Here is a 144,179-nt window from a genome sequence, read left to right on the forward strand (position 1 = left end):
CGTGGGACGACCTCCTACAGAGTGACATTGCCGTACTTTGCAGAGGTGGGCCACTAGCACATGGCCAAGTGCCTCTGAAAGCGTTTGCACCGTGTGGGCTTCAGAGCCAAGCCCTTAGCGCACGTTATTTGAGCCCCTGTGCAAGCCGGGTCCCACAGTTCTCGCCTAGATGACACTATGTTCTCGAACCAAGGAGTGTGTGGTTCCTTCGGGGAAAGCCACATGGTATACCCATGCGTCCGCCCGGCCAACCTCAGTCATGAGCATTTCCGAGCAGGGGAGCAACTCGTCTCCCTTACCAGGGGAAAGGCCGCCTTTGCAGTGGGCTTGAGGCCACAGTGGCAAGAAGTGTTTGCAGTGTTCCCTCCTGTGGTCGGAAGTGATCTGCGTGAACACAGGTCACCTCAAGCCTCACTCCAAGGACTTTCCGCAGTCAAGGAACAAACACCAATCCAGGATTTCTTTCTCGCACACAGCAATACACAGACCCCGGAATTCCATGCAGGAGCAGCACCCTGCAACTTGTTTTGGGAAGCCTTTCTCGTCCCGTCCACCTGAGCACCCTTTGCTACACTGCAATTCCAAGAAGCATGTAAAACGATACGTTTTCACTCACAGCGCTCTTCACCGCGGGTGCCACTGCCCTGGTTATAACCTCCAGTGCTGAAGGAACCCTCTTGGGCGAAACGCTCGCAGACCCATCCGTCTCCACTGGGCTTGGTATCGGAAGTCTGCAGGGTTTCTTTGTGATGTGCGTCCACCTGTTTTCTCCTGCTAGCCTCTGTATGAGGCTCTATGCTAGCAAAGTGTTTTCAGGGTGCCGATGCAGCACAGTGCCAGACAGTATCTGGGACCAAAGACACTATGTGCTGGCCCGACCTCGCTACCGTTCCCAATACACTGAAGGACCACTGCATAGGAAATGTTCTTCATCTAGCCTGTCAGGTACACATCCCCTTTACCCTGGGAGAAACTCCCTTCCTGTGCAGTCTGCAGGGCTGTCATTCCATAGCACCTTGAGAAACACGGAGCGAAGCACTGTTTGTTTGCACACACTTGTGCTTGGCGTGTTGAGAAAAGGTGCGCAAACCTTTCAGAACCCGCTTGGAACTAGCTGGATGAGAACTGGCCAATCCCGAAAGAATTGTGGGGTACCACATTGTTTTCCTCCAGCTCGTCAGTTGCAGGTGCACATGCCGTCTGGGACGAGCCTGCTCGTGCCTCCGGCCAAGGCTTCTTTTATTCCATTTCGAATATGGAACACAGACCTCATGGCAGCATTAAGGCACCTCTGCGAAATTGCTCTTTCCAGGTCTCCGAGATAAGTGGCTCCTTGTCTTGACCTCATGGCCAAACTCCAAATCCAGCAAGGGCTAAGTGTGTAACCTACTTTTCACACAGCTGGAAGGGCACATACCCATGTCCAATAAGGGAGACACATTTGCCAGGCCATCAGTAAGGTTTTGCTGAGCACGTGGCTTCTCACACACTGCCAGGCGCAGGGGCACATGTCCGTTACCGCTACATGCGGTTCGGTGATGTAGTAGAAACCACCCAGTGCATGACAGTTTCAGTATGGGAGCACTCCAGGGATTTCTATCAGCATGCATCACGTTTCTATCCTATAGCCCATAACGGACTTCTGCACTCCTTCTGGGACCAACATGTTTCATCATGACCTCTGTGGAGAGGCATGAGCCTCTTATCGCCCGTGGGACTTGGCCCACTTGGTTAGCTTCACTCAGCTTCCAAAGACCAAATAGATAGAGTGTCTGTGTTTGGAAGGTTCAAAAGAAACCGCCTCATGTGTCCCACATGAGGGATAGCTTCTGGTTACTAAAGGAGCACTCTCAGGAGACCTTGGCTCCGAGAGCTGATATCAAAGGGATCCCGTTCCTTAAGAGATTGTTCATGGTATGAGGGTGGAGACACCACAATCTGCCCTGGGCCTGAGGGCCAAGCTTGTGTGGAGCTTGTGTGGCGCTTCAAGTCAAAGGCAGGCACCTCTCCAAAAATTCGGTGGAGAATCCCCTGAAATGACCCAGCTTTTGCCTCTGCCACTAGGCTCAGGGGCGAAAGTGTGAACGAAATTTGTGTCCCCAGTGGGACGAACCCTTACAGAGTGAAATTGCCATGCTTTGCAGAGGTGGGCAACCAGCACGTGGCCAAGCGTCCCTAAAAGACTTGCACCGTGTGGGCTTCAGAACCGAGCCCTTAACGCAACTCATGGGAGCCCCCGAGCAAACCGGGTACCACAGCTCTCGCATAGATGACACTATGTTCTCGAACCTGGGACTATGTGTTTCCTGCAGGGAAAGCAACATGGTATACCCGTGCTTAAGTCCAGCCCACCTCGTCATGAGCTTTTCTGAGCTGGGTGGCAACTCGTTTCCCATGCCTCGGCAAAGGCCTCCTTTGCAATGGACTTGCGGCCACTGTGCCAAGAAGTGTTTGCGATGTTCCCTCCTGTGATCGGAACCGGTTTGTGGGAACACCGGCCACCTCAAGCCTCACTCGATAAGGGCTTCCCACACTCAAGGGACAAACAGGAACCCGGGATTTCTTTCTTGCACACAGCAATGAACAAATCCCCGAATTCCATGTAGCAGTAGCACCCTTCTACTTGTTGTGGGAAAGCTTCCCCGTCCCGTCCACCTGAGCACCCTTTGCCACATCCACTTCCACGAATCATGTACCAATGATACGCTTCTCACTCACAGCAGTCTTCACCGCAGGCGTCCCTGCACTTGGAATGACCGCTGGTGTTGAAGGAACTCTCTTGGGCGAAACGCTTGCAGACCCGTCCGTCTCCACAGGGCTGGTACTGGAAATCTGAACATCTTCCTTGTGATGTGCGTCAACCTGCTTGCTACTGCTGTTCTTTTTATATGACTCTACGTTAGCCAAGCGTTTTAAGGGATCCGGTGCACCACAGTGCCAGATGATGTCTGGGAACAAAGACACTAGTTGCTCTACCGACCTGGGTCTTGTTCCCAGTACACTGAATGACAACTGCATAGGAAATTCCCTTCATCTAGCCTGTCAGTTACACATCTCATTTCCCCTGTTAGAAACTCCCTTCCTCTGCAGTCTGAAAGGCTGTCATTCCAAATCACCTTGAGAAACACAGAGCGTAGCACGGTGAGAACGAGATCGCGGTTGGTGGGTTGAGAAAAGGGGCGCAAACCTTTCAGAACCTGCTTGGAAGAAGCTGGATGAGAGCTAGCCTTCCCCAAAGAATTGTGGGTATCACATTGCTCTCCTCTAGCTCGGCAGTTGCACGTGCACACCCCGTGTGGGGCCAGCCTGGCCGTGCTTTCCGCCCATGGCTTCCGTACTCCATTTCGAATACGGAACACAGAGATCGGGGCAGCATGAAGGCAGCTCTGCGAAAGTGCTATTTCCACGTCTCCAAAATAATTGGCTCCTTGTCTTGAACTCCGTGGCAAAACTCCAAATCCAGAAAGGGCAAGGGGCGTAACACAACTTTCACCTAGCTAGACGGGCACATAACCATTTCCCATCAGGGCCATATATTTACCAGGCCATCAGTAAGGTTTTGCCAGACACGTGGCTTCACACACCCTGCCAGACGCAGGGCCACATGCCCGTTACCGATACGTGCGGTTCGGTTATGTAGATGAAACCACCCGGTGGATGACACATTCAGTATGGGACCACTGCAGGCATTTTTATTAGCGTGCACCACGTTTCTATCCTCTAGCCCATAACGGACTTCTGCATTCCTTCTCGGAGCAACACGTTCCTACATGCCCTCTGTGGAGAGGCATGAGCCTCGTTTCGCCCGTGGAACTTGAGCCCACTTTGTTAGCTTCTCTCAGCGTCTAAAGACCAACGAGATCGAGTGTCTGTGTAGGGAAGTTTCAAAAGTAATCGCTTCATGTGTCCCACAAGAGGGACAGCTTCTGGTCGCTAAAGGAGCACTGTGGGGAAACCTTGGTTCCGAGAGCTGACATCAAAGGGATCCCGTTCCTTAGGAAATTCTTCATGGTATGAGGGTGGAGAAAGCACAAGCTGCCCTTGGCCTGAGGTCCGTGCTTCTGTGGAGCTACAAGTCAGAGGGAGACGCCGCTATAAAAACTCCGTGGAGAAGCCTCTGAAATGACAAATCTTTTACCTCGGCCATTAGGCTCAGGGGCAAACGTGTGGACGTAACTTGTGTTCCCCGTGGGACGACCTCCTACAGAGTGACATTGCCGTACTTTGCAGAGGTGGGCCACTAGCACATGGCCAAGTGCCTCTGAAAGCGTTTGCACCGTGTGGGCTTCAGAGCCAAGCCCTTAGCGCACGTTATTTGAGCCCCTGTGCAAGCCGGGTCCCACAGTTCTCGCCTAGATGACACTATGTTCTCGAACCAAGGAGTGTGTGGTTCCTTCGGGGAAAGCCACATGGTATACCCATGCGTCCGCCCGGCCAACCTCAGTCATGAGCATTTCCGAGCAGGGGAGCAACTCGTCTCCCTTACCAGGGGAAAGGCCGCCTTTGCAGTGGGCTTGAGGCCACAGTGGCAAGAAGTGTTTGCAGTGTTCCCTCCTGTGGTCGGAAGTGATCTGCGTGAACACAGGTCACCTCAAGCCTCACTCCAAGGACTTTCCGCAGTCAAGGAACAAACACCAATCCAGGATTTCTTTCTCGCACACAGCAATACACAGACCCCGGAATTCCATGCAGGAGCAGCACCCTGCAACTTGTTTTGGGAAGCCTTTCTCGTCCCGTCCACCTGAGCACCCTTTGCTACACTGCAATTCCAAGAAGCATGTAAAACGATACGTTTTCACTCACAGCGCTCTTCACCGCGGGTGCCACTGCCCTGGTTATAACCTCCAGTGCTGAAGGAACCCTCTTGGGCGAAACGCTCGCAGACCCATCCGTCTCCACTGGGCTTGGTATCGGAAGTCTGCAGGGTTTCTTTGTGATGTGCGTCCACCTGTTTTCTCCTGCTAGCCTCTGTATGAGGCTCTATGCTAGCAAAGTGTTTTCAGGGTGCCGATGCAGCACAGTGCCAGACAGTATCTGGGACCAAAGACACTATGTGCTGGCCCGACCTCGCTACCGTTCCCAATACACTGAAGGACCACTGCATAGGAAATGTTCTTCATCTAGCCTGTCAGGTACACATCCCCTTTACCCTGGGAGAAACTCCCTTCCTGTGCAGTCTGCAGGGCTGTCATTCCATAGCACCTTGAGAAACACGGAGCGAAGCACTGTTTGTTTGCACACACTTGTGCTTGGCGTGTTGAGAAAAGGTGCGCAAACCTTTCAGAACCCGCTTGGAACTAGCTGGATGAGAACTGGCCAATCCCGAAAGAATTGTGGGGTACCACATTGTTTTCCTCCAGCTCGTCAGTTGCAGGTGCACATGCCGTCTGGGACGAGCCTGCTCGTGCCTCCGGCCAAGGCTTCTTTTATTCCATTTCGAATATGGAACACAGACCTCATGGCAGCATTAAGGCACCTCTGCGAAATTGCTCTTTCCAGGTCTCCGAGATAAGTGGCTCCTTGTCTTGACCTCATGGCCAAACTCCAAATCCAGCAAGGGCTAAGTGTGTAACCTACTTTTCACACAGCTGGAAGGGCACATACCCATGTCCAATAAGGGAGACACATTTGCCAGGCCATCAGTAAGGTTTTGCTGAGCACGTGGCTTCTCACACACTGCCAGGCGCAGGGGCACATGTCCGTTACCGCTACATGCGGTTCGGTGATGTAGTAGAAACCACCCAGTGCATGACAGTTTCAGTATGGGAGCACTCCAGGGATTTCTATCAGCATGCATCACGTTTCTATCCTATAGCCCATAACGGACTTCTGCACTCCTTCTGGGACCAACATGTTTCATCATGACCTCTGTGGAGAGGCATGAGCCTCTTATCGCCCGTGGGACTTGGCCCACTTGGTTAGCTTCACTCAGCTTCCAAAGACCAAATAGATAGAGTGTCTGTGTTTGGAAGGTTCAAAAGAAACCGCCTCATGTGTCCCACATGAGGGATAGCTTCTGGTTACTAAAGGAGCACTCTCAGGAGACCTTGGCTCCGAGAGCTGATATCAAAGGGATCCCGTTCCTTAAGAGATTGTTCATGGTATGAGGGTGGAGACACCACAATCTGCCCTGGGCCTGAGGGCCAAGCTTGTGTGGAGCTTGTGTGGCGCTTCAAGTCAAAGGCAGGCACCTCTCCAAAAATTCGGTGGAGAATCCCCTGAAATGACCCAGCTTTTGCCTCTGCCACTAGGCTCAGGGGCGAAAGTGTGAACGAAATTTGTGTCCCCAGTGGGACGAACCCTTACAGAGTGAAATTGCCATGCTTTGCAGAGGTGGGCAACCAGCACGTGGCCAAGCGTCCCTAAAAGACTTGCACCGTGTGGGCTTCAGAACCGAGCCCTTAACGCAACTCATGGGAGCCCCCGAGCAAACCGGGTACCACAGCTCTCGCATAGATGACACTATGTTCTCGAACCTGGGACTATGTGTTTCCTGCAGGGAAAGCAACATGGTATACCCGTGCTTAAGTCCAGCCCACCTCGTCATGAGCTTTTCTGAGCTGGGTGGCAACTCGTTTCCCATGCCTCGGCAAAGGCCTCCTTTGCAATGGACTTGCGGCCACTGTGCCAAGAAGTGTTTGCGATGTTCCCTCCTGTGATCGGAACCGGTTTGTGGGAACACCGGCCACCTCAAGCCTCACTCGATAAGGGCTTCCCACACTCAAGGGACAAACAGGAACCCGGGATTTCTTTCTTGCACACAGCAATGAACAAATCCCCGAATTCCATGTAGCAGTAGCACCCTTCTACTTGTTGTGGGAAAGCTTCCCCGTCCCGTCCACCTGAGCACCCTTTGCCACATCCACTTCCACGAATCATGTACCAATGATACGCTTCTCACTCACAGCAGTCTTCACCGCAGGCGTCCCTGCACTTGGAATGACCGCTGGTGTTGAAGGAACTCTCTTGGGCGAAACGCTTGCAGACCCGTCCGTCTCCACAGGGCTGGTACTGGAAATCTGAACATCTTCCTTGTGATGTGCGTCAACCTGCTTGCTACTGCTGTTCTTTTTATATGACTCTACGTTAGCCAAGCGTTTTAAGGGATCCGGTGCACCACAGTGCCAGATGATGTCTGGGAACAAAGACACTAGTTGCTCTACCGACCTGGGTCTTGTTCCCAGTACACTGAATGACAACTGCATAGGAAATTCCCTTCATCTAGCCTGTCAGTTACACATCTCATTTCCCCTGTTAGAAACTCCCTTCCTCTGCAGTCTGAAAGGCTGTCATTCCAAATCACCTTGAGAAACACAGAGCGTAGCACGGTGAGAACGAGATCGCGGTTGGTGGGTTGAGAAAAGGGGCGCAAACCTTTCAGAACCTGCTTGGAAGAAGCTGGATGAGAGCTAGCCTTCCCCAAAGAATTGTGGGTATCACATTGCTCTCCTCTAGCTCGGCAGTTGCACGTGCACACCCCGTGTGGGGCCAGCCTGGCCGTGCTTTCCGCCCATGGCTTCCGTACTCCATTTCGAATACGGAACACAGAGATCGGGGCAGCATGAAGGCAGCTCTGCGAAAGTGCTATTTCCACGTCTCCAAAATAATTGGCTCCTTGTCTTGAACTCCGTGGCAAAACTCCAAATCCAGAAAGGGCAAGGGGCGTAACACAACTTTCACCTAGCTAGACGGGCACATAACCATTTCCCATCAGGGCCATATATTTACCAGGCCATCAGTAAGGTTTTGCCAGACACGTGGCTTCACACACCCTGCCAGACGCAGGGCCACATGCCCGTTACCGATACGTGCGGTTCGGTTATGTAGATGAAACCACCCGGTGGATGACACATTCAGTATGGGACCACTGCAGGCATTTTTATTAGCGTGCACCACGTTTCTATCCTCTAGCCCATAACGGACTTCTGCATTCCTTCTCGGAGCAACACGTTCCTACATGCCCTCTGTGGAGAGGCATGAGCCTCGTTTCGCCCGTGGAACTTGAGCCCACTTTGTTAGCTTCTCTCAGCGTCTAAAGACCAACGAGATCGAGTGTCTGTGTAGGGAAGTTTCAAAAGTAATCGCTTCATGTGTCCCACAAGAGGGACAGCTTCTGGTCGCTAAAGGAGCACTGTGGGGAAACCTTGGTTCCGAGAGCTGACATCAAAGGGATCCCGTTCCTTAGGAAATTCTTCATGGTATGAGGGTGGAGAAAGCACAAGCTGCCCTTGGCCTGAGGTCCGTGCTTCTGTGGAGCTACAAGTCAGAGGGAGACGCCGCTACAAAAACTCCGTGGAGAAGCCTCTGAAATGACAAATCTTTTACCTCGGCCATTAGGCTCAGGGGCAAACGTGTGGACGTAACTTGTGTTCCCCGTGGGACGACCTCCTACAGAGTGACATTGCCGTACTTTGCAGAGGTGGGCCACTAGCACATGGCCAAGTGCCTCTGAAAGCGTTTGCACCGTGTGGGCTTCAGAGCCAAGCCCTTAGCGCACGTTATTTGAGCCCCTGTGCAAGCCGGGTCCCACAGTTCTCGCCTAGATGACACTATGTTCTCGAACCAAGGAGTGTGTGGTTCCTTCGGGGAAAGCCACATGGTATACCCATGCGTCCGCCCGGCCAACCTCAGTCATGAGCATTTCCGAGCAGGGGAGCAACTCGTCTCCCTTACCAGGGGAAAGGCCGCCTTTGCAGTGGGCTTGAGGCCACAGTGGCAAGAAGTGTTTGCAGTGTTCCCTCCTGTGGTCGGAAGTGATCTGCGTGAACACAGGTCACCTCAAGCCTCACTCCAAGGACTTTCCGCAGTCAAGGAACAAACACCAATCCAGGATTTCTTTCTCGCACACAGCAATACACAGACCCCGGAATTCCATGCAGGAGCAGCACCCTGCAACTTGTTTTGGGAAGCCTTTCTCGTCCCGTCCACCTGAGCACCCTTTGCTACACTGCAATTCCAAGAAGCATGTAAAACGATACGTTTTCACTCACAGCGCTCTTCACCGCGGGTGCCACTGCCCTGGTTATAACCTCCAGTGCTGAAGGAACCCTCTTGGGCGAAACGCTCGCAGACCCATCCGTCTCCACTGGGCTTGGTATCGGAAGTCTGCAGGGTTTCTTTGTGATGTGCGTCCACCTGTTTTCTCCTGCTAGCCTCTGTATGAGGCTCTATGCTAGCAAAGTGTTTTCAGGGTGCCGATGCAGCACAGTGCCAGACAGTATCTGGGACCAAAGACACTATGTGCTGGCCCGACCTCGCTACCGTTCCCAATACACTGAAGGACCACTGCATAGGAAATGTTCTTCATCTAGCCTGTCAGGTACACATCCCCTTTACCCTGGGAGAAACTCCCTTCCTGTGCAGTCTGCAGGGCTGTCATTCCATAGCACCTTGAGAAACACGGAGCGAAGCACTGTTTGTTTGCACACACTTGTGCTTGGCGTGTTGAGAAAAGGTGCGCAAACCTTTCAGAACCCGCTTGGAACTAGCTGGATGAGAACTGGCCAATCCCGAAAGAATTGTGGGGTACCACATTGTTTTCCTCCAGCTCGTCAGTTGCAGGTGCACATGCCGTCTGGGACGAGCCTGCTCGTGCCTCCGGCCAAGGCTTCTTTTATTCCATTTCGAATATGGAACACAGACCTCATGGCAGCATTAAGGCACCTCTGCAAAATTGCTCTTTCCAGGTCTCCGAGATAAGTGGCTCCTTGTCTTGACCTCATGGCCAAACTCCAAATCCAGCAAGGGCTAAGTGTGTAACCTACTTTTCACACAGCTGGAAGGGCACATACCCATGTCCAATAAGGGGGACACATTTGCCAGGCCATCAGTAAGGTTTTGCTGAGCACGTGGCTTCTCACACACTGCCAGGCGCAGGGGCACATGTCCGTTACCGCTACATGCGGTTCGGTGATGTAGTAGAAACCACCCAGTGCATGACAGTTTCAGTATGGGAGCACTCCAGGGATTTCTATCAGCATGCATCACGTTTCTATCCTATAGCCCATAACGGACTTCTGCACTCCTTCTGGGACCAACATGTTTCATCATGACCTCTGTGGAGAGGCATGAGCCTCTTATCGCCCGTGGGACTTGGCCCACTTGGTTAGCTTCACTCAGCTTCCAAAGACCAAATAGATAGAGTGTCTGTGTTTGGAAGGTTCAAAAGAAACCGCCTCATGTGTCCCACATGAGGGATAGCTTCTGGTTACTAAAGGAGCACTCTCAGGAGACCTTGGCTCCGAGAGCTGATATCAAAGGGATCCCGTTCCTTAAGAGATTGTTCATGGTATGAGGGTGGAGACACCACAATCTGCCCTGGGCCTGAGGGCCAAGCTTGTGTGGAGCTTGTGTGGCGCTTCAAGTCAAAGGCAGGCACCTCTCCAAAAATTCGGTGGAGAATCCCCTGAAATGACCCAGCTTTTGCCTCTGCCACTAGGCTCAGGGGCGAAAGTGTGAACGAAATTTGTGTCCCCAGTGGGACGAACCCTTACAGAGTGAAATTGCCATGCTTTGCAGAGGTGGGCAACCAGCACGTGGCCAAGCGTCCCTAAAAGACTTGCACCGTGTGGGCTTCAGAACCGAGCCCTTAACGCAACTCATGGGAGCCCCCGAGCAAACCGGGTACCACAGCTCTCGCATAGATGACACTATGTTCTCGAACCTGGGACTATGTGTTTCCTGCAGGGAAAGCAACATGGTATACCCGTGCTTAAGTCCAGCCCACCTCGTCATGAGCTTTTCTGAGCTGGGTGGCAACTCGTTTCCCATGCCTCGGCAAAGGCCTCCTTTGCAATGGACTTGCGGCCACTGTGCCAAGAAGTGTTTGCGATGTTCCCTCCTGTGATCGGAACCGGTTTGTGGGAACACCGGCCACCTCAAGCCTCACTCGATAAGGGCTTCCCACACTCAAGGGACAAACAGGAACCCGGGATTTCTTTCTTGCACACAGCAATGAACAAATCCCCGAATTCCATGTAGCAGTAGCACCCTTCTACTTGTTGTGGGAAAGCTTCCCCGTCCCGTCCACCTGAGCACCCTTTGCCACATCCACTTCCACGAATCATGTACCAATGATACGCTTCTCACTCACAGCAGTCTTCACCGCAGGCGTCCCTGCACTTGGAATGACCGCTGGTGTTGAAGGAACTCTCTTGGGCGAAACGCTTGCAGACCCGTCCGTCTCCACAGGGCTGGTACTGGAAATCTGAACATCTTCCTTGTGATGTGCGTCAACCTGCTTGCTACTGCTGTTCTTTTTATATGACTCTACGTTAGCCAAGCGTTTTAAGGGATCCGGTGCACCACAGTGCCAGATGATGTCTGGGAACAAAGACACTAGTTGCTCTACCGACCTGGGTCTTGTTCCCAGTACACTGAATGACAACTGCATAGGAAATTCCCTTCATCTAGCCTGTCAGTTACACATCTCATTTCCCCTGTTAGAAACTCCCTTCCTCTGCAGTCTGAAAGGCTGTCATTCCAAATCACCTTGAGAAACACAGAGCGTAGCACGGTGAGAACGAGATCGCGGTTGGTGGGTTGAGAAAAGGGGCGCAAACCTTTCAGAACCTGCTTGGAAGAAGCTGGATGAGAGCTAGCCTTCCCCAAAGAATTGTGGGTATCACATTGCTCTCCTCTAGCTCGGCAGTTGCACGTGCACACCCCGTGTGGGGCCAGCCTGGCCGTGCTTTCCGCCCATGGCTTCCGTACTCCATTTCGAATACGGAACACAGAGATCGGGGCAGCATGAAGGCAGCTCTGCGAAAGTGCTATTTCCACGTCTCCAAAATAATTGGCTCCTTGTCTTGAACTCCGTGGCAAAACTCCAAATCCAGAAAGGGCAAGGGGCGTAACACAACTTTCACCTAGCTAGACGGGCACATAACCATTTCCCATCAGGGCCATATATTTACCAGGCCATCAGTAAGGTTTTGCCAGACACGTGGCTTCACACACCCTGCCAGACGCAGGGCCACATGCCCGTTACCGATACGTGCGGTTCGGTTATGTAGATGAAACCACCCGGTGGATGACACATTCAGTATGGGACCACTGCAGGCATTTTTATTAGCGTGCATCACGTTTCTATCCTCTAGCCCATAACGGACTTCTGCATTCCTTCTCGGAGCAACACGTTCCTACATGCCCTCTGTGGAGAGGCATGAGCCTCGTTTCGCCCGTGGAACTTGAGCCCACTTTGTTAGCTTCTCTCAGCGTCTAAAGACCAACGAGATCGAGTGTCTGTGTAGGGAAGTTTCAAAAGTAATCGCTTCATGTGTCCCACAAGAGGGACAGCTTCTGGTCGCTAAAGGAGCACTGTGGGGAAACCTTGGTTCCGAGAGCTGACATCAAAGGGATCCCGTTCCTTAGGAAATTCTTCATGGTATGAGGGTGGAGAAAGCACAAGCTGCCCTTGGCCTGAGGTCCGTGCTTCTGTGGAGCTACAAGTCAGAGGGAGACGCCGCTACAAAAACTCCGTGGAGAAGCCTCTGAAATGACAAATCTTTTACCTCGGCCATTAGGCTCAGGGGCAAACGTGTGGACGTAACTTGTGTTCCCCGTGGGACGACCTCCTACAGAGTGACATTGCCGTACTTTGCAGAGGTGGGCCACTAGCACATGGCCAAGTGCCTCTGAAAGCGTTTGCACCGTGTGGGCTTCAGAGCCAAGCCCTTAGCGCACGTTATTTGAGCCCCTGTGCAAGCCGGGTCCCACAGTTCTCGCCTAGATGACACTATGTTCTCGAACCAAGGAGTGTGTGGTTCCTTCGGGGAAAGCCACATGGTATACCCATGCGTCCGCCCGGCCAACCTCAGTCATGAGCATTTCCGAGCAGGGGAGCAACTCGTCTCCCTTACCAGGGGAAAGGCCGCCTTTGCAGTGGGCTTGAGGCCACAGTGGCAAGAAGTGTTTGCAGTGTTCCCTCCTGTGGTCGGAAGTGATCTGCGTGAACACAGGTCACCTCAAGCCTCACTCCAAGGACTTTCCGCAGTCAAGGAACAAACACCAATCCAGGATTTCTTTCTCGCACACAGCAATACACAGACCCCGGAATTCCATGCAGGAGCAGCACCCTGCAACTTGTTTTGGGAAGCCTTTCTCGTCCCGTCCACCTGAGCACCCTTTGCTACACTGCAATTCCAAGAAGCATGTAAAACGATACGTTTTCACTCACAGCGCTCTTCACCGCGGGTGCCACTGCCCTGGTTATAACCTCCAGTGCTGAAGGAACCCTCTTGGGCGAAACGCTCGCAGACCCATCCGTCTCCACTGGGCTTGGTATCGGAAGTCTGCAGGGTTTCTTTGTGATGTGCGTCCACCTGTTTTCTCCTGCTAGCCTCTGTATGAGGCTCTATGCTAGCAAAGTGTTTTCAGGGTGCCGATGCAGCACAGTGCCAGACAGTATCTGGGACCAAAGACACTATGTGCTGGCCCGACCTCGCTACCGTTCCCAATACACTGAAGGACCACTGCATAGGAAATGTTCTTCATCTAGCCTGTCAGGTACACATCCCCTTTACCCTGGGAGAAACTCCCTTCCTGTGCAGTCTGCAGGGCTGTCATTCCATAGCACCTTGAGAAACACGGAGCGAAGCACTGTTTGTTTGCACACACTTGTGCTTGGCGTGTTGAGAAAAGGTGCGCAAACCTTTCAGAACCCGCTTGGAACTAGCTGGATGAGAACTGGCCAATCCCGAAAGAATTGTGGGGTACCACATTGTTTTCCTCCAGCTCGTCAGTTGCAGGTGCACATGCCGTCTGAGACGAGCCTGCTCGTGCCTCCGGCCAAGGCTTCTTTTATTCCATTTCGAATATGGAACACAGACCTCATGGCAGCATTAAGGCACCTCTGCGAAATTGCTCTTTCCAGGTCTCCGAGATAAGTGGCTCCTTGTCTTGACCTCATGGCCAAACTCCAAATCCAGCAAGGGCTAAGTGTGTAACCTACTTTTCACACAGCTGGAAGGGCACATACCCATGTCCAATAAGGGGGACACATTTGCCAGGCCATCAGTAAGGTTTTGCTGAGCACGTGGCTTCTCACACACTGCCAGGCGCAGGGGCACATGTCCGTTACCGCTACATGCGGTTCGGTGATGTAGTAGAAACCACCCAGTGCATGACAGTTTCAGTATGGGAGCACTCCAGGGATTTCTATCAGCATGCATCACGTTTCTATCCTATAGCCCATAACGGACTTCTGCACTCCTTCTGGGACCAACATGTTTCATCATGACCTCTGTGGAGAGGCATGAGCCTCTTATCGCCCGTGGGACTTGGCCCACTTGGTTAGCTTCACTCAGCTTCCAAAGACCAAATAGATAGAGTGTCTGTGTTTGGAAGGTTCAAAAGAAACCGCCTCATGTGTCCCACATGAGGGATAGCTTCTGGTTACTAAAGGAGCACTCTCAGGAGACCTTGGCTCCGAGAGCTGATATCAAAGGGATCCCGTTCCTTAAGAGATTGTTCATGGTATGAGGGTGGAGACACCACAATCTGCCCTGGGCCTGAGGGCCAAGCTTGTGTGGAGCTTGTGTGGCGCTTCAAGTCAAAGGCAGGCACCTCTCCAAAAATTCGGTGGAGAATCCCCTGAAATGACCCAGCTTTTGCCTCTGCCACTAGGCTCAGGGGCGAAAGTGTGAACGAAATTTGTGTCCCCAGTGGGACGAACCCTTACAGAGTGAAATTGCCATGCTTTGCAGAGGTGGGCAACCAGCACGTGGCCAAGCGTCCCTAAAAGACTTGCACCGTGTGGGCTTCAGAACCGAGCCCTTAACGCAACTCATGGGAGCCCCCGAGCAAACCGGGTACCACAGCTCTCGCATAGATGACACTATGTTCTCGAACCTGGGACTATGTGTTTCCTGCAGGGAAAGCAACATGGTATACCCGTGCTTAAGTCCAGCCCACCTCGTCATGAGCTTTTCTGAGCTGGGTGGCAACTCGTTTCCCATGCCTCGGCAAAGGCCTCCTTTGCAATGGACTTGCGGCCACTGTGCCAAGAAGTGTTTGCGATGTTCCCTCCTGTGATCGGAACCGGTTTGTGGGAACACCGGCCACCTCAAGCCTCACTCGATAAGGGCTTCCCACACTCAAGGGACAAACAGGAACCCGGGATTTCTTTCTTGCACACAGCAATGAACAAATCCCCGAATTCCATGTAGCAGTAGCACCCTTCTACTTGTTGTGGGAAAGCTTCCCCGTCCCGTCCACCTGAGCACCCTTTGCCACATCCACTTCCACGAATCATGTACCAATGATACGCTTCTCACTCACAGCAGTCTTCACCGCAGGCGTCCCTGCACTTGGAATGACCGCTGGTGTTGAAGGAACTCTCTTGGGCGAAACGCTTGCAGACCCGTCCGTCTCCACAGGGCTGGTACTGGAAATCTGAACATCTTCCTTGTGATGTGCGTCAACCTGCTTGCTACTGCTGTTCTTTTTATATGACTCTACGTTAGCCAAGCGTTTTAAGGGATCCGGTGCACCACAGTGCCAGATGATGTCTGGGAACAAAGACACTAGTTGCTCTACCGACCTGGGTCTTGTTCCCAGTACACTGAATGACAACTGCATAGGAAATTCCCTTCATCTAGCCTGTCAGTTACACATCTCATTTCCCCTGTTAGAAACTCCCTTCCTCTGCAGTCTGAAAGGCTGTCGTTCCAAATCACCTTGAGAAACACAGAGCGTAGCACGGTGAGAACGAGATCGCGGTTGGTGGGTTGAGAAAAGGGGCGCAAACCTTTCAGAACCTGCTTGGAAGAAGCTGGATGAGAGCTAGCCTTCCCCAAAGAATTGTGGGTATCACATTGCTCTCCTCTAGCTCGGCAGTTGCACGTGCACACCCCGTGTGGGGCCAGCCTGGCCGTGCTTTCCGCCCATGGCTTCCGTACTCCATTTCGAATACGGAACACAGAGATCGGGGCAGCATGAAGGCAGCTCTGCGAAAGTGCTATTTCCACGTCTCCAAAATAATTGGCTCCTTGTCTTGAACTCCGTGGCAAAACTCCAAATCCAGAAAGGGCAAGGGGCGTAACACAACTTTCACCTAGCTAGACGGGCACATAACCATTTCCCATCAGGGCCATATATTTACCAGGCCATCAGTAAGGTTTTGCCAGACACGTGGCTTCACACACCCTGCCAGACGCAGGGCCACATGCCCGTTACCGATACGTGCGGTTCGGTTATGTAGATGAAACCACCCGGTGGATGACACATTCAGTATGGGACCACTGCAGGCATTTTTATTAGCCTGCATCACGTTTCTATCCTCTAGCCCATAACGGACTTCTGCATTCCTTCTCGGAGCAACACGTTCCTACATGCCCTCTGTGGAGAGGCATGAGCCTCGTTTCGCCCGTGGAACTTGAGCCCACTTTGTTAGCTTCTCTCAGCGTCTAAAGACCAAAGAGATCGAGTGTCTGTGTAGGGAAGTTTCAAAAGTAATCGCTTCATGTGTCCCACAAGAGGGACAGCTTCTGGTCGCTAAAGGAGCACTGTGGGGAAACCTTGGTTCCGAGAGCTGACATCAAAGGGATCCCGTTCCTTAGGAAATTCTTCATGGTATGAGGGTGGAGAAAGCACAAGCTGCCCTTGGCCTGAGGTCCGTGCTTCTGTGGAGCTACAAGTCAGAGGGAGACGCCGCTACAAAAACTCCGTGGAGAAGCCTCTGAAATGACAAATCTTTTACCTCGGCCATTAGGCTCAGGGGCAAACGTGTGGACGTAACTTGTGTTCCCCGTGGGACGACCTCCTACAGAGTGACATTGCCGTACTTTGCAGAGGTGGGCCACTAGCACATGGCCAAGTGCCTCTGAAAGCGTTTGCACCGTGTGGGCTTCAGAGCCAAGCCCTTAGCGCACGTTATTTGAGCCCCTGTGCAAGCCGGGTCCCACAGTTCTCGCCTAGATGACACTATGTTCTCGAACCAAGGAGTGTGTGGTTCCTTCGGGGAAAGCCACATGGTATACCCATGCGTCCGCCCGGCCAACCTCAGTCATGAGCATTTCCGAGCAGGGGAGCAACTCGTCTCCCTTACCAGGGGAAAGGCCGCCTTTGCAGTGGGCTTGAGGCCACAGTGGCAAGAAGTGTTTGCAGTGTTCCCTCCTGTGGTCGGAAGTGATCTGCGTGAACACAGGTCACCTCAAGCCTCACTCCAAGGACTTTCCGCAGTCAAGGAACAAACACCAATCCAGGATTTCTTTCTCGCACACAGCAATACACAGACCCCGGAATTCCATGCAGGAGCAGCACCCTGCAACTTGTTTTGGGAAGCCTTTCTCGTCCCGTCCACCTGAGCACCCTTTGCTACACTGCAATTCCAAGAAGCATGTAAAACGATACGTTTTCACTCACAGCGCTCTTCACCGCGGGTGCCACTGCCCTGGTTATAACCTCCAGTGCTGAAGGAACCCTCTTGGGCGAAACGCTCGCAGACCCATCCGTCTCCACTGGGCTTGGTATCGGAAGTCTGCAGGGTTTCTTTGTGATGTGCGTCCACCTGTTTTCTCCTGCTAGCCTCTGTATGAGGCTCTATGCTAGCAAAGTGTTTTCAGGGTGCCGATGCAGCACAGTGCCAGACAGTATCTGGGACCAAAGACACTATGTGCTGGCCCGACCTCGCTACCGTTCCCAATACACTGAAGGACCACTGCATAGGAAATGTTCTTCATCTAGCCTGTCAGGTACACATCCCCTTTACCCTGGGAGAAACTCCCTTCCTGTGCAGTCTGCAGGGCTGTCATTCCATAGCACCTTGAGAAACACGGAGCGAAGCACTGTTTGTTTGCACACACTTGTGCTTGGCGTGTTGAGAAAAGGTGCGCAAACCTTTCAGAACCCGCTTGGAACTAGCTGGATGAGAACTGGCCAATCCCGAAAGAATTGTGGGGTACCACATTGTTTTCCTCCAGCTCGTCAGTTGCAGGTGCACATGCCGTCTGGGACGAGCCTGCTCGTGCCTCCGGCCAAGGCTTCTTTTATTCCATTTCGAATATGGAACACAGACCTCATGGCAGCATTAAGGCACCTCTGCGAAATTGCTCTTTCCAGGTCTCCGAGATAAGTGGCTCCTTGTCTTGACCTCATGGCCAAACTCCAAATCCAGCAAGGGCTAAGTGTGTAACCTACTTTTCACACAGCTGGAAGGGCACATACCCATGTCCAATAAGGGGGACACATTTGCCAGGCCATCAGTAAGGTTTTGCTGAGCACGTGGCTTCTCACACACTGCCAGGCGCAGGGGCACATGTCCGTTACCGCTACATGCGGTTCGGTGATGTAGTAGAAACCACCCAGTGCATGACAGTTTCAGTATGGGAGCACTCCAGGGATTTCTATCAGCATGCATCACGTTTCTATCCTATAGCCCATAACGGACTTCTGCACTCCTTCTGGGACCAACATGTTTCATCATGACCTCTGTGGAGAGGCATGAGCCTCTTATCGCCCGTGGGACTTGGCCCACTTGGTTAGCTTCACTCAGCTTCCAAAGACCAAATAGATAGAGTGTCTGTGTTTGGAAGGTTCAAAAGAAACCGCCTCATGTGTCCCACATGAGGGATAGCTTCTGGTTACTAAAGGAGCACTCTCAGGAGACCTTGGCTCCGAGAGCTGATATCAAAGGGATCCCGTTCCTTAAGAGATTGTTCATGGTATGAGGGTGGAGACACCACAATCTGCCCTGGGCCTGAGGGCCAAGCTTGTGTGGAGCTTGTGTGGCGCTTCAAGTCAAAGGCAGGCACCTCTCCAAAAATTCGGTGGAGAATCCCCTGAAATGACCCAGCTTTTGCCTCTGCCACTAGGCTCAGGGGCGAAAGTGTGAACGAAATTTGTGTCCCCAGTGGGACGAACCCTTACAGAGTGAAATTGCCATGCTTTGCAGAGGTGGGCAACCAGCACGTGGCCAAGCGTCCCTAAAAGACTTGCACCGTGTGGGCTTCAGAACCGAGCCCTTAACGCAACTCATGGGAGCCCCCGAGCAAACCGGGTACCACAGCTCTCGCATAGATGACACTATGTTCTCGAACCTGGGACTATGTGTTTCCTGCAGGGAAAGCAACATGGTATACCCGTGCTTAAGTCCAGCCCACCTCGTCATGAGCTTTTCTGAGCTGGGTGGCAACTCGTTTCCCATGCCTCGGCAAAGGCCTCCTTTGCAATGGACTTGCGGCCACTGTGCCAAGAAGTGTTTGCGATGTTCCCTCCTGTGATCGGAACCGGTTTGTGGGAACACCGGCCACCTCAAGCCTCACTCGATAAGGGCTTCCCACACTCAAGGGACAAACAGGAACCCGGGATTTCTTTCTTGCACACAGCAATGAACAAATCCCCGAATTCCATGTAGCAGTAGCACCCTTCTACTTGTTGTGGGAAAGCTTCCCCGTCCCGTCCACCTGAGCACCCTTTGCCACATCCACTTCCACGAATCATGTACCAATGATACGCTTCTCACTCACAGCAGTCTTCACCGCAGGCGTCCCTGCACTTGGAATGACCGCTGGTGTTGAAGGAACTCTCTTGGGCGAAACGCTTGCAGACCCGTCCGTCTCCACAGGGCTGGTACTGGAAATCTGAACATCTTCCTTGTGATGTGCGTCAACCTGCTTGCTACTGCTGTTCTTTTTATATGACTCTACGTTAGCCAAGCGTTTTAAGGGATCCGGTGCACCACAGTGCCAGATGATGTCTGGGAACAAAGACACTAGTTGCTCTACCGACCTGGGTCTTGTTCCCAGTACACTGAATGACAACTGCATAGGAAATTCCCTTCATCTAGCCTGTCAGTTACACATCTCATTTCCCCTGTTAGAAACTCCCTTCCTCTGCAGTCTGAAAGGCTGTCGTTCCAAATCACCTTGAGAAACACAGAGCGTAGCACGGTGAGAACGAGATCGCGGTTGGTGGGTTGAGAAAAGGGGCGCAAACCTTTCAGAACCTGCTTGGAAGAAGCTGGATGAGAGCTAGCCTTCCCCAAAGAATTGTGGGTATCACATTGCTCTCCTCTAGCTCGGCAGTTGCACGTGCACACCCCGTGTGGGGCCAGCCTGGCCGTGCTTTCCGCCCATGGCTTCCGTACTCCATTTCGAATACGGAACACAGAGATCGGGGCAGCATGAAGGCAGCTCTGCGAAAGTGCTATTTCCACGTCTCCAAAATAATTGGCTCCTTGTCTTGAACTCCGTGGCAAAACTCCAAATCCAGAAAGGGCAAGGGGCGTAACACAACTTTCACCTAGCTAGACGGGCACATAACCATTTCCCATCAGGGCCATATATTTACCAGGCCATCAGTAAGGTTTTGCCAGACACGTGGCTTCACACACCCTGCCAGACGCAGGGCCACATGCCCGTTACCGATACGTGCGGTTCGGTTATGTAGATGAAACCACCCGGTGGATGACACATTCAGTATGGGACCACTGCAGGCATTTTTATTAGCGTGCATCACGTTTCTATCCTCTAGCCCATAACGGACTTCTGCATTCCTTCTCGGAGCAACACGTTCCTACATGCCCTCTGTGGAGAGGCATGAGCCTCGTTTCGCCCGTGGAACTTGAGCCCACTTTGTTAGCTTCTCTCAGCGTCTAAAGACCAAAGAGATCGAGTGTCTGTGTAGGGAAGTTTCAAAAGTAATCGCTTCATGTGTCCCACAAGAGGGACAGCTTCTGGTCACTAAAGGAGCACTGTGGGGAAACCTTGGTTCCGAGAGCTGACATCAAAGGGATCCCGTTCCTTAGGAAATTCTTCATGGTATGAGGGTGGAGAAAGCACAAGCTGCCCTTGGCCTGAGGTCCGTGCTTCTGTGGAGCTACAAGTCAGAGGGAGACGCCGCTACAAAAACTCCGTGGAGAAGCCTCTGAAATGACAAATCTTTTACCTCGGCCATTAGGCTCAGGGGCAAACGTGTGGACGTAACTTGTGTTCCCCGTGGGACGACCTCCTACAGAGTGACATTGCCGTACTTTGCAGAGGTGGGCCACTAGCACATGGCCAAGTGCCTCTGAAAGCGTTTGCACCGTGTGGGCTTCAGAGCCAAGCCCTTAGCGCACGTTATTTGAGCCCCTGTGCAAGCCGGGTCCCACAGTTCTCGCCTAGATGACACTATGTTCTCGAACCAAGGAGTGTGTGGTTCCTTCGGGGAAAGCCACATGGTATACCCATGCGTCCGCCCGGCCAACCTCAGTCATGAGCATTTCCGAGCAGGGGAGCAACTCGTCTCCCTTACCAGGGGAAAGGCCGCCTTTGCAGTGGGCTTGAGGCCACAGTGGCAAGAAGTGTTTGCAGTGTTCCCTCCTGTGGTCGGAAGTGATCTGCGTGAACACAGGTCACCTCAAGCCTCACTCCAAGGACTTTCCGCAGTCAAGGAACAAACACCAATCCAGGATTTCTTTCTCGCACACAGCAATACACAGACCCCGGAATTCCATGCAGGAGCAGCACCCTGCAACTTGTTTTGGGAAGCCTTTCTCGTCCCGTCCACCTGAGCACCCTTTGCTACACTGCAATTCCAAGAAGCATGTAAAACGATACGTTTTCACTCACAGCGCTCTTCACCGCGGGTGCCACTGCCCTGGTTATAACCTCCAGTGCTGAAGGAACCCTCTTGGGCGAAACGCTCGCAGACCCATCCGTCTCCACTGGGCTTGGTATCGGAAGTCTGCAGGGTTTCTTTGTGATGTGCGTCCACCTGTTTTCTCCTGCTAGCCTCTGTATGAGGCTCTATGCTAGCAAAGTGTTTTCAGGGTGCCGATGCAGCACAGTGCCAGACAGTATCTGGGACCAAAGACACTATGTGCTGGCCCGACCTCGCTACCGTTCCCAATACACTGAAGGACCACTGCATAGGAAATGTTCTTCATCTAGCCTGTCAGGTACACATCCCCTTTACCCTGGGAGAAACTCCCTTCCTGTGCAGTCTGCAGGGCTGTCATTCCATAGCACCTTGAGAAACACGGAGCGAAGCACTGTTTGTTTGCACACACTTGTGCTTGGCGTGTTGAGAAAAGGTGCGCAAACCTTTCAGAACCCGCTTGGAACTAGCTGGATGAGAACTGGCCAATCCCGAAAGAATTGTGGGGTACCACATTGTTTTCCTCCAGCTCGTCAGTTGCAGGTGCACATGCCGTCTGGGACGAGCCTGCTCGTGCCTCCGGCCAAGGCTTCTTTTATTCCATTTCGAATATGGAACACAGACCTCATGGCAGCATTAAGGCACCTCTGCGAAATTGCTCTTTCCAGGTCTCCGAGATAAGTGGCTCCTTGTCTTGACCTCATGGCCAAACTCCAAATCCAGCAAGGGCTAAGTGTGTAACCTACTTTTCACACAGCTGGAAGGGCACATACCCATGTCCAATAAGGGGGACACATTTGCCAGGCCATCAGTAAGGTTTTGCTGAGCACGTGGCTTCTCACACACTGCCAGGCGCAGGGGCACATGTCCGTTACCGCTACATGCGGTTCGGTGATGTAGTAGAAACCACCCAGTGCATGACAGTTTCAGTATGGGAGCACTCCAGGGATTTCTATCAGCATGCATCACGTTTCTATCCTATAGCCCATAACGGACTTCTGCACTCCTTCTGGGACCAACATGTTTCATCATGACCTCTGTGGAGAGGCATGAGCCTCTTATCGCCCGTGGGACTTGGCCCACTTGGTTAGCTTCACTCAGCTTCCAAAGACCAAATAGATAGAGTGTCTGTGTTTGGAAGGTTCAAAAGAAACCGCCTCATGTGTCCCACATGAGGGATAGCTTCTGGTTACTAAAGGAGCACTCTCAGGAGACCTTGGCTCCGAGAGCTGATATCAAAGGGATCCCGTTCCTTAAGAGATTGTTCATGGTATGAGGGTGGAGACACCACAATCTGCCCTGGGCCTGAGGGCCAAGCTTGTGTGGAGCTTGTGTGGCGCTTCAAGTCAAAGGCAGGCACCTCTCCAAAAATTCGGTGGAGAATCCCCTGAAATGACCCAGCTTTTGCCTCTGCCACTAGGCTCAGGGGCGAAAGTGTGAACGAAATTTGTGTCCCCAGTGGGACGAACCCTTACAGAGTGAAATTGCCATGCTTTGCAGAGGTGGGCAACCAGCACGTGGCCAAGCGTCCCTAAAAGACTTGCACCGTGTGGGCTTCAGAACCGAGCCCTTAACGCAACTCATGGGAGCCCCCGAGCAAACCGGGTACCACAGCTCTCGCATAGATGACACTATGTTCTCGAACCTGGGACTATGTGTTTCCTGCAGGGAAAGCAACATGGTATACCCGTGCTTAAGTCCAGCCCACCTCGTCATGAGCTTTTCTGAGCTGGGTGGCAACTCGTTTCCCATGCCTCGGCAAAGGCCTCCTTTGCAATGGACTTGCGGCCACTGTGCCAAGAAGTGTTTGCGATGTTCCCTCCTGTGATCGGAACCGGTTTGTGGGAACACCGGCCACCTCAAGCCTCACTCGATAAGGGCTTCCCACACTCAAGGGACAAACAGGAACCCGGGATTTCTTTCTTGCACACAGCAATGAACAAATCCCCGAATTCCATGTAGCAGTAGCACCCTTCTACTTGTTGTGGGAAAGCTTCCCCGTCCCGTCCACCTGAGCACCCTTTGCCACATCCACTTCCACGAATCATGTACCAATGATACGCTTCTCACTCACAGCAGTCTTCACCGCAGGCGTCCCTGCACTTGGAATGACCGCTGGTGTTGAAGGAACTCTCTTGGGCGAAACGCTTGCAGACCCGTCCGTCTCCACAGGGCTGGTACTGGAAATCTGAACATCTTCCTAGTGATGTGCGTCAACCTGCTTGCTACTGCTGTTCTTTTTATATGACTCTACGTTAGCCAAGCGTTTTAAGGGATCCGGTGCACCACAGTGCCAGATGATGTCTGGGAACAAAGACACTAGTTGCTCTACCGACCTGGGTCTTGTTCCCAGTACACTGAATGACAACTGCATAGGAAATTCCCTTCATCTAGCCTGTCAGTTACACATCTCATTTCCCCTGTTAGAAACTCCCTTCCTCTGCAGTCTGAAAGGCTGTCGTTCCAAATCACCTTGAGAAACACAGAGCGTAGCACGGTGAGAACGAGATCGCGGTTGGTGGGTTGAGAAAAGGGGCGCAAACCTTTCAGAACCTGCTTGGAAGAAGCTGGATGAGAGCTAGCCTTCCCCAAAGAATTGTGGGTATCACATTGCTCTCCTCTAGCTCGGCAGTTGCACGTGCACACCCCGTGTGGGGCCAGCCTGGCCGTGCTTTCCGCCCATGGCTTCCGTACTCCATTTCGAATACGGAACACAGAGATCGGGGCAGCATGAAGGCAGCTCTGCGAAAGTGCTATTTCCACGTCTCCAAAATAATTGGCTCCTTGTCTTGAACTCCGTGGCAAAACTCCAAATCCAGAAAGGGCAAGGGGCGTAACACAACTTTCACCTAGCTAGACGGGCACATAACCATTTCCCATCAGGGCCATATATTTACCAGGCCATCAGTAAGGTTTTGCCAGACACGTGGCTTCACACACCCTGCCAGACGCAGGGCCACATGCCCGTTACCGATACGTGCGGTTCGGTTATGTAGATGAAACCACCCGGTGGATGACACATTCAGTATGGGACCACTGCAGGCATTTTTATTAGCGTGCATCACGTTTCTATCCTCTAGCCCATAACGGACTTCTGCATTCCTTCTCGGAGCAACACGTTCCTACATGCCCTCTGTGGAGAGGCATGAGCCTCGTTTCGCCCGTGGAACTTGAGCCCACTTTGTTAGCTTCTCTCAGCGTCTAAAGACCAAAGAGATCGAGTGTCTGTGTAGGGAAGTTTCAAAAGTAATCGCTTCATGTGTCCCACAAGAGGGACAGCTTCTGGTCACTAAAGGAGCACTGTGGGGAAACCTTGGTTCCGAGAGCTGACATCAAAGGGATCCCGTTCCTTAGGAAATTCTTCATGGTATGAGGGTGGAGAAAGCACAAGCTGCCCTTGGCCTGAGGTCCGTGCTTCTGTGGAGCTACAAGTCAGAGGGAGACGCCGCTACAAAAACTCCGTGGAGAAGCCTCTGAAATGACAAATCTTTTACCTCGGCCATTAGGCTCAGGGGCAAACGTGTGGACGTAACTTGTGTTCCCCGTGGGACGACCTCCTACAGAGTGACATTGCCGTACTTTGCAGAGGTGGGCCACTAGCACATGGCCAAGTGCCTCTGAAAGCGTTTGCACCGTGTGGGCTTCAGAGCCAAGCCCTTAGCGCACGTTATTTGAGCCCCTGTGCAAGCCGGGTCCCACAGTTCTCGCCTAGATGACACTATGTTCTCGAACCAAGGAGTGTGTGGTTCCTTCGGGGAAAGCCACATGGTATACCCATGCGTCCGCCCGGCCAACCTCAGTCATGAGCATTTCCGAGCAGGGGAGCAACTCGTCTCCCTTACCAGGGGAAAGGCCGCCTTTGCAGTGGGCTTGAGGCCACAGTGGCAAGAAGTGTTTGCAGTGTTCCCTCCTGTGGTCGGAAGTGATCTGCGTGAACACAGGTCACCTCAAGCCTCACTCCAAGGACTTTCCGCAGTCAAGGAACAAACACCAATCCAGGATTTCTTTCTCGCACACAGCAATACACAGACCCCGGAATTCCATGCAGGAGCAGCACCCTGCAACTTGTTTTGGGAAGCCTTTCTCGTCCCGTCCACCTGAGCACCCTTTGCTACACTGCAATTCCAAGAAGCATGTAAAACGATACGTTTTCACTCACAGCGCTCTTCACCGCGGGTGCCACTGCCCTGGTTATAACCTCCAGTGCTGAAGGAACCCTCTTGGGCGAAACGCTCGCAGACCCATCCGTCTCCACTGGGCTTGGTATCGGAAGTCTGCAGGGTTTCTTTGTGATGTGCGTCCACCTGTTTTCTCCTGCTAGCCTCTGTATGAGGCTCTATGCTAGCAAAGTGTTTTCAGGGTGCCGATGCAGCACAGTGCCAGACAGTATCTGGGACCAAAGACACTATGTGCTGGCCCGACCTCGCTACCGTTCCCAATACACTGAAGGACCACTGCATAGGAAATGTTCTTCATCTAGCCTGTCAGGTACACATCCCCTTTACCCTGGGAGAAACTCCCTTCCTGTGCAGTCTGCAGGGCTGTCATTCCATAGCACCTTGAGAAACACGGAGCGAAGCACTGTTTGTTTGCACACACTTGTGCTTGGCGTGTTGAGAAAAGGTGCGCAAACCTTTCAGAACCCGCTTGGAACTAGCTGGATGAGAACTGGCCAATCCCGAAAGAATTGTGGGGTACCACATTGTTTTCCTCCAGCTCGTCAGTTGCAGGTGCACATGCCGTCTGGGACGAGCCTGCTCGTGCCTCCGGCCAAGGCTTCTTTTATTCCATTTCGAATATGGAACACAGACCTCATGGCAGCATTAAGGCACCTCTGCGAAATTGCTCTTTCCAGGTCTCCGAGATAAGTGGCTCCTTGTCTTGACCTCATGGCCAAACTCCAAATCCAGCAAGGGCTAAGTGTGTAACCTACTTTTCACACAGCTGGAAGGGCACATACCCATGTCCAATAAGGGGGACACATTTGCCAGGCCATCAGTAAGGTTTTGCTGAGCACGTGGCTTCTCACACACTGCCAGGCGCAGGGGCACATGTCCGTTACCGCTACATGCGGTTCGGTGATGTAGTAGAAACCACCCAGTGCATGACAGTTTCAGTATGGGAGCACTCCAGGGATTTCTATCAGCATGCATCACGTTTCTATCCTATAGCCCATAACGGACTTCTGCACTCCTTCTGGGACCAACATGTTTCATCATGACCTCTGTGGAGAGGCATGAGCCTCTTATCGCCCGTGGGACTTGGCCCACTTGGTTAGCTTCACTCAGCTTCCAAAGACCAAATAGATAGAGTGTCTGTGTTTGGAAGGTTCAAAAGAAACCGCCTCATGTGTCCCACATGAGGGATAGCTTCTGGTTACTAAAGGAGCACTCTCAGGAGACCTTGGCTCCGAGAGCTGATATCAAAGGGATCCCGTTCCTTAAGAGATTGTTCATGGTATGAGGGTGGAGACACCACAATCTGCCCTGGGCCTGAGGGCCAAGCTTGTGTGGAGCTTGTGTGGCGCTTCAAGTCAAAGGCAGGCACCTCTCCAAAAATTCGGTGGAGAATCCCCTGAAATGACCCAGCTTTTGCCTCTGCCACTAGGCTCAGGGGCGAAAGTGTGAACGAAATTTGTGTCCCCACTGGGACGAACCCTTACAGAGTGAAATTGCCATGCTTTGCAGAGGTGGGCAACCAGCACGTGGCCAAGCGTCCCTAAAAGACTTGCACCGTGTGGGCTTCAGAACCGAGCCCTTAACGCAACTCATGGGAGCCCCCGAGCAAACCGGGTACCACAGCTCTCGCATAGATGACACTATGTTCTCGAACCTGGGACTATGTGTTTCCTGCAGGGAAAGCAACATGGTATACCCGTGCTTAAGTCCAGCCCACCTCGTCATGAGCTTTTCTGAGCTGGGTGGCAACTCGTTTCCCATGCCTCGGCAAAGGCCTCCTTTGCAATGGACTTGCGGCCACTGTGCCAAGAAGTGTTTGCGATGTTCCCTCCTGTGATCGGAACCGGTTTGTGGGAACACCGGCCACCTCAAGCCTCACTCGATAAGGGCTTCCCACACTCAAGGGACAAACAGGAACCCGGGATTTCTTTCTTGCACACAGCAATGAACAAATCCCCGAATTCCATGTAGCAGTAGCACCCTTCTACTTGTTGTGGGAAAGCTTCCCCGTCCCGTCCACCTGAGCACCCTTTGCCACATCCACTTCCACGAATCATGTACCAATGATACGCTTCTCACTCACAGCAGTCTTCACCGCAGGCGTCCCTGCACTTGGAATGACCGCTGGTGTTGAAGGAACTCTCTTGGGCGAAACGCTTGCAGACCCGTCCGTCTCCACAGGGCTGGTACTGGAAATCTGAACATCTTCCTTGTGATGTGCGTCAACCTGCTTGCTACTGCTGTTCTTTTTATATGACTCTACGTTAGCCAAGCGTTTTAAGGGATCCGGTGCACCACAGTGCCAGATGATGTCTGGGAACAAAGACACTAGTTGCTCTACCGACCTGGGTCTTGTTCCCAGTACACTGAATGACAACTGCATAGGAAATTCCCTTCATCTAGCCTGTCAGTTACACATCTCATTTCCCCTGTTAGAAACTCCCTTCCTCTGCAGTCTGAAAGGCTGTCGTTCCAAATCACCTTGAGAAACACAGAGCGTAGCACGGTGAGAACGAGATCGCGGTTGGTGGGTTGAGAAAAGGGGCGCAAACCTTTCAGAACCTGCTTGGAAGAAGCTGGATGAGAGCTAGCCTTCCCCAAAGAATTGTGGGTATCACATTGCTCTCCTCTAGCTCGGCAGTTGCACGTGCACACCCCGTGTGGGGCCAGCCTGGCCGTGCTTTCCGCCCATGGCTTCCGTACTCCATTTCGAATACGGAACACAGAGATCGGGGCAGCATGAAGGCAGCTCTGCGAAAGTGCTATTTCCACGTCTCCAAAATAATTGGCTCCTTGTCTTGAACTCCGTGGCAAAACTCCAAATCCAGAAAGGGCAAGGGGCGTAACACAACTTTCACCTAGCTAGACGGGCACATAACCATTTCCCATCAGGGCCATATATTTACCAGGCCATCAGTAAGGTTTTGCCAGACACGTGGCTTCACACACCCTGCCAGACGCAGGGCCACATGCCCGTTACCGATACGTGCGGTTCGGTTATGTAGATGAAACCACCCGGTGGATGACACATTCAGTATGGGACCACTGCAGGCATTTTTATTAGCCTGCATCACGTTTCTATCCTCTAGCCCATAACGGACTTCTGCATTCCTTCTCGGAGCAACACGTTCCTACATGCCCTCTGTGGAGAGGCATGAGCCTCGTTTCGCCCGTGGAACTTGAGCCCACTTTGTTAGCTTCTCTCAGCGTCTAAAGACCAAAGAGATCGAGTGTCTGTGTAGGGAAGTTTCAAAAGTAATCGCTTCATGTGTCCCACAAGAGGGACAGCTTCTGGTCACTAAAGGAGCACTGTGGGGAAACCTTGGTTCCGAGAGCTGACATCAAAGGGATCCCGTTCCTTAGGAAATTCTTCATGGTATGAGGGTGGAGAAAGCACAAGCTGCCCTTGGCCTGAGGTCCGTGCTTCTGTGGAGCTACAAGTCAGAGGGAGACGCCGCTACAAAAACTCCGTGGAGAAGCCTCTGAAATGACAAATCTTTTACCTCGGCCATTAGGCTCAGGGGCAAACGTGTGGACGTAACTTGTGTTCCCCGTGGGACGACCTCCTACAGAGTGACATTGCCGTACTTTGCAGAGGTGGGCCACTAGCACATGGCCAAGTGCCTCTGAAAGCGTTTGCACCGTGTGGGCTTCAGAGCCAAGCCCTTAGCGCACGTTATTTGAGCCCCTGTGCAAGCCGGGTCCCACAGTTCTCGCCTAGATGACACTATGTTCTCGAACCAAGGAGTGTGTGGTTCCTTCGGGGAAAGCCACATGGTATACCCATGCGTCCGCCCGGCCAACCTCAGTCATGAGCATTTCCGAGCAGGGGAGCAACTCGTCTCCCTTACCAGGGGAAAGGCCGCCTTTGCAGTGGGCTTGAGGCCACAGTGGCAAGAAGTGTTTGCAGTGTTCCCTCCTGTGGTCGGAAGTGATCTGCGTGAACACAGGTCACCTCAAGCCTCACTCCAAGGACTTTCCGCAGTCAAGGAACAAACACCAATCCAGGATTTCTTTCTCGCACACAGCAATACACAGACCCCGGAATTCCATGCAGGAGCAGCACCCTGCAACTTGTTTTGGGAAGCCTTTCTCGTCCCGTCCACCTGAGCACCCTTTGCTACACTGCAATTCCAAGAAGCATGTAAAACGATACGTTTTCACTCACAGCGCTCTTCACCGCGGGTGCCACTGCCCTGGTTATAACCTCCAGTGCTGAAGGAACCCTCTTGGGCGAAACGCTCGCAGACCCATCCGTCTCCACTGGGCTTGGTATCGGAAGTCTGCAGGGTTTCTTTGTGATGTGCGTCCACCTGTTTTCTCCTGCTAGCCTCTGTATGAGGCTCTATGCTAGCAAAGTGTTTTCAGGGTGCCGATGCAGCACAGTGCCAGACAGTATCTGGGACCAAAGACACTATGTGCTGGCCCGACCTCGCTACCGTTCCCAATACACTGAAGGACCACTGCATAGGAAATGTTCTTCATCTAGCCTGTCAGGTACACATCCCCTTTACCCTGGGAGAAACTCCCTTCCTGTGCAGTCTGCAGGGCTGTCATTCCATAGCACCTTGAGAAACACGGAGCGAAGCACTGTTTGTTTGCACACACTTGTGCTTGGCGTGTTGAGAAAAGGTGCGCAAACCTTTCAGAACCCGCTTGGAACTAGCTGGATGAGAACTGGCCAATCCCGAAAGAATTGTGGGGTACCACATTGTTTTCCTCCAGCTCGTCAGTTGCAGGTGCACATGCCGTCTGGGACGAGCCTGCTCGTGCCTCCGGCCAAGGCTTCTTTTATTCCATTTCGAATATGGAACACAGACCTCATGGCAGCATTAAGGCACCTCTGCGAAATTGCTCTTTCCAGGTCTCCGAGATAAGTGGCTCCTTGTCTTGACCTCATGGCCAAACTCCAAATCCAGCAAGGGCTAAGTGTGTAACCTACTTTTCACACAGCTGGAAGGGCACATACCCATGTCCAATAAGGGGGACACATTTGCCAGGCCATCAGTAAGGTTTTGCTGAGCACGTGGCTTCTCACACACTGCCAGGCGCAGGGGCACATGTCCGTTACCGCTACATGCGGTTCGGTGATGTAGTAGAAACCACCCAGTGCATGACAGTTTCAGTATGGGAGCACTCCAGGGATTTCTATCAGCATGCATCACGTTTCTATCCTATAGCCCATAACGGACTTCTGCACTCCTTCTGGGACCAACATGTTTCATCATGACCTCTGTGGAGAGGCATGAGCCTCTTATCGCCCGTGGGACTTGGCCCACTTGGTTAGCTTCACTCAGCTTCCAAAGACCAAATAGATAGAGTGTCTGTGTTTGGAAGGTTCAAAAGAAACCGCCTCATGTGTCCCACATGAGGGATAGCTTCTGGTTACTAAAGGAGCACTCTCAGGAGACCTTGGCTCCGAGAGCTGATATCAAAGGGATCCCGTTCCTTAAGAGATTGTTCATGGTATGAGGGTGGAGACACCACAATCTGCCCTGGGCCTGAGGGCCAAGCTTGTGTGGAGCTTGTGTGGCGCTTCAAGTCAAAGGCAGGCACCTCTCCAAAAATTCGGTGGAGAATCCCCTGAAATGACCCAGCTTTTGCCTCTGCCACTAGGCTCAGGGGCGAAAGTGTGAACGAAATTTGTGTCCCCAGTGGGACGAACCCTTACAGAGTGAAATTGCCATGCTTTGCAGAGGTGGGCAACCAGCACGTGGCCAAGCGTCCCTAAAAGACTTGCACCGTGTGGGCTTCAGAACCGAGCCCTTAACGCAACTCATGGGAGCCCCCGAGCAAACCGGGTACCACAGCTCTCGCATAGATGACACTATGTTCTCGAACCTGGGACTATGTGTTTCCTGCAGGGAAAGCAACATGGTATACCCGTGCTTAAGTCCAGCCCACCTCGTCATGAGCTTTTCTGAGCTGGGTGGCAACTCGTTTCCCATGCCTCGGCAAAGGCCTCCTTTGCAATGGACTTGCGGCCACTGTGCCAAGAAGTGTTTGCGATGTTCCCTCCTGTGATCGGAACCGGTTTGTGGGAACACCGGCCACCTCAAGCCTCACTCGATAAGGGCTTCCCACACTCAAGGGACAAACAGGAACCCGGGATTTCTTTCTTGCACACAGCAATGAACAAATCCCCGAATTCCATGTAGCAGTAGCACCCTTCTACTTGTTGTGGGAAAGCTTCCCCGTCCCGTCCACCTGAGCACCCTTTGCCACATCCACTTCCACGAATCATGTACCAATGATACGCTTCTCACTCACAGCAGTCTTCACCGCAGGCGTCCCTGCACTTGGAATGACCGCTGGTGTTGAAGGAACTCTCTTGGGCGAAACGCTTGCAGACCCGTCCGTCTCCACAGGGCTGGTACTGGAAATCTGAACATCTTCCTAGTGATGTGCGTCAACCTGCTTGCTACTGCTGTTCTTTTTATATGACTCTACGTTAGCCAAGCGTTTTAAGGGATCCGGTGCACCACAGTGCCAGATGATGTCTGGGAACAAAGACACTAGTTGCTCTACCGACCTGGGTCTTGTTCCCAGTACACTGAATGACAGCTGCATAGGAAATTCCCTTCATCTAGCCTGTCAGTTACACATCTCATTTCCCCTGTTAGAAACTCCCTTCCTCTGCAGTCTGAAAGGCTGTCATTCCAAATCACCTTGAGAAACACAGAGCGTAGCACGGTGAGAACGAGATCGCGGTTGGTGGGTTGAGAAAAGGGGCGCAAACCTTTCAGAACCTGCTTGGAAGAAGCTGGATGAGAGCTAGCCTTCCCCAAAGAATTGTGGGTATCACATTGCTCTCCTCTAGCTCGGCAGTTGCACGTGCACACCCCGTGTGGGGCCAGCCTGGCCGTGCTTTCTGCCCATGGCTTCCGTACTCCATTTCGAATACGGAACACAGAGATCGGGGCAGCATGAAGGCAGCTCTGCGAAAGTGCTATTTCCACGTCTCCAAAATAATTGGCTCCTTGTCTTGAACTCCGTGGCAAAACTCCAAATCCAGAAAGGGCAAGGGGCGTAACACAACTTTCACCTAGCTAGACGGGCACATAACCATTTCCCATCAGGGCCATATATTTACCAGGCCATCAGTAAGGTTTTGCCAGACACGTGGCTTCACACACCCTGCCAGACGCAGGGCCACATGCCCGTTACCGATACGTGCGGTTCGGTTATGTAGATGAAACCACCCGGTGGATGACACATTCAGTATGGGACCACTGCAGGCATTTTTATTAGCGTGCATCACGTTTCTATCCTCTAGCCCATAACGGACTTCTGCATTCCTTCTCGGAGCAACACGTTCCTACATGCCCTCTGTGGAGAGGCATGAGCCTCGTTTCGCCCGTGGAACTTGAGCCCACTTTGTTAGCTTCTCTCAGCGTCTAAAGACCAAAGAGATCGAGTGTCTGTGTAGGGAAGTTTCAAAAGTAATCGCTTCATGTGTCCCACAAGAGGGACAGCTTCTGGTCACTAAAGGAGCACTGTGGGGAAACCTTGGTTCCGAGAGCTGACATCAAAGGGATCCCGTTCCTTAGGAAATTCTTCATGGTATGAGGGTGGAGAAAGCACAAGCTGCCCTTGGCCTGAGGTCCGTGCTTCTGTGGAGCTACAAGTCAGAGGGAGACGCCGCTACAAAAACTCCGTGGAGAAGCCTCTGAAATGACAAATCTTTTACCTCGGCCATTAGGCTCAGGGGCAAACGTGTGGACGTAACTTGTGTTCCCCGTGGGACGACCTCCTACAGAGTGACATTGCCGTACTTTGCAGAGGTGGGCCACTAGCACATGGCCAAGTGCCTCTGAAAGCGTTTGCACCGTGTGGGCTTCAGAGCCAAGCCCTTAGCGCACGTTATTTGAGCCCCTGTGCAAGCCGGGTCCCACAGTTCTCGCCTAGATGACACTATGTTCTCGAACCAAGGAGTGTGTGGTTCCTTCGGGGAAAGCCACATGGTATACCCATGCGTCCGCCCGGCCAACCTCAGTCATGAGCATTTCCGAGCAGGGGAGCAACTCGTCTCCCTTACCAGGGGAAAGGCCGCCTTTGCAGTGGGCTTGAGGCCACAGTGGCAAGAAGTGTTTGCAGTGTTCCCTCCTGTGGTCGGAAGTGATCTGCGTGAACACAGGTCACCTCAAGCCTCACTCCAAGGACTTTCCGCAGTCAAGGAACAAACACCAATCCAGGATTTCTTTCTCACACACAGCAATACACAGACCCCGGAATTCCATGCAGGAGCAGCACCCTGCAACTTGTTTTGGGAAGCCTTTCTCGTCCCGTCCACCTGAGCACCCTTTGCTACACTGCAATTCCAAGAAGCATGTAAAACGATACGTTTTCACTCACAGCGCTCTTCACCGCGGGTGCCACTGCCCTGGTTATAACCTCCAGTGCTGAAGGAACCCTCTTGGGCGAAACGCTCGCAGACCCATCCGTCTCCACTGGGCTTGGTATCGGAAGTCTGCAGGGTTTCTTTGTGATGTGCGTCCACCTGTTTTCTCCTGCTAGCCTCTGTATGAGGCTCTATGCTAGCAAAGTGTTTTCAGGGTGCCGATGCAGCACAGTGCCAGACAGTATCTGGGACCAAAGACACTATGTGCTGGCCCGACCTCGCTACCGTTCCCAATACACTGAAGGACCACTGCATAGGAAATGTTCTTCATCTAGCCTGTCAGGTACACATCCCCTTTACCCTGGGAGAAACTCCCTTCCTGTGCAGTCTGCAGGGCTGTCATTCCATAGCACCTTGAGAAACACGGAGCGAAGCACTGTTTGTTTGCACACACTTGTGCTTGGCGTGTTGAGAAAAGGTGCGCAAACCTTTCAGAACCCGCTTGGAACTAGCTGGATGAGAACTGGCCAATCCCGAAAGAATTGTGGGGTACCACATTGTTTTCCTCCAGCTCGTCAGTTGCAGGTGCACATGCCGTCTGGGACGAGCCTGCTCGTGCCTCCGGCCAAGGCTTCTTTTATTCCATTTCGAATATGGAACACAGACCTCATGGCAGCATTAAGGCACCTCTGCGAAATTGCTCTTTCCAGGTCTCCGAGATAAGTGGCTCCTTGTCTTGACCTCATGGCCAAACTCCAAATCCAGCAAGGGCTAAGTGTGTAACCTACTTTTCACACAGCTGGAAGGGCACATACCCATGTCCAATAAGGGGGACACATTTGCCAGGCCATCAGTAAGGTTTTGCTGAGCACGTGGCTTCTCACACACTGCCAGGCGCAGGGGCACATGTCCGTTACCGCTACATGCGGTTCGGTGATGTAGTAGAAACCACCCAGTGCATGACAGTTTCAGTATGGGAGCACTCCAGGGATTTCTATCAGCATGCATCACGTTTCTATCCTATAGCCCATAACGGACTTCTGCACTCCTTCTGGGACCAACATGTTTCATCATGACCTCTGTGGAGAGGCATGAGCCTCTTATCGCCCGTGGGACTTGGCCCACTTGGTTAGCTTCACTCAGCTTCCAAAGACCAAATAGATAGAGTGTCTGTGTTTGGAAGGTTCAAAAGAAACCGCCTCATGTGTCCCACATGAGGGATAGCTTCTGGTTACTAAAGGAGCACTCTCAGGAGACCTTGGCTCCGAGAGCTGATATCAAAGGGATCCCGTTCCTTAAGAGATTGTTCATGGTATGAGGGTGGAGACACCACAATCTGCCCTGGGCCTGAGGGCCAAGCTTGTGTGGAGCTTGTGTGGCGCTTCAAGTCAAAGGCAGGCACCTCTCCAAAAATTCGGTGGAGAATCCCCTGAAATGACCCAGCTTTTGCCTCTGCCACTAGGCTCAGGGGCGAAAGTGTGAACGAAATTTGTGTCCCCAGTGGGACGAACCCTTACAGAGTGAAATTGCCATGCTTTGCAGAGGTGGGCAACCAGCACGTGGCCAAGCGTCCCTAAAAGACTTGCACCGTGTGGGCTTCAGAACCGAGCCCTTAACGCAACTCATGGGAGCCCCCGAGCAAACCGGGTACCACAGCTCTCGCATAGATGACACTATGTTCTCGAACCTGGGACTATGTGTTTCCTGCAGGGAAAGCAACATGGTATACCCGTGCTTAAGTCCAGCCCACCTCGTCATGAGCTTTTCTGAGCTGGGTGGCAACTCGTTTCCCATGCCTCGGCAAAGGCCTCCTTTGCAATGGACTTGCGGCCACTGTGCCAAGAAGTGTTTGCGATGTTCCCTCCTGTGATCGGAACCGGTTTGTGGGAACACCGGCCACCTCAAGCCTCACTCGATAAGGGCTTCCCACACTCAAGGGACAAACAGGAACCCGGGATTTCTTTCTTGCACACAGCAATGAACAAATCCCCGAATTCCATGTAGCAGTAGCACCCTTCTACTTGTTGTGGGAAAGCTTCCCCGTCCCGTCCACCTGAGCACCCTTTGCCACATCCACTTCCACGAATCATGTACCAATGATACGCTTCTCACTCACAGCAGTCTTCACCGCAGGCGTCCCTGCACTTGGAATGACCGCTGGTGTTGAAGGAACTCTCTTGGGCGAAACGCTTGCAGACCCGTCCGTCTCCACAGGGCTGGTACTGGAAATCTGAACATCTTCCTTGTGATGTGCGTCAACCTGCTTGCTACTGCTGTTCTTTTTATATGACTCTACGTTAGCCAAGCGTTTTAAGGGATCCGGTGCACCACAGTGCCAGATGATGTCTGGGAACAAAGACACTAGTTGCTCTACCGACCTGGGTCTTGTTCCCAGTACACTGAATGACAACTGCATAGGAAATTCCCTTCATCTAGCCTGTCAGTTACACATCTCATTTCCCCTGTTAGAAACTCCCTTCCTCTGCAGTCTGAAAGGCTGTCATTCCAAATCACCTTGAGAAACACAGAGCGTAGCACGGTGAGAACGAGATCGCGGTTGGTGGGTTGAGAAAAGGGGCGCAAACCTTTCAGAACCTGCTTGGAAGAAGCTGGATGAGAGCTAGCCTTCCCCAAAGAATTGTGGGTATCACATTGCTCTCCTCTAGCTCGGCAGTTGCACGTGCACACCCCGTGTGGGGCCAGCCTGGCCGTGCTTTCCGCCCATGGCTTCCGTACTCCATTTCGAATACGGAACACAGAGATCGGGGCAGCATGAAGGCAGCTCTGCGAAAGTGCTATTTCCACGTCTCCAAAATAATTGGCTCCTTGTCTTGAACTCCGTGGCAAAACTCCAAATCCAGAAAGGGCAAGGGGCGTAACACAACTTTCACCTAGCTAGACGGGCACATAACCATTTCCCATCAGGGCCATATATTTACCAGGCCATCAGTAAGGTTTTGCCAGACACGTGGCTTCACACACCCTGCCAGACGCAGGGCCACATGCCCGTTACCGATACGTGCGGTTCGGTTATGTAGATGAAACCACCCGGTGGATGACACATTCAGTATGGGACCACTGCAGGCATTTTTATTAGCGTGCATCACGTTTCTATCCTCTAGCCCATAACGGACTTCTGCATTCCTTCTCGGAGCAACACGTTCCTACATGCCCTCTGTGGAGAGGCATGAGCCTCGTTTCGCCCGTGGAACTTGAGCCCACTTTGTTAGCTTCTCTCAGCGTCTAAAGACCAAAGAGATCGAGTGTCTGTGTAGGGAAGTTTCAAAAGTAATCGCTTCATGTGTCCCACAAGAGGGACAGCTTCTGGTCACTAAAGGAGCACTGTGGGGAAACCTTGGTTCCGAGAGCTGACATCAAAGGGATCCCGTTCCTTAGGAAATTCTTCATGGTATGAGGGTGGAGAAAGCACAAGCTGCCCTTGGCCTGAGGTCCGTGCTTCTGTGGAGCTACAAGTCAGAGGGAGACGCCGCTACAAAAACTCCGTGGAGAAGCCTCTGAAATGACAAATCTTTTACCTCGGCCATTAGGCTCAGGGGCAAACGTGTGGACGTAACTTGTGTTCCCCGTGGGACGACCTCCTACAGAGTGACATTGCCGTACTTTGCAGAGGTGGGCCACTAGCACATGGCCAAGTGCCTCTGAAAGCGTTTGCACCGTGTGGGCTTCAGAGCCAAGCCCTTAGCGCACGTTATTTGAGCCCCTGTGCAAGCCGGGTCCCACAGTTCTCGCCTAGATGACACTATGTTCTCGAACCAAGGAGTGTGTGGTTCCTTCGGGGAAAGCCACATGGTATACCCATGCGTCCGCCCGGCCAACCTCAGTCATGAGCATTTCCGAGCAGGGGAGCAACTCGTCTCCCTTACCAGGGGAAAGGCCGCCTTTGCAGTGGGCTTGAGGCCACAGTGGCAAGAAGTGTTTGCAGTGTTCCCTCCTGTGGTCGGAAGTGATCTGCGTGAACACAGGTCACCTCAAGCCTCACTCCAAGGACTTTCCGCAGTCAAGGAACAAACACCAATCCAGGATTTCTTTCTCGCACACAGCAATACACAGACCCCGGAATTCCATGCAGGAGCAGCACCCTGCAACTTGTTTTGGGAAGCCTTTCTCGTCCCGTCCACCTGAGCACCCTTTGCTACACTGCAATTCCAAGAAGCATGTAAAACGATACGTTTTCACTCACAGCGCTCTTCACCGCGGGTGCCACTGCCCTGGTTATAACCTCCAGTGCTGAAGGAACCCTCTTGGGCGAAACGCTCGCAGACCCATCCGTCTCCACTGGGCTTGGTATCGGAAGTCTGCAGGGTTTCTTTGTGATGTGCGTCCACCTGTTTTCTCCTGCTAGCCTCTGTATGAGGCTCTATGCTAGCAAAGTGTTTTCAGGGTGCCGATGCAGCACAGTGCCAGACAGTATCTGGGACCAAAGACACTATGTGCTGGCCCGACCTCGCTACCGTTCCCAATACACTGAAGGACCACTGCATAGGAAATGTTCTTCATCTAGCCTGTCAGGTACACATCCCCTTTACCCTGGGAGAAACTCCCTTCCTGTGCAGTCTGCAGGGCTGTCATTCCATAGCACCTTGAGAAACACGGAGCGAAGCACTGTTTGTTTGCACACACTTGTGCTTGGCGTGTTGAGAAAAGGTGCGCAAACCTTTCAGAACCCGCTTGGAACTAGCTGGATGAGAACTGGCCAATCCCGAAAGAATTGTGGGGTACCACATTGTTTTCCTCCAGCTCGTCAGTTGCAGGTGCACATGCCGTCTGGGACGAGCCTGCTCGTGCCTCCGGCCAAGGCTTCTTTTATTCCATTTCGAATATGGAACACAGACCTCATGGCAGCATTAAGGCACCTCTGCGAAATTGCTCTTTCCAGGTCTCCGAGATAAGTGGCTCCTTGTCTTGACCTCATGGCCAAACTCCAAATCCAGCAAGGGCTAAGTGTGTAACCTACTTTTCACACAGCTGGAAGGGCACATACCCATGTCCAATAAGGGGGACACATTTGCCAGGCCATCAGTAAGGTTTTGCTGAGCACGTGGCTTCTCACACACTGCCAGGCGCAGGGGCACATGTCCGTTACCGCTACATGCGGTTCGGTGATGTAGTAGAAACCACCCAGTGCATGACAGTTTCAGTATGGGAGCACTCCAGGGATTTCTATCAGCATGCATCACGTTTCTATCCTATAGCCCATAACGGACTTCTGCACTCCTTCTGGGACCAACATGTTTCATCATGACCTCTGTGGAGAGGCATGAGCCTCTTATCGCCCGTGGGACTTGGCCCACTTGGTTAGCTTCACTCAGCTTCCAAAGACCAAATAGATAGAGTGTCTGTGTTTGGAAGGTTCAAAAGAAACCGCCTCATGTGTCCCACATGAGGGATAGCTTCTGGTTACTAAAGGAGCACTCTCAGGAGACCTTGGCTCCGAGAGCTGATATCAAAGGGATCCCGTTCCTTAAGAGATTGTTCATGGTATGAGGGTGGAGACACCACAATCTGCCCTGGGCCTGAGGGCCAAGCTTGTGTGGAGCTTGTGTGGCGCTTCAAGTCAAAGGCAGGCACCTCTCCAAAAATTCGGTGGAGAATCCCCTGAAATGACCCAGCTTTTGCCTCTGCCACTAGGCTCAGGGGCGAAAGTGTGAACGAAATTTGTGTCCCCAGTGGGACGAACCCTTACAGAGTGAAATTGCCATGCTTTGCAGAGGTGGGCAACCAGCACGTGGCCAAGCGTCCCTAAAAGACTTGCACCGTGTGGGCTTCAGAACCGAGCCCTTAACGCAACTCATGGGAGCCCCCGAGCAAACCGGGTACCACAGCTCTCGCATAGATGACACTATGTTCTCGAACCTGGGACTATGTGTTTCCTGCAGGGAAAGCAACATGGTATACCCGTGCTTAAGTCCAGCCCACCTCGTCATGAGCTTTTCTGAGCTGGGTGGCAACTCGTTTCCCATGCCTCGGCAAAGGCCTCCTTTGCAATGGACTTGCGGCCACTGTGCCAAGAAGTGTTTGCGATGTTCCCTCCTGTGATCGGAACCGGTTTGTGGGAACACCGGCCACCTCAAGCCTCACTCGATAAGGGCTTCCCACACTCAAGGGACAAACAGGAACCCGGGATTTCTTTCTTGCACACAGCAATGAACAAATCCCCGAATTCCATGTAGCAGTAGCACCCTTCTACTTGTTGTGGGAAAGCTTCCCCGTCCCGTCCACCTGAGCACCCTTTGCCACATCCACTTCCACGAATCATGTACCAATGATACGCTTCTCACTCACAGCAGTCTTCACCGCAGGCGTCCCTGCACTTGGAATGACCGCTGGTGTTGAAGGAACTCTCTTGGGCGAAACGCTTGCAGACCCGTCCGTCTCCACAGGGCTGGTACTGGAAATCTGAACATCTTCCTAGTGATGTGCGTCAACCTGCTTGCTACTGCTGTTCTTTTTATATGACTCTACGTTAGCCAAGCGTTTTAAGGGATCCGGTGCACCACAGTGCCAGATGATGTCTGGGAACAAAGACACTAGTTGCTCTACCGACCTGGGTCTTGTTCCCAGTACACTGAATGACAACTGCATAGGAAATTCCCTTCATCTAGCCTGTCAGTTACACATCTCATTTCCCCTGTTAGAAACTCCCTTCCTCTGCAGTCTGAAAGGCTGTCATTCCAAATCACCTTGAGAAACACAGAGCGTAGCACGGTGAGAACGAGATCGCGGTTGGTGGGTTGAGAAAAGGGGCGCAAACCTTTCAGAACCTGCTTGGAAGAAGCTGGATGAGAGCTAGCCTTCCCCAAAGAATTGTGGGTATCACATTGCTCTCCTCTAGCTCGGCAGTTGCACGTGCACACCCCGTGTGGGGCCAGCCTGGCCGTGCTTTCCGCCCATGGCTTCCGTACTCCATTTCGAATACGGAACACAGAGATCGGGGCAGCATGAAGGCAGCTCTGCGAAAGTGCTATTTCCACGTCTCCAAAATAATTGGCTCCTTGTCTTGAACTCCGTGGCAAAACTCCAAATCCAGAAAGGGCAAGGGGCGTAACACAACTTTCACCTAGCTAGACGGGCACATAACCATTTCCCATCAGGGCCATATATTTACCAGGCCATCAGTAAGGTTTTGCCAGACACGTGGCTTCACACACCCTGCCAGACGCAGGGCCACATGCCCGTTACCGATACGTGCGGTTCGGTTATGTAGATGAAACCACCCGGTGGATGACACATTCAGTATGGGACCACTGCAGGCATTTTTATTAGCGTGCATCACGTTTCTATCCTCTAGCCCATAACGGACTTCTGCATTCCTTCTCGGAGCAACACGTTCCTACATGCCCTCTGTGGAGAGGCATGAGCCTCGTTTCGCCCGTGGAACTTGAGCCCACTTTGTTAGCTTCTCTCAGCGTCTAAAGACCAAAGAGATCGAGTGTCTGTGTAGGGAAGTTTCAAAAGTAATCGCTTCATGTGTCCCACAAGAGGGACAGCTTCTGGTCACTAAAGGAGCACTGTGGGGAAACCTTGGTTCCGAGAGCTGACATCAAAGGGATCCCGTTCCTTAGGAAATTCTTCATGGTATGAGGGTGGAGAAAGCACAAGCTGCCCTTGGCCTGAGGTCCGTGCTTCTGTGGAGCTACAAGTCAGAGGGAGACGCCGCTACAAAAACTCCGTGGAGAAGCCTCTGAAATGACAAATCTTTTACCTCGGCCATTAGGCTCAGGGGCAAACGTGTGGACGTAACTTGTGTTCCCCGTGGGACGACCTCCTACAGAGTGACATTGCCGTACTTTGCAGAGGTGGGCCACTAGCACATGGCCAAGTGCCTCTGAAAGCGTTTGCACCGTGTGGGCTTCAGAGCCAAGCCCTTAGCGCACGTTATTTGAGCCCCTGTGCAAGCCGGGTCCCACAGTTCTCGCCTAGATGACACTATGTTCTCGAACCAAGGAGTGTGTGGTTCCTTCGGGGAAAGCCACATGGTATACCCATGCGTCCGCCCGGCCAACCTCAGTCATGAGCATTTCCGAGCAGGGGAGCAACTCGTCTCCCTTACCAGGGGAAAGGCCGCCTTTGCAGTGGGCTTGAGGCCACAGTGGCAAGAAGTGTTTGCAGTGTTCCCTCCTGTGGTCGGAAGTGATCTGCGTGAACACAGGTCACCTCAAGCCTCACTCCAAGGACTTTCCGCAGTCAAGGAACAAACACCAATCCAGGATTTCTTTCTCGCACACAGCAATACACAGACCCCGGAATTCCATGCAGGAGCAGCACCCTGCAACTTGTTTTGGGAAGCCTTTCTCGTCCCGTCCACCTGAGCACCCTTTGCTACACTGCAATTCCAAGAAGCATGTAAAACGATACGTTTTCACTCACAGCGCTCTTCACCGCGGGTGCCACTGCCCTGGTTATAACCTCCAGTGCTGAAGGAACCCTCTTGGGCGAAACGCTCGCAGACCCATCCGTCTCCACTGGGCTTGGTATCGGAAGTCTGCAGGGTTTCTTTGTGATGTGCGTCCACCTGTTTTCTCCTGCTAGCCTCTGTATGAGGCTCTATGCTAGCAAAGTGTTTTCAGGGTGCCGATGCAGCACAGTGCCAGACAGTATCTGGGACCAAAGACACTATGTGCTGGCCCGACCTCGCTACCGTTCCCAATACACTGAAGGACCACTGCATAGGAAATGTTCTTCATCTAGCCTGTCAGGTACACATCCCCTTTACCCTGGGAGAAACTCCCTTCCTGTGCAGTCTGCAGGGCTGTCATTCCATAGCACCTTGAGAAACACGGAGCGAAGCACTGTTTGTTTGCACACACTTGTGCTTGGCGTGTTGAGAAAAGGTGCGCAAACCTTTCAGAACCCGCTTGGAACTAGCTGGATGAGAACTGGCCAATCCCGAAAGAATTGTGGGGTACCACATTGTTTTCCTCCAGCTCGTCAGTTGCAGGTGCACATGCCGTCTGGGACGAGCCTGCTCGTGCCTCCGGCCAAGGCTTCTTTTATTCCATTTCGAATATGGAACACAGACCTCATGGCAGCATTAAGGCACCTCTGCGAAATTGCTCTTTCCAGGTCTCCGAGATAAGTGGCTCCTTGTCTTGACCTCATGGCCAAACTCCAAATCCAGCAAGGGCTAAGTGTGTAACCTACTTTTCACACAGCTGGAAGGGCACATACCCATGTCCAATAAGGGGGACACATTTGCCAGGCCATCAGTAAGGTTTTGCTGAGCACGTGGCTTCTCACACACTGCCAGGCGCAGGGGCACATGTCCGTTACCGCTACATGCGGTTCGGTGATGTAGTAGAAACCACCCAGTGCATGACAGTTTCAGTATGGGAGCACTCCAGGGATTTCTATCAGCATGCATCACGTTTCTATCCTATAGCCCATAACGGACTTCTGCACTCCTTCTGGGACCAACATGTTTCATCATGACCTCTGTGGAGAGGCATGAGCCTCTTATCGCCCGTGGGACTTGGCCCACTTGGTTAGCTTCACTCAGCTTCCAAAGACCAAATAGATAGAGTGTCTGTGTTTGGAAGGTTCAAAAGAAACCGCCTCATGTGTCCCACATGAGGGATAGCTTCTGGTTACTAAAGGAGCACTCTCAGGAGACCTTGGCTCCGAGAGCTGATATCAAAGGGATCCCGTTCCTTAAGAGATTGTTCATGGTATGAGGGTGGAGACACCACAATCTGCCCTGGGCCTGAGGGACAAGCTTGTGTGGAGCTTGTGTGGCGCTTCAAGTCAAAGGCAGGCACCTCTCCAAAAATTCGGTGGAGAATCCCCTGAAATGACCCAGCTTTTGCCTCTGCCACTAGGCTCAGGGGCGAAAGTGTGAACGAAATTTGTGTCCCCAGTGGGACGAACCCTTACAGAGTGAAATTGCCATGCTTTGCAGAGGTGGGCAACCAGCACGTGGCCAAGCGTCCCTAAAAGACTTGCACCGTGTGGGCTTCAGAACCGAGCCCTTAACGCAACTCATGGGAGCCCCCGAGCAAACCGGGTACCACAGCTCTCGCATAGATGACACTATGTTCTCGAACCTGGGACTATGTGTTTCCTGCAGGGAAAGCAACATGGTATACCCGTGCTTAAGTCCAGCCCACCTCGTCATGAGCTTTTCTGAGCTGGGTGGCAACTCGTTTCCCATGCCTCGGCAAAGGCCTCCTTTGCAATGGACTTGCGGCCACTGTGCCAAGAAGTGTTTGCGATGTTCCCTCCTGTGATCGGAACCGGTTTGTGGGAACACCGGCCACCTCAAGCCTCACTCGATAAGGGCTTCCCACACTCAAGGGACAAACAGGAACCCGGGATTTCTTTCTTGCACACAGCAATGAACAAATCCCCGAATTCCATGTAGCAGTAGCACCCTTCTACTTGTTGTGGGAAAGCTTCCCCGTCCCGTCCACCTGAGCACCCTTTGCCACATCCACTTCCACGAATCATGTACCAATGATACGCTTCTCACTCACAGCAGTCTTCACCGCAGGCGTCCCTGCACTTGGAATGACCGCTGGTGTTGAAGGAACTCTCTTGGGCGAAACGCTTGCAGACCCGTCCGTCTCCACAGGGCTGGTACTGGAAATCTGAACATCTTCCTTGTGATGTGCGTCAACCTGCTTGCTACTGCTGTTCTTTTTATATGACTCTACGTTAGCCAAGCGTTTTAAGGGATCCAGTGCACCACAGTGCCAGATGATGTCTGGGAACAAAGACACTAGTTGCTCTACCGACCTGGGTCTTGTTCCCAGTACACTGAATGACAACTGCATAGGAAATTCCCTTCATCTAGCCTGTCAGTTACACATCTCATTTCCCCTGTTAGAAACTCCCTTCCTCTGCAGTCTGAAAGGCTGTCATTCCAAATCACCTTGAGAAACACAGAGCGTAGCACGGTGAGAACGAGATCGCGGTTGGTGGGTTGAGAAAAGGGGCGCAAACCTTTCAGAACCTGCTTGGAAGAAGCTGGATGAGAGCTAGCCTTCCCCAAAGAATTGTGGGTATCACATTGCTCTCCTCTAGCTCGGCAGTTGCACGTGCACACCCCGTGTGGGGCCAGCCTGGCCGTGCTTTCCGCCCATGGCTTCCGTACTCCATTTCGAATACGGAACACAGAGATCGGGGCAGCATGAAGGCAGCTCTGCGAAAGTGCTATTTCCACGTCTCCAAAATAATTGGCTCCTTGTCTTGAACTCCGTGGCAAAACTCCAAATCCAGAAAGGGCAAGGGGCGTAACACAACTTTCACCTAGCTAGACGGGCACATAACCATTTCCCATCAGGGCCATATATTTACCAGGCCATCAGTAAGGTTTTGCCAGACACGTGGCTTCACACACCCTGCCAGACGCAGGGCCACATGCCCGTTACCGATACGTGCGGTTCGGTTATGTAGATGAAACCACCCGGTGGATGACACATTCAGTATGGGACCACTGCAGGCATTTTTATTAGCGTGCATCACGTTTCTATCCTCTAGCCCATAACGGACTTCTGCATTCCTTCTCGGAGCAACACGTTCCTACATGCCCTCTGTGGAGAGGCATGAGCCTCGTTTCGCCCGTGGAACTTGAGCCCACTTTGTTAGCTTCTCTCAGCGTCTAAAGACCAAAGAGATCGAGTGTCTGTGTAGGGAAGTTTCAAAAGTAATCGCTTCATGTGTCCCACAAGAGGGACAGCTTCTGGTCACTAAAGGAGCACTGTGGGGAAACCTTGGTTCCGAGAGCTGACATCAAAGGGATCCCGTTCCTTAGGAAATTCTTCATGGTATGAGGGTGGAGAAAGCACAAGCTGCCCTTGGCCTGAGGTCCGTGCTTCTGTGGAGCTACAAGTCAGAGGGAGACGCCGCTACAAAAACTCCGTGGAGAAGCCTCTGAAATGACAAATCTTTTACCTCGGCCATTAGGCTCAGGGGCAAACGTGTGGACGTAACTTGTGTTCCCCGTGGGACGACCTCCTACAGAGTGACATTGCCGTACTTTGCAGAGGTGGGCCACTAGCACATGGCCAAGTGCCTCTGAAAGCGTTTGCACCGTGTGGGCTTCAGAGCCAAGCCCTTAGCGCACGTTATTTGAGCCCCTGTGCAAGCCGGGTCCCACAGTTCTCGCCTAGATGACACTATGTTCTCGAACCAAGGAGTGTGTGGTTCCTTCGGGGAAAGCCACATGGTATACCCATGCGTCCGCCCGGCCAACCTCAGTCATGAGCATTTCCGAGCAGGGGAGCAACTCGTCTCCCTTACCAGGGGAAAGGCCGCCTTTGCAGTGGGCTTGAGGCCACAGTGGCAAGAAGTGTTTGCAGTGTTCCCTCCTGTGGTCGGAAGTGATCTGCGTGAACACAGGTCACCTCAAGCCTCACTCCAAGGACTTTCCGCAGTCAAGGAACAAACACCAATCCAGGATTTCTTTCTCGCACACAGCAATACACAGACCCCGGAATTCCATGCAGGAGCAGCACCCTGCAACTTGTTTTGGGAAGCCTTTCTCGTCCCGTCCACCTGAGCACCCTTTGCTACACTGCAATTCCAAGAAGCATGTAAAACGATACGTTTTCACTCACAGCGCTCTTCACCGCGGGTGCCACTGCCCTGGTTATAACCTCCAGTGCTGAAGGAACCCTCTTGGGCGAAACGCTCGCAGACCCATCCGTCTCCACTGGGCTTGGTATCGGAAGTCTGCAGGGTTTCTTTGTGATGTGCGTCCACCTGTTTTCTCCTGCTAGCCTCTGTATGAGGCTCTATGCTAGCAAAGTGTTTTCAGGGTGCCGATGCAGCACAGTGCCAGACAGTATCTGGGACCAAAGACACTATGTGCTGGCCCGACCTCGCTACCGTTCCCAATACACTGAAGGACCACTGCATAGGAAATGTTCTTCATCTAGCCTGTCAGGTACACATCCCCTTTACCCTGGGAGAAACTCCCTTCCTGTGCAGTCTGCAGGGCTGTCATTCCATAGCACCTTGAGAAACACGGAGCGAAGCACTGTTTGTTTGCACACACTTGTGCTTGGCGTGTTGAGAAAAGGTGCGCAAACCTTTCAGAACCCGCTTGGAACTAGCTGGATGAGAACTGGCCAATCCCGAAAGAATTGTGGGGTACCACATTGTTTTCCTCCAGCTCGTCAGTTGCAGGTGCACATGCCGTCTGGGACGAGCCTGCTCGTGCCTCCGGCCAAGGCTTCTTTTATTCCATTTCGAATATGGAACACAGACCTCATGGCAGCATTAAGGCACCTCTGCGAAATTGCTCTTTCCAGGTCTCCGAGATAAGTGGCTCCTTGTCTTGACCTCATGGCCAAACTCCAAATCCAGCAAGGGCTAAGTGTGTAACCTACTTTTCACACAGCTGGAAGGGCACATACCCATGTCCAATAAGGGGGACACATTTGCCAGGCCATCAGTAAGGTTTTGCTGAGCACGTGGCTTCTCACACACTGCCAGGCGCAGGGGCACATGTCCGTTACCGCTACATGCGGTTCGGTGATGTAGTAGAAACCACCCAGTGCATGACAGTTTCAGTATGGGAGCACTCCAGGGATTTCTATCAGCATGCATCACGTTTCTATCCTATAGCCCATAACGGACTTCTGCACTCCTTCTGGGACCAACATGTTTCATCATGACCTCTGTGGAGAGGCATGAGCCTCTTATCGCCCGTGGGACTTGGCCCACTTGGTTAGCTTCACTCAGCTTCCAAAGACCAAATAGATAGAGTGTCTGTGTTTGGAAGGTTCAAAAGAAACCGCCTCATGTGTCCCACATGAGGGATAGCTTCTGGTTACTAAAGGAGCACTCTCAGGAGACCTTGGCTCCGAGAGCTGATATCAAAGGGATCCCGTTCCTTAAGAGATTGTTCATGGTATGAGGGTGGAGACACCACAATCTGCCCTGGGCCTGAGGGCCAAGCTTGTGTGGAGCTTGTGTGGCGCTTCAAGTCAAAGGCAGGCACCTCTCCAAAAATTCGGTGGAGAATCCCCTGAAATGACCCAGCTTTTGCCTCTGCCACTAGGCTCAGGGGCGAAAGTGTGAACGAAATTTGTGTCCCCAGTGGGACGAACCCTTACAGAGTGAAATTGCCATGCTTTGCAGAGGTGGGCAACCAGCACGTGGCCAAGCGTCCCTAAAAGACTTGCACCGTGTGGGCTTCAGAACCGAGCCCTTAACGCAACTCATGGGAGCCCCCGAGCAAACCGGGTACCACAGCTCTCGCATAGATGACACTATGTTCTCGAACCTGGGACTATGTGTTTCCTGCAGGGAAAGCAACATGGTATACCCGTGCTTAAGTCCAGCCCACCTCGTCATGAGCTTTTCTGAGCTGGGTGGCAACTCGTTTCCCATGCCTCGGCAAAGGCCTCCTTTGCAATGGACTTGCGGCCACTGTGCCAAGAAGTGTTTGCGATGTTCCCTCCTGTGATCGGAACCGGTTTGTGGGAACACCGGCCACCTCAAGCCTCACTCGATAAGGGCTTCCCACACTCAAGGGACAAACAGGAACCCGGGATTTCTTTCTTGCACACAGCAATGAACAAATCCCCGAATTCCATGTAGCAGTAGCACCCTTCTACTTGTTGTGGGAAAGCTTCCCCGTCCCGTCCACCTGAGCACCCTTTGCCACATCCACTTCCACGAATCATGTACCAATGATACGCTTCTCACTCACAGCAGTCTTCACCGCAGGCGTCCCTGCACTTGGAATGACCGCTGGTGTTGAAGGAACTCTCTTGGGCGAAACGCTTGCAGACCCGTCCGTCTCCACAGGGCTGGTACTGGAAATCTGAACATCTTCCTTGTGATGTGCGTCAACCTGCTTGCTACTGCTGTTCTTTTTATATGACTCTACGTTAGCCAAGCGTTTTAAGGGATCCGGTGCACCACAGTGCCAGATGATGTCTGGGAACAAAGACACTAGTTGCTCTACCGACCTGGGTCTTGTTCCCAGTACACTGAATGACAACTGCATAGGAAATTCCCTTCATCTAGCCTGTCAGTTACACATCTCATTTCCCCTGTTAGAAACTCCCTTCCTCTGCAGTCTGAAAGGCTGTCATTCCAAATCACCTTGAGAAACACAGAGCGTAGCACGGTGAGAACGAGATCGCGGTTGGTGGGTTGAGAAAAGGGGCGCAAACCTTTCAGAACCTGCTTGGAAGAAGCTGGATGAGAGCTAGCCTTCCCCAAAGAATTGTGGGTATCACATTGCTCTCCTCTAGCTCGGCAGTTGCACGTGCACACCCCGTGTGGGGCCAGCCTGGCCGTGCTTTCCGCCCATGGCTTCCGTACTCCATTTCGAATACGGAACACAGAGATCGGGGCAGCATGAAGGCAGCTCTGCGAAAGTGCTATTTCCACGTCTCCAAAATAATTGGCTCCTTGTCTTGAACTCCGTGGCAAAACTCCAAATCCAGAAAGGGCAAGGGGCGTAACACAACTTTCACCTAGCTAGACGGGCACATAACCATTTCCCATCAGGGCCATATATTTACCAGGCCATCAGTAAGGTTTTGCCAGACACGTGGCTTCACACACCCTGCCAGACGCAGGGCCACATGCCCGTTACCGATACGTGCGGTTCGGTTATGTAGATGAAACCACCCGGTGGATGACACATTCAGTATGGGACCACTGCAGGCATTTTTATTAGCGTGCATCACGTTTCTATCCTCTAGCCCATAACGGACTTCTGCATTCCTTCTCGGAGCAACACGTTCCTACATGCCCTCTGTGGAGAGGCATGAGCCTCGTTTCGCCCGTGGAACTTGAGCCCACTTTGTTAGCTTCTCTCAGCGTCTAAAGACCAAAGAGATCGAGTGTCTGTGTAGGGAAGTTTCAAAAGTAATCGCTTCATGTGTCCCACAAGAGGGACAGCTTCTGGTCACTAAAGGAGCACTGTGGGGAAACCTTGGTTCCGAGAGCTGACATCAAAGGGATCCCGTTCCTTAGGAAATTCTTCATGGTATGAGGGTGGAGAAAGCACAAGCTGCCCTTGGCCTGAGGTCCGTGCTTCTGTGGAGCTACAAGTCAGAGGGAGACGCCGCTACAAAAACTCCGTGGAGAAGCCTCTGAAATGACAAATCTTTTACCTCGGCCATTAGGCTCAGGGGCAAACGTGTGGACGTAACTTGTGTTCCCCGTGGGACGACCTCCTACAGAGTGACATTGCCGTACTTTGCAGAGGTGGGCCACTAGCACATGGCCAAGTGCCTCTGAAAGCGTTTGCACCGTGTGGGCTTCAGAGCCAAGCCCTTAGCGCACGTTATTTGAGCCCCTGTGCAAGCCGGGTCCCACAGTTCTCGCCTAGATGACACTATGTTCTCGAACCAAGGAGTGTGTGGTTCCTTCGGGGAAAGCCACATGGTATACCCATGCGTCCGCCCGGCCAACCTCAGTCATGAGCATTTCCGAGCAGGGGAGCAACTCGTCTCCCTTACCAGGGGAAAGGCCGCCTTTGCAGTGGGCTTGAGGCCACAGTGGCAAGAAGTGTTTGCAGTGTTCCCTCCTGTGGTCGGAAGTGATCTGCGTGAACACAGGTCACCTCAAGCCTCACTCCAAGGACTTTCCGCAGTCAAGGAACAAACACCAATCCAGGATTTCTTTCTCGCACACAGCAATACACAGACCCCGGAATTCCATGCAGGAGCAGCACCCTGCAACTTGTTTTGGGAAGCCTTTCTCGTCCCGTCCACCTGAGCACCCTTTGCTACACTGCAATTCCAAGAAGCATGTAAAACGATACGTTTTCACTCACAGCGCTCTTCACCGTGGGTGCCACTGCCCTGGTTATAACCTCCAGTGCTGAAGGAACCCTCTTGGGCGAAACGCTTGCAGACCCATCCGTCTCCACTGGGCTTGGTATCGGAAGTCTGCAGGGTTTCTTTGTGATGTGCGTCCACCTGTTTTCTCCTGCTAGCCTCTGTATGAGGCTCTATGCTAGCAAAGTGTTTTCAGGGTGCCGATGCAGCACAGTGCCAGACAGTATCTGGGACCAAAGACACTATGTGCTGGCCCGACCTCGCTACCGTTCCCAATACACTGAAGGACCACTGCATAGGAAATGTTCTTCATCTAGCCTGTCAGGTACACATCCCCTTTACCCTGGGAGAAACTCCCTTCCTGTGCAGTCTGCAGGGCTGTCATTCCATAGCACCTTGAGAAACACGGAGCGAAGCACTGTTTGTTTGCACACACTTGTGCTTGGCGTGTTGAGAAAAGGTGCGCAAACCTTTCAGAACCCGCTTGGAACTAGCTGGATGAGAACTGGCCAATCCCGAAAGAATTGTGGGGTACCACATTGTTTTCCTCCAGCTCGTCAGTTGCAGGTGCACATGCCGTCTGGGACGAGCCTGCTCGTGCCTCCGGCCAAGGCTTCTTTTATTCCATTTCGAATATGGAACACAGACCTCATGGCAGCATTAAGGCACCTCTGCGAAATTGCTCTTTCCAGGTCTCCGAGATAAGTGGCTCCTTGTCTTGACCTCATGGCCAAACTCCAAATCCAGCAAGGGCTAAGTGTGTAACCTACTTTTCACACAGCTGGAAGGGCACATACCCATGTCCAATAAGGGGGACACATTTGCCAGGCCATCAGTAAGGTTTTGCTGAGCACGTGGCTTCTCACACACTGCCAGGCGCAGGGGCACATGTCCGTTACCGCTACATGCGGTTCGGTGATGTAGTAGAAACCACCCAGTGCATGACAGTTTCAGTATGGGAGCACTCCAGGGATTTCTATCAGCATGCATCACGTTTCTATCCTATAGCCCATAACGGACTTCTGCACTCCTTCTGGGACCAACATGTTTCATCATGACCTCTGTGGAGAGGCATGAGCCTCTTATCGCCCGTGGGACTTGGCCCACTTGGTTAGCTTCACTCAGCTTCCAAAGACCAAATAGATAGAGTGTCTGTGTTTGGAAGGTTCAAAAGAAACCGCCTCATGTGTCCCACATGAGGGATAGCTTCTGGTTACTAAAGGAGCACTCTCAGGAGACCTTGGCTCCGAGAGCTGATATCAAAGGGATCCCGTTCCTTAAGAGATTGTTCATGGTATGAGGGTGGAGACACCACAATCTGCCCTGGGCCTGAGGGCCAAGCTTGTGTGGAGCTTGTGTGGCGCTTCAAGTCAAAGGCAGGCACCTCTCCAAAAATTCGGTGGAGAATCCCCTGAAATGACCCAGCTTTTGCCTCTGCCACTAGGCTCAGGGGCGAAAGTGTGAACGAAATTTGTGTCCCCAGTGGGACGAACCCTTACAGAGTGAAATTGCCATGCTTTGCAGAGGTGGGCAACCAGCACGTGGCCAAGCGTCCCTAAAAGACTTGCACCGTGTGGGCTTCAGAACCGAGCCCTTAACGCAACTCATGGGAGCCCCCGAGCAAACCGGGTACCACAGCTCTCGCATAGATGACACTATGTTCTCGAACCTGGGACTATGTGTTTCCTGCAGGGAAAGCAACATGGTATACCCGTGCTTAAGTCCAGCCCACCTCGTCATGAGCTTTTCTGAGCTGGGTGGCAACTCGTTTCCCATGCCTCGGCAAAGGCCTCCTTTGCAATGGACTTGCGGCCACTGTGCCAAGAAGTGTTTGCGATGTTCCCTCCTGTGATCGGAACCGGTTTGTGGGAACACCGGCCACCTCAAGCCTCACTCGATAAGGGCTTCCCACACTCAAGGGACAAACAGGAACCCGGGATTTCTTTCTTGCACACAGCAATGAACAAATCCCCGAATTCCATGTAGCAGTAGCACCCTTCTACTTGTTGTGGGAAAGCTTCCCCGTCCCGTCCACCTGAGCACCCTTTGCCACATCCACTTCCACGAATCATGTACCAATGATACGCTTCTCACTCACAGCAGTCTTCACCGCAGGCGTCCCTGCACTTGGAATGACCGCTGGTGTTGAAGGAACTCTCTTGGGCGAAACGCTTGCAGACCCGTCCGTCTCCACAGGGCTGGTACTGGAAATCTGAACATCTTCCTTGTGATGTGCGTCAACCTGCTTGCTACTGCTGTTCTTTTTATATGACTCTACGTTAGCCAAGCGTTTTAAGGGATCCGGTGCACCACAGTGCCAGATGATGTCTGGGAACAAAGACACTAGTTGCTCTACCGACCTGGGTCTTGTTCCCAGTACACTGAATGACAACTGCATAGGAAATTCCCTTCATCTAGCCTGTCAGTTACACATCTCATTTCCCCTGTTAGAAACTCCCTTCCTCTGCAGTCTGAAAGGCTGTCATTCCAAATCACCTTGAGAAACACAGAGCGTAGCACGGTGAGAACGAGATCGGGGTTGGTGGGTTGAGAAAAGGGGCGCAAACCTTTCAGAACCTGCTTGGAAGAAGCTGGATGAGAGCTAGCCTTCCCCAAAGAATTGTGGGTATCACATTGCTCTCCTCTAGCTCGGCAGTTGCACGTGCACACCCCGTGTGGGGCCAGCCTGGCCGTGCTTTCCGCCCATGGCTTCCGTACTCCATTTCGAATACGGAACACAGAGATCGGGGCAGCATGAAGGCAGCTCTGCGAAAGTGCTATTTCCACGTCTCCAAAATAATTGGCTCCTTGTCTTGAACTCCGTGGCAAAACTCCAAATCCAGAAAGGTCAAGGGGCGTAACACAACTTTCACCTAGCTAGACGGGCACATAACCATTTCCCATCAGGGCCATATATTTACCAGGCCATCAGTAAGGTTTTGCCAGACACGTGGCTTCACACACCCTGCCAGACGCAGGGCCACATGCCCGTTACCGATACGTGCGGTTCGGTTATGTAGATGAAACCACCCGGTGGATGACACATTCAGTATGGGACCACTGCAGGCATTTTTATTAGCGTGCATCACGTTTCTATCCTCTAGCCCATAACGGACTTCTGCATTCCTTCTCGGAGCAACACGTTCCTACATGCCCTCTGTGGAGAGGCATGAGCCTCGTTTCGCCCGTGGAACTTGAGCCCACTTTGTTAGCTTCTCTCAGCGTCTAAAGACCAAAGAGATCGAGTGTCTGTGTAGGGAAGTTTCAAAAGTAATCGCTTCATGTGTCCCACAAGAGGGACAGCTTCTGGTCACTAAAGGAGCACTGTGGGGAAACCTTGGTTCCGAGAGCTGACATCAAAGGGATCCCGTTCCTTAGGAAATTCTTCATGGTATGAGGGTGGAGAAAGCACAAGCTGCCCTTGGCCTGAGGTCCGTGCTTCTGTGGAGCTACAAGTCAGAGGGAGACGCCGCTACAAAAACTCCGTGGAGAAGCCTCTGAAATGACAAATCTTTTACCTCGGCCATTAGGCTCAGGGGCAAACGTGTGGACGTAACTTGTGTTCCCCGTGGGACGACCTCCTACAGAGTGACATTGCCGTACTTTGCAGAGGTGGGCCACTAGCACATGGCCAAGTGCCTCTGAAAGCGTTTGCACCGTGTGGGCTTCAGAGCCAAGCCCTTAGCGCACGTTATTTGAGCCCCTGTGCAAGCCGGGTCCCACAGTTCTCGCCTAGATGACACTATGTTCTCGAACCAAGGAGTGTGTGGTTCCTTCGGGGAAAGCCACATGGTATACCCATGCGTCCGCCCGGCCAACCTCAGTCATGAGCATTTCCGAGCAGGGGAGCAACTCGTCTCCCTTACCAGGGGAAAGGCCGCCTTTGCAGTGGGCTTGAGGCCACAGTGGCAAGAAGTGTTTGCAGTGTTCCCTCCTGTGGTCGGAAGTGATCTGCGTGAACACAGGTCACCTCAAGCCTCACTCCAAGGACTTTCCGCAGTCAAGGAACAAACACCAATCCAGGATTTCTTTCTCGCACACAGCAATACACAGACCCCGGAATTCCATGCAGGAGCAGCACCCTGCAACTTGTTTTGGGAAGCCTTTCTCGTCCCGTCCACCTGAGCACCCTTTGCTACACTGCAATTCCAAGAAGCATGTAAAACGATACGTTTTCACTCACAGCGCTCTTCACCGCGGGTGCCACTGCCCTGGTTATAACCTCCAGTGCTGAAGGAACCCTCTTGGGCGAAACGCTCGCAGACCCATCCGTCTCCACTGGGCTTGGTATCGGAAGTCTGCAGGGTTTCTTTGTGATGTGCGTCCACCTGTTTTCTCCTGCTAGCCTCTGTATGAGGCTCTATGCTAGCAAAGTGTTTTCAGGGTGCCGATGCAGCACAGTGCCAGACAGTATCTGGGACCAAAGACACTATGTGCTGGCCCGACCTCGCTACCGTTCCCAATACACTGAAGGACCACTGCATAGGAAATGTTCTTCATCTAGCCTGTCAGGTACACATCCCCTTTACCCTGGGAGAAACTCCCTTCCTGTGCAGTCTGCAGGGCTGTCATTCCATAGCACCTTGAGAAACACGGAGCGAAGCACTGTTTGTTTGCACACACTTGTGCTTGGCGTGTTGAGAAAAGGTGCGCAAACCTTTCAGAACCCGCTTGGAACTAGCTGGATGAGAACTGGCCAATCCCGAAAGAATTGTGGGGTACCACATTGTTTTCCTCCAGCTCGTCAGTTGCAGGTGCACATGCCGTCTGGGACGAGCCTGCTCGTGCCTCCGGCCAAGGCTTCTTTTATTCCATTTCGAATATGGAACACAGACCTCATGGCAGCATTAAGGCACCTCTGCGAAATTGCTCTTTCCAGGTCTCCGAGATAAGTGGCTCCTTGTCTTGACCTCATGGCCAAACTCCAAATCCAGCAAGGGCTAAGTGTGTAACCTACTTTTCACACAGCTGGAAGGGCACATACCCATGTCCAATAAGGGGGACACATTTGCCAGGCCATCAGTAAGGTTTTGCTGAGCACGTGGCTTCTCACACACTGCCAGGCGCAGGGGCACATGTCCGTTACCGCTACATGCGGTTCGGTGATGTAGTAGAAACCACCCAGTGCATGACAGTTTCAGTATGGGAGCACTCCAGGGATTTCTATCAGCATGCATCACGTTTCTATCCTATAGCCCATAACGGACTTCTGCACTCCTTCTGGGACCAACATGTTTCATCATGACCTCTGTGGAGAGGCATGAGCCTCTTATCGCCCGTGGGACTTGGCCCACTTGGTTAGCTTCACTCAGCTTCCAAAGACCAAATAGATAGAGTGTCTGTGTTTGGAAGGTTCAAAAGAAACCGCCTCATGTGTCCCACATGAGGGATAGCTTCTGGTTACTAAAGGAGCACTCTCAGGAGACCTTGGCTCCGAGAGCTGATATCAAAGGGATCCCGTTCCTTAAGAGATTGTTCATGGTATGAGGGTGGAGACACCACAATCTGCCCTGGGCCTGAGGGCCAAGCTTGTGTGGAGCTTGTGTGGCGCTTCAAGTCAAAGGCAGGCACCTCTCCAAAAATTCGGTGGAGAATCCCCTGAAATGACCCAGCTTTTGCCTCTGCCACTAGGCTCAGGGGCGAAAGTGTGAACGAAATTTGTGTCCCCAGTGGGACGAACCCTTACAGAGTGAAATTGCCATGCTTTGCAGAGGTGGGCAACCAGCACGTGGCCAAGCGTCCCTAAAAGACTTGCACCGTGTGGGCTTCAGAACCGAGCCCTTAACGCAACTCATGGGAGCCCCCGAGCAAACCGGGTACCACAGCTCTCGCATAGATGACACTATGTTCTCGAACCTGGGACTATGTGTTTCCTGCAGGGAAAGCAACATGGTATACCCGTGCTTAAGTCCAGCCCACCTCGTCATGAGCTTTTCTGAGCTGGGTGGCAACTCGTTTCCCATGCCTCGGCAAAGGCCTCCTTTGCAATGGACTTGCGGCCACTGTGCCAAGAAGTGTTTGCGATGTTCCCTCCTGTGATCGGAACCGGTTTGTGGGAACACCGGCCACCTCAAGCCTCACTCGATAAGGGCTTCCCACACTCAAGGGACAAACAGGAACCCGGGATTTCTTTCTTGCACACAGCAATGAACAAATCCCCGAATTCCATGTAGCAGTAGCACCCTTCTACTTGTTGTGGGAAAGCTTCCCCGTCCCGTCCACCTGAGCACCCTTTGCCACATCCACTTCCACGAATCATGTACCAATGATACGCTTCTCACTCACAGCAGTCTTCACCGCAGGCGTCCCTGCACTTGGAATGACCGCTGGTGTTGAAGGAACTCTCTTGGGCGAAACGCTTGCAGACCCGTCCGTCTCCACAGGGCTGGTACTGGAAATCTGAACATCTTCCTTGTGATGTGCGTCAACCTGCTTGCTACTGCTGTTCTTTTTATATGACTCTACGTTAGCCAAGCGTTTTAAGGGATCCGGTGCACCACAGTGCCAGATGATGTCTGGGAACAAAGACACTAGTTGCTCTACCGACCTGGGTCTTGTTCCCAGTACACTGAATGACAACTGCATAGGAAATTCCCTTCATCTAGCCTGTCAGTTACACATCTCATTTCCCCTGTTAGAAACTCCCTTCCTCTGCAGTCTGAAAGGCTGTCATTCCAAATCACCTTGAGAAACACAGAGCGTAGCACGGTGAGAACGAGATCGGGGTTGGTGGGTTGAGAAAAGGGGCGCAAACCTTTCAGAACCTGCTTGGAAGAAGCTGGATGAGAGCTAGCCTTCCCCAAAGAATTGTGGGTATCACATTGCTCTCCTCTAGCTCGGCAGTTGCACGTGCACACCCCGTGTGGGGCCAGCCTGGCCGTGCTTTCCGCCCATGGCTTCCGTACTCCATTTCGAATACGGAACACAGAGATCGGGGCAGCATGAAGGCAGCTCTGCGAAAGTGCTATTTCCACGTCTCCAAAATAATTGGCTCCTTGTCTTGAACTCCGTGGCAAAACTCCAAATCCAGAAAGGTCAAGGGGCGTAACACAACTTTCACCTAGCTAGACGGGCACATAACCATTTCCCATCAGGGCCATATATTTACCAGGCCATCAGTAAGGTTTTGCCAGACACGTGGCTTCACACACCCTGCCAGACGCAGGGCCACATGCCCGTTACCGATACGTGCGGTTCGGTTATGTAGATGAAACCACCCGGTGGATGACACATTCAGTATGGGACCACTGCAGGCATTTTTATTAGCGTGCATCACGTTTCTATCCTCTAGCCCATAACGGACTTCTGCATTCCTTCTCGGAGCAACACGTTCCTACATGCCCTCTGTGGAGAGGCATGAGCCTCGTTTCGCCCGTGGAACTTGAGCCCACTTTGTTAGCTTCTCTCAGCGTCTAAAGACCAAAGAGATCGAGTGTCTGTGTAGGGAAGTTTCAAAAGTAATCGCTTCATGTGTCCCACAAGAGGGACAGCTTCTGGTCACTAAAGGAGCACTGTGGGGAAACCTTGGTTCCGAGAGCTGACATCAAAGGGATCCCGTTCCTTAGGAAATTCTTCATGGTATGAGGGTGGAGAAAGCACAAGCTGCCCTTGGCCTGAGGTCCGTGCTTCTGTGGAGCTACAAGTCAGAGGGAGACGCCGCTACAAAAACTCCGTGGAGAAGCCTCTGAAATGACAAATCTTTTACCTCGGCCATTAGGCTCAGGGGCAAACGTGTGGACGTAACTTGTGTTCCCCGTGGGACGACCTCCTACAGAGTGACATTGCCGTACTTTGCAGAGGTGGGCCACTAGCACATGGCCAAGTGCCTCTGAAAGCGTTTGCACCGTGTGGGCTTCAGAGCCAAGCCCTTAGCGCACGTTATTTGAGCCCCTGTGCAAGCCGGGTCCCACAGTTCTCGCCTAGATGACACTATGTTCTCGAACCAAGGAGTGTGTGGTTCCTTCGGGGAAAGCCACATGGTATACCCATGCGTCCGCCCGGCCAACCTCAGTCATGAGCATTTCCGAGCAGGGGAGCAACTCGTCTCCCTTACCAGGGGAAAGGCCGCCTTTGCAGTGGGCTTGAGGCCACAGTGGCAAGAAGTGTTTGCAGTGTTCCCTCCTGTGGTCGGAAGTGATCTGCGTGAACACAGGTCACCTCAAGCCTCACTCCAAGGACTTTCCGCAGTCAAGGAACAAACACCAATCCAGGATTTCTTTCTCGCACACAGCAATACACAGACCCCGGAATTCCATGCAGGAGCAGCACCCTGCAACTTGTTTTGGGAAGCCTTTCTCGTCCCGTCCACCTGAGCACCCTTTGCTACACTGCAATTCCAAGAAGCATGTAAAACGATACGTTTTCACTCACAGCGCTCTTCACCGCGGGTGCCACTGCCCTGGTTATAACCTCCAGTGCTGAAGGAACCCTCTTGGGCGAAACGCTCGCAGACCCATCCGTCTCCACTGGGCTTGGTATCGGAAGTCTGCAGGGTTTCTTTGTGATGTGCGTCCACCTGTTTTCTCCTGCTAGCCTCTGTATGAGGCTCTATGCTAGCAAAGTGTTTTCAGGGTGCCGATGCAGCACAGTGCCAGACAGTATCTGGGACCAAAGACACTATGTGCTGGCCCGACCTCGCTACCGTTCCCAATACACTGAAGGACCACTGCATAGGAAATGTTCTTCATCTAGCCTGTCAGGTACACATCCCCTTTACCCTGGGAGAAACTCCCTTCCTGTGCAGTCTGCAGGGCTGTCATTCCATAGCACCTTGAGAAACACGGAGCGAAGCACTGTTTGTTTGCACACACTTGTGCTTGGCGTGTTGAGAAAAGGTGCGCAAACCTTTCAGAACCCGCTTGGAACTAGCTGGATGAGAACTGGCCAATCCCGAAAGAATTGTGGGGTACCACATTGTTTTCCTCCAGCTCGTCAGTTGCAGGTGCACATGCCGTCTGGGACGAGCCTGCTCGTGCCTCCGGCCAAGGCTTCTTTTATTCCATTTCGAATATGGAACACAGACCTCATGGCAGCATTAAGGCACCTCTGCGAAATTGCTCTTTCCAGGTCTCCGAGATAAGTGGCTCCTTGTCTTGACCTCATGGCCAAACTCCAAATCCAGCAAGGGCTAAGTGTGTAACCTACTTTTCACACAGCTGGAAGGGCACATACCCATGTCCAATAAGGGGGACACATTTGCCAGGCCATCAGTAAGGTTTTGCTGAGCACGTGGCTTCTCACACACTGCCAGGCGCAGGGGCACATGTCCGTTACCGCTACATGCGGTTCGGTGATGTAGTAGAAACCACCCAGTGCATGACAGTTTCAGTATGGGAGCACTCCAGGGATTTCTATCAGCATGCATCACGTTTCTATCCTATAGCCCATAACGGACTTCTGCACTCCTTCTGGGACCAACATGTTTCATCATGACCTCTGTGGAGAGGCATGAGCCTCTTATCGCCCGTGGGACTTGGCCCACTTGGTTAGCTTCACTCAGCTTCCAAAGACCAAATAGATAGAGTGTCTGTGTTTGGAAGGTTCAAAAGAAACCGCCTCATGTGTCCCACATGAGGGATAGCTTCTGGTTACTAAAGGAGCACTCTCAGGAGACCTTGGCTCCGAGAGCTGATATCAAAGGGATCCCGTTCCTTAAGAGATTGTTCATGGTATGAGGGTGGAGACACCACAATCTGCCCTGGGCCTGAGGGCCAAGCTTGTGTGGAGCTTGTGTGGCGCTTCAAGTCAAAGGCAGGCACCTCTCCAAAAATTCGGTGGAGAATCCCCTGAAATGACCCAGCTTTTGCCTCTGCCACTAGGCTCAGGGGCGAAAGTGTGAACGAAATTTGTGTCCCCAGTGGGACGAACCCTTACAGAGTGAAATTGCCATGCTTTGCAGAGGTGGGCAACCAGCACGTGGCCAAGCGTCCCTAAAAGACTTGCACCGTGTGGGCTTCAGAACCGAGCCCTTAACGCAACTCATGGGAGCCCCCGAGCAAACCGGGTACCACAGCTCTCGCATAGATGACACTATGTTCTCGAACCTGGGACTATGTGTTTCCTGCAGGGAAAGCAACATGGTATACCTGTGCTTAAGTCCAGCCCACCTCGTCATGAGCTTTTCTGAGCTGGGTGGCAACTCGTTTCCCATGCCTCGGCAAAGGCCTCCTTTGCAATGGACTTGCGGCCACTGTGCCAAGAAGTGTTTGCGATGTTCCCTCCTGTGATCGGAACCGGTTTGTGGGAACACCGGCCACCTCAAGCCTCACTCGATAAGGGCTTCCCACACTCAAGGGACAAACAGGAACCCGGGATTTCTTTCTTGCACACAGCAATGAACAAATCCCCGAATTCCATGTAGCAGTAGCACCCTTCTACTTGTTGTGGGAAAGCTTCCCCGTCCCGTCCACCTGAGCACCCTTTGCCACATCCACTTCCACGAATCATGTACCAATGATACGCTTCTCACTCACAGCAGTCTTCACCGCAGGCGTCCCTGCACTTGGAATGACCGCTGGTGTTGAAGGAACTCTCTTGGGCGAAACGCTTGCAGACCCGTCCGTCTCCACAGGGCTGGTACTGGAAATCTGAACATCTTCCTTGTGATGTGCGTCAACCTGCTTGCTACTGCTGTTCTTTTTATATGACTCTACGTTAGCCAAGCGTTTTAAGGGATCCGGTGCACCACAGTGCCAGATGATGTCTGGGAACAAAGACACTAGTTGCTCTACCGACCTGGGTCTTGTTCCCAGTACACTGAATGACAACTGCATAGGAAATTCCCTTCATCTAGCCTGTCAGTTACACATCTCATTTCCCCTGTTAGAAACTCCCTTCCTCTGCAGTCTGAAAGGCTGTCATTCCAAATCACCTTGAGAAACACAGAGCGTAGCACGGTGAGAACGAGATCGGGGTTGGTGGGTTGAGAAAAGGGGCGCAAACCTTTCAGAACCTGCTTGGAAGAAGCTGGATGAGAGCTAGCCTTCCCCAAAGAATTGTGGGTATCACATTGCTCTCCTCTAGCTCGGCAGTTGCACGTGCACACCCCGTGTGGGGCCAGCCTGGCCGTGCTTTCCGCCCATGGCTTCCGTACTCCATTTCGAATACGGAACACAGAGATCGGGGCAGCATGAAGGCAGCTCTGCGAAAGTGCTATTTCCACGTCTCCAAAATAATTGGCTCCTTGTCTTGAACTCCGTGGCAAAACTCCAAATCCAGAAAGGGCAAGGGGCGTAACACAACTTTCACCTAGCTAGACGGGCACATAACCATTTCCCATCAGGGCCATATATTTACCAGGCCATCAGTAAGGTTTTGCCAGACACGTGGCTTCACACACCCTGCCAGACGCAGGGCCACATGCCCGTTACCGATACGTGCGGTTCGGTTATGTAGATGAAACCACCCGGTGGATGACACATTCAGTATGGGACCACTGCAGGCATTTTTATTAGCGTGCATCACGTTTCTATCCTCTAGCCCATAACGGACTTCTGCATTCCTTCTCGGAGCAACACGTTCCTACATGCCCTCTGTGGAGAGGCATGAGCCTCGTTTCGCCCGTGGAACTTGAGCCCACTTTGTTAGCTTCTCTCAGCGTCTAAAGACCAAAGAGATCGAGTGTCTGTGTAGGGAAGTTTCAAAAGTAATCGCTTCATGTGTCCCACAAGAGGGACAGCTTCTGGTCACTAAAGGAGCACTGTGGGGAAACCTTGGTTCCGAGAGCTGACATCAAAGGGATCCCGTTCCTTAGGAAATTCTTCATGGTATGAGGGTGGAGAAAGCACAAGCTGCCCTTGGCCTGAGGTCCGTGCTTCTGTGGAGCTACAAGTCAGAGGGAGACGCCGCTACAAAAACTCCGTGGAGAAGCCTCTGAAATGACAAATCTTTTACCTCGGCCATTAGGCTCAGGGGCAAACGTGTGGACGTAACTTGTGTTCCCCGTGGGACGACCTCCTACAGAGTGACATTGCCGTACTTTGCAGAGGTGGGCCACTAGCACATGGCCAAGTGCCTCTGAAAGCGTTTGCACCGTGTGGGCTTCAGAGCCAAGCCCTTAGCGCACGTTATTTGAGCCCCTGTGCAAGCCGGGTCCCACAGTTCTCGCCTAGATGACACTATGTTCTCGAACCAAGGAGTGTGTGGTTCCTTCGGGGAAAGCCACATGGTATACCCATGCGTCCGCCCGGCCAACCTCAGTCATGAGCATTTCCGAGCAGGGGAGCAACTCGTCTCCCTTACCAGGGGAAAGGCCGCCTTTGCAGTGGGCTTGAGGCCACAGTGGCAAGAAGTGTTTGCAGTGTTCCCTCCTGTGGTCGGAAGTGATCTGCGTGAACACAGGTCACCTCAAGCCTCACTCCAAGGACTTTCCGCAGTCAAGGAACAAACACCAATCCAGGATTTCTTTCTCGCACACAGCAATACACAGACCCCGGAATTCCATGCAGGAGCAGCACCCTGCAACTTGTTTTGGGAAGCCTTTCTCGTCCCGTCCACCTGAGCACCCTTTGCTACACTGCAATTCCAAGAAGCATGTAAAACGATACGTTTTCACTCACAGCACTCTTCACCGCGGGTGCCACTGCCCTGGTTATAACCTCCAGTGCTGAAGGAACCCTCTTGGGCGAAACGCTCGCAGACCCATCCGTCTCCACTGGGCTTGGTATCGGAAGTCTGCAGGGTTTCTTTGTGATGTGCGTCCACCTGTTTTCTCCTGCTAGCCTCTGTATGAGGCTCTATGCTAGCAAAGTGTTTTCAGGGTGCCGATGCAGCACAGTGCCAGACAGTATCTGGGACCAAAGACACTATGTGCTGGCCCGACCTCGCTACCGTTCCCAATACACTGAAGGACCACTGCATAGGAAATGTTCTTCATCTAGCCTGTCAGGTACACATCCCCTTTACCCTGGGAGAAACTCCCTTCCTGTGCAGTCTGCAGGGCTGTCATTCCATAGCACCTTGAGAAACACGGAGCGAAGCACTGTTTGTTTGCACACACTTGTGCTTGGCGTGTTGAGAAAAGGTGCGCAAACCTTTCAGAACCCGCTTGGAACTAGCTGGATGAGAACTGGCCAATCCCGAAAGAATTGTGGGGTACCACATTGTTTTCCTCCAGCTCGTCAGTTGCAGGTGCACATGCCGTCTGGGACGAGCCTGCTCGTGCCTCCGGCCAAGGCTTCTTTTATTCCATTTCGAATATGGAACACAGACCTCATGGCAGCATTAAGGCACCTCTGCGAAATTGCTCTTTCCAGGTCTCCGAGATAAGTGGCTCCTTGTCTTGACCTCATGGCCAAACTCCAAATCCAGCAAGGGCTAAGTGTGTAACCTACTTTTCACACAGCTGGAAGGGCACATACCCATGTCCAATAAGGGGGACACATTTGCCAGGCCATCAGTAAGGTTTTGCTGAGCACGTGGCTTCTCACACACTGCCAGGCGCAGGGGCACATGTCCGTTACCGCTACATGCGGTTCGGTGATGTAGTAGAAACCACCCAGTGCATGACAGTTTCAGTATGGGAGCACTCCAGGGATTTCTATCAGCATGCATCACGTTTCTATCCTATAGCCCATAACGGACTTCTGCACTCCTTCTGGGACCAACATGTTTCATCATGACCTCTGTGGAGAGGCATGAGCCTCTTATCGCCCGTGGGACTTGGCCCACTTGGTTAGCTTCACTCAGCTTCCAAAGACCAAATAGATAGAGTGTCTGTGTTTGGAAGGTTCAAAAGAAACCGCCTCATGTGTCCCACATGAGGGATAGCTTCTGGTTACTAAAGGAGCACTCTCAGGAGACCTTGGCTCCGAGAGCTGATATCAAAGGGATCCCGTTCCTTAAGAGATTGTTCATGGTATGAGGGTGGAGACACCACAATCTGCCCTGGGCCTGAGGGCCAAGCTTGTGTGGAGCTTGTGTGGCGCTTCAAGTCAAAGGCAGGCACCTCTCCAAAAATTCGGTGGAGAATCCCCTGAAATGACCCAGCTTTTGCCTCTGCCACTAGGCTCAGGGGCGAAAGTGTGAACGAAATTTGTGTCCCCAGTGGGACGAACCCTTACAGAGTGAAATTGCCATGCTTTGCAGAGGTGGGCAACCAGCACGTGGCCAAGCGTCCCTAAAAGACTTGCACCGTGTGGGCTTCAGAACCGAGCCCTTAACGCAACTCATGGGAGCCCCCGAGCAAACCGGGTACCACAGCTCTCGCATAGATGACACTATGTTCTCGAACCTGGGACTATGTGTTTCCTGCAGGGAAAGCAACATGGTATACCCGTGCTTAAGTCCAGCCCACCTCGTCATGAGCTTTTCTGAGCTGGGTGGCAACTCGTTTCCCATGCCTCGGCAAAGGCCTCCTTTGCAATGGACTTGCGGCCACTGTGCCAAGAAGTGTTTGCGATGTTCCCTCCTGTGATCGGAACCGGTTTGTGGGAACACCGGCCACCTCAAGCCTCACTCGATAAGGGCTTCCCACACTCAAGGGACAAACAGGAACCCGGGATTTCTTTCTTGCACACAGCAATGAACAAATCCCCGAATTCCATGTAGCAGTAGCACCCTTCTACTTGTTGTGGGAAAGCTTCCCCGTCCCGTCCACCTGAGCACCCTTTGCCACATCCACTTCCACGAATCATGTACCAATGATACGCTTCTCACTCACAGCAGTCTTCACCGCAGGCGTCCCTGCACTTGGAATGACCGCTGGTGTTGAAGGAACTCTCTTGGGCGAAACGCTTGCAGACCCGTCCGTCTCCACAGGGCTGGTACTGGAAATCTGAACATCTTCCTTGTGATGTGCGTCAACCTGCTTGCTACTGCTGTTCTTTTTATATGACTCTACGTTAGCCAAGCGTTTTAAGGGATCCGGTGCACCACAGTGCCAGATGATGTCTGGGAACAAAGACACTAGTTGCTCTACCGACCTGGGTCTTGTTCCCAGTACACTGAATGACAACTGCATAGGAAATTCCCTTCATCTAGCCTGTCAGTTACACATCTCATTTCCCCTGTTAGAAACTCCCTTCCTCTGCAGTCTGAAAGGCTGTCATTCCAAATCACCTTGAGAAACACAGAGCGTAGCACGGTGAGAACGAGATCGCGGTTGGTGGGTTGAGAAAAGGGGCGCAAACCTTTCAGAACCTGCTTGGAAGAAGCTGGATGAGAGCTAGCCTTCCCCAAAGAATTGTGGGTATCACATTGCTCTCCTCTAGCTCGGCAGTTGCACGTGCACACCCCGTGTGGGGCCAGCCTGGCCGTGCTTTCCGCCCATGGCTTCCGTACTCCATTTCGAATACGGAACACAGAGATCGGGGCAGCATGAAGGCAGCTCTGCGAAAGTGCTATTTCCACGTCTCCAAAATAATTGGCTCCTTGTCCTGAACTCCGTGGCAAAACTCCAAATCCAGAAAGGGCAAGGGGCGTAACACAACTTTCACCTAGCTAGACGGGCACATAACCATTTCCCATCAGGGCCATATATTTACCAGGCCATCAGTAAGGTTTTGCCAGACACGTGGCTTCACACACCCTGCCAGACGCAGGGCCACATGCCCGTTACCGATACGTGCGGTTCGGTTATGTAGATGAAACCACCCGGTGGATGACACATTCAGTATGGGACCACTGCAGGCATTTTTATTAGCGTGCATCACGTTTCTATCCTCTAGCCCATAACGGACTTCTGCATTCCTTCTCGGAGCAACACGTTCCTACATGCCCTCTGTGGAGAGGCATGAGCCTCGTTTCGCCCGTGGAACTTGAGCCCACTTTGTTAGCTTCTCTCAGCGTCTAAAGACCAGAGAGATCGAGTGTCTGTGTAGGGAAGTTTCAAAAGTAATCGCTTCATGTGTCCCACAAGAGGGACAGCTTCTGGTCACTAAAGGAGCACTGTGGGGAAACCTTGGTTCCGAGAGCTGACATCAAAGGGATCCCGTTCCTTAGGAAATTCTTCATGGTATGAGGGTGGAGAAAGCACAAGCTGCCCTTGGCCTGAGGTCCGTGCTTCTGTGGAGCTACAAGTCAGAGGGAGACGCCGCTACAAAAACTCCGTGGAGAAGCCTCTGAAATGACAAATCTTTTACCTCGGCCATTAGGCTCAGGGGCAAACGTGTGGACGTAACTTGTGTTCCCCGTGGGACGACCTCCTACAGAGTGACATTGCCGTACTTTGCAGAGGTGGGCCACTAGCACATGGCCAAGTGCCTCTGAAAGCGTTTGCACCGTGTGGGCTTCAGAGCCAAGCCCTTAGCGCACGTTATTTGAGCCCCTGTGCAAGCCGGGTCCCACAGTTCTCGCCTAGATGACACTATGTTCTCGAACCAAGGAGTGTGTGGTTCCTTCGGGGAAAGCCACATGGTATACCCATGCGTCCGCCCGGCCAACCTCAGTCATGAGCATTTCCGAGCAGGGGAGCAACTCGTCTCCCTTACCAGGGGAAAGGCCGCCTTTGCAGTGGGCTTGAGGCCACAGTGGCAAGAAGTGTTTGCAGTGTTCCCTCCTGTGGTCGGAAGTGATCTGCGTGAACACAGGTCACCTCAAGCCTCACTCCAAGGACTTTCCGCAGTCAAGGAACAAACACCAATCCAGGATTTCTTTCTCGCACACAGCAATACACAGACCCCGGAATTCCATGCAGGAGCAGCACCCTGCAACTTGTTTTGGGAAGCCTTTCTCGTCCCGTCCACCTGAGCACCCTTTGCTACACTGCAATTCCAAGAAGCATGTAAAACGATACGTTTTCACTCACAGCACTCTTCACCGCGGGTGCCACTGCCCTGGTTATAACCTCCAGTGCTGAAGGAACCCTCTTGGGCGAAACGCTCGCAGACCCATCCGTCTCCACTGGGCTTGGTATCGGAAGTCTGCAGGGTTTCTTTGTGATGTGCGTCCACCTGTTTTCTCCTGCTAGCCTCTGTATGAGGCTCTATGCTAGCAAAGTGTTTTCAGGGTGCCGATGCAGCACAGTGCCAGACAGTATCTGGCACCAAAGACACTATGTGCTGGCCCGACCTCGCTACCGTTCCCAATACACTGAAGGACCACTGCATAGGAAATGTTCTTCATCTAGCCTGTCAGGTACACATCCCCTTTACCCTGGGAGAAACTCCCTTCCTGTGCAGTCTGCAGGGCTGTCATTCCATAGCACCTTGAGAAACACGGAGCGAAGCACTGTTTGTTTGCACACACTTGTGCTTGGCGTGTTGAGAAAAGGTGCGCAAACCTTTCAGAACCCGCTTGGAACTAGCTGGATGAGAACTGGCCAATCCCGAAAGAATTGTGGGGTACCACATTGTTTTCCTCCAGCTCGTCAGTTGCAGGTGCACATGCCGTCTGGGACGAGCCTGCTCGTGCCTCCGGCCAAGGCTTCTTTTATTCCATTTCGAATATGGAACACAGACCTCATGGCAGCATTAAGGCACCTCTGCGAAATTGCTCTTTCCAGGTCTCCGAGATAAGTGGCTCCTTGTCTTGACCTCATGGCCAAACTCCAAATCCAGCAAGGGCTAAGTGTGTAACCTACTTTTCACACAGCTGGAAGGGCACATACCCATGTCCAATAAGGGGGACACATTTGCCAGGCCATCAGTAAGGTTTTGCTGAGCACGTGGCTTCTCACACACTGCCAGGCGCAGGGGCACATGTCCGTTACCGCTACATGCGGTTCGGTGATGTAGTAGAAACCACCCAGTGCATGACAGTTTCAGTATGGGAGCACTCCAGGGATTTCTATCAGCATGCATCACGTTTCTATCCTATAGCCCATAACGGACTTCTGCACTCCTTCTGGGACCAACATGTTTCATCATGACCTCTGTGGAGAGGCATGAGCCTCTTATCGCCCGTGGGACTTGGCCCACTTGGTTAGCTTCACTCAGCTTCCAAAGACCAAATAGATAGAGTGTCTGTGTTTGGAAGGTTCAAAAGAAACCGCCTCATGTGTCCCACATGAGGGATAGCTTCTGGTTACTAAAGGAGCACTCTCAGGAGACCTTGGCTCCGAGAGCTGATATCAAAGGGATCCCGTTCCTTAAGAGATTGTTCATGGTATGAGGGTGGAGACACCACAATCTGCCCTGGGCCTGAGGGCCAAGCTTGTGTGGAGCTTGTGTGGCGCTTCAAGTCAAAGGCAGGCACCTCTCCAAAAATTCGGTGGAGAATCCCCTGAAATGACCCAGCTTTTGCCTCTGCCACTAGGCTCAGGGGCGAAAGTGTGAACGAAATTTGTGTCCCCAGTGGGACGAACCCTTACAGAGTGAAATTGCCATGCTTTGCAGAGGTGGGCAACCAGCACGTGGCCAAGCGTCCCTAAAAGACTTGCACCGTGTGGGCTTCAGAACCGAGCCCTTAACGCAACTCATGGGAGCCCCCGAGCAAACCGGGTACCACAGCTCTCGCATAGATGACACTATGTTCTCGAACCTGGGACTATGTGTTTCCTGCAGGGAAAGCAACATGGTATACCCGTGCTTAAGTCCAGCCCACCTCGTCATGAGCTTTTCTGAGCTGGGTGGCAACTCGTTTCCCATGCCTCGGCAAAGGCCTCCTTTGCAATGGACTTGCGGCCACTGTGCCAAGAAGTGTTTGCGATGTTCCCTCCTGTGATCGGAACCGGTTTGTGGGAACACCGGCCACCTCAAGCCTCACTCGATAAGGGCTTCCCACACTCAAGGGACAAACAGGAACCCGGGATTTCTTTCTTGCACACAGCAATGAACAAATCCCCGAATTCCATGTAGCAGTAGCACCCTTCTACTTGTTGTGGGAAAGCTTCCCCGTCCCGTCCACCTGAGCACCCTTTGCCACATCCACTTCCACGAATCATGTACCAATGATACGCTTCTCACTCACAGCAGTCTTCACCGCAGGCGTCCCTGCACTTGGAATGACCGCTGGTGTTGAAGGAACTCTCTTGGGCGAAACGCTTGCAGACCCGTCCGTCTCCACAGGGCTGGTACTGGAAATCTGAACATCTTCCTTGTGATGTGCGTCAACCTGCTTGCTACTGCTGTTCTTTTTATATGACTCTACGTTAGCCAAGCGTTTTAAGGGATCCGGTGCACCACAGTGCCAGATGATGTCTGGGAACAAAGACACTAGTTGCTCTACCGACCTGGGTCTTGTTCCCAGTACACTGAATGACAACTGCATAGGAAATTCCCTTCATCTAGCCTGTCAGTTACACATCTCATTTCCCCTGTTAGAAACTCCCTTCCTCTGCAGTCTGAAAGGCTGTCATTCCAAATCACCTTGAGAAACACAGAGCGTAGCACGGTGAGAACGAGATCGCGGTTGGTGGGTTGAGAAAAGGGGCGCAAACCTTTCAGAACCTGCTTGGAAGAAGCTGGATGAGAGCTAGCCTTCCCCAAAGAATTCTGGGTATCACATTGCTCTCCTCTAGCTCGGCAGTTGCACGTGCACACCCCGTGTGGGGCCAGCCTGGCCGTGCTTTCCGCCCATGGCTTCCGTACTCCATTTCGAATACGGAACACAGAGATCGGGGCAGCATGAAGGCAGCTCTGCGAAAGTGCTATTTCCACGTCTCCAAAATAATTGGCTCCTTGTCCTGAACTCCGTGGCAAAACTCCAAATCCAGAAAGGGCAAGGGGCGTAACACAACTTTCACCTAGCTAGACGGGCACATAACCATTTCCCATCAGGGCCATATATTTACCAGGCCATCAGTAAGGTTTTGCCAGACACGTGGCTTCACACACCCTGCCAGACGCAGGGCCACATGCCCGTTACCGATACGTGCGGTTCGGTTATGTAGATGAAACCACCCGGTGGATGACACATTCAGTATGGGACCACTGCAGGCATTTTTATTAGCGTGCATCACGTTTCTATCCTCTAGCCCATAACGGACTTCTGCATTCCTTCTCGGAGCAACACGTTCCTACATGCCCTCTGTGGAGAGGCATGAGCCTCGTTTCGCCCGTGGAACTTGAGCCCACTTTGTTAGCTTCTCTCAGCGTCTAAAGACCAGAGAGATCGAGTGTCTGTGTAGGGAAGTTTCAAAAGTAATCGCTTCATGTGTCCCACAAGAGGGACAGCTTCTGGTCACTAAAGGAGCACTGTGGGGAAACCTTGGTTCCGAGAGCTGACATCAAAGGGATCCCGTTCCTTAGGAAATTCTTCATGGTATGAGGGTGGAGAAAGCACAAGCTGCCCTTGGCCTGAGGTCCGTGCTTCTGTGGAGCTACAAGTCAGAGGGAGACGCCGCTACAAAAACTCCGTGGAGAAGCCTCTGAAATGACAAATCTTTTACCTCGGCCATTAGGCTCAGGGGCAAACGTGTGGACGTAACTTGTGTTCCCCGTGGGACGACCTCCTACAGAGTGACATTGCCGTACTTTGCAGAGGTGGGCCACTAGCACATGGCCAAGTGCCTCTGAAAGCGTTTGCACCGTGTGGGCTTCAGAGCCAAGCCCTTAGCGCACGTTATTTGAGCCCCTGTGCAAGCCGGGTCCCACAGTTCTCGCCTAGATGACACTATGTTCTCGAACCAAGGAGTGTGTGGTTCCTTCGGGGAAAGCCACATGGTATACCCATGCGTCCGCCCGGCCAACCTCAGTCATGAGCATTTCCGAGCAGGGGAGCAACTCGTCTCCCTTACCAGGGGAAAGGCCGCCTTTGCAGTGGGCTTGAGGCCACAGTGGCAAGAAGTGTTTGCAGTGTTCCCTCCTGTGGTCGGAAGTGATCTGCGTGAACACAGGTCACCTCAAGCCTCACTCCAAGGACTTTCCGCAGTCAAGGAACAAACACCAATCCAGGATTTCTTTCTCGCACACAGCAATACACAGACCCCGGAATTCCATGCAGGAGCAGCACCCTGCAACTTGTTTTGGGAAGCCTTTCTCGTCCCGTCCACCTGAGCACCCTTTGCTACACTGCAATTCCAAGAAGCATGTAAAACGATACGTTTTCACTCACAGCGCTCTTCACCGCGGGTGCCACTGCCCTGGTTATAACCTCCAGTGCTGAAGGAACCCTCTTGGGCGAAACGCTCGCAGACCCATCCGTCTCCACTGGGCTTGGTATCGGAAGTCTGCAGGGTTTCTTTGTGATGTGCGTCCACCTGTTTTCTCCTGCTAGCCTCTGTATGAGGCTCTATGCTAGCAAAGTGTTTTCAGGGTGCCGATGCAGCACAGTGCCAGACAGTATCTGGGACCAAAGACACTATGTGCTGGCCCGACCTCGCTACCGTTCCCAATACACTGAAGGACCACTGCATAGGAAATGTTCTTCATCTAGCCTGTCAGGTACACATCCCCTTTACCCTGGGAGAAACTCCCTTCCTGTGCAGTCTGCAGGGCTGTCATTCCATAGCACCTTGAGAAACACGGAGCGAAGCACTGTTTGTTTGCACACACTTGTGCTTGGCGTGTTGAGAAAAGGTGCGCAAACCTTTCAGAACCCGCTTGGAACTAGCTGGATGAGAACTGGCCAATCCCGAAAGAATTGTGGGGTACCACATTGTTTTCCTCCAGCTCGTCAGTTGCAGGTGCACATGCCGTCTGGGACGAGCCTGCTCGTGCCTCCGGCCAAGGCTTCTTTTATTCCATTTCGAATATGGAACACAGACCTCATGGCAGCATTAAGGCACCTCTGCGAAATTGCTCTTTCCAGGTCTCCGAGATAAGTGGCTCCTTGTCTTGACCTCATGGCCAAACTCCAAATCCAGCAAGGGCTAAGTGTGTAACCTACTTTTCACACAGCTGGAAGGGCACATACCCATGTCCAATAAGGGGGACACATTTGCCAGGCCATCAGTAAGGTTTTGCTGAGCACGTGGCTTCTCACACACTGCCAGGCGCAGGGGCACATGTCCGTTACCGCTACATGCGGTTCGGTGATGTAGTAGAAACCACCCAGTGCATGACAGTTTCAGTATGGGAGCACTCCAGGGATTTCTATCAGCATGCATCACGTTTCTATCCTATAGCCCATAACGGACTTCTGCACTCCTTCTGGGACCAACATGTTTCATCATGACCTCTGTGGAGAGGCATGAGCCTCTTATCGCCCGTGGGACTTGGCCCACTTGGTTAGCTTCACTCAGCTTCCAAAGACCAAATAGATAGAGTGTCTGTGTTTGGAAGGTTCAAAAGAAACCGCCTCATGTGTCCCACATGAGGGATAGCTTCTGGTTACTAAAGGAGCACTCTCAGGAGACCTTGGCTCCGAGAGCTGATATCAAAGGGATCCCGTTCCTTAAGAGATTGTTCATGGTATGAGGGTGGAGACACCACAATCTGCCCTGGGCCTGAGGGCCAAGCTTGTGTGGAGCTTGTGTGGCGCTTCAAGTCAAAGGCAGGCACCTCTCCAAAAATTCGGTGGAGAATCCCCTGAAATGACCCAGCTTTTGCCTCTGCCACTAGGCTCAGGGGCGAAAGTGTGAACGAAATTTGTGTCCCCAGTGGGACGAACCCTTACAGAGTGAAATTGCCATGCTTTGCAGAGGTGGGCAACCAGCACGTGGCCAAGCGTCCCTAAAAGACTTGCACCGTGTGGGCTTCAGAACCGAGCCCTTAACGCAACTCATGGGAGCCCCCGAGCAAACCGGGTACCACAGCTCTCGCATAGATGACACTATGTTCTCGAACCTGGGACTATGTGTTTCCTGCAGGGAAAGCAACATGGTATACCCGTGCTTAAGTCCAGCCCACCTCGTCATGAGCTTTTCTGAGCTGGGTGGCAACTCGTTTCCCATGCCTCGGCAAAGGCCTCCTTTGCAATGGACTTGCGGCCACTGTGCCAAGAAGTGTTTGCGATGTTCCCTCCTGTGATCGGAACCGGTTTGTGGGAACACCGGCCACCTCAAGCCTCACTCGATAAGGGCTTCCCACACTCAAGGGACAAACAGGAACCCGGGATTTCTTTCTTGCACACAGCAATGAACAAATCCCCGAATTCCATGTAGCAGTAGCACCCTTCTACTTGTTGTGGGAAAGCTTCCCCGTCCCGTCCACCTGAGCACCCTTTGCCACATCCACTTCCACGAATCATGTACCAATGATACGCTTCTCACTCACAGCAGTCTTCACCGCAGGCGTCCCTGCACTTGGAATGACCGCTGGTGTTGAAGGAACTCTCTTGGGCGAAACGCTTGCAGACCCGTCCGTCTCCACAGGGCTGGTACTGGAAATCTGAACATCTTCCTTGTGATGTGCGTCAACCTGCTTGCTACTGCTGTTCTTTTTATATGACTCTACGTTAGCCAAGCGTTTTAAGGGATCCGGTGCACCACAGTGCCAGATGATGTCTGGGAACAAAGACACTAGTTGCTCTACCGACCTGGGTCTTGTTCCCAGTACACTGAATGACAACTGCATAGGAAATTCCCTTCATCTAGCCTGTCAGTTACACATCTCATTTCCCCTGTTAGAAACTCCCTTCCTCTGCAGTCTGAAAGGCTGTCATTCCAAATCACCTTGAGAAACACAGAGCGTAGCACGGTGAGAACGAGATCGGGGTTGGTGGGTTGAGAAAAGGGGCGCAAACCTTTCAGAACCTGCTTGGAAGAAGCTGGATGAGAGCTAGCCTTCCCCAAAGAATTGTGGGTATCACATTGCTCTCCTCTAGCTCGGCAGTTGCACGTGCACACCCCGTGTGGGGCCAGCCTGGCCGTGCTTTCCGCCCATGGCTTCCGTACTCCATTTCGAATACGGAACACAGAGATCGGGGCAGCATGAAGGCAGCTCTGCGAAAGTGCTATTTCCACGTCTCCAAAATAATTGGCTCCTTGTCTTGAACTCCGTGGCAAAACTCCAAATCCAGAAAGGGCAAGGGGCGTAACACAACTTTCACCTAGCTAGACGGGCACATAACCATTTCCCATCAGGGCCATATATTTACCAGGCCATCAGTAAGGTTTTGCCAGACACGTGGCTTCACACACCCTGCCAGACGCAGGGCCACATGCCCGTTACCGATACGTGCGGTTCGGTTATGTAGATGAAACCACCCGGTGGATGACACATTCAGTATGGGACCACTGCAGGCATTTTTATTAGCGTGCATCACGTTTCTATCCTCTAGCCCATAACGGACTTCTGCATTCCTTCTCGGAGCAACACGTTCCTACATGCCCTCTGTGGAGAGGCATGAGCCTCGTTTCGCCCGTGGAACTTGAGCCCACTTTGTTAGCTTCTCTCAGCGTCTAAAGACCAGAGAGATCGAGTGTCTGTGTAGGGAAGTTTCAAAAGTAATCGCTTCATGTGTCCCACAAGAGGGACAGCTTCTGGTCACTAAAGGAGCACTGTGGGGAAACCTTGGTTCCGAGAGCTGACATCAAAGGGATCCCGTTCCTTAGGAAATTCTTCATGGTATGAGGGTGGAGAAAGCACAAGCTGCCCTTGGCCTGAGGTCCGTGCTTCTGTGGAGCTACAAGTCAGAGGGAGACGCCGCTACAAAAACTCCGTGGAGAAGCCTCTGAAATGACAAATCTTTTACCTCGGCCATTAGGCTCAGGGGCAAACGTGTGGACGTAACTTGTGTTCCCCGTGGGACGACCTCCTACAGAGTGACATTGCCGTACTTTGCAGAGGTGGGCCACTAGCACATGGCCAAGTGCCTCTGAAAGCGTTTGCACCGTGTGGGCTTCAGAGCCAAGCCCTTAGCGCACGTTATTTGAGCCCCTGTGCAAGCCGGGTCCCACAGTTCTCGCCTAGATGACACTATGTTCTCGAACCAAGGAGTGTGTGGTTCCTTCGGGGAAAGCCACATGGTATACCCATGCGTCCGCCCGGCCAACCTCAGTCATGAGCATTTCCGAGCAGGGGAGCAACTCGTCTCCCTTACCAGGGGAAAGGCCGCCTTTGCAGTGGGCTTGAGGCCACAGTGGCAAGAAGTGTTTGCAGTGTTCCCTCCTGTGGTCGGAAGTGATCTGCGTGAACACAGGTCACCTCAAGCCTCACTCCAAGGACTTTCCGCAGTCAAGGAACAAACACCAATCCAGGATTTCTTTCTCGCACACAGCAATACACAGACCCCGGAATTCCATGCAGGAGCAGCACCCTGCAACTTGTTTTGGGAAGCCTTTCTCGTCCCGTCCACCTGAGCACCCTTTGCTACACTGCAATTCCAAGAAGCATGTAAAACGATACGTTTTCACTCACAGCACTCTTCACCGCGGGTGCCACTGCCCTGGTTATAACCTCCAGTGCTGAAGGAACCCTCTTGGGCGAAACGCTCGCAGACCCATCCGTCTCCACTGGGCTTGGTATCGGAAGTCTGCAGGGTTTCTTTGTGATGTGCGTCCACCTGTTTTCTCCTGCTAGCCTCTGTATGAGGCTCTATGCTAGCAAAGTGTTTTCAGGGTGCCGATGCAGCACAGTGCCAGACAGTATCTGGCACCAAAGACACTATGTGCTGGCCCGACCTCGCTACCGTTCCCAATACACTGAAGGACCACTGCATAGGAAATGTTCTTCATCTAGCCTGTCAGGTACACATCCCCTTTACCCTGGGAGAAACTCCCTTCCTGTGCAGTCTGCAGGGCTGTCATTCCATAGCACCTTGAGAAACACGGAGCGAAGCACTGTTTGTTTGCACACACTTGTGCTTGGCGTGTTGAGAAAAGGTGCGCAAACCTTTCAGAACCCGCTTGGAACTAGCTGGATGAGAACTGGCCAATCCCGAAAGAATTGTGGGGTACCACATTGTTTTCCTCCAGCTCGTCAGTTGCAGGTGCACATGCCGTCTGGGACGAGCCTGCTCGTGCCTCCGGCCAAGGCTTCTTTTATTCCATTTCGAATATGGAACACAGACCTCATGGCAGCATTAAGGCACCTCTGCGACATTGCTCTTTCCAGGTCTCCGAGATAAGTGGCTCCTTGTCTTGACCTCATGGCCAAACTCCAAATCCAGCAAGGGCTAAGTGTGTAACCTACTTTTCACACAGCTGGAAGGGCACATACCCATGTCCAATAAGGGGGACACATTTGCCAGGCCATCAGTAAGGTTTTGCTGAGCACGTGGCTTCTCACACACTGCCAGGCGCAGGGGCACATGTCCGTTACCGCTACATGCGGTTCGGTGATGTAGTAGAAACCACCCAGTGCATGACAGTTTCAGTATGGGAGCACTCCAGGGATTTCTATCAGCATGCATCACGTTTCTATCCTATAGCCCATAACGGACTTCTGCACTCCTTCTGGGACCAACATGTTTCATCATGACCTCTGTGGAGAGGCATGAGCCTCTTATCGCCCGTGGGACTTGGCCCACTTGGTTAGCTTCACTCAGCTTCCAAAGACCAAATAGATAGAGTGTCTGTGTTTGGAAGGTTCAAAAGAAACCGCCTCATGTGTCCCACATGAGGGATAGCTTCTGGTTACTAAAGGAGCACTCTCAGGAGACCTTGGCTCCGAGAGCTGATATCAAAGGGATCCCGTTCCTTAAGAGATTGTTCATGGTATGAGGGTGGAGACACCACAATCTGCCCTGGGCCTGAGGGCCAAGCTTGTGTGGAGCTTGTGTGGCGCTTCAAGTCAAAGGCAGGCACCTCTCCAAAAATTCGGTGGAGAATCCCCTGAAATGACCCAGCTTTTGCCTCTGCCACTAGGCTCAGGGGCGAAAGTGTGAACGAAATTTGTGTCCCCACTGGGACGAACCCTTACAGAGTGAAATTGCCATGCTTTGCAGAGGTGGGCAACCAGCACGTGGCCAAGCGTCCCTAAAAGACTTGCACCGTGTGGGCTTCAGAACCGAGCCCTTAACGCAACTCATGGGAGCCCCCGAGCAAACCGGGTACCACAGCTCTCGCATAGATGACACTATGTTCTCGAACCTGGGACTATGTGTTTCCTGCAGGGAAAGCAACATGGTATACCCGTGCTTAAGTCCAGCCCACCTCGTCATGAGCTTTTCTGAGCTGGGTGGCAACTCGTTTCCCATGCCTCGGCAAAGGCCTCCTTTGCAATGGACTTGCGGCCACTGTGCCAAGAAGTGTTTGCGATGTTCCCTCCTGTGATCGGAACCGGTTTGTGGGAACACCGGCCACCTCAAGCCTCACTCGATAAGGGCTTCCCACACTCAAGGGACAAACAGGAACCCGGGATTTCTTTCTTGCACACAGCAATGAACAAATCCCCGAATTCCATGTAGCAGTAGCACCCTTCTACTTGTTGTGGGAAAGCTTCCCCGTCCCGTCCACCTGAGCACCCTTTGCCACATCCACTTCCACGAATCATGTACCAATGATACGCTTCTCACTCACAGCAGTCTTCACCGCAGGCGTCCCTGCACTTGGAATGACCGCTGGTGTTGAAGGAACTCTCTTGGGCGAAACGCTTGCAGACCCGTCCGTCTCCACAGGGCTGGTACTGGAAATCTGAACATCTTCCTTGTGATGTGCGTCAACCTGCTTGCTACTGCTGTTCTTTTTATATGACTCTACGTTAGCCAAGCGTTTTAAGGGATCCGGTGCACCACAGTGCCAGATGATGTCTGGGAACAAAGACACTAGTTGCTCTACCGACCTGGGTCTTGTTCCCAGTACACTGAATGACAACTGCATAGGAAATTCCCTTCATCTAGCCTGTCAGTTACACATCTCATTTCCCCTGTTAGAAACTCCCTTCCTCTGCAGTCTGAAAGGCTGTCATTCCAAATCACCTTGAGAAACACAGAGCGTAGCACGGTGAGAACGAGATCGGGGTTGGTGGGTTGAGAAAAGGGGCGCAAACCTTTCAGAACCTGCTTGGAAGAAGCTGGATGAGAGCTAGCCTTCCCCAAAGAATTGTGGGTATCACATTGCTCTCCTCTAGCTCGGCAGTTGCACGTGCACACCCCGTGTGGGGCCAGCCTGGTCGTGCTTTCCGCCCATGGCTTCCGTACTCCATTTCGAATACGGAACACAGAGATCGGGGCAGCATGAAGGCAGCTCTGCGAAAGTGCTATTTCCACGTCTCCAAAATAATTGGCTCCTTGTCTTGAACTCCGTGGCAAAACTCCAAATCCAGAAAGGGCAAGGGGCGTAACACAACTTTCACCTAGCTAGACGGGCACATAACCATTTCCCATCAGGGCCATATATTTACCAGGCCATCAGTAAGGTTTTGCCAGACACGTGGCTTCACACACCCTGCCAGACGCAGGGCCACATGCCCGTTACCGATACGTGCGGTTCGGTTATGTAGATGAAACCACCCGGTGGATGACACATTCAGTATGGGACCACTGCAGGCATTTTTATTAGCGTGCACCACGTTTCTATCCTCTAGCCCATAACGGACTTCTGCATTCCTTCTCGGAGCAACACGTTCCTACATGCCCTCTGTGGAGAGGCATGAGCCTCGTTTCGCCCGTGGAACTTGAGCCCACTTTGTTAGCTTCTCTCAGCGTCTAAAGACCAAAGAGATCGCGTGTCTGTGTAGGGAAGTTTCAAAAGTAATCGCTTCATGTGTCCCACAAGAGGGACAGCTTCTGGTCACTAAAGGAGCACTGTGGGGAAACCTTGGTTCCGAGAGCTGACATCAAAGGGATCCCGTTCCTTAGGAAATTCTTCATGGTATGAGGGTGGAGAAAGCACAAGCTGCCCTTGGCCTGAGGTCCGTGCTTCTGTGGAGCTACAAGTCAGAGGGAGACGCCGCTACAAAAACTCCGTGGAGAAGCCTCTGAAATGACAAATCTTTTACCTCGGCCATTAGGCTCAGGGGCAAACGTGTGGACGTAACTTGTGTTCCCCGTGGGACGACCTCCTACAGAGTGACATTGCCGTACTTTGCAGAGGTGGGCCACTAGCACATGGCCAAGTGCCTCTGAAAGCGTTTGCACCGTGTGGGCTTCAGAGCCAAGCCCTTAGCGCACGTTATTTGAGCCCCTGTGCAAGCCGGGTCCCACAGTTCTCGCCTAGATGACACTATGTTCTCGAACCAAGGAGTGTGTGGTTCCTTCGGGGAAAGCCACATGGTATACCCATGCGTCCGCCCGGCCAACCTCAGTCATGAGCATTTCCGAGCAGGGGAGCAACTCGTCTCCCTTACCAGGGGAAAGGCCGCCTTTGCAGTGGGCTTGAGGCCACAGTGGCAAGAAGTGTTTGCAGTGTTCCCTCCTGTGGTCGGAAGTGATCTGCGTGAACACAGGTCACCTCAAGCCTCACTCCAAGGACTTTCCGCAGTCAAGGAACAAACACCAATCCAGGATTTCTTTCTCGCACACAGCAATACACAGACCCCGGAATTCCATGCAGGAGCAGCACCCTGCAACTTGTTTTGGGAAGCCTTTCTCGTCCCGTCCACCTGAGCACCCTTTGCTACACTGCAATTCCAAGAAGCATGTAAAACGATACGTTTTCACTCACAGCGCTCTTCACCGCGGGTGCCACTGCCCTGGTTATAACCTCCAGTGCTGAAGGAACCCTCTTGGGCGAAACGCTCGCAGACCCATCCGTCTCCACTGGGCTTGGTATCGGAAGTCTGCAGGGTTTCTTTGTGATGTGCGTCCACCTGTTTTCTCCTGCTAGCCTCTGTATGAGGCTCTATGCTAGCAAAGTGTTTTCAGGGTGCCGATGCAGCACAGTGCCAGACAGTATCTGGGACCAAAGACACTATGTGCTGGCCCGACCTCGCTACCGTTCCCAATACACTGAAGGACCACTGCATAGGAAATGTTCTTCATCTAGCCTGTCAGGTACACATCCCCTTTACCCTGGGAGAAACTCCCTTCCTGTGCAGTCTGCAGGGCTGTCATTCCATAGCACCTTGAGAAACACGGAGCGAAGCACTGTTTGTTTGCACACACTTGTGCTTGGCGTGTTGAGAAAAGGTGCGCAAACCTTTCAGAACCCGCTTGGAACTAGCTGGATGAGAACTGGCCAATCCCGAAAGAATTGTGGGGTACCACATTGTTTTCCTCCAGCTCGTCAGTTGCAGGTGCACATGCCGTCTGGGACGAGCCTGCTCGTGCCTCCGGCCAAGGCTTCTTTTATTCCATTTCGAATATGGAACACAGACCTCATGGCAGCATTAAGGCACCTCTGCGAAATTGCTCTTTCCAGGTCTCCGAGATAAGTGGCTCCTTGTCTTGACCTCATGGCCAAACTCCAAATCCAGCAAGGGCTAAGTGTGTAACCTACTTTTCACACAGCTGGAAGGGCACATACCCATGTCCAATAAGGGGGACACATTTGCCAGGCCATCAGTAAGGTTTTGCTGAGCACGTGGCTTCTCACACACTGCCAGGCGCAGGGGCACATGTCCGTTACCGCTACATGCGGTTCGGTGATGTAGTAGAAACCACCCAGTGCATGACAGTTTCAGTATGGGAGCACTCCAGGGATTTCTATCAGCATGCATCACGTTTCTATCCTATAGCCCATAACGGACTTCTGCACTCCTTCTGGGACCAACATGTTTCATCATGACCTCTGTGGAGAGGCATGAGCCTCTTATCGCCCGTGGGACTTGGCCCACTTGGTTAGCTTCACTCAGCTTCCAAAGACCAAATAGATAGAGTGTCTGTGTTTGGAAGGTTCAAAAGAAACCGCCTCATGTGTCCCACATGAGGGATAGCTTCTGGTTACTAAAGGAGCACTCTCAGGAGACCTTGGCTCCGAGAGCTGATATCAAAGGGATCCCGTTCCTTAAGAGATTGTTCATGGTATGAGGGTGGAGACACCACAATCTGCCCTGGGCCTGAGGGCCAAGCTTGTGTGGAGCTTGTGTGGCGCTTCAAGTCAAAGGCAGGCACCTCTCCAAAAATTCGGTGGAGAATCCCCTGAAATGACCCAGCTTTTGCCTCTGCCACTAGGCTCAGGGGCGAAAGTGTGAACGAAATTTGTGTCCCCACTGGGACGAACCCTTACAGAGTGAAATTGCCATGCTTTGCAGAGGTGGGCAACCAGCACGTGGCCAAGCGTCCCTAAAAGACTTGCACCGTGTGGGCTTCAGAACCGAGCCCTTAACGCAACTCATGGGAGCCCCCGAGCAAACCGGGTACCACAGCTCTCGCATAGATGACACTATGTTCTCGAACCTGGGACTATGTGTTTCCTGCAGGGAAAGCAACATGGTATACCCGTGCTTAAGTCCAGCCCACCTCGTCATGAGCTTTTCTGAGCTGGGTGGCAACTCGTTTCCCATGCCTCGGCAAAGGCCTCCTTTGCAATGGACTTGCGGCCACTGTGCCAAGAAGTGTTTGCGATGTTCCCTCCTGTGATCGGAACCGGTTTGTGGGAACACCGGCCACCTCAAGCCTCACTCGATAAGGGCTTCCCACACTCAAGGGACAAACAGGAACCCGGGATTTCTTTCTTGCACACAGCAATGAACAAATCCCCGAATTCCATGTAGCAGTAGCACCCTTCTACTTGTTGTGGGAAAGCTTCCCCGTCCCGTCCACCTGAGCACCCTTTGCCACATCCACTTCCACGAATCATGTACCAATGATACGCTTCTCACTCACAGCAGTCTTCACCGCAGGCGTCCCTGCACTTGGAATGACCGCTGGTGTTGAAGGAACTCTCTTGGGCGAAACGCTTGCAGACCCGTCCGTCTCCACAGGGCTGGTACTGGAAATCTGAACATCTTCCTTGTGATGTGCGTCAACCTGCTTGCTACTGCTGTTCTTTTTATATGACTCTACGTTAGCCAAGCGTTTTAAGGGATCCGGTGCACCACAGTGCCAGATGATGTCTGGGAACAAAGACACTAGTTGCTCTACCGACCTGGGTCTTGTTCCCAGTACACTGAATGACAACTGCATAGGAAATTCCCTTCATCTAGCCTGTCAGTTACACATCTCATTTCCCCTGTTAGAAACTCCCTTCCTCTGCAGTCTGAAAGGCTGTCATTCCAAATCACCTTGAGAAACACAGAGCGTAGCACGGTGAGAACGAGATCGCGGTTGGTGGGTTGAGAAAAGGGGCGCAAACCTTTCAGAACCTGCTTGGAAGAAGCTGGATGAGAGCTAGCCTTCCCCAAAGAATTGTGGGTATCACATTGCTCTCCTCTAGCTCGGCAGTTGCACGTGCACACCCCGTGTGGGGCCAGCCTGGCCGTGCTTTCCGCCCATGGCTTCTGTACTCCATTTCGAATACGGAACACAGAGATCGGGGCAGCATGAAGGCAGCTCTGCGAAAGTGCTATTTCCACGTCTCCAAAATAATTGGCTCCTTGTCTTGAACTCCGTGGCAAAACTCCAAATCCAGAAAGGGCAAGGGGCGTAACACAACTTTCACCTAGCTAGACGGGCACATAACCATTTCCCATCAGGGCCATATATTTACCAGGCCATCAGTAAGGTTTTGCCAGACACGTGGCTTCACACACCCTGCCAGACGCAGGGCCACATGCCCGTTACCGATACGTGCGGTTCGGTTATGTAGATGAAACCACCCGGTGGATGACACATTCAGTATGGGACCACTGCAGGCATTTTTATTAGCGTGCATCACGTTTCTATCCTCTAGCCCATAACGGACTTCTGCATTCCTTCTCGGAGCGACACGTTCCTACATGCCCTCTGTGGAGAGGCATGAGCCTCGTTTCGCCCGTGGAACTTGAGCCCACTTTGTTAGCTTCTCTCAGCGTCTAAAGACCAAAGAGATCGAGTGTCTGTGTAGGGAAGTTTCAAAAGTAATCGCTTCATGTGTCCCACAAGAGGGACAGCTTCTGGTCACTAAAGGAGCACTGTGGGGAAACCTTGGTTCCGAGAGCTGACATCAAAGGGATCCCGTTCCTTAGGAAATTCTTCATGGTATGAGGGTGGAGAAAGCACAAGCTGCCCTTGGCCTGAGGTCCGTGCTTCTGTGGAGCTACAAGTCAGAGGGAGACGCCGCTACAAAAACTCCGTGGAGAAGCCTCTGAAATGACAAATCTTCTACCTCGGCCATTAGGCTCAGGGGCAAACGTGTGGACGTAACTTGTGTTCCCCGTGGGACGACCTCCTACAGAGTGACATTGCCGTACTTTGCAGAGGTGGGCCACTAGCACATGGCCAAGTGCCTCTGAAAGCGTTTGCACCGTGTGGGCTTCAGAGCCAAGCCCTTAGCGCACGTTATTTGAGCCCCTGTGCAAGCCGGGTCCCACAGTTCTCGCCTAGATGACACTATGTTCTCGAACCAAGGAGTGTGTGGTTCCTTCGGGGAAAGCCACATGGTATACCCATGCGTCCGCCCGGCCAACCTCAGTCATGAGCATTTCCGAGCAGGGGAGCAACTCGTCTCCCTTACCAGGGGAAAGGCCGCCTTTGCAGTGGGCTTGAGGCCACAGTGGCAAGAAGTGTTTGCAGTGTTCCCTCCTGTGGTCGGAAGTGATCTGCGTGAACACAGGTCACCTCAAGCCTCACTCCAAGGACTTTCCGCAGTCAAGGAACAAACACCAATCCAGGATTTCTTTCTCGCACACAGCAATACACAGACCCCGGAATTCCATGCAGGAGCAGCACCCTGCAACTTGTTTTGGGAAGCCTTTCTCGTCCCGTCCACCTGAGCACCCTTTGCTACACTGCAATTCCAAGAAGCATGTAAAACGATACGTTTTCACTCACAGCACTCTTCACCGCGGGTGCCACTGCCCTGGTTATAACCTCCAGTGCTGAAGGAACCCTCTTGGGCGAAACGCTCGCAGACCCATCCGTCTCCACTGGGCTTGGTATCGGAAGTCTGCAGGGTTTCTTTGTGATGTGCGTCCACCTGTTTTCTCCTGCTAGCCTCTGTATGAGGCTCTATGCTAGCAAAGTGTTTTCAGGGTGCCGATGCACCACAGTGCCAGACAGTATCTGGCACCAAAGACACTATGTGCTGGCCCGACCTCGCTACCGTTCCCAATACACTGAAGGACCACTGCATAGGAAATGTTCTTCATCTAGCCTGTCAGGTACACATCCCCTTTACCCTGGGAGAAACTCCCTTCCTGTGCAGTCTGCAGGGCTGTCATTCCATAGCACCTTGAGAAACACGGAGCGAAGCACTGTTTGTTTGCACACACTTGTGCTTGGCGTGTTGAGAAAAGGTGCGCAAACCTTTCAGAACCCGCTTGGAACTAGCTGGATGAGAACTGGCCAATCCCGAAAGAATTGTGGGGTACCACATTGTTTTCCTCCAGCTCGTCAGTTGCAGGTGCACATGCCGTCTGGGACGAGCCTGCTCGTGCCTCCGGCCAAGGCTTCTTTTATTCCATTTCGAATATGGAACACAGACCTCATGGCAGCATTAAGGCACCTCTGCGAAATTGCTCTTTCCAGGTCTCCGAGATAAGTGGCTCCTTGTCTTGACCTCATGGCCAAACTCCAAATCCAGCAAGGGCTAAGTGTGTAACCTACTTTTCACACAGCTGGAAGGGCACATACCCATGTCCAATAAGGGGGACACATTTGCCAGGCCATCAGTAAGGTTTTGCTGAGCACGTGGCTTCTCACACACTGCCAGGCGCAGGGGCACATGTCCGTTACCGCTACATGCGGTTCGGTGATGTAGTAGAAACCACCCAGTGCATGACAGTTTCAGTATGGGAGCACTCCAGGGATTTCTATCAGCATGCATCACGTTTCTATCCTATAGCCCATAACGGACTTCTGCACTCCTTCTGGGACCAACATGTTTCATCATGACCTCTGTGGAGAGGCATGAGCCTCTTATCGCCCGTGGGACTTGGCCCACTTGGTTAGCTTCACTCAGCTTCCAAAGACCAAATAGATAGAGTGTCTGTGTTTGGAAGGTTCAAAAGAAACCGCCTCATGTGTCCCACATGAGGGATAGCTTCTGGTTACTAAAGGAGCACTCTCAGGAGACCTTGGCTCCGAGAGCTGATATCAAAGGGATCCCGTTCCTTAAGAGATTGTTCATGGTATGAGGGTGGAGACACCACAATCTGCCCTGGGCCTGAGGGCCAAGCTTGTGTGGAGCTTGTGTGGCGCTTCAAGTCAAAGGCAGGCACCTCTCCAAAAATTCGGTGGAGAATCCCCTGAAATGACCCAGCTTTTGCCTCTGCCACTAGGCTCAGGGGCGAAAGTGTGAACGAAATTTGTGTCCCCAGTGGGACGAACCCTTACAGAGTGAAATTGCCATGCTTTGCAGAGGTGGGCAACCAGCACGTGGCCAAGCGTCCCTAAAAGACTTGCACCGTGTGGGCTTCAGAACCGAGCCCTTAACGCAACTCATGGGAGCCCCCGAGCAAACCGGGTACCACAGCTCTCGCATAGATGACACTATGTTCTCGAACCTGGGACTATGTGTTTCCTGCAGGGAAAGCAACATGGTATACCCGTGCTTAAGTCCAGCCCACCTCGTCATGAGCTTTTCTGAGCTGGGTGGCAACTCGTTTCCCATGCCTCGGCAAAGGCCTCCTTTGCAATGGACTTGCGGCCACTGTGCCAAGAAGTGTTTGCGATGTTCCCTCCTGTGATCGGAACCGGTTTGTGGGAACACCGGCCACCTCAAGCCTCACTCGATAAGGGCTTCCCACACTCAAGGGACAAACAGGAACCCGGGATTTCTTTCTTGCACACAGCAATGAACAAATCCCCGAATTCCATGTAGCAGTAGCACCCTTCTACTTGTTGTGGGAAAGCTTCCCCGTCCCGTCCACCTGAGCACCCTTTGCCACATCCACTTCCACGAATCATGTACCAATGATACGCTTCTCACTCACAGCAGTCTTCACCGCAGGCGTCCCTGCACTTGGAATGACCGCTGGTGTTGAAGGAACTCTCTTGGGCGAAACGCTTGCAGACCCGTCCGTCTCCACAGGGCTGGTACTGGAAATCTGAACATCTTCCTTGTGATGTGCGTCAACCTGCTTGCTACTGCTGTTCTTTTTATATGACTCTACGTTAGCCAAGCGTTTTAAGGGATCCGGTGCACCACAGTGCCAGATGATGTCTGGGAACAAAGACACTAGTTGCTCTACCGACCTGGGTCTTGTTCCCAGTACACTGAATGACAACTGCATAGGAAATTCCCTTCATCTAGCCTGTCAGTTACACATCTCATTTCCCCTGTTAGAAACTCCCTTCCTCTGCAGTCTGAAAGGCTGTCATTCCAAATCACCTTGAGAAACACAGAGCGTAGCACGGTGAGAACGAGATCGCGGTTGGTGGGTTGAGAAAAGGGGCGCAAACCTTTCAGAACCTGCTTGGAAGAAGCTGGATGAGAGCTAGCCTTCCCCAAAGAATTGTGGGTATCACATTGCTCTCCTCTAGCTCGGCAGTTGCACGTGCACACCCCGTGTGGGGCCAGCCTGGCCGTGCTTTCCGCCCATGGCTTCCGTACTCCATTTCGAATACGGAACACAGAGATCGGGGCAGCATGAAGGCAGCTCTGCGAAAGTGCTATTTCCACGTCTCCAAAATAATTGGCTCCTTGTCCTGAACTCCGTGGCAAAACTCCAAATCCAGAAAGGGCAAGGGGCGTAACACAACTTTCACCTAGCTAGACGGGCACATAACCATTTCCCATCAGGGCCATATATTTACCAGGCCATCAGTAAGGTTTTGCCAGACACGTGGCTTCACACACCCTGCCAGACGCAGGGCCACATGCCCGTTACCGATACGTGCGGTTCGGTTATGTAGATGAAACCACCCGGTGGATGACACATTCAGTATGGGACCACTGCAGGCATTTTTATTAGCGTGCATCACGTTTCTATCCTCTAGCCCATAACGGACTTCTGCATTCCTTCTCGGAGCAACACGTTCCTACATGCCCTCTGTGGAGAGGCATGAGCCTCGTTTCGCCCGTGGAACTTGAGCCCACTTTGTTAGCTTCTCTCAGCGTCTAAAGACCAAAGAGATCGAGTGTCTGTGTAGGGAAGTTTCAAAAGTAATCGCTTCATGTGTCCCACAAGAGGGACAGCTTCTGGTCACTAAAGGAGCACTGTGGGGAAACCTTGGTTCCGAGAGCTGACATCAAAGGGATCCCGTTCCTTAGGAAATTCTTCATGGTATGAGGGTGGAGAAAGCACAAGCTGCCCTTGGCCTGAGGTCCGTGCTTCTGTGGAGCTACAAGTCAGAGGGAGACGCCGCTACAAAAACTCCGTGGAGAAGCCTCTGAAATGACAAATCTTTTACCTCGGCCATTAGGCTCAGGGGCAAACGTGTGGACGTAACTTGTGTTCCCCGTGGGACGACCTCCTACAGAGTGACATTGCCGTACTTTGCAGAGGTGGGCCACTAGCACATGGCCAAGTGCCTCTGAAAGCGTTTGCACCGTGTGGGCTTCAGAGCCAAGCCCTTAGCGCACGTTATTTGAGCCCCTGTGCAAGCCGGGTCCCACAGTTCTCGCCTAGATGACACTATGTTCTCGAACCAAGGAGTGTGTGGTTCCTTCGGGGAAAGCCACATGGTATACCCATGCGTCCGCCCGGCCAACCTCAGTCATGAGCATTTCCGAGCAGGGGAGCAACTCGTCTCCCTTACCAGGGGAAAGGCCGCCTTTGCAGTGGGCTTGAGGCCACAGTGGCAAGAAGTGTTTGCAGTGTTCCCTCCTGTGGTCGGAAGTGATCTGCGTGAACACAGGTCACCTCAAGCCTCACTCCAAGGACTTTCCGCAGTCAAGGAACAAACACCAATCCAGGATTTCTTTCTCGCACACAGCAATACACAGACCCCGGAATTCCATGCAGGAGCAGCACCCTGCAACTTGTTTTGGGAAGCCTTTCTCGTCCCGTCCACCTGAGCACCCTTTGCTACACTGCAATTCCAAGAAGCATGTAAAACGATACGTTTTCACTCACAGCGCTCTTCACCGCGGGTGCCACTGCCCTGGTTATAACCTCCAGTGCTGAAGGAACCCTCTTGGGCGAAACGCTCGCAGACCCATCCGTCTCCACTGGGCTTGGTATCGGAAGTCTGCAGGGTTTCTTTGTGATGTGCGTCCACCTGTTTTCTCCTGCTAGCCTCTGTATGAGGCTCTATGCTAGCAAAGTGTTTTCAGGGTGCCGATGCAGCACAGTGCCAGACAGTATCTGGGACCAAAGACACTATGTGCTGGCCCGACCTCGCTACCGTTCCCAATACACTGAAGGACCACTGCATAGGAAATGTTCTTCATCTAGCCTGTCAGGTACACATCCCCTTTACCCTGGGAGAAACTCCCTTCCTGTGCAGTCTGCAGGGCTGTCATTCCATAGCACCTTGAGAAACACGGAGCGAAGCACTGTTTGTTTGCACACACTTGTGCTTGGCGTGTTGAGAAAAGGTGCGCAAACCTTTCAGAACCCGCTTGGAACTAGCTGGATGAGAACTGGCCAATCCCGAAAGAATTGTGGGGTACCACATTGTTTTCCTCCAGCTCGTCAGTTGCAGGTGCACATGCCGTCTGGGACGAGCCTGCTCGTGCCTCCGGCCAAGGCTTCTTTTATTCCATTTCGAATATGGAACACAGACCTCATGGCAGCATTAAGGCACCTCTGCGAAATTGCTCTTTCCAGGTCTCCGAGATAAGTGGCTCCTTGTCTTGACCTCATGGCCAAACTCCAAATCCAGCAAGGGCTAAGTGTGTAACCTACTTTTCACACAGCTGGAAGGGCACATACCCATGTCCAATAAGGGGGACACATTTGCCAGGCCATCAGTAAGGTTTTGCTGAGCACGTGGCTTCTCACACACTGCCAGGCGCAGGGGCACATGTCCGTTACCGCTACATGCGGTTCGGTGATGTAGTAGAAACCACCCAGTGCATGACAGTTTCAGTATGGGAGCACTCCAGGGATTTCTATCAGCATGCATCACGTTTCTATCCTATAGCCCATAACGGACTTCTGCACTCCTTCTGGGACCAACATGTTTCATCATGACCTCTGTGGAGAGGCATGAGCCTCTTATCGCCCGTGGGACTTGGCCCACTTGGTTAGCTTCACTCAGCTTCCAAAGACCAAATAGATAGAGTGTCTGTGTTTGGAAGGTTCAAAAGAAACCGCCTCATGTGTCCCACATGAGGGATAGCTTCTGGTTACTAAAGGAGCACTCTCAGGAGACCTTGGCTCCGAGAGCTGATATCAAAGGGATCCCGTTCCTTAAGAGATTGTTCATGGTATGAGGGTGGAGACACCACAATCTGCCCTGGGCCTGAGGGCCAAGCTTGTGTGGAGCTTGTGTGGCGCTTCAAGTCAAAGGCAGGCACCTCTCCAAAAATTCGGTGGAGAATCCCCTGAAATGACCCAGCTTTTGCCTCTGCCACTAGGCTCAGGGGCGAAAGTGTGAACGAAATTTGTGTCCCCAGTGGGACGAACCCTTACAGAGTGAAATTGCCATGCTTTGCAGAGGTGGGCAACCAGCACGTGGCCAAGCGTCCCTAAAAGACTTGCACCGTGTGGGCTTCAGAACCGAGCCCTTAACGCAACTCATGGGAGCCCCCGAGCAAACCGGGTACCACAGCTCTCGCATAGATGACACTATGTTCTCGAACCTGGGACTATGTGTTTCCTGCAGGGAAAGCAACATGGTATACCCGTGCTTAAGTCCAGCCCACCTCGTCATGAGCTTTTCTGAGCTGGGTGGCAACTCGTTTCCCATGCCTCGGCAAAGGCCTCCTTTGCAATGGACTTGCGGCCACTGTGCCAAGAAGTGTTTGCGATGTTCCCTCCTGTGATCGGAACCGGTTTGTGGGAACACCGGCCACCTCAAGCCTCACTCGATAAGGGCTTCCCACACTCAAGGGACAAACAGGAACCCGGGATTTCTTTCTTGCACACAGCAATGAACAAATCCCCGAATTCCATGTAGCAGTAGCACCCTTCTACTTGTTGTGGGAAAGCTTCCCCGTCCCGTCCACCTGAGCACCCTTTGCCACATCCACTTCCACGAATCATGTACCAATGATACGCTTCTCACTCACAGCAGTCTTCACCGCAGGCGTCCCTGCACTTGGAATGACCGCTGGTGTTGAAGGAACTCTCTTGGGCGAAACGCTTGCAGACCCGTCCGTCTCCACAGGGCTGGTACTGGAAATCTGAACATCTTCCTTGTGATGTGCGTCAACCTGCTTGCTACTGCTGTTCTTTTTATATGACTCTACGTTAGCCAAGCGTTTTAAGGGATCCGGTGCACCACAGTGCCAGATGATGTCTGGGAACAAAGACACTAGTTGCTCTACCGACCTGGGTCTTGTTCCCAGTACACTGAATGACAACTGCATAGGAAATTCCCTTCATCTAGCCTGTCAGTTACACATCTCATTTCCCCTGTTAGAAACTCCCTTCCTCTGCAGTCTGAAAGGCTGTCATTCCAAATCACCTTGAGAAACACAGAGCGTAGCACGGTGAGAACGAGATCGGGGTTGGTGGGTTGAGAAAAGGGGCGCAAACCTTTCAGAACCTGCTTGGAAGAAGCTGGATGAGAGCTAGCCTTCCCCAAAGAATTGTGGGTATCACATTGCTCTCCTCTAGCTCGGCAGTTGCACGTGCACACCCCGTGTGGGGCCAGCCTGGCCGTGCTTTCCGCCCATGGCTTCCGTACTCCATTTCGAATACGGAACACAGAGATCGGGGCAGCATGAAGGCAGCTCTGCGAAAGTGCTATTTCCACGTCTCCAAAATAATTGGCTCCTTGTCCTGAACTCCGTGGCAAAACTCCAAATCCAGAAAGGGCAAGGGGCGTAACACAACTTTCACCTAGCTAGACGGGCACATAACCATTTCCCATCAGGGCCATATATTTACCAGGCCATCAGTAAGGTTTTGCCAGACACGTGGCTTCACACACCCTGCCAGACGCAGGGCCACATGCCCGTTACCGATACGTGCGGTTCGGTTATGTAGATGAAACCACCCGGTGGATGACACATTCAGTATGGGACCACTGCAGGCATTTTTATTAGCGTGCATCACGTTTCTATCCTCTAGCCCATAACGGACTTCTGCATTCCTTCTCGGAGCAACACGTTCCTACATGCCCTCTGTGGAGAGGCATGAGCCTCGTTTCGCCCGTGGAACTTGAGCCCACTTTGTTAGCTTCTCTCAGCGTCTAAAGACCAGAGAGATCGAGTGTCTGTGTAGGGAAGTTTCAAAAGTAATCGCTTCATGTGTCCCACAAGAGGGACAGCTTCTGGTCACTAAAGGAGCACTGTGGGGAAACCTTGGTTCCGAGAGCTGACATCAAAGGGATCCCGTTCCTTAGGAAATTCTTCATGGTATGAGGGTGGAGAAAGCACAAGCTGCCCTTGGCCTGAGGTCCGTGCTTCTGTGGAGCTACAAGTCAGAGGGAGACGCCGCTACAAAAACTCCGTGGAGAAGCCTCTGAAATGACAAATCTTTTACCTCGGCCATTAGGCTCAGGGGCAAACGTGTGGACGTAACTTGTGTTCCCCGTGGGACGACCTCCTACAGAGTGACATTGCCGTACTTTGCAGAGGTGGGCCACTAGCACATGGCCAAGTGCCTCTGAAAGCGTTTGCACCGTGTGGGCTTCAGAGCCAAGCCCTTAGCGCACGTTATTTGAGCCCCTGTGCAAGCCGGGTCCCACAGTTCTCGCCTAGATGACACTATGTTCTCGAACCAAGGAGTGTGTGGTTCCTTCGGGGAAAGCCACATGGTATACCCATGCGTCCGCCCGGCCAACCTCAGTCATGAGCATTTCCGAGCAGGGGAGCAACTCGTCTCCCTTACCAGGGGAAAGGCCGCCTTTGCAGTGGGCTTGAGGCCACAGTGGCAAGAAGTGTTTGCAGTGTTCCCTCCTGTGGTCGGAAGTGATCTGCGTGAACACAGGTCACCTCAAGCCTCACTCCAAGGACTTTCCGCAGTCAAGGAACAAACACCAATCCAGGATTTCTTTCTCGCACACAGCAATACACAGACCCCGGAATTCCATGCAGGAGCAGCACCCTGCAACTTGTTTTGGGAAGCCTTTCTCGTCCCGTCCACCTGAGCACCCTTTGCTACACTGCAATTCCAAGAAGCATGTAAAACGATACGTTTTCACTCACAGCGCTCTTCACCGCGGGTGCCACTGCCCTGGTTATAACCTCCAGTGCTGAAGGAACCCTCTTGGGCGAAACGCTCGCAGACCCATCCGTCTCCACTGGGCTTGGTATCGGAAGTCTGCAGGGTTTCTTTGTGATGTGCGTCCACCTGTTTTCTCCTGCTAGCCTCTGTATGAGGCTCTATGCTAGCAAAGTGTTTTCAGGGTGCCGATGCAGCACAGTGCCAGACAGTATCTGGGACCAAAGACACTATGTGCTGGCCCGACCTCGCTACCGTTCCCAATACACTGAAGGACCACTGCATAGGAAATGTTCTTCATCTAGCCTGTCAGGTACACATCCCCTTTACCCTGGGAGAAACTCCCTTCCTGTGCAGTCTGCAGGGCTGTCATTCCATAGCACCTTGAGAAACACGGAGCGAAGCACTGTTTGTTTGCACACACTTGTGCTTGGCGTGTTGAGAAAAGGTGCGCAAACCTTTCAGAACCCGCTTGGAACTAGCTGGATGAGAACTGGCCAATCCCGAAAGAATTGTGGGGTACCACATTGTTTTCCTCCAGCTCGTCAGTTGCAGGTGCACATGCCGTCTGGGACGAGCCTGCTCGTGCCTCCGGCCAAGGCTTCTTTTATTCCATTTCGAATATGGAACACAGACCTCATGGCAGCATTAAGGCACCTCTGCGAAATTGCTCTTTCCAGGTCTCCGAGATAAGTGGCTCCTTGTCTTGACCTCATGGCCAAACTCCAAATCCAGCAAGGGCTAAGTGTGTAACCTACTTTTCACACAGCTGGAAGGGCACATACCCATTTCCAATAAGGGGGACACATTTGCCAGGCCATCAGTAAGGTTTTGCTGAGCACGTGGCTTCTCACACACTGCCAGGCGCAGGGGCACATGTCCGTTACCGCTACATGCGGTTCGGTGATGTAGTAGAAACCACCCAGTGCATGACAGTTTCAGTATGGGAGCACTCCAGGGATTTCTATCAGCATGCATCACGTTTCTATCCTATAGCCCATAACGGACTTCTGCACTCCTTCTGGGACCAACATGTTTCATCATGACCTCTGTGGAGAGGCATGAGCCTCTTATCGCCCGTGGGACTTGGCCCACTTGGTTAGCTTCACTCAGCTTCCAAAGACCAAATAGATAGAGTGTCTGTGTTTGGAAGGTTCAAAAGAAACCGCCTCATGTGTCCCACATGAGGGATAGCTTCTGGTTACTAAAGGAGCACTCTCAGGAGACCTTGGCTCCGAGAGCTGATATCAAAGGGATCCCGTTCCTTAAGAGATTGTTCATGGTATGAGGGTGGAGACACCACAATCTGCCCTGGGCCTGAGGGCCAAGCTTGTGTGGAGCTTGTGTGGCGCTTCAAGTCAAAGGCAGGCACCTCTCCAAAAATTCGGTGGAGAATCCCCTGAAATGACCCAGCTTTTGCCTCTGCCACTAGGCTCAGGGGCGAAAGTGTGAACGAAATTTGTGTCCCCAGTGGGACGAACCCTTACAGAGTGAAATTGCCATGCTTTGCAGAGGTGGGCAACCAGCACGTGGCCAAGCGTCCCTAAAAGACTTGCACCGTGTGGGCTTCAGAACCGAGCCCTTAACGCAACTCATGGGAGCCCCCGAGCAAACCGGGTACCACAGCTCTCGCATAGATGACACTATGTTCTCGAACCTGGGACTATGTGTTTCCTGCAGGGAAAGCAACATGGTATACCCGTGCTTAAGTCCAGCCCACCTCGTCATGAGCTTTTCTGAGCTGGGTGGCAACTCGTTTCCCATGCCTCGGCAAAGGCCTCCTTTGCAATGGACTTGCGGCCACTGTGCCAAGAAGTGTTTGCGATGTTCCCTCCTGTGATCGGAACCGGTTTGTGGGAACACCGGCCACCTCAAGCCTCACTCGATAAGGGCTTCCCACACTCAAGGGACAAACAGGAACCCGGGATTTCTTTCTTGCACACAGCAATGAACAAATCCCCGAATTCCATGTAGCAGTAGCACCCTTCTACTTGTTGTGGGAAAGCTTCCCCGTCCCGTCCACCTGAGCACCCTTTGCCACATCCACTTCCACGAATCATGTACCAATGATACGCTTCTCACTCACAGCAGTCTTCACCGCAGGCGTCCCTGCACTTGGAATGACCGCTGGTGTTGAAGGAACTCTCTTGGGCGAAACGCTTGCAGACCCGTCCGTCTCCACAGGGCTGGTACTGGAAATCTGAACATCTTCCTTGTGATGTGCGTCAACCTGCTTGCTACTGCTGTTCTTTTTATATGACTCTACGTTAGCCAAGCGTTTTAAGGGATCCGGTGCACCACAGTGCCAGATGATGTCTGGGAACAAAGACACTAGTTGCTCTACCGACCTGGGTCTTGTTCCCAGTACACTGAATGACAACTGCATAGGAAATTCCCTTCATCTAGCCTGTCAGTTACACATCTCATTTCCCCTGTTAGAAACTCCCTTCCTCTGCAGTCTGAAAGGCTGTCATTCCAAATCACCTTGAGAAACACAGAGCGTAGCACGGTGAGAACGAGATCGCGGTTGGTGGGTTGAGAAAAGGGGCGCAAACCTTTCAGAACCTGCTTGGAAGAAGCTGGATGAGAGCTAGCCTTCCCCAAAGAATTGTGGGTATCACATTGCTCTCCTCTAGCTCGGCAGTTGCACGTGCACACCCCGTGTGGGGCCAGCCTGGCCGTGCTTTCCGCCCATGGCTTCCGTACTCCATTTCGAATACGGAACACAGAGATCGGGGCAGCATGAAGGCAGCTCTGCGAAAGTGCTATTTCCACGTCTCCAAAATAATTGGCTCCTTGTCCTGAACTCCGTGGCAAAACTCCAAATCCAGAAAGGGCAAGGGGCGTAACACAACTTTCACCTAGCTAGACGGGCACATAACCATTTCCCATCAGGGCCATATATTTACCAGGCCATCAGTAAGGTTTTGCCAGACACGTGGCTTCACACACCCTGCCAGACGCAGGGCCACATGCCCGTTACCGATACGTGCGGTTCGGTTATGTAGATGAAACCACCCGGTGGATGACACATTCAGTATGGGACCACTGCAGGCATTTTTATTAGCGTGCATCACGTTTCTATCCTCTAGCCCATAACGGACTTCTGCATTCCTTCTCGGAGCAACACGTTCCTACATGCCCTCTGTGGAGAGGCATGAGCCTCGTTTCGCCCGTGGAACTTGAGCCCACTTTGTTAGCTTCTCTCAGCGTCTAAAGACCAGAGAGATCGAGTGTCTGTGTAGGGAAGTTTCAAAAGTAATCGCTTCATGTGTCCCACAAGAGGGACAGCTTCTGGTCACTAAAGGAGCACTGTGGGGAAACCTTGGTTCCGAGAGCTGACATCAAAGGGATCCCGTTCCTTAGGAAATTCTTCATGGTATGAGGGTGGAGAAAGCACAAGCTGCCCTTGGCCTGAGGTCCGTGCTTCTGTGGAGCTACAAGTCAGAGGGAGACGCCGCTACAAAAACTCCGTGGAGAAGCCTCTGAAATGACAAATCTTTTACCTCGGCCATTAGGCTCAGGGGCAAACGTGTGGACGTAACTTGTGTTCCCCGTGGGACGACCTCCTACAGAGTGACATTGCCGTACTTTGCAGAGGTGGGCCACTAGCACATGGCCAAGTGCCTCTGAAAGCGTTTGCACCGTGTGGGCTTCAGAGCCAAGCCCTTAGCGCACGTTATTTGAGCCCCTGTGCAAGCCGGGTCCCACAGTTCTCGCCTAGATGACACTATGTTCTCGAACCAAGGAGTGTGTGGTTCCTTCGGGGAAAGCCACATGGTATACCCATGCGTCCGCCCGGCCAACCTCAGTCATGAGCATTTCCGAGCAGGGGAGCAACTCGTCTCCCTTACCAGGGGAAAGGCCGCCTTTGCAGTGGGCTTGAGGCCACAGTGGCAAGAAGTGTTTGCAGTGTTCCCTCCTGTGGTCGGAAGTGATCTGCGTGAACACAGGTCACCTCAAGCCTCACTCCAAGGACTTTCCGCAGTCAAGGAACAAACACCAATCCAGGATTTCTTTCTCGCACACAGCAATACACAGACCCCGGAATTCCATGCAGGAGCAGCACCCTGCAACTTGTTTTGGGAAGCCTTTCTCGTCCCGTCCACCTGAGCACCCTTTGCTACACTGCAATTCCAAGAAGCATGTAAAACGATACGTTTTCACTCACAGCACTCTTCACCGCGGGTGCCACTGCCCTGGTTATAACCTCCAGTGCTGAAGGAACCCTCTTGGGCGAAACGCTCGCAGACCCATCCGTCTCCACTGGGCTTGGTATCGGAAGTCTGCAGGGTTTCTTTGTGATGTGCGTCCACCTGTTTTCTCCTGCTAGCCTCTGTATGAGGCTCTATGCTAGCAAAGTGTTTTCAGGGTGCCGATGCAGCACAGTGCCAGACAGTATCTGGCACCAAAGACACTATGTGCTGGCCCGACCTCGCTACCGTTCCCAATACACTGAAGGACCACTGCATAGGAAATGTTCTTCATCTAGCCTGTCAGGTACACATCCCCTTTACCCTGGGAGAAACTCCCTTCCTGTGCAGTCTGCAGGGCTGTCATTCCATAGCACCTTGAGAAACACGGAGCGAAGCACTGTTTGTTTGCACACACTTGTGCTTGGCGTGTTGAGAAAAGGTGCGCAAACCTTTCAGAACCCGCTTGGAACTAGCTGGATGAGAACTGGCCAATCCCGAAAGAATTGTGGGGTACCACATTGTTTTCCTCCAGCTCGTCAGTTGCAGGTGCACATGCCGTCTGGGACGAGCCTGCTCGTGCCTCCGGCCAAGGCTTCTTTTATTCCATTTCGAATATGGAACACAGACCTCATGGCAGCATTAAGGCACCTCTGCGAAATTGCTCTTTCCAGGTCTCCGAGATAAGTGGCTCCTTGTCTTGACCTCATGGCCAAACTCCAAATCCAGCAAGGGCTAAGTGTGTAACCTACTTTTCACACAGCTGGAAGGGCACATACCCATGTCCAATAAGGGGGACACATTTGCCAGGCCATCAGTAAGGTTTTGCTGAGCACGTGGCTTCTCACACACTGCCAGGCGCAGGGGCACATGTCCGTTACCGCTACATGCGGTTCGGTGATGTAGTAGAAACCACCCAGTGCATGACAGTTTCAGTATGGGAGCACTCCAGGGATTTCTATCAGCATGCATCACGTTTCTATCCTATAGCCCATAACGGACTTCTGCACTCCTTCTGGGACCAACATGTTTCATCATGACCTCTGTGGAGAGGCATGAGCCTCTTATCGCCCGTGGGACTTGGCCCACTTGGTTAGCTTCACTCAGCTTCCAAAGACCAAATAGATAGAGTGTCTGTGTTTGGAAGGTTCAAAAGAAACCGCCTCATGTGTCCCACATGAGGGATAGCTTCTGGTTACTAAAGGAGCACTCTCAGGAGACCTTGGCTCCGAGAGCTGATATCAAAGGGATCCCGTTCCTTAAGAGATTGTTCATGGTATGAGGGTGGAGACACCACAATCTGCCCTGGGCCTGAGGGCCAAGCTTGTGTGGAGCTTGTGTGGCGCTTCAAGTCAAAGGCAGGCACCTCTCCAAAAATTCGGTGGAGAATCCCCTGAAATGACCCAGCTTTTGCCTCTGCCACTAGGCTCAGGGGCGAAAGTGTGAACGAAATTTGTGTCCCCAGTGGGACGAACCCTTACAGAGTGAAATTGCCATGCTTTGCAGAGGTGGGCAACCAGCACGTGGCCAAGCGTCCCTAAAAGACTTGCACCGTGTGGGCTTCAGAACCGAGCCCTTAACGCAACTCATGGGAGCCCCCGAGCAAACCGGGTACCACAGCTCTCGCATAGATGACACTATGTTCTCGAACCTGGGACTATGTGTTTCCTGCAGGGAAAGCAACATGGTATACCCGTGCTTAAGTCCAGCCCACCTCGTCATGAGCTTTTCTGAGCTGGGTGGCAACTCGTTTCCCATGCCTCGGCAAAGGCCTCCTTTGCAATGGACTTGCGGCCACTGTGCCAAGAAGTGTTTGCGATGTTCCCTCCTGTGATCGGAACCGGTTTGTGGGAACACCGGCCACCTCAAGCCTCACTCGATAAGGGCTTCCCACACTCAAGGGACAAACAGGAACCCGGGATTTCTTTCTTGCACACAGCAATGAACAAATCCCCGAATTCCATGTAGCAGTAGCACCCTTCTACTTGTTGTGGGAAAGCTTCCCCGTCCCGTCCACCTGAGCACCCTTTGCCACATCCACTTCCACGAATCATGTACCAATGATACGCTTCTCACTCACAGCAGTCTTCACCGCAGGCGTCCCTGCACTTGGAATGACCGCTGGTGTTGAAGGAACTCTCTTGGGCGAAACGCTTGCAGACCCGTCCGTCTCCACAGGGCTGGTACTGGAAATCTGAACATCTTCCTTGTGATGTGCGTCAACCTGCTTGCTACTGCTGTTCTTTTTATATGACTCTACGTTAGCCAAGCGTTTTAAGGGATCCGGTGCACCACAGTGCCAGATGATGTCTGGGAACAAAGACACTAGTTGCTCTACCGACCTGGGTCTTGTTCCCAGTACACTGAATGACAACTGCATAGGAAATTCCCTTCATCTAGCCTGTCAGTTACACATCTCATTTCCCCTGTTAGAAACTCCCTTCCTCTGCAGTCTGAAAGGCTGTCATTCCAAATCACCTTGAGAAACACAGAGCGTAGCACGGTGAGAACGAGATCGCGGTTGGTGGGTTGAGAAAAGGGGCGCAAACCTTTCAGAACCTGCTTGGAAGAAGCTGGATGAGAGCTAGCCTTCCCCAAAGAATTGTGGGTATCACATTGCTCTCCTCTAGCTCGGCAGTTGCACGTGCACACCCCGTGTGGGGCCAGCCTGGCCGTGCTTTCCGCCCATGGCTTCCGTACTCCATTTCGAATACGGAACACAGAGATCGGGGCAGCATGAAGGCAGCTCTGCGAAAGTGCTATTTCCACGTCTCCAAAATAATTGGCTCCTTGTCTTGAACTCCGTGGCAAAACTCCAAATCCAGAAAGGGCAAGGGGCGTAACACAACTTTCACCTAGCTAGACGGGCACATAACCATTTCCCATCAGGGCCATATATTTACCAGGCCATCAGTAAGGTTTTGCCAGACACGTGGCTTCACACACCCTGCCAGACGCAGGGCCACATGCCCGTTACCGATACGTGCGGTTCGGTTATGTAGATGAAACCACCCGGTGGATGACACATTCAGTATGGGACCACTGCAGGCATTTTTATTAGCGTGCATCACGTTTCTATCCTCTAGCCCATAACGGACTTCTGCATTCCTTCTCGGAGCAACACGTTCCTACATGCCCTCTGTGGAGAGGCATGAGCCTCGTTTCGCCCGTGGAACTTGAGCCCACTTTGTTAGCTTCTCTCAGCGTCTAAAGACCAAAGAGATCGAGTGTCTGTGTAGGGAAGTTTCAAAAGTAATCGCTTCATGTGTCCCACAAGAGGGACAGCTTCTGGTCACTAAAGGAGCACTGTGGGGAAACCTTGGTTCCGAGAGCTGACATCAAAGGGATCCCGTTCCTTAGGAAATTCTTCATGGTATGAGGGTGGAGAAAGCACAAGCTGCCCTTGGCCTGAGGTCCGTGCTTCTGTGGAGCTACAAGTCAGAGGGAGACGCCGCTACAAAAACTCCGTGGAGAAGCCTCTGAAATGACAAATCTTTTACCTCGGCCATTAGGCTCAGGGGCAAACGTGTGGACGTAACTTGTGTTCCCCGTGGGACGACCTCCTACAGAGTGACATTGCCGTACTTTGCAGAGGTGGGCCACTAGCACATGGCCAAGTGCCTCTGAAAGCGTTTGCACCGTGTGGGCTTCAGAGCCAAGCCCTTAGCGCACGTTATTTGAGCCCCTGTGCAAGCCGGGTCCCACAGTTCTCGCCTAGATGACACTATGTTCTCGAACCAAGGAGTGTGTGGTTCCTTCGGGGAAAGCCACATGGTATACCCATGCGTCCGCCCGGCCAACCTCAGTCATGAGCATTTCCGAGCAGGGGAGCAACTCGTCTCCCTTACCAGGGGAAAGGCCGCCTTTGCAGTGGGCTTGAGGCCACAGTGGCAAGAAGTGTTTGCAGTGTTCCCTCCTGTGGTCGGAAGTGATCTGCGTGAACACAGGTCACCTCAAGCCTCACTCCAAGGACTTTCCGCAGTCAAGGAACAAACACCAATCCAGGATTTCTTTCTCGCACACAGCAATACACAGACCCCGGAATTCCATGCAGGAGCAGCACCCTGCAACTTGTTTTGGGAAGCCTTTCTCGTCCCGTCCACCTGAGCACCCTTTGCTACACTGCAATTCCAAGAAGCATGTAAAACGATACGTTTTCACTCACAGCGCTCTTCACCGCGGGTGCCACTGCCCTGGTTATAACCTCCAGTGCTGAAGGAACCCTCTTGGGCGAAACGCTCGCAGACCCATCCGTCTCCACTGGGCTTGGTATCGGAAGTCTGCAGGGTTTCTTTGTGATGTGCGTCCACCTGTTTTCTCCTGCTAGCCTCTGTATGAGGCTCTATGCTAGCAAAGTGTTTTCAGGGTGCCGATGCAGCACAGTGCCAGACAGTATCTGGGACCAAAGACACTATGTGCTGGCCCGACCTCGCTACCGTTCCCAATACACTGAAGGACCACTGCATAGGAAATGTTCTTCATCTAGCCTGTCAGGTACACATCCCCTTTACCCTGGGAGAAACTCCCTTCCTGTGCAGTCTGCAGGGCTGTCATTCCATAGCACCTTGAGAAACACGGAGCGAAGCACTGTTTGTTTGCACACACTTGTGCTTGGCGTGTTGAGAAAAGGTGCGCAAACCTTTCAGAACCCGCTTGGAACTAGCTGGATGAGAACTGGCCAATCCCGAAAGAATTGTGGGGTACCACATTGTTTTCCTCCAGCTCGTCAGTTGCAGGTGCACATGCCGTCTGGGACGAGCCTGCTCGTGCCTCCGGCCAAGGCTTCTTTTATTCCATTTCGAATATGGAACACAGACCTCATGGCAGCATTAAGGCACCTCTGCGAAATTGCTCTTTCCAGGTCTCCGAGATAAGTGGCTCCTTGTCTTGACCTCATGGCCAAACTCCAAATCCAGCAAGGGCTAAGTGTGTAACCTACTTTTCACACAGCTGGAAGGGCACATACCCATGTCCAATAAGGGGGACACATTTGCCAGGCCATCAGTAAGGTTTTGCTGAGCACGTGGCTTCTCACACACTGCCAGGCGCAGGGGCACATGTCCGTTACCGCTACATGCGGTTCGGTGATGTAGTAGAAACCACCCAGTGCATGACAGTTTCAGTATGGGAGCACTCCAGGGATTTCTATCAGCATGCATCACGTTTCTATCCTATAGCCCATAACGGACTTCTGCACTCCTTCTGGGACCAACATGTTTCATCATGACCTCTGTGGAGAGGCATGAGCCTCTTATCGCCCGTGGGACTTGGCCCACTTGGTTAGCTTCACTCAGCTTCCAAAGACCAAATAGATAGAGTGTCTGTGTTTGGAAGGTTCAAAAGAAACCGCCTCATGTGTCCCACATGAGGGATAGCTTCTGGTTACTAAAGGAGCACTCTCAGGAGACCTTGGCTCCGAGAGCTGATATCAAAGGGATCCCGTTCCTTAAGAGATTGTTCATGGTATGAGGGTGGAGACACCACAATCTGCCCTGGGCCTGAGGGCCAAGCTTGTGTGGAGCTTGTGTGGCGCTTCAAGTCAAAGGCAGGCACCTCTCCAAAAATTCGGTGGAGAATCCCCTGAAATGACCCAGCTTTTGCCTCTGCCACTAGGCTCAGGGGCGAAAGTGTGAACGAAATTTGTGTCCCCAGTGGGACGAACCCTTACAGAGTGAAATTGCCATGCTTTGCAGAGGTGGGCAACCAGCACGTGGCCAAGCGTCCCTAAAAGACTTGCACCGTGTGGGCTTCAGAACCGAGCCCTTAACGCAACTCATGGGAGCCCCCGAGCAAACCGGGTACCACAGCTCTCGCATAGATGACACTATGTTCTCGAACCTGGGACTATGTGTTTCCTGCAGGGAAAGCAACATGGTATACCCGTGCTTAAGTCCAGCCCACCTCGTCATGAGCTTTTCTGAGCTGGGTGGCAACTCGTTTCCCATGCCTCGGCAAAGGCCTCCTTTGCAATGGACTTGCGGCCACTGTGCCAAGAAGTGTTTGCGATGTTCCCTCCTGTGATCGGAACCGGTTTGTGGGAACACCGGCCACCTCAAGCCTCACTCGATAAGGGCTTCCCACACTCAAGGGACAAACAGGAACCCGGGATTTCTTTCTTGCACACAGCAATGAACAAATCCCCGAATTCCATGTAGCAGTAGCACCCTTCTACTTGTTGTGGGAAAGCTTCCCCGTCCCGTCCACCTGAGCACCCTTTGCCACATCCACTTCCACGAATCATGTACCAATGATACGCTTCTCACTCACAGCAGTCTTCACCGCAGGCGTCCCTGCACTTGGAATGACCGCTGGTGTTGAAGGAACTCTCTTGGGCGAAACGCTTGCAGACCCGTCCGTCTCCACAGGGCTGGTACTGGAAATCTGAACATCTTCCTTGTGATGTGCGTCAACCTGCTTGCTACTGCTGTTCTTTTTATATGACTCTACGTTAGCCAAGCGTTTTAAGGGATCCGGTGCACCACAGTGCCAGATGATGTCTGGGAACAAAGACACTAGTTGCTCTACCGACCTGGGTCTTGTTCCCAGTACACTGAATGACAACTGCATAGGAAATTCCCTTCATCTAGCCTGTCAGTTACACATCTCATTTCCCCTGTTAGAAACTCCCTTCCTCTGCAGTCTGAAAGGCTGTCATTCCAAATCACCTTGAGAAACACAGAGCGTAGCACGGTGAGAACGAGATCGCGGTTGGTGGGTTGAGAAAAGGGGCGCAAACCTTTCAGAACCTGCTTGGAAGAAGCTGGATGAGAGCTAGCCTTCCCCAAAGAATTGTGGGTATCACATTGCTCTCCTCTAGCTCGGCAGTTGCACGTGCACACCCCGTGTGGGGCCAGCCTGGCCGTGCTTTCCGCCCATGGCTTCCGTACTCCATTTCGAATACGGAACACAGAGATCGGGGCAGCATGAAGGCAGCTCTGCGAAAGTGCTATTTCCACGTCTCCAAAATAATTGGCTCCTTGTCTTGAACTCCGTGGCAAAACTCCAAATCCAGAAAGGGCAAGGGGCGTAACACAACTTTCACCTAGCTAGACGGGCACATAACCATTTCCCATCAGGGCCATATATTTACCAGGCCATCAGTAAGGTTTTGCCAGACACGTGGCTTCACACACCCTGCCAGACGCAGGGCCACATGCCCGTTACCGATACGTGCGGTTCGGTTATGTAGATGAAACCACCCGGTGGATGACACATTCAGTATGGGACCACTGCAGGCATTTTTATTAGCGTGCATCACGTTTCTATCCTCTAGCCCATAACGGACTTCTGCATTCCTTCTCGGAGCAACACGTTCCTACATGCCCTCTGTGGAGAGGCATGAGCCTCGTTTCGCCCGTGGAACTTGAGCCCACTTTGTTAGCTTCTCTCAGCGTCTAAAGACCAAAGAGATCGAGTGTCTGTGTAGGGAAGTTTCAAAAGTAATCGCTTCATGTGTCCCACAAGAGGGACAGCTTCTGGTCACTAAAGGAGCACTGTGGGGAAACCTTGGTTCCGAGAGCTGACATCAAAGGGATCCCGTTCCTTAGGAAATTCTTCATGGTATGAGGGTGGAGAAAGCACAAGCTGCCCTTGGCCTGAGGTCCGTGCTTCTGTGGAGCTACAAGTCAGAGGGAGACGCCGCTACAAAAACTCCGTGGAGAAGCCTCTGAAATGACAAATCTTTTACCTCGGCCATTAGGCTCAGGGGCAAACGTGTGGACGTAACTTGTGTTCCCCGTGGGACGACCTCCTACAGAGTGACATTGCCGTACTTTGCAGAGGTGGGCCACTAGCACATGGCCAAGTGCCTCTGAAAGCGTTTGCACCGTGTGGGCTTCAGAGCCAAGCCCTTAGCGCACGTTATTTGAGCCCCTGTGCAAGCCGGGTCCCACAGTTCTCGCCTAGATGACACTATGTTCTCGAACCAAGGAGTGTGTGGTTCCTTCGGGGAAAGCCACATGGTATACCCATGCGTCCGCCCGGCCAACCTCAGTCATGAGCATTTCCGAGCAGGGGAGCAACTCGTCTCCCTTACCAGGGGAAAGGCCGCCTTTGCAGTGGGCTTGAGGCCACAGTGGCAAGAAGTGTTTGCAGTGTTCCCTCCTGTGGTCGGAAGTGATCTGCGTGAACACAGGTCACCTCAAGCCTCACTCCAAGGACTTTCCGCAGTCAAGGAACAAACACCAATCCAGGATTTCTTTCTCGCACACAGCAATACACAGACCCCGGAATTCCATGCAGGAGCAGCACCCTGCAACTTGTTTTGGGAAGCCTTTCTCGTCCCGTCCACCTGAGCACCCTTTGCTACACTGCAATTCCAAGAAGCATGTAAAACGATACGTTTTCACTCACAGCGCTCTTCACCGCGGGTGCCACTGCCCTGGTTATAACCTCCAGTGCTGAAGGAACCCTCTTGGGCGAAACGCTCGCAGACCCATCCGTCTCCACTGGGCTTGGTATCGGAAGTCTGCAGGGTTTCTTTGTGATGTGCGTCCACCTGTTTTCTCCTGCTAGCCTCTGTATGAGGCTCTATGCTAGCAAAGTGTTTTCAGGGTGCCGATGCACCACAGTGCCAGACAGTATCTGGGACCAAAGACACTATGTGCTGGCCCGACCTCGCTACCGTTCCCAATACACTGAAGGACCACTGCATAGGAAATGTTCTTCATCTAGCCTGTCAGGTACACATCCCCTTTACCCTGGGAGAAACTCCCTTCCTGTGCAGTCTGCAGGGCTGTCATTCCATAGCACCTTGAGAAACACGGAGCGAAGCACTGTTTGTTTGCACACACTTGTGCTTGGCGTGTTGAGAAAAGGTGCGCAAACCTTTCAGAACCCGCTTGGAACTAGCTGGATGAGAACTGGCCAATCCCGAAAGAATTGTGGGGTACCACATTGTTTTCCTCCAGCTCGTCAGTTGCAGGTGCACATGCCGTCTGGGACGAGCCTGCTCGTGCCTCCGGCCAAGGCTTCTTTTATTCCATTTCGAATATGGAACACAGACCTCATGGCAGCATTAAGGCACCTCTGCGAAATTGCTCTTTCCAGGTCTCCGAGATAAGTGGCTCCTTGTCTTGACCTCATGGCCAAACTCCAAATCCAGCAAGGGCTAAGTGTGTAACCTACTTTTCACACAGCTGGAAGGGCACATACCCATGTCCAATAAGGGGGACACATTTGCCAGGCCATCAGTAAGGTTTTGCTGAGCACGTGGCTTCTCACACACTGCCAGGCGCAGGGGCACATGTCCGTTACCGCTACATGCGGTTCGGTGATGTAGTAGAAACCACCCAGTGCATGACAGTTTCAGTATGGGAGCACTCCAGGGATTTCTATCAGCATGCATCACGTTTCTATCCTATAGCCCATAACGGACTTCTGCACTCCTTCTGGGACCAACATGTTTCATCATGACCTCTGTGGAGAGGCATGAGCCTCTTATCGCCCGTGGGACTTGGCCCACTTGGTTAGCTTCACTCAGCTTCCAAAGACCAAATAGATAGAGTGTCTGTGTTTGGAAGGTTCAAAAGAAACCGCCTCATGTGTCCCACATGAGGGATAGCTTCTGGTTACTAAAGGAGCACTCTCAGGAGACCTTGGCTCCGAGAGCTGATATCAAAGGGATCCCGTTCCTTAAGAGATTGTTCATGGTATGAGGGTGGAGACACCACAATCTGCCCTGGGCCTGAGGGCCAAGCTTGTGTGGAGCTTGTGTGGCGCTTCAAGTCAAAGGCAGGCACCTCTCCAAAAATTCGGTGGAGAATCCCCTGAAATGACCCAGCTTTTGCCTCTGCCACTAGGCTCAGGGGCGAAAGTGTGAACGAAATTTGTGTCCCCAGTGGGACGAACCCTTACAGAGTGAAATTGCCATGCTTTGCAGAGGTGGGCAACCAGCACGTGGCCAAGCGTCCCTAAAAGACTTGCACCGTGTGGGCTTCAGAACCGAGCCCTTAACGCAACTCATGGGAGCCCCCGAGCAAACCGGGTACCACAGCTCTCGCATAGATGACACTATGTTCTCGAACCTGGGACTATGTGTTTCCTGCAGGGAAAGCAACATGGTATACCCGTGCTTAAGTCCAGCCCACCTCGTCATGAGCTTTTCTGAGCTGGGTGGCAACTCGTTTCCCATGCCTCGGCAAAGGCCTCCTTTGCAATGGACTTGCGGCCACTGTGCCAAGAAGTGTTTGCGATGTTCCCTCCTGTGATCGGAACCGGTTTGTGGGAACACCGGCCACCTCAAGCCTCACTCGATAAGGGCTTCCCACACTCAAGGGACAAACAGGAACCCGGGATTTCTTTCTTGCACACAGCAATGAACAAATCCCCGAATTCCATGTAGCAGTAGCACCCTTCTACTTGTTGTGGGAAAGCTTCCCCGTCCCGTCCACCTGAGCACCCTTTGCCACATCCACTTCCACGAATCATGTACCAATGATACGCTTCTCACTCACAGCAGTCTTCACCGCAGGCGTCCCTGCACTTGGAATGACCGCTGGTGTTGAAGGAACTCTCTTGGGCGAAACGCTTGCAGACCCGTCCGTCTCCACAGGGCTGGTACTGGAAATCTGAACATCTTCCTTGTGATGTGCGTCAACCTGCTTGCTACTGCTGTTCTTTTTATATGACTCTACGTTAGCCAAGCGTTTTAAGGGATCCGGTGCACCACAGTGCCAGATGATGTCTGGGAACAAAGACACTAGTTGCTCTACCGACCTGGGTCTTGTTCCCAGTACACTGAATGACAACTGCATAGGAAATTCCCTTCATCTAGCCTGTCAGTTACACATCTCATTTCCCCTGTTAGAAACTCCCTTCCTCTGCAGTCTGAAAGGCTGTCATTCCAAATCACCTTGAGAAACACAGAGCGTAGCACGGTGAGAACGAGATCGCGGTTGGTGGGTTGAGAAAAGGGGCGCAAACCTTTCAGAACCTGCTTGGAAGAAGCTGGATGAGAGCTAGCCTTCCCCAAAGAATTGTGGGTATCACATTGCTCTCCTCTAGCTCGGCAGTTGCACGTGCACACCCCGTGTGGGGCCAGCCTGGCCGTGCTTTCCGCCCATGGCTTCCGTACTCCATTTCGAATACGGAACACAGAGATCGGGGCAGCATGAAGGCAGCTCTGCGAAAGTGCTATTTCCACGTCTCCAAAATAATTGGCTCCTTGTCTTGAACTCCGTGGCAAAACTCCAAATCCAGAAAGGGCAAGGGGCGTAACACAACTTTCACCTAGCTAGACGGGCACATAACCATTTCCCATCAGGGCCATATATTTACCAGGCCATCAGTAAGGTTTTGCCAGACACGTGGCTTCACACACCCTGCCAGACGCAGGGCCACATGCCCGTTACCGATACGTGCGGTTCGGTTATGTAGATGAAACCACCCGGTGGATGACACATTCAGTATGGGACCACTGCAGGCATTTTTATTAGCGTGCATCACGTTTCTATCCTCTAGCCCATAACGGACTTCTGCATTCCTTCTCGGAGCAACACGTTCCTACATGCCCTCTGTGGAGAGGCATGAGCCTCGTTTCGCCCGTGGAACTTGAGCCCACTTTGTTAGCTTCTCTCAGCGTCTAAAGACCAAAGAGATCGAGTGTCTGTGTAGGGAAGTTTCAAAAGTAATCGCTTCATGTGTCCCACAAGAGGGACAGCTTCTGGTCACTAAAGGAGCACTGTGGGGAAACCTTGGTTCCGAGAGCTGACATCAAAGGGATCCCGTTCCTTAGGAAATTCTTCATGGTATGAGGGTGGAGAAAGCACAAGCTGCCCTTGGCCTGAGGTCCGTGCTTCTGTGGAGCTACAAGTCAGAGGGAGACGCCGCTACAAAAACTCCGTGGAGAAGCCTCTGAAATGACAAATCTTTTACCTCGGCCATTAGGCTCAGGGGCAAACGTGTGGACGTAACTTGTGTTCCCCGTGGGACGACCTCCTACAGAGTGACATTGCCGTACTTTGCAGAGGTGGGCCACTAGCACATGGCCAAGTGCCTCTGAAAGCGTTTGCACCGTGTGGGCTTCAGAGCCAAGCCCTTAGCGCACGTTATTTGAGCCCCTGTGCAAGCCGGGTCCCACAGTTCTCGCCTAGATGACACTATGTTCTCGAACCAAGGAGTGTGTGGTTCCTTCGGGGAAAGCCACATGGTATACCCATGCGTCCGCCCGGCCAACCTCAGTCATGAGCATTTCCGAGCAGGGGAGCAACTCGTCTCCCTTACCAGGGGAAAGGCCGCCTTTGCAGTGGGCTTGAGGCCACAGTGGCAAGAAGTGTTTGCAGTGTTCCCTCCTGTGGTCGGAAGTGATCTGCGTGAACACAGGTCACCTCAAGCCTCACTCCAAGGACTTTCCGCAGTCAAGGAACAAACACCAATCCAGGATTTCTTTCTCGCACACAGCAATACACAGACCCCGGAATTCCATGCAGGAGCAGCACCCTGCAACTTGTTTTGGGAAGCCTTTCTCGTCCCGTCCACCTGAGCACCCTTTGCTACACTGCAATTCCAAGAAGCATGTAAAACGATACGTTTTCACTCACAGCGCTCTTCACCGCGGGTGCCACTGCCCTGGTTATAACCTCCAGTGCTGAAGGAACCCTCTTGGGCGAAACGCTCGCAGACCCATCCGTCTCCACTGGGCTTGGTATCGGAAGTCTGCAGGGTTTCTTTGTGATGTGCGTCCACCTGTTTTCTCCTGCTAGCCTCTGTATGAGGCTCTATGCTAGCAAAGTGTTTTCAGGGTGCCGATGCACCACAGTGCCAGACAGTATCTGGGACCAAAGACACTATGTGCTGGCCCGACCTCGCTACCGTTCCCAATACACTGAAGGACCACTGCATAGGAAATGTTCTTCATCTAGCCTGTCAGGTACACATCCCCTTTACCCTGGGAGAAACTCCCTTCCTGTGCAGTCTGCAGGGCTGTCATTCCATAGCACCTTGAGAAACACGGAGCGAAGCACTGTTTGTTTGCACACACTTGTGCTTGGCGTGTTGAGAAAAGGTGCGCAAACCTTTCAGAACCCGCTTGGAACTAGCTGGATGAGAACTGGCCAATCCCGAAAGAATTGTGGGGTACCACATTGTTTTCCTCCAGCTCGTCAGTTGCAGGTGCACATGCCGTCTGGGACGAGCCTGCTCGTGCCTCCGGCCAAGGCTTCTTTTATTCCATTTCGAATATGGAACACAGACCTCATGGCAGCATTAAGGCACCTCTGCGAAATTGCTCTTTCCAGGTCCTCCGAGATAAGTGGCTCCTTGTCTTGACCTCATGGCCAAACTCCAAATCCAGCAAGGGCTAAGTGTGTAACCTACTTTTCACACAGCTGGAAGGGCACATACCCATGTCCAATAAGGGGACACATTTGCCAGGCCATCAGTAAGGTTTTGCTGAGCACGTGGCTTCTCACACACTGCCAGGCGCAGGGGCACATGTCCGTTACCGCTACATGCGGTTCGGTGATGTAGTAGAAACCACCCAGTGCATGACAGTTTCAGTATGGGAGCACTCCAGGGATTTCTATCAGCATGCATCACGTTTCTATCCTATAGCCCATAACGGACTTCTGCACTCCTTCTGGGACCAACATGTTTCATCATGACCTCTGTGGAGAGGCATGAGCCTCTTATCGCCCGTGGGACTTGGCCCACTTGGTTAGCTTCACTCAGCTTCCAAAGACCAAATAGATAGAGTGTCTGTGTTTGGAAGGTTCAAAAGAAACCGCCTCATGTGTCCCACATGAGGGATAGCTTCTGGTTACTAAAGGAGCACTCTCAGGAGACCTTGGCTCCGAGAGCTGATATCAAAGGGATCCCGTTCCTTAAGAGATTGTTCATGGTATGAGGGTGGAGACACCACAATCTGCCCTGGGCCTGAGGGCCAAGCTTGTGTGGAGCTTGTGTGGCGCTTCAAGTCAAAGGCAGGCACCTCTCCAAAAATTCGGTGGAGAATCCCCTGAAATGACCCAGCTTTTGCCTCTGCCACTAGGCTCAGGGGCGAAAGTGTGAACGAAATTTGTGTCCCCAGTGGGACGAACCCTTACAGAGTGAAATTGCCATGCTTTGCAGAGGTGGGCAACCAGCACGTGGCCAAGCGTCCCTAAAAGACTTGCACCGTGTGGGCTTCAGAACCGAGCCCTTAACGCAACTCATGGGAGCCCCCGAGCAAACCGGGTACCACAGCTCTCGCATAGATGACACTATGTTCTCGAACCTGGGACTATGTGTTTCCTGCAGGGAAAGCAACATGGTATACCCGTGCTTAAGTCCAGCCCACCTCGTCATGAGCTTTTCTGAGCTGGGTGGCAACTCGTTTCCCATGCCTCGGCAAAGGCCTCCTTTGCAATGGACTTGCGGCCACTGTGCCAAGAAGTGTTTGCGATGTTCCCTCCTGTGATCGGAACCGGTTTGTGGGAACACCGGCCACCTCAAGCCTCACTCGATAAGGGCTTCCCACACTCAAGGGACAAACAGGAACCCGGGATTTCTTTCTTGCACACAGCAATGAACAAATCCCCGAATTCCATGTAGCAGTAGCACCCTTCTACTTGTTGTGGGAAAGCTTCCCCGTCCCGTCCACCTGAGCACCCTTTGCCACATCCACTTCCACGAATCATGTACCAATGATACGCTTCTCACTCACAGCAGTCTTCACCGCAGGCGTCCCTGCACTTGGAATGACCGCTGGTGTTGAAGGAACTCTCTTGGGCGAAACGCTTGCAGACCCGTCCGTCTCCACAGGGCTGGTACTGGAAATCTGAACATCTTCCTTGTGATGTGCGTCAACCTGCTTGCTACTGCTGTTCTTTTTATATGACTCTACGTTAGCCAAGCGTTTTAAGGGATCCGGTGCACCACAGTGCCAGATGATGTCTGGGAACAAAGACACTAGTTGCTCTACCGACCTGGGTCTTGTTCCCAGTACACTGAATGACAACTGCATAGGAAATTCCCTTCATCTAGCCTGTCAGTTACACATCTCATTTCCCCTGTTAGAAACTCCCTTCCTCTGCAGTCTGAAAGGCTGTCATTCCAAATCACCTTGAGAAACACAGAGCGTAGCACGGTGAGAACGAGATCGGGGTTGGTGGGTTGAGAAAAGGGGCGCAAACCTTTCAGAACCTGCTTGGAAGAAGCTGGATGAGAGCTAGCCTTCCCCAAAGAATTGTGGGTATCACATTGCTCTCCTCTAGCTCGGCAGTTGCACGTGCACACCCCGTGTGGGGCCAGCCTGGCCGTGCTTTCCGCCCATGGCTTCCGTACTCCATTTCGAATACGGAACACAGAGATCGGGGCAGCATGAAGGCAGCTCTGCGAAAGTGCTATTTCCACGTCTCCAAAATAATTGGCTCCTTGTCTTGAACTCCGTGGCAAAACTCCAAATCCAGAAAGGGCAAGGGGCGTAACACAACTTTCACCTAGCTAGACGGGCACATAACCATTTCCCATCAGGGCCATATATTTACCAGGCCATCAGTAAGGTTTTGCCAGACACGTGGCTTCACACACCCTGCCAGACGCAGGGCCACATGCCCGTTACCGATACGTGCGGTTCAGTTATGTAGATGAAACCACCCGGTGGATGACACATTCAGTATGGGACCACTGCAGGCATTTTTATTAGCGTGCATCACGTTTCTATCCTCTAGCCCATAACGGACTTCTGCATTCCTTCTCGGAGCAACACGTTCCTACATGCCCTCTGTGGAGAGGCATGAGCCTCGTTTCGCCCGTGGAACTTGAGCCCACTTTGTTAGCTTCTCTCAGCGTCTAAAGACCAAAGAGATCGAGTGTCTGTGTAGGGAAGTTTCAAAAGTAATCGCTTCATGTGTCCCACAAGAGGGACAGCTTCTGGTCACTAAAGGAGCACTGTGGGGAAACCTTGGTTCCGAGAGCTGACATCAAAGGGATCCCGTTCCTTAGGAAATTCTTCATGGTATGAGGGTGGAGAAAGCACAAGCTGCCCTTGGCCTGAGGTCCGTGCTTCTGTGGAGCTACAAGTCAGAGGGAGACGCCGCTACAAAAACTCCGTGGAGAAGCCTCTGAAATGACAAATCTTTTACCTCGGCCATTAGGCTCAGGGGCAAACGTGTGGACGTAACTTGTGTTCCCCGTGGGACGACCTCCTACAGAGTGACATTGCCGTACTTTGCAGAGGTGGGCCACTAGCACATGGCCAAGTGCCTCTGAAAGCGTTTGCACCGTGTGGGCTTCAGAGCCAAGCCCTTAGCGCACGTTATTTGAGCCCCTGTGCAAGCCGGGTCCCACAGTTCTCGCCTAGATGACACTATGTTCTCGAACCAAGGAGTGTGTGGTTCCTTCGGGGAAAGCCACATGGTATACCCATGCGTCCGCCCGGCCAACCTCAGTCATGAGCATTTCCGAGCAGGGGAGCAACTCGTCTCCCTTACCAGGGGAAAGGCCGCCTTTGCAGTGGGCTTGAGGCCACAGTGGCAAGAAGTGTTTGCAGTGTTCCCTCCTGTGGTCGGAAGTGATCTGCGTGAACACAGGTCACCTCAAGCCTCACTCCAAGGACTTTCCGCAGTCAAGGAACAAACACCAATCCAGGATTTCTTTCTCGCACACAGCAATACACAGACCCCGGAATTCCATGCAGGAGCAGCACCCTGCAACTTGTTTTGGGAAGCCTTTCTCGTCCCGTCCACCTGAGCACCCTTTGCTACACTGCAATTCCAAGAAGCATGTAAAACGATACGTTTTCACTCACAGCGCTCTTCACCGCGGGTGCCACTGCCCTGGTTATAACCTCCAGTGCTGAAGGAACCCTCTTGGGCGAAACGCTCGCAGACCCATCCGTCTCCACTGGGCTTGGTATCGGAAGTCTGCAGGGTTTCTTTGTGATGTGCGTCCACCTGTTTTCTCCTGCTAGCCTCTGTATGAGGCTCTATGCTAGCAAAGTGTTTTCAGGGTGCCGATGCAGCACAGTGCCAGACAGTATCTGGGACCAAAGACACTATGTGCTGGCCCGACCTCGCTACCGTTCCCAATACACTGAAGGACCACTGCATAGGAAATGTTCTTCATCTAGCCTGTCAGGTACACATCCCCTTTACCCTGGGAGAAACTCCCTTCCTGTGCAGTCTGCAGGGCTGTCATTCCATAGCACCTTGAGAAACACGGAGCGAAGCACTGTTTGTTTGCACACACTTGTGCTTGGCGTGTTGAGAAAAGGTGCGCAAACCTTTCAGAACCCGCTTGGAACTAGCTGGATGAGAACTGGCCAATCCCGAAAGAATTGTGGGGTACCACATTGTTTTCCTCCAGCTCGTCAGTTGCAGGTGCACATGCCGTCTGGGACGAGCCTGCTCGTGCCTCCGGCCAAGGCTTCTTTTATTCCATTTCGAATATGGAACACAGACCTCATGGCAGCATTAAGGCACCTCTGCGAAATTGCTCTTTCCAGGTCTCCGAGATAAGTGGCTCCTTGTCTTGACCTCATGGCCAAACTCCAAATCCAGCAAGGGCTAAGTGTGTAACCTACTTTTCACACAGCTGGAAGGGCACATACCCATGTCCAATAAGGGGGACACATTTGCCAGGCCATCAGTAAGGTTTTGCTGAGCACGTGGCTTCTCACACACTGCCAGGCGCAGGGGCACATGTCCGTTACCGCTACATGCGGTTCGGTGATGTAGTAGAAACCACCCAGTGCATGACAGTTTCAGTATGGGAGCACTCCAGGGATTTCTATCAGCATGCATCACGTTTCTATCCTATAGCCCATAACGGACTTCTGCACTCCTTCTGGGACCAACATGTTTCATCATGACCTCTGTGGAGAGGCATGAGCCTCTTATCGCCCGTGGGACTTGGCCCACTTGGTTAGCTTCACTCAGCTTCCAAAGACCAAATAGATAGAGTGTCTGTGTTTGGAAGGTTCAAAAGAAACCGCCTCATGTGTCCCACATGAGGGATAGCTTCTGGTTACTAAAGGAGCACTCTCAGGAGACCTTGGCTCCGAGAGCTGATATCAAAGGGATCCCGTTCCTTAAGAGATTGTTCATGGTATGAGGGTGGAGACACCACAATCTGCCCTGGGCCTGAGGGCCAAGCTTGTGTGGAGCTTGTGTGGCGCTTCAAGTCAAAGGCAGGCACCTCTCCAAAAATTCGGTGGAGAATCCCCTGAAATGACCCAGCTTTTGCCTCTGCCACTAGGCTCAGGGGCGAAAGTGTGAACGAAATTTGTGTCCCCAGTGGGACGAACCCTTACAGAGTGAAATTGCCATGCTTTGCAGAGGTGGGCAACCAGCACGTGGCCAAGCGTCCCTAAAAGACTTGCACCGTGTGGGCTTCAGAACCGAGCCCTTAACGCAACTCATGGGAGCCCCCGAGCAAACCGGGTACCACAGCTCTCGCATAGATGACACTATGTTCTCGAACCTGGGACTATGTGTTTCCTGCAGGGAAAGCAACATGGTATACCCGTGCTTAAGTCCAGCCCACCTCGTCATGAGCTTTTCTGAGCTGGGTGGCAACTCGTTTCCCATGCCTCGGCAAAGGCCTCCTTTGCAATGGACTTGCGGCCACTGTGCCAAGAAGTGTTTGCGATGTTCCCTCCTGTGATCGGAACCGGTTTGTGGGAACACCGGCCACCTCAAGCCTCACTCGATAAGGGCTTCCCACACTCAAGGGACAAACAGGAACCCGGGATTTCTTTCTTGCACACAGCAATGAACAAATCCCCGAATTCCATGTAGCAGTAGCACCCTTCTACTTGTTGTGGGAAAGCTTCCCCGTCCCGTCCACCTGAGCACCCTTTGCCACATCCACTTCCACGAATCATGTACCAATGATACGCTTCTCACTCACAGCAGTCTTCACCGCAGGCGTCCCTGCACTTGGAATGACCGCTGGTGTTGAAGGAACTCTCTTGGGCGAAACGCTTGCAGACCCGTCCGTCTCCACAGGGCTGGTACTGGAAATCTGAACATCTTCCTTGTGATGTGCGTCAACCTGCTTGCTACTGCTGTTCTTTTTATATGACTCTACGTTAGCCAAGCGTTTTAAGGGATCCGGTGCACCACAGTGCCAGATGATGTCTGGGAACAAAGACACTAGTTGCTCTACCGACCTGGGTCTTGTTCCCAGTACACTGAATGACAACTGCATAGGAAATTCCCTTCATCTAGCCTGTCAGTTACACATCTCATTTCCCCTGTTAGAAACTCCCTTCCTCTGCAGTCTGAAAGGCTGTCATTCCAAATCACCTTGAGAAACACAGAGCGTAGCACGGTGAGAACGAGATCGGGGTTGGTGGGTTGAGAAAAGGGGCGCAAACCTTTCAGAACCTGCTTGGAAGAAGCTGGATGAGAGCTAGCCTTCCCCAAAGAATTGTGGGTATCACATTGCTCTCCTCTAGCTCGGCAGTTGCACGTGCACACCCCGTGTGGGGCCAGCCTGGCCGTGCTTTCCGCCCATGGCTTCCGTACTCCATTTCGAATACGGAACACAGAGATCGGGGCAGCATGAAGGCAGCTCTGCGAAAGTGCTATTTCCACGTCTCCAAAATAATTGGCTCCTTGTCTTGAACTCCGTGGCAAAACTCCAAATCCAGAAAGGGCAAGGGGCGTAACACAACTTTCACCTAGCTAGACGGGCACATAACCATTTCCCATCAGGGCCATATATTTACCAGGCCATCAGTAAGGTTTTGCCAGACACGTGGCTTCACACACCCTGCCAGACGCAGGGCCACATGCCCGTTACCGATACGTGCGGTTCGGTTATGTAGATGAAACCACCCGGTGGATGACACATTCAGTATGGGACCACTGCAGGCATTTTTATTAGCGTGCATCACGTTTCTATCCTCTAGCCCATAACGGACTTCTGCATTCCTTCTCGGAGCAACACGTTCCTACATGCCCTCTGTGGAGAGGCATGAGCCTCGTTTCGCCCGTGGAACTTGAGCCCACTTTGTTAGCTTCTCTCAGCGTCTAAAGACCAAAGAGATCGAGTGTCTGTGTAGGGAAGTTTCAAAAGTAATCGCTTCATGTGTCCCACAAGAGGGACAGCTTCTGGTCACTAAAGGAGCACTGTGGGGAAACCTTGGTTCCGAGAGCTGACATCAAAGGGATCCCGTTCCTTAGGAAATTCTTCATGGTATGAGGGTGGAGAAAGCACAAGCTGCCCTTGGCCTGAGGTCCGTGCTTCTGTGGAGCTACAAGTCAGAGGGAGACGCCGCTACAAAAACTCCGTGGAGAAGCCTCTGAAATGACAAATCTTTTACCTCGGCCATTAGGCTCAGGGGCAAACGTGTGGACGTAACTTGTGTTCCCCGTGGGACGACCTCCTACAGAGTGACATTGCCGTACTTTGCAGAGGTGGGCCACTAGCACATGGCCAAGTGCCTCTGAAAGCGTTTGCACCGTGTGGGCTTCAGAGCCAAGCCCTTAGCGCACGTTATTTGAGCCCCTGTGCAAGCCGGGTCCCACAGTTCTCGCCTAGATGACACTATGTTCTCGAACCAAGGAGTGTGTGGTTCCTTCGGGGAAAGCCACATGGTATACCCATGCGTCCGCCCGGCCAACCTCAGTCATGAGCATTTCCGAGCAGGGGAGCAACTCGTCTCCCTTACCAGGGGAAAGGCCGCCTTTGCAGTGGGCTTGAGGCCACAGTGGCAAGAAGTGTTTGCAGTGTTCCCTCCTGTGGTCGGAAGTGATCTGCGTGAACACAGGTCACCTCAAGCCTCACTCCAAGGACTTTCCGCAGTCAAGGAACAAACACCAATCCAGGATTTCTTTCTCGCACACAGCAATACACAGACCCCGGAATTCCATGCAGGAGCAGCACCCTGCAACTTGTTTTGGGAAGCCTTTCTCGTCCCGTCCACCTGAGCACCCTTTGCTACACTGCAATTCCAAGAAGCATGTAAAACGATACGTTTTCACTCACAGCGCTCTTCACCGCGGGTGCCACTGCCCTGGTTATAACCTCCAGTGCTGAAGGAACCCTCTTGGGCGAAACGCTCGCAGACCCATCCGTCTCCACTGGGCTTGGTATCGGAAGTCTGCAGGGTTTCTTTGTGATGTGCGTCCACCTGTTTTCTCCTGCTAGCCTCTGTATGAGGCTCTATGCTAGCAAAGTGTTTTCAGGGTGCCGATGCAGCACAGTGCCAGACAGTATCTGGGACCAAAGACACTATGTGCTGGCCCGACCTCGCTACCGTTCCCAATACACTGAAGGACCACTGCATAGGAAATGTTCTTCATCTAGCCTGTCAGGTACACATCCCCTTTACCCTGGGAGAAACTCCCTTCCTGTGCAGTCTGCAGGGCTGTCATTCCATAGCACCTTGAGAAACACGGAGCGAAGCACTGTTTGTTTGCACACACTTGTGCTTGGCGTGTTGAGAAAAGGTGCGCAAACCTTTCAGAACCCGCTTGGAACTAGCTGGATGAGAACTGGCCAATCCCGAAAGAATTGTGGGGTACCACATTGTTTTCCTCCAGCTCGTCAGTTGCAGGTGCACATGCCGTCTGGGACGAGCCTGCTCGTGCCTCCGGCCAAGGCTTCTTTTATTCCATTTCGAATATGGAACACAGACCTCATGGCAGCATTAAGGCACCTCTGCGAAATTGCTCTTTCCAGGTCTCCGAGATAAGTGGCTCCTTGTCTTGACCTCATGGCCAAACTCCAAATCCAGCAAGGGCTAAGTGTGTAACCTACTTTTCACACAGCTGGAAGGGCACATACCCATGTCCAATAAGGGGGACACATTTGCCAGGCCATCAGTAAGGTTTTGCTGAGCACGTGGCTTCTCACACACTGCCAGGCGCAGGGGCACATGTCCGTTACCGCTACATGCGGTTCGGTGATGTAGTAGAAACCACCCAGTGCATGACAGTTTCAGTATGGGAGCACTCCAGGGATTTCTATCAGCATGCATCACGTTTCTATCCTATAGCCCATAACGGACTTCTGCACTCCTTCTGGGACCAACATGTTTCATCATGACCTCTGTGGAGAGGCATGAGCCTCTTATCGCCCGTGGGACTTGGCCCACTTGGTTAGCTTCACTCAGCTTCCAAAGACCAAATAGATAGAGTGTCTGTGTTTGGAAGGTTCAAAAGAAACCGCCTCATGTGTCCCACATGAGGGATAGCTTCTGGTTACTAAAGGAGCACTCTCAGGAGACCTTGGCTCCGAGAGCTGATATCAAAGGGATCCCGTTCCTTAAGAGATTGTTCATGGTATGAGGGTGGAGACACCACAATCTGCCCTGGGCCTGAGGGCCAAGCTTGTGTGGAGCTTGTGTGGCGCTTCAAGTCAAAGGCAGGCACCTCTCCAAAAATTCGGTGGAGAATCCCCTGAAATGACCCAGCTTTTGCCTCTGCCACTAGGCTCAGGGGCGAAAGTGTGAACGAAATTTGTGTCCCCAGTGGGACGAACCCTTACAGAGTGAAATTGCCATGCTTTGCAGAGGTGGGCAACCAGCACGTGGCCAAGCGTCCCTAAAAGACTTGCACCGTGTGGGCTTCAGAACCGAGCCCTTAACGCAACTCATGGGAGCCCCCGAGCAAACCGGGTACCACAGCTCTCGCATAGATGACACTATGTTCTCGAACCTGGGACTATGTGTTTCCTGCAGGGAAAGCAACATGGTATACCCGTGCTTAAGTCCAGCCCACCTCGTCATGAGCTTTTCTGAGCTGGGTGGCAACTCGTTTCCCATGCCTCGGCAAAGGCCTCCTTTGCAATGGACTTGCGGCCACTGTGCCAAGAAGTGTTTGCGATGTTCCCTCCTGTGATCGGAACCGGTTTGTGGGAACACCGGCCACCTCAAGCCTCACTCGATAAGGGCTTCCCACACTCAAGGGACAAACAGGAACCCGGGATTTCTTTCTTGCACACAGCAATGAACAAATCCCCGAATTCCATGTAGCAGTAGCACCCTTCTACTTGTTGTGGGAAAGCTTCCCCGTCCCGTCCACCTGAGCACCCTTTGCCACATCCACTTCCACGAATCATGTACCAATGATACGCTTCTCACTCACAGCAGTCTTCACCGCAGGCGTCCCTGCACTTGGAATGACCGCTGGTGTTGAAGGAACTCTCTTGGGCGAAACGCTTGCAGACCCGTCCGTCTCCACAGGGCTGGTACTGGAAATCTGAACATCTTCCTTGTGATGTGCGTCAACCTGCTTGCTACTGCTGTTCTTTTTATATGACTCTACGTTAGCCAAGCGTTTTAAGGGATCCGGTGCACCACAGTGCCAGATGATGTCTGGGAACAAAGACACTAGTTGCTCTACCGACCTGGGTCTTGTTCCCAGTACACTGAATGACAACTGCATAGGAAATTCCCTTCATCTAGCCTGTCAGTTACACATCTCATTTCCCCTGTTAGAAACTCCCTTCCTCTGCAGTCTGAAAGGCTGTCATTCCAAATCACCTTGAGAAACACAGAGCGTAGCACGGTGAGAACGAGATCGGGGTTGGTGGGTTGAGAAAAGGGGCGCAAACCTTTCAGAACCTGCTTGGAAGAAGCTGGATGAGAGCTAGCCTTCCCCAAAGAATTGTGGGTATCACATTGCTCTCCTCTAGCTCGGCAGTTGCACGTGCACACCCCGTGTGGGGCCAGCCTGGCCGTGCTTTCCGCCCATGGCTTCCGTACTCCATTTCGAATACGGAACACAGAGATCGGGGCAGCATGAAGGCAGCTCTGCGAAAGTGCTATTTCCACGTCTCCAAAATAATTGGCTCCTTGTCTTGAACTCCGTGGCAAAACTCCAAATCCAGAAAGGGCAAGGGGCGTAACACAACTTTCACCTAGCTAGACGGGCACATAACCATTTCCCATCAGGGCCATATATTTACCAGGCCATCAGTAAGGTTTTGCCAGACACGTGGCTTCACACACCCTGCCAGACGCAGGGCCACATGCCCGTTACCGATACGTGCGGTTCGGTTATGTAGATGAAACCACCCGGTGGATGACACATTCAGTATGGGACCACTGCAGGCATTTTTATTAGCGTGCATCACGTTTCTATCCTCTAGCCCATAACGGACTTCTGCATTCCTTCTCGGAGCAACACGTTCCTACATGCCCTCTGTGGAGAGGCATGAGCCTCGTTTCGCCCGTGGAACTTGAGCCCACTTTGTTAGCTTCTCTCAGCGTCTAAAGACCAAAGAGATCGAGTGTCTGTGTAGGGAAGTTTCAAAAGTAATCGCTTCATGTGTCCCACAAGAGGGACAGCTTCTGGTCACTAAAGGAGCACTGTGGGGAAACCTTGGTTCCGAGAGCTGACATCAAAGGGATCCCGTTCCTTAGGAAATTCTTCATGGTATGAGGGTGGAGAAAGCACAAGCTGCCCTTGGCCTGAGGTCCGTGCTTCTGTGGAGCTACAAGTCAGAGGGAGACGCCGCTACAAAAACTCCGTGGAGAAGCCTCTGAAATGACAAATCTTTTACCTCGGCCATTAGGCTCAGGGGCAAACGTGTGGACGTAACTTGTGTTCCCCGTGGGACGACCTCCTACAGAGTGACATTGCCGTACTTTGCAGAGGTGGGCCACTAGCACATGGCCAAGTGCCTCTGAAAGCGTTTGCACCGTGTGGGCTTCAGAGCCAAGCCCTTAGCGCACGTTATTTGAGCCCCTGTGCAAGCCGGGTCCCACAGTTCTCGCCTAGATGACACTATGTTCTCGAACCAAGGAGTGTGTGGTTCCTTCGGGGAAAGCCACATGGTATACCCATGCGTCCGCCCGGCCAACCTCAGTCATGAGCATTTCCGAGCAGGGGAGCAACTCGTCTCCCTTACCAGGGGAAAGGCCGCCTTTGCAGTGGGCTTGAGGCCACAGTGGCAAGAAGTGTTTGCAGTGTTCCCTCCTGTGGTCGGAAGTGATCTGCGTGAACACAGGTCACCTCAAGCCTCACTCCAAGGACTTTCCGCAGTCAAGGAACAAACACCAATCCAGGATTTCTTTCTCGCACACAGCAATACACAGACCCCGGAATTCCATGCAGGAGCAGCACCCTGCAACTTGTTTTGGGAAGCCTTTCTCGTCCCGTCCACCTGAGCACCCTTTGCTACACTGCAATTCCAAGAAGCATGTAAAACGATACGTTTTCACTCACAGCGCTCTTCACCGCGGGTGCCACTGCCCTGGTTATAACCTCCAGTGCTGAAGGAACCCTCTTGGGCGAAACGCTCGCAGACCCATCCGTCTCCACTGGGCTTGGTATCGGAAGTCTGCAGGGTTTCTTTGTGATGTGCGTCCACCTGTTTTCTCCTGCTAGCCTCTGTATGAGGCTCTATGCTAGCAAAGTGTTTTCAGGGTGCCGATGCACCACAGTGCCAGACAGTATCTGGGACCAAAGACACTATGTGCTGGCCCGACCTCGCTACCGTTCCCAATACACTGAAGGACCACTGCATAGGAAATGTTCTTCATCTAGCCTGTCAGGTACACATCCCCTTTACCCTGGGAGAAACTCCCTTCCTGTGCAGTCTGCAGGGCTGTCATTCCATAGCACCTTGAGAAACACGGAGCGAAGCACTGTTTGTTTGCACACACTTGTGCTTGGCGTGTTGAGAAAAGGTGCGCAAACCTTTCAGAACCCGCTTGGAACTAGCTGGATGAGAACTGGCCAATCCCGAAAGAATTGTGGGGTACCACATTGTTTTCCTCCAGCTCGTCAGTTGCAGGTGCACATGCCGTCTGGGACGAGCCTGCTCGTGCCTCCGGCCAAGGCTTCTTTTATTCCATTTCGAATATGGAACACAGACCTCATGGCAGCATTAAGGCACCTCTGCGAAATTGCTCTTTCCAGGTCTCCGAGATAAGTGGCTCCTTGTCTTGACCTCATGGCCAAACTCCAAATCCAGCAAGGGCTAAGTGTGTAACCTACTTTTCACACAGCTGGAAGGGCACATACCCATGTCCAATAAGGGGGACACATTTGCCAGGCCATCAGTAAGGTTTTGCTGAGCACGTGGCTTCTCACACACTGCCAGGCGCAGGGGCACATGTCCGTTACCGCTACATGCGGTTCGGTGATGTAGTAGAAACCACCCAGTGCATGACAGTTTCAGTATGGGAGCACTCCAGGGATTTCTATCAGCATGCATCACGTTTCTATCCTATAGCCCATAACGGACTTCTGCACTCCTTCTGGGACCAACATGTTTCATCATGACCTCTGTGGAGAGGCATGAGCCTCTTATCGCCCGTGGGACTTGGCCCACTTGGTTAGCTTCACTCAGCTTCCAAAGACCAAATAGATAGAGTGTCTGTGTTTGGAAGGTTCAAAAGAAACCGCCTCATGTGTCCCACATGAGGGATAGCTTCTGGTTACTAAAGGAGCACTCTCAGGAGACCTTGGCTCCGAGAGCTGATATCAAAGGGATCCCGTTCCTTAAGAGATTGTTCATGGTATGAGGGTGGAGACACCACAATCTGCCCTGGGCCTGAGGGCCAAGCTTGTGTGGAGCTTGTGTGGCGCTTCAAGTCAAAGGCAGGCACCTCTCCAAAAATTCGGTGGAGAATCCCCTGAAATGACCCAGCTTTTGCCTCTGCCACTAGGCTCAGGGGCGAAAGTGTGAACGAAATTTGTGTCCCCAGTGGGACGAACCCTTACAGAGTGAAATTGCCATGCTTTGCAGAGGTGGGCAACCAGCACGTGGCCAAGCGTCCCTAAAAGACTTGCACCGTGTGGGCTTCAGAACCGAGCCCTTAACGCAACTCATGGGAGCCCCCGAGCAAACCGGGTACCACAGCTCTCGCATAGATGACACTATGTTCTCGAACCTGGGACTATGTGTTTCCTGCAGGGAAAGCAACATGGTATACCCGTGCTTAAGTCCAGCCCACCTCGTCATGAGCTTTTCTGAGCTGGGTGGCAACTCGTTTCCCATGCCTCGGCAAAGGCCTCCTTTGCAATGGACTTGCGGCCACTGTGCCAAGAAGTGTTTGCGATGTTCCCTCCTGTGATCGGAACCGGTTTGTGGGAACACCGGCCACCTCAAGCCTCACTCGATAAGGGCTTCCCACACTCAAGGGACAAACAGGAACCCGGGATTTCTTTCTTGCACACAGCAATGAACAAATCCCCGAATTCCATGTAGCAGTAGCACCCTTCTACTTGTTGTGGGAAAGCTTCCCCGTCCCGTCCACCTGAGCACCCTTTGCCACATCCACTTCCACGAATCATGTACCAATGATACGCTTCTCACTCACAGCAGTCTTCACCGCAGGCGTCCCTGCACTTGGAATGACCGCTGGTGTTGAAGGAACTCTCTTGGGCGAAACGCTTGCAGACCCGTCCGTCTCCACAGGGCTGGTACTGGAAATCTGAACATCTTCCTTGTGATGTGCGTCAACCTGCTTGCTACTGCTGTTCTTTTTATATGACTCTACGTTAGCCAAGCGTTTTAAGGGATCCGGTGCACCACAGTGCCAGATGATGTCTGGGAACAAAGACACTAGTTGCTCTACCGACCTGGGTCTTGTTCCCAGTACACTGAATGACAACTGCATAGGAAATTCCCTTCATCTAGCCTGTCAGTTACACATCTCATTTCCCCTGTTAGAAACTCCCTTCCTCTGCAGTCTGAAAGGCTGTCATTCCAAATCACCTTGAGAAACACAGAGCGTAGCACGGTGAGAACGAGATCGGGGTTGGTGGGTTGAGAAAAGGGGCGCAAACCTTTCAGAACCTGCTTGGAAGAAGCTGGATGAGAGCTAGCCTTCCCCAAAGAATTGTGGGTATCACATTGCTCTCCTCTAGCTCGGCAGTTGCACGTGCACACCCCGTGTGGGGCCAGCCTGGCCGTGCTTTCCGCCCATGGCTTCCGTACTCCATTTCGAATACGGAACACAGAGATCGGGGCAGCATGAAGGCAGCTCTGCGAAAGTGCTATTTCCACGTCTCCAAAATAATTGGCTCCTTGTCTTGAACTCCGTGGCAAAACTCCAAATCCAGAAAGGGCAAGGGGCGTAACACAACTTTCACCTAGCTAGACGGGCACATAACCATTTCCCATCAGGGCCATATATTTACCAGGCCATCAGTAAGGTTTTGCCAGACACGTGGCTTCACACACCCTGCCAGACGCAGGGCCACATGCCCGTTACCGATACGTGCGGTTCAGTTATGTAGATGAAACCACCCGGTGGATGACACATTCAGTATGGGACCACTGCAGGCATTTTTATTAGCGTGCATCACGTTTCTATCCTCTAGCCCATAACGGACTTCTGCATTCCTTCTCGGAGCAACACGTTCCTACATGCCCTCTGTGGAGAGGCATGAGCCTCGTTTCGCCCGTGGAACTTGAGCCCACTTTGTTAGCTTCTCTCAGCGTCTAAAGACCAAAGAGATCGAGTGTCTGTGTAGGGAAGTTTCAAAAGTAATCGCTTCATGTGTCCCACAAGAGGGACAGCTTCTGGTCACTAAAGGAGCACTGTGGGGAAACCTTGGTTCCGAGAGCTGACATCAAAGGGATCCCGTTCCTTAGGAAATTCTTCATGGTATGAGGGTGGAGAAAGCACAAGCTGCCCTTGGCCTGAGGTCCGTGCTTCTGTGGAGCTACAAGTCAGAGGGAGACGCCGCTACAAAAACTCCGTGGAGAAGCCTCTGAAATGACAAATCTTTTACCTCGGCCATTAGGCTCAGGGGCAAACGTGTGGACGTAACTTGTGTTCCCCGTGGGACGACCTCCTACAGAGTGACATTGCCGTACTTTGCAGAGGTGGGCCACTAGCACATGGCCAAGTGCCTCTGAAAGCGTTTGCACCGTGTGGGCTTCAGAGCCAAGCCCTTAGCGCACGTTATTTGAGCCCCTGTGCAAGCCGGGTCCCACAGTTCTCGCCTAGATGACACTATGTTCTCGAACCAAGGAGTGTGTGGTTCCTTCGGGGAAAGCCACATGGTATACCCATGCGTCCGCCCGGCCAACCTCAGTCATGAGCATTTCCGAGCAGGGGAGCAACTCGTCTCCCTTACCAGGGGAAAGGCCGCCTTTGCAGTGGGCTTGAGGCCACAGTGGCAAGAAGTGTTTGCAGTGTTCCCTCCTGTGGTCGGAAGTGATCTGCGTGAACACAGGTCACCTCAAGCCTCACTCCAAGGACTTTCCGCAGTCAAGGAACAAACACCAATCCAGGATTTCTTTCTCGCACACAGCAATACACAGACCCCGGAATTCCATGCAGGAGCAGCACCCTGCAACTTGTTTTGGGAAGCCTTTCTCGTCCCGTCCACCTGAGCACCCTTTGCTACACTGCAATTCCAAGAAGCATGTAAAACGATACGTTTTCACTCACAGCGCTCTTCACCGCGGGTGCCACTGCCCTGGTTATAACCTCCAGTGCTGAAGGAACCCTCTTGGGCGAAACGCTCGCAGACCCATCCGTCTCCACTGGGCTTGGTATCGGAAGTCTGCAGGGTTTCTTTGTGATGTGCGTCCACCTGTTTTCTCCTGCTAGCCTCTGTATGAGGCTCTATGCTAGCAAAGTGTTTTCAGGGTGCCGATGCAGCACAGTGCCAGACAGTATCTGGGACCAAAGACACTATGTGCTGGCCCGACCTCGCTACCGTTCCCAATACACTGAAGGACCACTGCATAGGAAATGTTCTTCATCTAGCCTGTCAGGTACACATCCCCTTTACCCTGGGAGAAACTCCCTTCCTGTGCAGTCTGCAGGGCTGTCATTCCATAGCACCTTGAGAAACACGGAGCGAAGCACTGTTTGTTTGCACACACTTGTGCTTGGCGTGTTGAGAAAAGGTGCGCAAACCTTTCAGAACCCGCTTGGAACTAGCTGGATGAGAACTGGCCAATCCCGAAAGAATTGTGGGGTACCACATTGTTTTCCTCCAGCTCGTCAGTTGCAGGTGCACATGCCGTCTGGGACGAGCCTGCTCGTGCCTCCGGCCAAGGCTTCTTTTATTCCATTTCGAATATGGAACACAGACCTCATGGCAGCATTAAGGCACCTCTGCGAAATTGCTCTTTCCAGGTCTCCGAGATAAGTGGCTCCTTGTCTTGACCTCATGGCCAAACTCCAAATCCAGCAAGGGCTAAGTGTGTAACCTACTTTTCACACAGCTGGAAGGGCACATACCCATGTCCAATAAGGGGGACACATTTGCCAGGCCATCAGTAAGGTTTTGCTGAGCACGTGGCTTCTCACACACTGCCAGGCGCAGGGGCACATGTCCGTTACCGCTACATGCGGTTCGGTGATGTAGTAGAAACCACCCAGTGCATGACAGTTTCAGTATGGGAGCACTCCAGGGATTTCTATCAGCATGCATCACGTTTCTATCCTATAGCCCATAACGGACTTCTGCACTCCTTCTGGGACCAACATGTTTCATCATGACCTCTGTGGAGAGGCATGAGCCTCTTATCGCCCGTGGGACTTGGCCCACTTGGTTAGCTTCACTCAGCTTCCAAAGACCAAATAGATAGAGTGTCTGTGTTTGGAAGGTTCAAAAGAAACCGCCTCATGTGTCCCACATGAGGGATAGCTTCTGGTTACTAAAGGAGCACTCTCAGGAGACCTTGGCTCCGAGAGCTGATATCAAAGGGATCCCGTTCCTTAAGAGATTGTTCATGGTATGAGGGTGGAGACACCACAATCTGCCCTGGGCCTGAGGGCCAAGCTTGTGTGGAGCTTGTGTGGCGCTTCAAGTCAAAGGCAGGCACCTCTCCAAAAATTCGGTGGAGAATCCCCTGAAATGACCCAGCTTTTGCCTCTGCCACTAGGCTCAGGGGCGAAAGTGTGAACGAAATTTGTGTCCCCAGTGGGACGAACCCTTACAGAGTGAAATTGCCATGCTTTGCAGAGGTGGGCAACCAGCACGTGGCCAAGCGTCCCTAAAAGACTTGCACCGTGTGGGCTTCAGAACCGAGCCCTTAACGCAACTCATGGGAGCCCCCGAGCAAACCGGGTACCACAGCTCTCGCATAGATGACACTATGTTCTCGAACCTGGGACTATGTGTTTCCTGCAGGGAAAGCAACATGGTATACCCGTGCTTAAGTCCAGCCCACCTCGTCATGAGCTTTTCTGAGCTGGGTGGCAACTCGTTTCCCATGCCTCGGCAAAGGCCTCCTTTGCAATGGACTTGCGGCCACTGTGCCAAGAAGTGTTTGCGATGTTCCCTCCTGTGATCGGAACCGGTTTGTGGGAACACCGGCCACCTCAAGCCTCACTCGATAAGGGCTTCCCACACTCAAGGGACAAACAGGAACCCGGGATTTCTTTCTTGCACACAGCAATGAACAAATCCCCGAATTCCATGTAGCAGTAGCACCCTTCTACTTGTTGTGGGAAAGCTTCCCCGTCCCGTCCACCTGAGCACCCTTTGCCACATCCACTTCCACGAATCATGTACCAATGATACGCTTCTCACTCACAGCAGTCTTCACCGCAGGCGTCCCTGCACTTGGAATGACCGCTGGTGTTGAAGGAACTCTCTTGGGCGAAACGCTTGCAGACCCGTCCGTCTCCACAGGGCTGGTACTGGAAATCTGAACATCTTCCTTGTGATGTGCGTCAACCTGCTTGCTACTGCTGTTCTTTTTATATGACTCTACGTTAGCCAAGCGTTTTAAGGGATCCGGTGCACCACAGTGCCAGATGATGTCTGGGAACAAAGACACTAGTTGCTCTACCGACCTGGGTCTTGTTCCCAGTACACTGAATGACAACTGCATAGGAAATTCCCTTCATCTAGCCTGTCAGTTACACATCTCATTTCCCCTGTTAGAAACTCCCTTCCTCTGCAGTCTGAAAGGCTGTCATTCCAAATCACCTTGAGAAACACAGAGCGTAGCACGGTGAGAACGAGATCGGGGTTGGTGGGTTGAGAAAAGGGGCGCAAACCTTTCAGAACCTGCTTGGAAGAAGCTGGATGAGAGCTAGCCTTCCCCAAAGAATTGTGGGTATCACATTGCTCTCCTCTAGCTCGGCAGTTGCACGTGCACACCCCGTGTGGGGCCAGCCTGGCCGTGCTTTCCGCCCATGGCTTCCGTACTCCATTTCGAATACGGAACACAGAGATCGGGGCAGCATGAAGGCAGCTCTGCGAAAGTGCTATTTCCACGTCTCCAAAATAATTGGCTCCTTGTCTTGAACTCCGTGGCAAAACTCCAAATCCAGAAAGGGCAAGGGGCGTAACACAACTTTCACCTAGCTAGACGGGCACATAACCATTTCCCATCAGGGCCATATATTTACCAGGCCATCAGTAAGGTTTTGCCAGACACGTGGCTTCACACACCCTGCCAGACGCAGGGCCACATGCCCGTTACCGATACGTGCGGTTCGGTTATGTAGATGAAACCACCCGGTGGATGACACATTCAGTATGGGACCACTGCAGGCATTTTTATTAGCGTGCATCACGTTTCTATCCTCTAGCCCATAACGGACTTCTGCATTCCTTCTCGGAGCAACACGTTCCTACATGCCCTCTGTGGAGAGGCATGAGCCTCGTTTCGCCCGTGGAACTTGAGCCCACTTTGTTAGCTTCTCTCAGCGTCTAAAGACCAAAGAGATCGAGTGTCTGTGTAGGGAAGTTTCAAAAGTAATCGCTTCATGTGTCCCACAAGAGGGACAGCTTCTGGTCACTAAAGGAGCACTGTGGGGAAACCTTGGTTCCGAGAGCTGACATCAAAGGGATCCCGTTCCTTAGGAAATTCTTCATGGTATGAGGGTGGAGAAAGCACAAGCTGCCCTTGGCCTGAGGTCCGTGCTTCTGTGGAGCTACAAGTCAGAGGGAGACGCCGCTACAAAAACTCCGTGGAGAAGCCTCTGAAATGACAAATCTTTTACCTCGGCCATTAGGCTCAGGGGCAAACGTGTGGACGTAACTTGTGTTCCCCGTGGGACGACCTCCTACAGAGTGACATTGCCGTACTTTGCAGAGGTGGGCCACTAGCACATGGCCAAGTGCCTCTGAAAGCGTTTGCACCGTGTGGGCTTCAGAGCCAAGCCCTTAGCGCACGTTATTTGAGCCCCTGTGCAAGCCGGGTCCCACAGTTCTCGCCTAGATGACACTATGTTCTCGAACCAAGGAGTGTGTGGTTCCTTCGGGGAAAGCCACATGGTATACCCATGCGTCCGCCCGGCCAACCTCAGTCATGAGCATTTCCGAGCAGGGGAGCAACTCGTCTCCCTTACCAGGGGAAAGGCCGCCTTTGCAGTGGGCTTGAGGCCACAGTGGCAAGAAGTGTTTGCAGTGTTCCCTCCTGTGGTCGGAAGTGATCTGCGTGAACACAGGTCACCTCAAGCCTCACTCCAAGGACTTTCCGCAGTCAAGGAACAAACACCAATCCAGGATTTCTTTCTCGCACACAGCAATACACAGACCCCGGAATTCCATGCAGGAGCAGCACCCTGCAACTTGTTTTGGGAAGCCTTTCTCGTCCCGTCCACCTGAGCACCCTTTGCTACACTGCAATTCCAAGAAGCATGTAAAACGATACGTTTTCACTCACAGCGCTCTTCACCGCGGGTGCCACTGCCCTGGTTATAACCTCCAGTGCTGAAGGAACCCTCTTGGGCGAAACGCTCGCAGACCCATCCGTCTCCACTGGGCTTGGTATCGGAAGTCTGCAGGGTTTCTTTGTGATGTGCGTCCACCTGTTTTCTCCTGCTAGCCTCTGTATGAGGCTCTATGCTAGCAAAGTGTTTTCAGGGTGCCGATGCAGCACAGTGCCAGACAGTATCTGGGACCAAAGACACTATGTGCTGGCCCGACCTCGTTACCGTTCCCAATACACTGAAGGACCACTGCATAGGAAATGTTCTTCATCTAGCCTGTCAGGTACACATCCCCTTTACCCTGGGAGAAACTCCCTTCCTGTGCAGTCTGCAGGGCTGTCATTCCATAGCACCTTGAGAAACACGGAGCGAAGCACTGTTTGTTTGCACACACTTGTGCTTGGCGTGTTGAGAAAAGGTGCGCAAACCTTTCAGAACCCGCTTGGAACTAGCTGGATGAGAACTGGCCAATCCCGAAAGAATTGTGGGGTACCACATTGTTTTCCTCCAGCTCGTCAGTTGCAGGTGCACATGCCGTCTGGGACGAGCCTGCTCGTGCCTCCGGCCAAGGCTTCTTTTATTCCATTTCGAATATGGAACACAGACCTCATGGCAGCATTAAGGCACCTCTGCGAAATTGCTCTTTCCAGGTCTCCGAGATAAGTGGCTCCTTGTCTTGACCTCATGGCCAAACTCCAAATCCAGCAAGGGCTAAGTGTGTAACCTACTTTTCACACAGCTGGAAGGGCACATACCCATGTCCAATAAGGGGGACACATTTGCCAGGCCATCAGTAAGGTTTTGCTGAGCACGTGGCTTCTCACACACTGCCAGGCGCAGGGGCACATGTCCGTTACCGCTACATGCGGTTCGGTGATGTAGTAGAAACCACCCAGTGCATGACAGTTTCAGTATGGGAGCACTCCAGGGATTTCTATCAGCATGCATCACGTTTCTATCCTATAGCCCATAACGGACTTCTGCACTCCTTCTGGGACCAACATGTTTCATCATGACCTCTGTGGAGAGGCATGAGCCTCTTATCGCCCGTGGGACTTGGCCCACTTGGTTAGCTTCACTCAGCTTCCAAAGACCAAATAGATAGAGTGTCTGTGTTTGGAAGGTTCAAAAGAAACCGCCTCATGTGTCCCACATGAGGGATAGCTTCTGGTTACTAAAGGAGCACTCTCAGGAGACCTTGGCTCCGAGAGCTGATATCAAAGGGATCCCGTTCCTTAAGAGATTGTTCATGGTATGAGGGTGGAGACACCACAATCTGCCCTGGGCCTGAGGGCCAAGCTTGTGTGGAGCTTGTGTGGCGCTTCAAGTCAAAGGCAGGCACCTCTCCAAAAATTCGGTGGAGAATCCCCTGAAATGACCCAGCTTTTGCCTCTGCCACTAGGCTCAGGGGCGAAAGTGTGAACGAAATTTGTGTCCCCAGTGGGACGAACCCTTACAGAGTGAAATTGCCATGCTTTGCAGAGGTGGGCAACCAGCACGTGGCCAAGCGTCCCTAAAAGACTTGCACCGTGTGGGCTTCAGAACCGAGCCCTTAACGCAACTCATGGGAGCCCCCGAGCAAACCGGGTACCACAGCTCTCGCATAGATGACACTATGTTCTCGAACCTGGGACTATGTGTTTCCTGCAGGGAAAGCAACATGGTATACCCGTGCTTAAGTCCAGCCCACCTCGTCATGAGCTTTTCTGAGCTGGGTGGCAACTCGTTTCCCATGCCTCGGCAAAGGCCTCCTTTGCAATGGACTTGCGGCCACTGTGCCAAGAAGTGTTTGCGATGTTCCCTCCTGTGATCGGAACCGGTTTGTGGGAACACCGGCCACCTCAAGCCTCACTCGATAAGGGCTTCCCACACTCAAGGGACAAACAGGAACCCGGGATTTCTTTCTTGCACACAGCAATGAACAAATCCCCGAATTCCATGTAGCAGTAGCACCCTTCTACTTGTTGTGGGAAAGCTTCCCCGTCCCGTCCACCTGAGCACCCTTTGCCACATCCACTTCCACGAATCATGTACCAATGATACGCTTCTCACTCACAGCAGTCTTCACCGCAGGCGTCCCTGCACTTGGAATGACCGCTGGTGTTGAAGGAACTCTCTTGGGCGAAACGCTTGCAGACCCGTCCGTCTCCACAGGGCTGGTACTGGAAATCTGAACATCTTCCTTGTGATGTGCGTCAACCTGCTTGCTACTGCTGTTCTTTTTATATGACTCTACGTTAGCCAAGCGTTTTAAGGGATCCGGTGCACCACAGTGCCAGATGATGTCTGGGAACAAAGACACTAGTTGCTCTACCGACCTGGGTCTTGTTCCCAGTACACTGAATGACAACTGCATAGGAAATTCCCTTCATCTAGCCTGTCAGTTACACATCTCATTTCCCCTGTTAGAAACTCCCTTCCTCTGCAGTCTGAAAGGCTGTCATTCCAAATCACCTTGAGAAACACAGAGCGTAGCACGGTGAGAACGAGATCGGGGTTGGTGGGTTGAGAAAAGGGGCGCAAACCTTTCAGAACCTGCTTGGAAGAAGCTGGATGAGAGCTAGCCTTCCCCAAAGAATTGTGGGTATCACATTGCTCTCCTCTAGCTCGGCAGTTGCACGTGCACACCCCGTGTGGGGCCAGCCTGGCCGTGCTTTCCGCCCATGGCTTCCGTACTCCATTTCGAATACGGAACACAGAGATCGGGGCAGCATGAAGGCAGCTCTGCGAAAGTGCTATTTCCACGTCTCCAAAATAATTGGCTCCTTGTCTTGAACTCCGTGGCAAAACTCCAAATCCAGAAAGGGCAAGGGGCGTAACACAACTTTCACCTAGCTAGACGGGCACATAACCATTTCCCATCAGGGCCATATATTTACCAGGCCATCAGTAAGGTTTTGCCAGACACGTGGCTTCACACACCCTGCCAGACGCAGGGCCACATGCCCGTTACCGATACGTGCGGTTCGGTTATGTAGATGAAACCACCCGGTGGATGACACATTCAGTATGGGACCACTGCAGGCATTTTTATTAGCGTGCATCACGTTTCTATCCTCTAGCCCATAACGGACTTCTGCATTCCTTCTCGGAGCAACACGTTCCTACATGCCCTCTGTGGAGAGGCATGAGCCTCGTTTCGCCCGTGGAACTTGAGCCCACTTTGTTAGCTTCTCTCAGCGTCTAAAGACCAAAGAGATCGAGTGTCTGTGTAGGGAAGTTTCAAAAGTAATCGCTTCATGTGTCCCACAAGAGGGACAGCTTCTGGTCACTAAAGGAGCACTGTGGGGAAACCTTGGTTCCGAGAGCTGACATCAAAGGGATCCCGTTCCTTAGGAAATTCTTCATGGTATGAGGGTGGAGAAAGCACAAGCTGCCCTTGGCCTGAGGTCCGTGCTTCTGTGGAGCTACAAGTCAGAGGGAGACGCCGCTACAAAAACTCCGTGGAGAAGCCTCTGAAATGACAAATCTTTTACCTCGGCCATTAGGCTCAGGGGCAAACGTGTGGACGTAACTTGTGTTCCCCGTGGGACGACCTCCTACAGAGTGACATTGCCGTACTTTGCAGAGGTGGGCCACTAGCACATGGCCAAGTGCCTCTGAAAGCGTTTGCACCGTGTGGGCTTCAGAGCCAAGCCCTTAGCGCACGTTATTTGAGCCCCTGTGCAAGCCGGGTCCCACAGTTCTCGCCTAGATGACACTATGTTCTCGAACCAAGGAGTGTGTGGTTCCTTCGGGGAAAGCCACATGGTATACCCATGCGTCCGCCCGGCCAACCTCAGTCATGAGCATTTCCGAGCAGGGGAGCAACTCGTCTCCCTTACCAGGGGAAAGGCCGCCTTTGCAGTGGGCTTGAGGCCACAGTGGCAAGAAGTGTTTGCAGTGTTCCCTCCTGTGGTCGGAAGTGATCTGCGTGAACACAGGTCACCTCAAGCCTCACTCCAAGGACTTTCCGCAGTCAAGGAACAAACACCAATCCAGGATTTCTTTCTCGCACACAGCAATACACAGACCCCGGAATTCCATGCAGGAGCAGCACCCTGCAACTTGTTTTGGGAAGCCTTTCTCGTCCCGTCCACCTGAGCACCCTTTGCTACACTGCAATTCCAAGAAGCATGTAAAACGATACGTTTTCACTCACAGCGCTCTTCACCGCGGGTGCCACTGCCCTGGTTATAACCTCCAGTGCTGAAGGAACCCTCTTGGGCGAAACGCTCGCAGACCCATCCGTCTCCACTGGGCTTGGTATCGGAAGTCTGCAGGGTTTCTTTGTGATGTGCGTCCACCTGTTTTCTCCTGCTAGCCTCTGTATGAGGCTCTATGCTAGCAAAGTGTTTTCAGGGTGCCGATGCACCACAGTGCCAGACAGTATCTGGGACCAAAGACACTATGTGCTGGCCCGACCTCGCTACCGTTCCCAATACACTGAAGGACCACTGCATAGGAAATGTTCTTCATCTAGCCTGTCAGGTACACATCCCCTTTACCCTGGGAGAAACTCCCTTCCTGTGCAGTCTGCAGGGCTGTCATTCCATAGCACCTTGAGAAACACGGAGCGAAGCACTGTTTGTTTGCACACACTTGTGCTTGGCGTGTTGAGAAAAGGTGCGCAAACCTTTCAGAACCCGCTTGGAACTAGCTGGATGAGAACTGGCCAATCCCGAAAGAATTGTGGGGTACCACATTGTTTTCCTCCAGCTCGTCAGTTGCAGGTGCACATGCCGTCTGGGACGAGCCTGCTCGTGCCTCCGGCCAAGGCTTCTTTTATTCCATTTCGAATATGGAACACAGACCTCATGGCAGCATTAAGGCACCTCTGCGAAATTGCTCTTTCCAGGTCTCCGAGATAAGTGGCTCCTTGTCTTGACCTCATGGCCAAACTCCAAATCCAGCAAGGGCTAAGTGTGTAACCTACTTTTCACACAGCTGGAAGGGCACATACCCATGTCCAATAAGGGGGACACATTTGCCAGGCCATCAGTAAGGTTTTGCTGAGCACGTGGCTTCTCACACACTGCCAGGCGCAGGGGCACATGTCCGTTACCGCTACATGCGGTTCGGTGATGTAGTAGAAACCACCCAGTGCATGACAGTTTCAGTATGGGAGCACTCCAGGGATTTCTATCAGCATGCATCACGTTTCTATCCTATAGCCCATAACGGACTTCTGCACTCCTTCTGGGACCAACATGTTTCATCATGACCTCTGTGGAGAGGCATGAGCCTCTTATCGCCCGTGGGACTTGGCCCACTTGGTTAGCTTCACTCAGCTTCCAAAGACCAAATAGATAGAGTGTCTGTGTTTGGAAGGTTCAAAAGAAACCGCCTCATGTGTCCCACATGAGGGATAGCTTCTGGTTACTAAAGGAGCACTCTCAGGAGACCTTGGCTCCGAGAGCTGATATCAAAGGGATCCCGTTCCTTAAGAGATTGTTCATGGTATGAGGGTGGAGACACCACAATCTGCCCTGGGCCTGAGGGCCAAGCTTGTGTGGAGCTTGTGTGGCGCTTCAAGTCAAAGGCAGGCACCTCTCCAAAAATTCGGTGGAGAATCCCCTGAAATGACCCAGCTTTTGCCTCTGCCACTAGGCTCAGGGGCGAAAGTGTGAACGAAATTTGTGTCCCCAGTGGGACGAACCCTTACAGAGTGAAATTGCCATGCTTTGCAGAGGTGGGCAACCAGCACGTGGCCAAGCGTCCCTAAAAGACTTGCACCGTGTGGGCTTCAGAACCGAGCCCTTAACGCAACTCATGGGAGCCCCCGAGCAAACCGGGTACCACAGCTCTCGCATAGATGACACTATGTTCTCGAACCTGGGACTATGTGTTTCCTGCAGGGAAAGCAACATGGTATACCCGTGCTTAAGTCCAGCCCACCTCGTCATGAGCTTTTCTGAGCTGGGTGGCAACTCGTTTCCCATGCCTCGGCAAAGGCCTCCTTTGCAATGGACTTGCGGCCACTGTGCCAAGAAGTGTTTGCGATGTTCCCTCCTGTGATCGGAACCGGTTTGTGGGAACACCGGCCACCTCAAGCCTCACTCGATAAGGGCTTCCCACACTCAAGGGACAAACAGGAACCCGGGATTTCTTTCTTGCACACAGCAATGAACAAATCCCTGAATTCCATGTAGCAGTAGCACCCTTCTACTTGTTGTGGGAAAGCTTCCCCGTCCCGTCCACCTGAGCACCCTTTGCCACATCCACTTCCACGAATCATGTACCAATGATACGCTTCTCACTCACAGCAGTCTTCACCGCAGGCGTCCCTGCACTTGGAATGACCGCTGGTGTTGAAGGAACTCTCTTGGGCGAAACGCTTGCAGACCCGTCCGTCTCCACAGGGCTGGTACTGGAAATCTGAACATCTTCCTTGTGATGTGCGTCAACCTGCTTGCTACTGCTGTTCTTTTTATATGACTCTACGTTAGCCAAGCGTTTTAAGGGATCCGGTGCACCACAGTGCCAGATGATGTCTGGGAACAAAGACACTAGTTGCTCTACCGACCTGGGTCTTGTTCCCAGTACACTGAATGACAACTGCATAGGAAATTCCCTTCATCTAGCCTGTCAGTTACACATCTCATTTCCCCTGTTAGAAACTCCCTTCCTCTGCAGTCTGAAAGGCTGTCATTCCAAATCACCTTGAGAAACACAGAGCGTAGCACGGTGAGAACGAGATCGCGGTTGGTGGGTTGAGAAAAGGGGCGCAAACCTTTCAGAACCTGCTTGGAAGAAGCTGGATGAGAGCTAGCCTTCCCCAAAGAATTGTGGGTATCACATTGCTCTCCTCTAGCTCGGCAGTTGCACGTGCACACCCCGTGTGGGGCCAGCCTGGCCGTGCTTTCCGCCCATGGCTTCCGTACTCCATTTCGAATACGGAACACAGAGATCGGGGCAGCATGAAGGCAGCTCTGCGAAAGTGCTATTTCCACGTCTCCAAAATAATTGGCTCCTTGTCCTGAACTCCGTGGCAAAACTCCAAATCCAGAAAGGGCAAGGGGCGTAACACAACTTTCACCTAGCTAGACGGGCACATAACCATTTCCCATCAGGGCCATATATTTACCAGGCCATCAGTAAGGTTTTGCCAGACACGTGGCTTCACACACCCTGCCAGACGCAGGGCCACATGCCCGTTACCGATACGTGCGGTTCGGTTATGTAGATGAAACCACCCGGTGGATGACACATTCAGTATGGGACCACTGCAGGCATTTTTATTAGCGTGCATCACGTTTCTATCCTCTAGCCCATAACGGACTTCTGCATTCCTTCTCGGAGCAACACGTTCCTACATGCCCTCTGTGGAGAGGCATGAGCCTCGTTTCGCCCGTGGAACTTGAGCCCACTTTGTTAGCTTCTCTCAGCGTCTAAAGACCAGAGAGATCGAGTGTCTGTGTAGGGAAGTTTCAAAAGTAATCGCTTCATGTGTCCCACAAGAGGGACAGCTTCTGGTCACTAAAGGAGCACTGTGGGGAAACCTTGGTTCCGAGAGCTGACATCAAAGGGATCCCGTTCCTTAGGAAATTCTTCATGGTATGAGGGTGGAGAAAGCACAAGCTGCCCTTGGCCTGAGGTCCGTGCTTCTGTGGAGCTACAAGTCAGAGGGAGACGCCGCTACAAAAACTCCGTGGAGAAGCCTCTGAAATGACAAATCTTTTACCTCGGCCATTAGGCTCAGGGGCAAACGTGTGGACGTAACTTGTGTTCCCCGTGGGACGACCTCCTACAGAGTGACATTGCCGTACTTTGCAGAGGTGGGCCACTAGCACATGGCCAAGTGCCTCTGAAAGCGTTTGCACCGTGTGGGCTTCAGAGCCAAGCCCTTAGCGCACGTTATTTGAGCCCCTGTGCAAGCCGGGTCCCACAGTTCTCGCCTAGATGACACTATGTTCTCGAACCAAGGAGTGTGTGGTTCCTTCGGGGAAAGCCACATGGTATACCCATGCGTCCGCCCGGCCAACCTCAGTCATGAGCATTTCCGAGCAGGGGAGCAACTCGTCTCCCTTACCAGGGGAAAGGCCGCCTTTGCAGTGGGCTTGAGGCCACAGTGGCAAGAAGTGTTTGCAGTGTTCCCTCCTGTGGTCGGAAGTGATCTGCGTGAACACAGGTCACCTCAAGCCTCACTCCAAGGACTTTCCGCAGTCAAGGAACAAACACCAATCCAGGATTTCTTTCTCGCACACAGCAATACACAGACCCCGGAATTCCATGCAGGAGCAGCACCCTGCAACTTGTTTTGGGAAGCCTTTCTCGTCCCGTCCACCTGAGCACCCTTTGCTACACTGCAATTCCAAGAAGCATGTAAAACGATACGTTTTCACTCACAGCACTCTTCACCGCGGGTGCCACTGCCCTGGTTATAACCTCCAGTGCTGAAGGAACCCTCTTGGGCGAAACGCTCGCAGACCCATCCGTCTCCACTGGGCTTGGTATCGGAAGTCTGCAGGGTTTCTTTGTGATGTGCGTCCACCTGTTTTCTCCTGCTAGCCTCTGTATGAGGCTCTATGCTAGCAAAGTGTTTTCAGGGTGCCGATGCACCACAGTGCCAGACAGTATCTGGCACCAAAGACACTATGTGCTGGCCCGACCTCGCTACCGTTCCCAATACACTGAAGGACCACTGCATAGGAAATGTTCTTCATCTAGCCTGTCAGGTACACATCCCCTTTACCCTGGGAGAAACTCCCTTCCTGTGCAGTCTGCAGGGCTGTCATTCCATAGCACCTTGAGAAACACGGAGCGAAGCACTGTTTGTTTGCACACACTTGTGCTTGGCGTGTTGAGAAAAGGTGCGCAAACCTTTCAGAACCCGCTTGGAACTAGCTGGATGAGAACTGGCCAATCCCGAAAGAATTGTGGGGTACCACATTGTTTTCCTCCAGCTCGTCAGTTGCAGGTGCACATGCCGTCTGGGACGAGCCTGCTCGTGCCTCCGGCCAAGGCTTCTTTTATTCCATTTCGAATATGGAACACAGACCTCATGGCAGCATTAAGGCACCTCTGCGAAATTGCTCTTTCCAGGTCTCCGAGATAAGTGGCTCCTTGTCTTGACCTCATGGCCAAACTCCAAATCCAGCAAGGGCTAAGTGTGTAACCTACTTTTCACACAGCTGGAAGGGCACATACCCATGTCCAATAAGGGGGACACATTTGCCAGGCCATCAGTAAGGTTTTGCTGAGCACGTGGCTTCTCACACACTGCCAGGCGCAGGGGCACATGTCCGTTACCGCTACATGCGGTTCGGTGATGTAGTAGAAACCACCCAGTGCATGACAGTTTCAGTATGGGAGCACTCCAGGGATTTCTATCAGCATGCATCACGTTTCTATCCTATAGCCCATAACGGACTTCTGCACTCCTTCTGGGACCAACATGTTTCATCATGACCTCTGTGGAGAGGCATGAGCCTCTTATCGCCCGTGGGACTTGGCCCACTTGGTTAGCTTCACTCAGCTTCCAAAGACCAAATAGATAGAGTGTCTGTGTTTGGAAGGTTCAAAAGAAACCGCCTCATGTGTCCCACATGAGGGATAGCTTCTGGTTACTAAAGGAGCACTCTCAGGAGACCTTGGCTCCGAGAGCTGATATCAAAGGGATCCCGTTCCTTAAGAGATTGTTCATGGTATGAGGGTGGAGACACCACAATCTGCCCTGGGCCTGAGGGCCAAGCTTGTGTGGAGCTTGTGTGGCGCTTCAAGTCAAAGGCAGGCACCTCTCCAAAAATTCGGTGGAGAATCCCCTGAAATGACCCAGCTTTTGCCTCTGCCACTAGGCTCAGGGGCGAAAGTGTGAACGAAATTTGTGTCCCCAGTGGGACGAACCCTTACAGAGTGAAATTGCCATGCTTTGCAGAGGTGGGCAACCAGCACGTGGCCAAGCGTCCCTAAAAGACTTGCACCGTGTGGGCTTCAGAACCGAGCCCTTAACGCAACTCATGGGAGCCCCCGAGCAAACCGGGTACCACAGCTCTCGCATAGATGACACTATGTTCTCGAACCTGGGACTATGTGTTTCCTGCAGGGAAAGCAACATGGTATACCCGTGCTTAAGTCCAGCCCACCTCGTCATGAGCTTTTCTGAGCTGGGTGGCAACTCGTTTCCCATGCCTCGGCAAAGGCCTCCTTTGCAATGGACTTGCGGCCACTGTGCCAAGAAGTGTTTGCGATGTTCCCTCCTGTGATCGGAACCGGTTTGTGGGAACACCGGCCACCTCAAGCCTCACTCGATAAGGGCTTCCCACACTCAAGGGACAAACAGGAACCCGGGATTTCTTTCTTGCACACAGCAATGAACAAATCCCCGAATTCCATGTAGCAGTAGCACCCTTCTACTTGTTGTGGGAAAGCTTCCCCGTCCCGTCCACCTGAGCACCCTTTGCCACATCCACTTCCACGAATCATGTACCAATGATACGCTTCTCACTCACAGCAGTCTTCACCGCAGGCGTCCCTGCACTTGGAATGACCGCTGGTGTTGAAGGAACTCTCTTGGGCGAAACGCTTGCAGACCCGTCCGTCTCCACAGGGCTGGTACTGGAAATCTGAACATCTTCCTTGTGATGTGCGTCAACCTGCTTGCTACTGCTGTTCTTTTTATATGACTCTACGTTAGCCAAGCGTTTTAAGGGATCCGGTGCACCACAGTGCCAGATGATGTCTGGGAACAAAGACACTAGTTGCTCTACCGACCTGGGTCTTGTTCCCAGTACACTGAATGACAACTGCATAGGAAATTCCCTTCATCTAGCCTGTCAGTTACACATCTCATTTCCCCTGTTAGAAACTCCCTTCCTCTGCAGTCTGAAAGGCTGTCATTCCAAATCACCTTGAGAAACACAGAGCGTAGCACGGTGAGAACGAGATCGCGGTTGGTGGGTTGAGAAAAGGGGCGCAAACCTTTCAGAACCTGCTTGGAAGAAGCTGGATGAGAGCTAGCCTTCCCCAAAGAATTGTGGGTATCACATTGCTCTCCTCTAGCTCGGCAGTTGCACGTGCACACCCCGTGTGGGGCCAGCCTGGCCGTGCTTTCCGCCCATGGCTTCCGTACTCCATTTCGAATACGGAACACAGAGATCGGGGCAGCATGAAGGCAGCTCTGCGAAAGTGCTATTTCCACGTCTCCAAAATAATTGGCTCCTTGTCCTGAACTCCGTGGCAAAACTCCAAATCCAGAAAGGGCAAGGGGCGTAACACAACTTTCACCTAGCTAGACGGGCACATAACCATTTCCCATCAGGGCCATATATTTACCAGGCCATCACTAAGGTTTTGCCAGACACGTGGCTTCACACACCCTGCCAGACGCAGGGCCACATGCCCGTTACCGATACGTGCGGTTCGGTTATGTAGATGAAACCACCCGGTGGATGACACATTCAGTATGGGACCACTGCAGGCATTTTTATTAGCGTGCATCACGTTTCTATCCTCTAGCCCATAACGGACTTCTGCATTCCTTCTCGGAGCAACACGTTCCTACATGCCCTCTGTGGAGAGGCATGAGCCTCGTTTCGCCCGTGGAACTTGAGCCCACTTTGTTAGCTTCTCTCAGCGTCTAAAGACCAGAGAGATCGAGTGTCTGTGTAGGGAAGTTTCAAAAGTAATCGCTTCATGTGTCCCACAAGAGGGACAGCTTCTGGTCACTAAAGGAGCACTGTGGGGAAACCTTGGTTCCGAGAGCTGACATCAAAGGGATCCCGTTCCTTAGGAAATTCTTCATGGTATGAGGGTGGAGAAAGCACAAGCTGCCCTTGGCCTGAGGTCCGTGCTTCTGTGGAGCTACAAGTCAGAGGGAGACGCCGCTACAAAAACTCCGTGGAGAAGCCTCTGAAATGACAAATCTTTTACCTCGGCCATTAGGCTCAGGGGCAAACGTGTGGACGTAACTTGTGTTCCCCGTGGGACGACCTCCTACAGAGTGACATTGCCGTACTTTGCAGAGGTGGGCCACTAGCACATGGCCAAGTGCCTCTGAAAGCGTTTGCACCGTGTGGGCTTCAGAGCCAAGCCCTTAGCGCACGTTATTTGAGCCCCTGTGCAAGCCGGGTCCCACAGTTCTCGCCTAGATGACACTATGTTCTCGAACCAAGGAGTGTGTGGTTCCTTCGGGGAAAGCCACATGGTATACCCATGCGTCCGCCCGGCCAACCTCAGTCATGAGCATTTCCGAGCAGGGGAGCAACTCGTCTCCCTTACCAGGGGAAAGGCCGCCTTTGCAGTGGGCTTGAGGCCACAGTGGCAAGAAGTGTTTGCAGTGTTCCCTCCTGTGGTCGGAAGTGATCTGCGTGAACACAGGTCACCTCAAGCCTCACTCCAAGGACTTTCCGCAGTCAAGGAACAAACACCAATCCAGGATTTCTTTCTCGCACACAGCAATACACAGACCCCGGAATTCCATGCAGGAGCAGCACCCTGCAACTTGTTTTGGGAAGCCTTTCTCGTCCCGTCCACCTGAGCACCCTTTGCTACACTGCAATTCCAAGAAGCATGTAAAACGATACGTTTTCACTCACAGCGCTCTTCACCGCGGGTGCCACTGCCCTGGTTATAACCTCCAGTGCTGAAGGAACCCTCTTGGGCGAAACGCTCGCAGACCCATCTGTCTCCACTGGGCTTGGTATCGGAAGTCTGCAGGGTTTCTTTGTGATGTGCGTCCACCTGTTTTCTCCTGCTAGCCTCTGTATGAGGCTCTATGCTAGCAAAGTGTTTTCAGGGTGCCGATGCAGCACAGTGCCAGACAGTATCTGGGACCAAAGACACTATGTGCTGGCCCGACCTCGCTACCGTTCCCAATACACTGAAGGACCACTGCATAGGAAATGTTCTTCATCTAGCCTGTCAGGTACACATCCCCTTTACCCTGGGAGAAACTCCCTTCCTGTGCAGTCTGCAGGGCTGTCATTCCATAGCACCTTGAGAAACACGGAGCGAAGCACTGTTTGTTTGCACACACTTGTGCTTGGCGTGTTGAGAAAAGGTGCGCAAACCTTTCAGAACCCGCTTGGAACTAGCTGGATGAGAACTGGCCAATCCCGAAAGAATTGTGGGGTACCACATTGTTTTCCTCCAGCTCGTCAGTTGCAGGTGCACATGCCGTCTGGGACGAGCCTGCTCGTGCCTCCGGCCAAGGCTTCTTTTATTCCATTTCGAATATGGAACACAGACCTCATGGCAGCATTAAGGCACCTCTGCGAAATTGCTCTTTCCAGGTCTCCGAGATAAGTGGCTCCTTGTCTTGACCTCATGGCCAAACTCCAAATCCAGCAAGGGCTAAGTGTGTAACCTACTTTTCACACAGCTGGAAGGGCACATACCCATGTCCAATAAGGGGGACACATTTGCCAGGCCATCAGTAAGGTTTTGCTGAGCACGTGGCTTCTCACACACTGCCAGGCGCAGGGGCACATGTCCATTACCGCTACATGCGGTTCGGTGATGTAGTAGAAACCACCCAGTGCATGACAGTTTCAGTATGGGAGCACTCCAGGGATTTCTATCAGCATGCATCACGTTTCTATCCTATAGCCCATAACGGACTTCTGCACTCCTTCTGGGACCAACATGTTTCATCATGACCTCTGTGGAGAGGCATGAGCCTCTTATCGCCCGTGGGACTTGGCCCACTTGGTTAGCTTCACTCAGCTTCCAAAGACCAAATAGATAGAGTGTCTGTGTTTGGAAGGTTCAAAAGAAACCGCCTCATGTGTCCCACATGAGG

Source organism: Eubalaena glacialis, chromosome X (assembly GCF_028564815.1).
Source record: "Eubalaena glacialis isolate mEubGla1 chromosome X, mEubGla1.1.hap2.+ XY, whole genome shotgun sequence".
Taxonomy (NCBI): domain Eukaryota; kingdom Metazoa; phylum Chordata; class Mammalia; order Artiodactyla; family Balaenidae; genus Eubalaena; species Eubalaena glacialis.